The sequence below is a fragment of the Elgaria multicarinata genome, chromosome 5 (assembly GCF_023053635.1).
Source record: "Elgaria multicarinata webbii isolate HBS135686 ecotype San Diego chromosome 5, rElgMul1.1.pri, whole genome shotgun sequence".
Taxonomy (NCBI): domain Eukaryota; kingdom Metazoa; phylum Chordata; class Lepidosauria; order Squamata; family Anguidae; genus Elgaria; species Elgaria multicarinata.
In genome coordinates, this window is record NC_086175.1 from 57,470,662 (window position 1) to 57,614,840 (window position 144,179).

Sequence of the window (144,179 nt, forward strand, 5' to 3'; positions counted from 1 at the left end):
ACTAATAGTATAAAAGTAAGATCAAAATCAAGTGTTAAAAGCTTTAGAAAAAATAAAAGTTTTTAGCTGAGCTTTAAAAACTGTGATTGAACTTGTAGTTCGCAAATGTTCTGGAAGAGCGTTCCAGGCGTAAGGGGCAGCGGAAGAAAATGGACGAAGCCGAGCAAGGGAAGTGGAGACCCTTGGGCAGGTCAGAAACATGGCATCAGAGGAGCGAAGAGCACGAGCGGGGCAATAGTGTGAGATGAGAGAGGAAAGATAGGAAGGAGCTAGACTGTGAAAAGCTTTGTAGGTCAACAAGAGAAGTTTATATTGGATTCTGAGGTGAATTGGAAGCCAATGAAGAGATTTCAGAAGTGGAGTAACATGGTCAGAGCGGCGAGCCAAGAAGATGATCTTAGCAGCAGAAACCAACGAACTGTTGTGAGAAGAAGGAAGGCCAGTGAGAAGAAGGTTGCAGTAGTCCAACCGAGAAATAACCAATGCATGAACAAGAGTCTTGACAGAAGAGACAGACAAAAATGATCGAATCCTGGCAATATTATACAGGAAAAAACGACAGGATTTAGCTACTGCCTCAATATGAGGAATAAAGGAGAGCAAGGAGTCAAATATAAAGCCAAGACTACGAGCTTCGTGTAACATCATTGACAGTAAGAGAGAATGAGAAATGAGGAGAAGGTTTAGGAGGAAAAACAAGCAATTCAGTCTTTGCCATATTAAGTTTCAAACGATGATGAAGCAACCAAGCTGAGATATCTGAAAGACATGCCGAGATACGATCATAACATCAGGAGAAAGTTCCGGAGATGAAAGATATGATTTTGTATCATCAGCATACAGATGATATTGGAGACCATGAGATTGAATAAGATTACCCAAGGACAACATGTATAAAGAAAACAGCAACGGGCCAAGCACCGAGCCTTGCGGAACCCCTACTGAAAGGGGAAAAGAAGAAGACGAGCTGCCATTAGCCAACACATTGAAAGAGCAACCCGCTAGATAGGAGGCAAACCAGTTATAGACGGAGCCACAAAATCCAAGGTCATGAAGATCGTGATCAACCATGTCAAAGGCTGCAGTGAGATCCAGGAGAATAAGAACAGAATAAAGGCCTTTAGACTTGGCAATAAGAAGATAATTGGTAATCTTAGTAAGGGCTGTTTCAGTGGAATGCAGAGGACGGAATCCAGATTGAAAAGGATCCAGAGCAGAGTTACTAGAAAGAAAATCAAGACAACGAGAGTAGACTACACGCTCCAGAATCTTTGAAACAAAAGGCAACGAAGAGACAGGACGATAATTAGAAAGATAAAGCACATCAAGAGTAGTTTTTTTGAGAATAGGAGAGACTGTAGCATGTTTAAAAGCAGAAGGAAATGAACCAGAGGACCAAGAAAAATTAATAATATGAAGCAAGGAAGGGAGGATAGCAGGGATAAGATTAATAAAGACCCGAGAAGGAATTGGATCAAGAGAACAAGTGGAAGGCTTCGAAGAGCGCAGTATTCTAGACAGTTCATCAGCTGAGACCGAAGGGAACACAGAGAAATTTTCAGGAGGAACTGACAAATGAGGGACAGGAACTGGAAGAGGAGCAGAGCTGGCAAGATCAGAGCAAATAGTTTGGATTTTAGCATTGAAAAAAGAGGCAAAGTTATTAGCAGACAGACAGGTGGGGAGAGATGGTGGATTAAGCTTCAGAAGAGAATTGAACCTATCCAGAAAGATACCATGAGTGATATCAAAAGCTGCCAGGACTTCCAAGAGAATCAACAGGCTCACACACCCCATGTCCCTCTCTTGGCAAACGCCACCCCTCAGGGCAGCCAAGGCAGTTTCTGTTTCAAAACCAGCCCTGAAGCCCAACTGAAATGGATCTACATAATCAGTTTCCTTCAAGAGTGCCTGGAGTTGACAAGCAACCACTCACTCAAGCACCTTGCCCTGGAAGGGGAGGTTGGCTATTGGCCTATAGTTGTTAACATCATCTGGGTCCAGGTTAGGCTTTTTCAGGAATGGCCTAATTACTACTTCCTTTAGAGAGGCTGTTACCACCCCCCTCTCAAGGACGAATTTACAACCTCCTGGACCCAGCTGGACTCCCTATTAGATGTAAAGCTATACAGGTAGTTGACCAGAAAGCAGCTTCAAATATAGGAATGTTTCCTTCAAATAGAAGACTTGTTCCCTGTAAAGGGACTCTTAGGCATAGGTGCTACATATTCTGCTTCCCATAATACCACATATTCCCAGTTCTCTTTACTCACTCACCTGCTCTTGACCTATCTATAATCTCCTTGAATATTATGCATTTCTAATAAGTAAAGAAATTAAAAGTATAAAACAGAAGTTACTTGTGGAACGACTCTTATAGGGATCCATTGGTAAATTCTGGGACAAGTCAAGAATGTTGTTTACCTACAGTAGTGCTGTTGCATCTGAAACTATTGCTCAAAAAGACTGCTCCTGTCACTCGGTTCACAGTGAGCCATCATCAAAGTGATGGCTAGTTGCTGCAGTCCAATCAGCACGAGCTGGCCAGAATTATATGACTCCAATTGCTTCCTTCCCCACCTATTAATGGCCAAATGTGCTTTACTCTCTTAGGCTGCATTGTGTGATTTAACATAATTTGATAACTGTATAAATATTATACATACTCTCGCACCAATCATTTCCCTCAAATCAGATTGCACAGCTTTTTGTACCTGGGAAAACTACTTCTATCATGATGGTGGTATGGATGTAGCCTATAGGTTTTGTTGTTTTTGTTGTAGGGAACATTCCATCTGGAACGCTGAGCTTTTGTTGGGTTATTGGAGGATTGCTGCCCACCCAAATGAGCCATGCCGCCTGTGATTGAATGACATAGCAAGTTGCACCAGCAAGGGTAATTAGGGAAATCTGACCAGTACTTGACCGACACATGTGTCAGGGATAAAAAGTCATCGTGACTTGTTAACCATGCCACAATTGTGTGAATCAGGTTATTATTATTATTATTATTTATTTATATAGCACCATCGATGTACATGGTGCTGTACAGATAACACAGTAAATAGCAAGACCCTGCCGCATAGGCTTACAATCTAATAAATGGTCAGTAAATGATGTGACCGCCATCACCCATTATGGTCACACCATTTTCTAAATTCCCTTGTTGTTGCTCTTGTTCGGTGGCTCTGTGCTTCCCTACAGTGTTTTTTTCTTAGCAGATGTCAGTAGTAAATATCTACTATATAAGCAGTATATAGGCTATACATGAAGACTGGGTTTTCAGACTATTTCCTGTTTTTCTGTTGCCCAACACCTCTTGGATTAGAGCCTATCCATCATGTTAGTAACCGACATTTGTAATCATAAAGACTGGAATCCACAAATGGATTTGCCAGACTAATCATGCAGAGTTGAATGGAATTTCAGAGAAAGTTGTGTGTGGATTGCCATCATATTGTCCTTGGAATAAAATATTGATATTACCGTATTTTTATAATGTTGTTAAAAAAGAAATTTAGATCATGGGTCACTTGCTTCTTTTTCTCGGGCTATGTACTGCAATGCAATGTAGTAATAAATTCATAAAGATACAATGTGCCTAGGGATGATTGGGACACCATGCAAAAGGTCGTCGTCTTCCAGCCTCGATTTTTCAGGAATGGATGTGACATTTAAATTGTATATCATTTCGGTCATAACAAATTTATTTGTATCATGTGCTACTGGGATCGTTTTTACATACATTACACATTTGATATATTATGAGCTATTTGGATCACTCTGTATTTGCATCATAATATAATGTCATGTGCCATCACCATGACATTAGCTGCTAGGCACAATGAATATTACTCATTTGGAGACTGCACTGATTGTAGGAGCTGTCACAGAACAGCTCACTGGTGCCAGTATACCCTGAAATTTCAAGCATGGGGATTTGAAGGATTTTTATATACAAGGCTGGAAAAATAATAAACTGATGGACTAATCCATCCAGACCGTGAAATGGAACTCCCATTAATTTACATGTATCATTTGCACATTGAACCATTTATTCCAGCATTTCCTGTAAAGTACCGAGTATAATAATCGCATTAGAAAAATGACTGCCAAGAAATAACTGCCCTAAATATAAAGTAGCAGCAGTTTAAAAGCACAGCCTTCTTATATGCATGTTTACTCAAAAGTAAGTCACATTGGGTTCGATAGGCTTACTTTTCAGTAAGTGTGCATAGAACTGCAGCTTAGACATTGGAAGTCAATGCTGAGCGCAATCTACTTCCCAATTGTCAATTATAAATCTCCTAGTGAATTTAAAAGGTCATATTTGCACCTGTTCTGTTCCCTTTCTCCTTGTCTCAGCCTGCTCACACCTTAACATCTTCAGGGGAGACTCTTCTCCAAGTATCTATAATACATTATGCAACAACAAGAGAGATGGGGTGTCTATACGATGCCACTTTGCCTACTGATTCCCCCCAAGCCCCACTGCAATCAGCATCGATAGGGTTACATGGCAGGAGTGAGCATGGGCTATCCAGCCAGGAAAAATCAAGGCCATTGTCAGATGGTAGGAATGGGCAGCAAATATCGAGGAACCAAAAAACGTTGTTGTTGTTGTTGTTGTTTTCTGGCAACTCTGTGCAACTTGGGAGCCTGTAGAAGCACATCTGCACTGCTATACTTCATTGAATTTATGCATTATACACCATAACTGCCCATACTTTCATTCCCCAGACTTTAATATCTCAATTACTAGGCTTGTTGAATCCGCCCCCTGCCCTGCATTCCCATGCTTTCCCTGCACTGGGATCCGCCCCTGACTACACCCTCTCTCTTAATCTGAACTGAAGCCGCTGCTGACAGATGAACAAGCAACCACGGAGACATCGGAGCAATATAAAAAATTGCAGTAAAATGACACATTGAAAAAGCGCAGTTTAGCAGGGAATAGCATGATGTGGTTGTGAGTTGACGCTGCATCGTATAAACAATGGGGCGCAACTGCGCAGCCACAATGGGGTATAACGAGTGTATAGACAAGCCTAGAGATAGCCATCTCTGTTTGGCGTCCTGATTGTGGAACATTCTCCCCATGGAGGGACAACTGGTGCTGATATATTCTTTTTGGCACCAGGTAAAAATCTATTTTTTGCCCAGGCATTAAAAATTGGGTGGTTAGCTACCTATTTGATATATCTTCTGCCTTTTTGTTGTAGTTTGCTATGTTTTTTATTAGGATTTTTAAAAAATCTGCCATAGTACCATAAGATGAAAGCTGGAATATAAATATTTAAATAAATGCATTTCTTCTGTTCCATTGCCCTGGCCTTCTAAACAGATCTATCATGACTTGTCTCACTTGTGTTGTTTGGTTTTGCAAGTGAAAATATGGTACTTTCAAAAATGATTCTGAAGCTGTTATAAAACTACACCTTGATTGTTAATACACATGTTACCCTACTGTCACATTTATCTGAAAGCTCTGGAAGAAATCCAAAATGCTGAGCAGCAAGACATCTGGATAAGGAAGAAAGCTTCCTACATAGCTAGCTAACAGACACACAATGAATCTAGATGATGCAGTATTAAAGAGTTGCGTTATTTGGGGGGCATGTTTGACATTATTTCTCTCAAATGTAAAGAATGACATATATTCTAAAATATTACACTCAAAAAGTTCCTTAAAGGCTCCTTTAAGATGTGTGTTTTTTCCTGGAGTTTTTCTTTGTCTGCCTTTCCATATGTTTCATTAGACAAGTACTAGATGGCGCTATGGTATAGGAGAATTAAGCAAATACATGACAGTCTCATCCTGCCATTACTAAATAATACCTCACTTTCCTCAATCTAAAAAAAAAGAAGAAGAATGGTGGCAAAGAGCAGGAGGATGGAGGAGGAGGATGTAATTTAAAGGACCCACAAAATACAGTGAGGGAGCAATTAGGAGCACACAATATAAAACTTGTGTAGAAAGGGTCAAGGATGCCAGCTCATGAGTTCTAGCTTTTCACTAGTTTATAGGAACTGTGCCTTTTTGTGTTGTGTGATATAATTACCCTCTCGCAGCTTTCAGACAGAGCTCAGTCAATAAACTTTAGATAAACTCACTAAAGCTTTCATTTTGCTCTTCAGTTCCTTTCTTCAGGTCACGGGTTTCAAATTCAGGGAAACCTACCAAAAATTTAAAAATGCTGATCTTATTTGCCCTTCAGACAGGGTAGGAAACCTATGCGCCTCCAGATATTGTTGGACTCCCATCAGCCTGAGCCAGCATGATCAAGTTGATGGGAGTTGTGGTCTAGCAACATCTGGAGGACCATAAGTTCCCATCCCTGACTTAGGAAAACTAAAATGACAATCAGAGGTTAATGCATGTCATATCAAAATGGGCACTTTAATAGGCTTTTAAAACATAGTCTCATTGTTCCATAAGAGGCATTCGATATTAAAATCATCTCTTTCTCTTCTAACCTACTCTCCTTTTCCTCACTTCATGATTTAATAACCCCTCTCCTGACTCCAAAATGATTTAGATGTCCCATTTTGTTCTTCTGGTGTTTTTTGATTATTAACAGAAGGTTTCTCTTGCTCTTTTACAGTGTCCTGCAGGGACAGAAAGAAGGAACTCTTACATTTTCTGTTGTCTAGTATTTCCAACTATGCGTTGCAAAGCTCTTCACAAATGAAAATAAGTGTTACTGTACTCCCAAAGGATATAGTTCAAAAGGTAGGTTAAGTTACTATTCCACCCCACCAAGTCTACCTAGCCTGACAAGAGCAGAGCCAGTCAAATTATAGCCGCTGGCCTGGTAGGAATTCATCTTCTCTCTCTTCAGTTTGTGGACTTCTTGAGATTAATGAATTTTGGTCTCCAAATGTTAGTCTCAAAAATGTTCCATGTTGGATCTGACTTCTGTTGCTGAACCAGAACCTTTCCAATTCTTAGTACTCTATTGATGCCTATATTAGGTCAACTTTCTTCTTTTCAAAACACTGTGTGTGTAGCAGGTATATTTCATTTACTGTATGATCTCAAACCAAGTCTCTGATTAGCCCAACACAAGGAAGAAGTATGAAAGTGTTCAACACAGGACAACAATTAATGGGTGGCATATGAATCACTGAGCCTGATCTCTGAAGGCAGACACCAACCTACCATCTGATTCATCATATTGACCTTGTTTCATCAATTTGCACATCACTATCTTGGATTGTTTGGGATCAATTTCAAGTCATGAGACAATGCCTTAATTGCCCAGATCTCAATCCTTAATCCATTACCGAACAAATCATTAGAAAGGAGAATTCCAATGTCTGCACCAACACAGGATTCATGACATTTTGCAAGTGTCAGGTGCTGCAAGTATCAAACTTTAGACTGAGATTTACAATACAATCCTATACCCACTTTAATAAGCCATTGAACTCAATGGGACTTAGTTCTTAGTAGCCATGTTTAGGATTGCACTGTTCCCCATGCCATCAAACTAACCCAGGGAGCTGTAGCTAATGCTCTACCCCTGCAACAATCTACAATAGCTGGAGCTGCTATTGCCTGATCCTATTATAACCAATTGTTTTATATAATAAATATCTTGATGTAAATTGCATCCTCGTTGTATGGTTCCCTTGAATTTGCTGCATAGTTTTACAACTTCCTTGGTAGCCTGGTCTCTTGCATTACACTTTCCAAATTTGTGAGGTCCAGATTCTGAAGGCAATCTCTTCTGAAGGAAATTACACTTACCTTTAATTCCTAATAGCAAGTGTTGCAGGCGATTTAGTGAAGAGAATAACAGGCCTATGCTATTAGATACAGAGTTGTTGTTTTTCAAGTGGCTTCACATGTTATTTTATTCATTGCAACAACCCTGGAAGGTAGGCCAGTAGTATGACCTCCATTTTGCAAATGCGGAGGCTGGCTGAGAAATCATAGCTTGCATAAGGCAACCTGGTGGATTCATAGCAGAAGTAAGCTTTACTGTGAACTTGCAAGAAGGCAACCCACTATTCTCCTTGAAAACCATTTAGTTTGCAAAGCCCAGCCTTAGCAGTACTCTATTAAAAATAATTGTTCCCTGATGCTGCATTAAAGATCCAGATACTATAGAAGGATAGTAAAGTCTTGTAGTAATCTCTTCCAAGAATTTTCAAAGAAATCTTTTAAAAAATCAGAAAAGGAGAAAATGATCAGAAACCACGGTTGAAAATATTTCAAGCATTTTATGAGGAGGAATGAGAGACTAAGAAAGAAGGGCTTGGAAAACGCCTTATTGATACAACTACAATACTTCATGCATTCCTCCCCCTCCCCCAGCAGCCCATGATTCTTGAAACTCTTTGTAAAAAGAAAAAAGAGCACTAGTGCCAAATGGCCCGGTTCCATGAGTTACTGCATTGGCAAATAAAGCTGCTTTCCCATGAGACAATGGAACTGCTTTTGATTTCTTACTGTTCACTTCAGTAAACAGTTTAGATTCATAAGCAAATTCACTATAGCATCTCCCTTCAGCAAGAACACCTAAGCACATGTTCTGGTCTTGCTTGCAATTGCTGCAGGCAGGCCTGTAGTTGACACACAAATTGGAACCCAAATCCCAGTCCAGCTACTATATTCCTGGTTGGCAAAGAAAGCTTTCTGGCTCATGAAATCTGCTGCTCAAGTACTGCCCGGAACAGCTCCCTAAATATATGTGCGTGTAGTGCAATGAATATTCGAAAAAGGTTTTGAGCTAATGAACCTACTCATTAAAACAAAAAATTACTACAGCTGGCTTCTCTACTAGCTGTTTGACAGCCACCAGCTGCTAGCTTGTCCTTTGGCTTGCATGTTGATCTGAGCTGTCCAGCTTTCTGATTCTTTTCAGGTCTGCTCAGTTAGCTTTCGTTCTCCACCCTATTTTATACCAGGATATATTTGTAACTTCCTGGTTAGTCTATTATTAAAAGATGTCAGCATGTAAAAGAAGTGTTATATCATGCGTGAACAATTTATATAAACTCTGGAGGCTCCGCTTGCTTAACACAGAAGGTCGCATAAGACAACCATCAGCATCTGAAGTGTTACAGATCATCTGCACATTTCATTAATGCATATTAACACCTGCATGGCCAAAATAGTTGTTAATAATATTTTCAAAACTTTGGCGCTGTTAATAACATGTAAAGCATATGTTGAACAAATCTCTAGCCTTTTCATGGCAAGTTTTCAGGTACCATCAAATATTTTAATTCTTTACCAAAACCACATGACAGTTCAACACCTTACAAACTCTCATATAATTTCATTTAATATAATTGGCTGATTATATATGGAAGCTGAGTGTGTAGGAGATTTGTATCTATCTAGGTGTATTGTAGCTCTCCAGGTGATTGAACCAACTCAGCACAAAAGAATACCAGGCAGCCTGCTGAGTGAAGAAAAGTAATTTATCCCACCTACCTGTTTCCCTCGATTATCCCCTATAGCGCTAAGCTGTTGCCGTTGTTGTTGTTAGCTAAATCACACCCAGGGCAGCAGTGCTCCTAAGATCTTTTGCATACCAGGAAATGGGTTTAAGGGGGGAAATGTAAAAAAATCATTAAAAAATCAATGGATGACCCAATCCGATTCAAATTTGGTATGCTTAAAGCTCTCCTTAATATCTATTACTGTGCCAATTTTGATGTCTTTATCTTTAAAACTTACGCAGTTGTAAGTATTTGTTTAATTTTTCTTTAAACATATCAAATCCTGCTCCTGCGCCCCCAGTGGCTGCTTGGAAAACAACAAATTATTCACTCCAAAACTAGTAGCAAAATAGGTCGATTCTTTTGCCTTAATAGCACAATTAAAGCAGGATGCATGGGAGTACTTCACAATAAAAGCAGATTATAAACTGGAAAACTTCAGAGTACTTCACAATAAAAGCAGATTATAAACTGGAAAACTTCAGAGTCCTTTGCACGCAATTCACAGTGATTGCACAGTATAACACTGGTGTAATAAAGCTCAAGGATGCAGGCCGTCCTTTAGATGTGTTGGCCTACAATTCTCATCAGCTCCAATCAGCATAGCCCATAGTGAGAGATGATGGGAGTTTTGGGCCAAAACCTTTGGAGGGCCACAAGTTGCCCACCACTATTTTTGGACATCTTATTCTTTATTGTGGAACCCAATTATTTGGAAATTATGAAAAGCAAGATGGTTTAAGAACTGTGGTTAAAAATGATACTTTATTGGAACTAGTTATTATAATTGCAATAAACACGCACACACACGCACACACACACACACACACACACACACACACACACACACATATATATATATATATATATATATATATATATATATATATATATGAGGAGCTCATAGGCCTATCCAGAGCAATACCCATAAATCATTTTGGACCAAATCTTGTAAACCCAGAAAGCCTGGACGCAATGCAATGATCCTGCAAGCAGCATTCCAGCTGTTTTCAGAGCCCATTTGTTTAGCTACTTGAAGGTAATCTCTTTGGCCATGAGTTGTATAATAGTTGACTTCACTTTTGAAGGGCACATTATGAAGAAGCTAACCTGAAAGGTGTTTAGAGCTAAACTAACAGATTATTCACAATATGCTGGAGTACAAAAAGCATTTGCTACAGAAGGATCGTGACTTTTCATCATCAGCATTATTTGATCATCTTTTTTGCACAAAGGAATTTTTTAAAAAAGTAACCATGCTTTTCATATGATATGTCCATTTACATTTTAATCATATAGTGATGTTTCTGGCACCAATGTCATTTTTCCTGGGATTTCCCTCCTTCTTGCTTGAAAAGAATCTGGTATGGGCTCATAGCAGAGTTGAAACAGAGTGATCAGGTTCCCAGAAATCTAGAATACATGAAAAGCAGTTGTCAGAGTAGCTGGATTTGAAGCCATTATGATTAAACAATTTAAAACAATATTGAATTAGCTCAGATGATTGACAGGCTGAGCAATAAGAAAGCAGAACACATTCTTTTGAGCATTTTGGTATCATTACAGATTCTGGAAACATATTTATGTATTCAAAGAAGTTATAACCCATAGTTCAAGACACATTGTCTCTACATCATGTTTTTTTTAAAAAAAAAAAACATATAAAACATAAAAAGCACTTCCTCCAGTTTTGTGTGTCGAATCTATTCAGTCAATTTTGGGATGCCGAACATATATTCTTTTACCTATTGGAATGACTCATTTTCTAAGCCAGGCATATTTTGTGATCATTTTGCTCTAGTCTTTGAAACTGTAACATTCATTGTTTGTTATTTTGAATGCATAGCTGATGTTCTGAGCTTGCTGAATACTTTACATTTCTAATCCCTACTAAATTGTCTTTTACTCAGGGTACTATGTGTGCATGGAAGCGGTTTCTGCACACATTTCTCCAGCTACGTGGTGAGTATGACAGCAGAATCTGCATGCATAAAGCCCTTTTAAAAAGTTAATACTCAAGTTTTTTTGAGAGGAGATGCTTGGATTCAGTCTCCCCACCCCACGCTTTCCTGCCAAACAACTTTAGAAGGACTCCGAGAGCAGCCCAGACTATTCTACACTCATTTCTAACAAGATTTTGGGACTGTTCATTTATTTGGTTAAAGCATACAAGTGAAGAGAAGGCAAATCTCTTTCTGTGGGAAACACTTTTTCACCCACAACTATACATCCAAGGTATAAAATACACAGTGCTGCATCCAGACAGTCATACTAATGAGTAAGACCAATGATATCAGTGGGACTTTAGTTAATCATGACCAAGAAATCCCATTGATTTCAATGGGTCTACTCAAAGTATCATAGCATTAAGTTCTAACCCACCAACATCAAGTGTGAGGGACATGCATGTTTAAAATAAGTCACATGTAACTTTTAAACAAAACTGAGAAGTTGCAGTCAGGAAAAGACAGAGCTGCCACTTCTGAAGTGTTTTGTTTTCAGAGACATGTGACTAACTCTACATTCGTACAACCTTCAAGCTTCACGAAGAGTGCAAATGGGGTGAAGTTACTTGATTTTCATAATTTATTTCTATTACACACACACTGGGACGTGTGGTTTAGGGTTGATTCGTTGTGATTTTGCTCAACTTAAACTTCTTATAATTTGGCATATTAGAATTCTAAAGTAAAGTAATAAATGCCTCCTCAATATAGATGGTCTAAGATATGAAATAGATGTGCCAATGTACAGCTATGGAGCTTCATAAATTAATACAAAGTAGTAGTCGTTGCAATACATACATATGTAAAGCCTAAGGCCATAATATCTTTTTTTCCTCAAGAGACTTACAGTAAAGTGACACACCAGCCTTTCACCCCAACTTTTTAATGAAATTGACCATGGCAGGCTTGTGAGAACATCAGCATTAGACATGTGAACAGGGCAACCAGCTGCCATCAACAGAAGGCTTTTTGATTGATTTTAAATTAAGGTCACAGTCCCTAGGGCCGCAGCGATTATTTCTGGCATATTTCAAGTGTGTTTTAGGTTTCTTTTCTTTATGGGCAGCAGTTTGGGATGGAGCAGTGGCCCTGTAACTTATCACATGTGCACGAACCTAACAAAGCCACAGTCCTTCTGGCAACGTGCTGTAACCCAATTTAATAACTCGATATATTGTTATTACATTTGCAGCATCCTACTTCACTAAATTCAAGGTCAAGGTGCATGGTCCACTCCTTTGAAATTGCTTTCCTTTTGAAACAGCATTAACACCAATATGAGTATAGTAGAAACAGGTGCTGGAAGGACGAGGGATTTCTCACAGATTCCTAGCAGTCAAATTTATCAGTCTCTATACCACTCTTTCTACATGCTTTGAACTTCCTTAGCCTGATTACCGTGCCTAACCTTTTTTCTGTTATGCTAATTGATAAAAGAATATGATTATGGGGACTGCTGATAGTCAAACTACTACATCTTCTGCCATGTACAAAAGTCCTAAAATTAAGAAATCAATCAATAATACAGTGACTCAATTCAGACATCAAAACGAACCATGGTTACACTAACCCTACTTTAGGAACCTCTATGCTTTGCATTTCCAAACTAAGATCCAGTTTGCAAGTCACAACTACCCATAGTCATGAACAGAGTAAGCATGTGTGCTGGCTCCTGCCTGCCTACTCCTGCTGAGCTAAACATGTTTAGCATGATGTGTGAACCCAGAATTGTGAGTTCTTGGAGGAGAGACAACACAGGGTTATAACCCATGGTGTGTTCTTGGATTCTGAGTCTGGGTTGCTTCTCCCAAATAACAATGACACAAATCTAATGGTTTATTGCTACCTGCCTGCTTTAATTTTCTGTTTGCTCAGTACTTTCGCAGCAGTGACTTCTAGCAGTTTAGTAACGACCATAAACATAGTTTGTCAATTCAGACATCGCAGCAAACTATAATGTTAGTACAAATCACGGTTTGTGATTCTGGATTGCAGATTGATCATGGGCCATAGGTTTACAATTCAGAAATTTTACCTGCTCAAGCTATAGTTAAGCTTCCTATGCTATAAATAAAAAACAGGAAAGTGTACTCTAAGATACTTGTTTTTCTCTTTCTTCATCTATATATCTTTTGGCATTTAGTGAAATGATTAAAATAACGCTGCAAAATAGAACAGCAAATGTTGTTCATACATATAGCACACCAGGCAGACCTAAAATAACATTGTTTATGTATTTGGACAAATAAGTTTGCAATCCTATGGAATTTCACCAGAATGAAGGAAGCCACCAGGATTAGAGGCTTCTGATTATCCTGTACCGTGCCAGGTTCTTGCCAGGTTGGTGGGAGGAGAAACTGAAGCTGGGACTTATGAATCTATCTAGCTGACTTGTGATGTCAGGAGTGGGGACAGAGCCTTGAGAGGCTATTGGATTCGGCAGATCCATGTCCCCTCCCCTCCCTGCCCACCACCACCTCTTTTTCTTCCCTGAATTCGGAGCAGAGTGCAATGCTTGCTCGGAGTTCCCTCTCCATAGCTCTGTCTACAGCCTCGGAGGGGGGAAACCCCAACATCCTATGGCCCCTTCAGTGCATTAAGCATGATTGAACAAGAATCATAATGATGCTTAATGCACTGAACTACCTCATAAATAACTAAAGGTCTTAGCAGAAACTAACGTTTAAAAATAAAAAATACTGTGCTACAGCAAAAAAATACTTTTGAAATGAAGGATAAAATTACATAAGATTATTTTTATGTATGTTGACCAATTATATATGTTTACAGTCCTGTGCCCAAAATATGAGAACTGACAGCATCCCAGTATGTGTATATCTATATCATTATATATCTCCCAGGTTGTGACAAAAACTTTTGCTTGCTTCTTCCATCCCTCTATTTCATCTCCTGTGTCTAGGGATGCCTGTTTTTAATGTTACTTCAAAATGCCCTGTTTCTTGACAGTAGCTTAATACTACTGATGATGCTGATGCACTCCATAAGCAACCTTTGGATTAGGACACCGTTCAGGTTGTTCCACTTCCCTTATGCTTGGCATTGCTCCTGTGCCAGAAAACCTTTAGAGGTGATTAGGGTGACCATATGGGAAGGAGGACAGGGCTCCTGTATCTTTAACAGCTGTAGAGAAAGGGGAATTTCAGCAGGTGTCATTTGCATGCATGCAGCTCCTGGTGAAATTCCCTCTTCATCACAACAGTTAAAGCTGCAGGAGCCCTGCCCTCTTTTGTATCTGGTCAAGAAGGCTTTAACTGTTGTGATGAAGAGGGACTTTCACCAGGAGCTGCATGCATACAAAGGACACCTGCTGAAATTCCCCTTTCTCTACTACAGTTAAAGATACAGGAGCCCTGTCCTCCTTCCCATATGGTCACCCTAGGTGACATAAAATTGCTGCACCTTGCCGGGTGGTGGTGATAGTGGCATCCTGTTGATGCGCTTCTCGAACCAGTAAGTCCGTGACTTCCAGGGACTGTGGCACTCGCTAAAAGTTTCTTCCCCACGGAGTTCCATGGAATCACAGCAATCTGCGGAACCCCTTGCGCGGTGACTCTCCCTAGGTTTCTGTGCCGAGCGGCTGTTTGTCCGGGCGTCTGTCCCTACCCTCAGCGAGCTTCCCCACGGTTCCTTTCCACAACACCAGCGCCGCCACCCTGTCAGACAACCAGGTGCCATCACTCCCCGCTTCCTTTCCCCTCTGAGCAGCCCCACCATGAGCACGCTGGGCCCTTGACCCTCCAAATGCCTTGCGCGCGCGGCAATCGTACCGCCGCCGTGCCGAGGACGGTCGCGCGTGCCAAGCCGGGCTCTTCGCCTCGCCTGCCGGTGGCGGCAGGCATGCGCCCTAACCACCCAGCTCTAATTTGGAGGCGGGCGCAGCTCAGCTCCTTACTTCCCCGCCCCTCTCTCTCCATCCACCCACCCACCCCAACACGCGCGCGCCCGCCTGCCCGAGAGCGCGCGAGAGACCAGGGCTACTCAGACGCCAGACAGCAGCAGGGCAGGGCGCGTAGTAGCGATACGCACAGCGGCTCCTTGTTGCCAACCGGGCGGAGGAGACGGGTACAGCGCGAGTACAGCCCGATAGATACATCCGCCGCAAGGGCACGGAGGGGAAGAGAAGCTTCCTCGCCTTCTTTAGCTGCTGCCGCTGCTGCCGCAAGCACCCGAGCGAAAAAGGAGGCGAGGAGGCTGCTGAGGCGCCTGTTTCTAGCAAGCCTGCCCAGTCCATGGAGCCCAGCTAAGGCAACGCCAGGCGAAGAGACCGAGGTAAAAAGCTCCCTGAGCGGAAACTGATGGGGGGAAGCTCCCTGGGCAGAGGAGAGGACGGGGAGAGACGCAGCAGCAGCAGCAGCAGCAACCCCCTCCCCCGCGTCGCTCTGCCTTTAGGAGGAGGGCTTGGAAGCTGAAGGTTACGCTAGCGAGGGGGGGGCGGGCGCAGGCTTGCGGGGTGGGGGGCGTCGGGGGAGGGGGTGGAGATCTGGCGGCTGAACCGGGCAAGCCCTGCAGGGCGGCGGGGAGGAGTGCGGCGGCGGCGGCGGCGGCTGTCGCTGCCGGGTGACAGGTTGCTTGAGCCAAGGGAGGAATGAGCTACGGGGACGAAGGTGCCTGTCTCCGGCTCTGCAAGAGGATGCTTTCGAGAGAACCGTCTCTTTTTAATATGGGGGGAAAGATAGGGAAGCAACGTGATGAGGAAGGGGGGTTATAATGATAAGGCATGGGCCAAAGAAGGCGAGCGAAGGCCCCTCTCACTGTAGTTCAGGCTTGATTTCCATCCACTTTGGTCCATGAGGAGGCTGAGGTTGTTGTGAAGCATCCATTTTGCCATCTGATGGGTTTGGCTGCACAGAAGGAATTGATTTCTAGTTTAAAGGGATGCTTTAGGAAGGCAGTGGCTGCTCTCTCAAGGTCCCCGCTTGGCAGGGTTTGCTGTGAAGTTATTATTTTTTTGGCTAAATCATTGAAGCGGGGAGGTGGGGAGAATGATCCTAGCGGTGTCTTCAACTGACAGCATCTGTCTCTTTGTGACTTTATGTAGCAGTCCCAAATTGGACCTGCAGTATGCATACGTGCTGGGCCTTACGGGAGTCATTCTCCTATTCTGGGTACCAGTACAGTATGAGAAACGATGAAAGAATCACCAAATATACCAGGAATGTTAGGCTTTTATTGGAAGAGATTTGTACAATAATCAATAGTCTACCAATTTATAGCGCTTACATTTTTATCTATTTGCTATGACATTGCTCCTTGGGTTGAAAAGTTGAATGAATAAATTTGTGCTTGAGTACATCTCTTCCCCCCCCCCCCCCAATTTCTCCCATAAAAGGCTGGCTATTGTTTCACTGAGCACTAAAGGAGGTCTGTATGTTTAGTGAAATGAAATCTCATTGCATTTGCTGTTTAGGGTTAGAAATGTTGCCAAACAGCTGCTGCTTTGTATTTCAATTGCTGAGGTCCCAGGAGTGGGTTTTGGACAGGGAGTGACATGGTGTGTAAACGATGAAGGAAGAGGGGTACTAGGGTCAAGTACAGATTTATGGGTGCATAGAACTCTCCCTGCAGAACTTAAAAACAATGGAAGGTAGAGATAGATCATAGGTTTGGGGATTTTTAAAAAAATACCAAATGTTGTTTTTTAAAATAATAATAATAATAAAATTTCAATAGTAAGCAATTTTTCAAGCAATGGTGCAATTGGTTTGAAATACTCCCAAATCCAAAAAACCCTGCTACTATGAGATTTATCATGGTTAAAGAAATATTTGAAATCATTGCAGAGCAATTTCTTGTGTGAAACCCTTACAATCCATAGTTAAGGTTACGCAGTAGAAAAAGAATTGCTCTGCTTTTTTTTCACCTTTGGTGCATTTGTTTCTTTTGGACAAGGTAATTGTGGGATTGTGTTTTCCTGTTTCTGGCTTTGAAGGTGCATTATTTTGATTATTGGAGCATGTGTAACTATTTCACTGAAAATCTTACATCAACAAAAGTGCTACCTTGCATAGTATACATTGTGGAAAAATAAACATTTGCATCTGACCATATCTTTGGTCAAGTCTTTCATTTTTAAGCCATACCTTGCTTGTTTATTTGCTGCTGTGTTACATTAATTGTTCCTTCCATGTAAATACTATTTTAAAAAGACAATATTTTGAGGGATTCTTCCAATAAACTTGTAATCTCCCCTCCCTTTTCAATATAACCTCTCCTGGGAAGCAGTTTAAAATAAGGATGTCAGATGCTGATTAATTGTTTGTTCCTATATTTAGTGGATTGTGCTGGTCTTTTTTTTTCTTTTAAAAAAATGTTTGGTTTATTTGTGTTTTTGGTCCTTCCATACATTTTCAAGCCTGGGCATAAGAGTTCTTTCTCTTTCTGTGAAATGAATTATTGGTGGTTCTGAAAATTAGAAGGCCATATAAAATCCAGAAATTGTGTGCCAGCAGATTTGCTGTAGAAGCTACTGGAGAAAAAGCCAACTTTTTAAGCATCATTCATTACCTCTAATATCCTTGATGTTATGTTAAATATTACATAAATTATATGGTAGTTGTCTGTGATAAATAGAGATCTCCACTAGGGGCCCCACTGAGACAGCCAAACCCACATATTGTGACCAGTTTTTAAAAAAATAAATATTAGAGAAATCTTTGCCAAGTAACAAAAGGTAAGGCTTTGGTCTTTATGATTTCATAAAATAGTGAAAGTTCTTTTTCAGAAATCTGAGCTAGTTTCACAACTGGAAAAACTGCTTATTGGGTGGGACTGGGAGTCATCGAATCATAGAGTTGGAAGGGGCCTATAAGGCCATCAAGTCCAATCCCCTGCTCATTGCACGAATCTACCTTAAAGTCAGTAGAGTGGGCTTTGCACTGATACACTTCTAAAATAAGATGAGGATTTTACAATAGTTTTAAAACAATAGATTTCTAACTTTTTGCAGAAGGTTCTCTGGATGGAAGTGAAATATGAATTTAATGTTAATAGAAAGGTTGCCACTTTTTAGAATTTCCTATTTATAGGATGCTGCAAAATGAGTTAGATGTAGCAGTATCAAAATTGTTCTTGGATATTTTGGATGACAAAATCCACACATTTCTCACCATTGGCCATGCTCGCTGAGATTGATGGGAATTGATATCCAAAATATTTGGAGGGCACCAGGTTGGATAAGGCTGTGCTAAACCATTATTTAGCTTTACAACAACAAGCCACATTGAGCCTCTAGGTCTGTTTGCATGTAACAGTGGCAAACTATGGGTTAATTAACCCACAATTTACGATGGCACATGATGAGCATGTTCCACAGCCTTTTTGAATATTCAACTACCAATTCAGCCAATTGGGCGTTGCTATATGCTGCCCGAGTTAAACAACCAACAGTTCACCTGACTGCTAATTGTAGGTGAACTGTGGGTTGTTTGACCGATGATTAACCTATAGTGTTCAGATTTGGTGGTCACGTAGCAACCACTGATCAGCCCGATCAGGGTTGGGGGTGAATATTCAAAACGGCCATGGAACGCATGTGTGGTGGCAAATAGTGGGTTAATTAAGCATAATTTCCACCATTGCATGCAGATTGTGTCTCTGGCTCACACATGCTTTCTCCCCTCCCTTCTTCCTTTGTGTATACCAGCTTTCCCCAACCTACTGCCTTCCAGTTGCTTTTGATTTTGACTCCCTTCATTTCCATTTAATATGGCCACTGGTCAGGAGTGCTGGCAGTTGTAGTCCGAAACATCTGGAGGGCACCAAATTGGGAAAGGCTGATGTGAACTTGCATTTTTAATAAACCGTAACTTCCTGCCACATCCCAGCTCAGGAAACTGGTTTTATTCTAACTGTGGTTAGTTCAAACAAACCAGGCTCAAACCACAATGAGAATAAACCACAGTTTCTTGAGTTGCAATGTGATGGGACAAAACTGAAAATGAACATTTCTAGTAGACTTCCATCATGCACAGAGTATTAAAGGATCGGGGAAGCGTGTGAGCGCTATGCTCATTGCAATCTGTTCTTGTATGGCTTAATATTATGTCTGTACCAGGCATTTACTATTCAAGTCAAACCAAAGCAATTCCATTTACATATTATTTCCTTTTTTAATATAGGTAAAACTATGCCTCCCCCCTCCCCCCCAAAAAAATACCACAATAGCAGACCAGGCTGCCAGTAGCTATGTTGTGGATGTCATAGGAAATGGCAGGATATTCATCCTAGACTAAAGTGGGCTGAAATTCTTCAAAAAATTAAAAATGACTCTAATTAGGCCCAGCTGTCCTGCCTCTGTTAAATGACATATGGGTTTGTTTATTTCAGATGTTTCTAGGTTGCAAAGTTGAAATTAGATGTGAGGAGTTTTATGTGGCAAATAATTTAACCTCAATTATTTTTGCATAAATCATGTGAGTGACTGTCAAGAGCAGCTACCCATACACATGGTGCTAGCATTGTATTAAAGAGAATAGAGTCTCATGGCGGAAGATTCTGCTGATTATTTCAAACCAATATGTGAGCTTCACATAATGGATAGTATCCAATGGGACACTAGCACTAATGTAAATTATGCTATGCTGTCTTAAGGGACTTCTAGTGCAATGTCAATCGTGTTAGCAGGCATGATGGTATTCCCTGGAAAACTCATCATGCCAGTTAACACTATTGGCTTTGTGCCACAGGACCCTTACAATAAAACGATATAATTTACATTAGTGCTAGTGTCCAGTTAGATACTGCCCCATTGTTTTATTTTCTGAAGCTCCTGGCCATGCTCACCTCTATCTGTCTCTTACTATCCCGTCCTTTCTCAAAGCACAGTTCAAAGCATGTTTGCACAGAAATCAATTGTTTTGTTTTCACTAGTTTACTTATTAGGATTGTGACCACAGACCCTGCTTCTTGCTCTCACTCTCCTTTGTCTAATCTAGACCCTATTCCAGATCTCCTTTCTTGCCCCGCCCCCTGCTGCCCTGGGCTGCTTAAGGCTCCATGCCTGCTTCTTCTCTGGGCATTTCTTGTTGTCATGCTACTCTGTTACAGGAACAACTTGGCAACTGGCAGCCACAGATTTCCTGTCTGACCCCTCTGTGACATTAGGAAGACTCCTCTGGTCATTGCCAGAGGCTTCAATGCCATTATTACAACCTCACAATCCCTTCATTACAAGAAATATACAAATCATTTTCTTTTTCATTTACAACGTAAAAGCAATAATGATCTTTTAGAAAGATCCTGAGAGAGAGGACATGGAAGATTCCTGAAGCCCATCTCACTCCTGAAAAAATTCATTCTTTTCGTCTTCCAGTGCCAGGTCTTTTCTAAACAAGGATGGACAGGGAGAAAGGAAGGGCCCATCTGTCATTGACCCTGTTCAGATGACATGCTAAGCCATCGTCGTTTAGCATTTTGAGCTAAACATTATCGCTTAGCACATCATGTGAACCATGACTTAGCGTGTTGTGTGAACCATTCCTAACCATGGTGGCTACATAATCACAATTTCAACACAGTCAGTAACCATTTGCTGCAAAAGTGTTAGTGGCCTAACCATGGCTTAGTGTGTTGTCTGAACAGATCCAATTTATCTGTGAAAGGCTGGTAGATGAATCAACCTGAAAGGGGGTGGGTTCTATTTAGGTATGATTGGCTGTTGTGGGGGGTCATAAATAGACCAGGTGTATTGCCTTCAGTAGGGTCAAAATGTCTCCAGCCAATGTGTGTGTGTGTATGCAACAACACTTATTACTCAGAAACTGGAATCTTCAAACAAGGGAATGTTTTGATATTTGGTTTCCAGATTTATGTTGAAAGTATTTAATGACAACATGAATGAAATGTCTAGGAATCATGTCCCATGGAACTCAGTAGGTCTTTCTTCTGACTAAACCAGCTTATAGGTTTTGGCTGCTAGGCATTTGAAATCAATATGATTTACATGTAAATAAACACTTAAGTTTTAGGGTATTTTGGCTTTGTGTGTTTTGCAAGCCTATGTGGTTAGAGCTAAAATGGTTTTCCAGAACAGCAACTGAACAAGAAAAAAGGGAAGCAAAATGGGAGTCTGCAAATGTTCTTGTAAGGGCACTCTAATTGACAAATGATTTGTGTGTTTCCCCATGTTGAACATAAGTAGAAAGTAGGCTGGCTTGGCTGTGAATGGTTTTGTTTTTGGACCAGACTGCATTGTGTCATGCATTCAGATACCACCTCTACAGAATAACAATGCAGGCGTTCTTCTTGACATACCACAGGAAACAGCCACAACTGTTGTGGGCTGTTTTCTGTAAGCCCTAAGAGCTTTTGCCAATGCGTGTTCAGCTTTGAAAATATTGGTTGTCATTGCAACCTGCTTTCTGTTTAGTGATTGCTTTTCTTTTTTTTAAGGTTGTGGGAGGGGGAATAGCTCTCTTTGCCACAATTAGGGTTGTACAGATTGTGTAAAATCCATTCAGTCTGTGTTTCATGGATTGTCAGGCACCTTTCCTTCTGTCATCTACCCTTCCCTCCCCCATTTTTCCGTTATTTTCTATGATGAAATTTGCGTGAAATCCCTTAAGGTTAGAAAATTGGTGCTCACATCTATGGAATCCACCCAACAGGAGGAAAGTTGGTCCACTGCAGAATCTGCAGATCAGATTCATAAAAATCCAAACTCATTTGGTTCCTTTGCAGAGTTCTCTGACATCTCTATTCACAATGACTGTTATTTACCTCTTCAGAATACAAAAACACACTACGTTACAACCAGACTTCCTACTAGCGCTTCCTACTTTTAACATTGAGTTCACACGCATGATGTGTTGGAATCTGTCCACATGCAGCTGCTTGGGACAGCAATGAAATATTGAGAGATTTGAGATGAGTTCCCCAAGTTCCTTTGTAATGCTACAGGGGATATTGCTGAAGAAGCTATGTGCAACTTAAGAGTTGGACCCCAGCATGCTCTGAGGCACTGCAAAAGCTGCATGTCTTGGATTATTACTTAGATTGGCCAAAGATTCTCAGAAAGCCAGTTCTTCTGCCTGTATGAATTCTGTTCACTGTGGTCACATGCAGTGAACAGAATGCATACAGCCTTAGCAATACTGAAAGTTTAAGGGGCAACAAGAAATGATGTTTTTATAATTTCAATAAGTAGATGTTTAGATCATTTCCTCTTTAAACAAAACAAGCACACCCTTGCTGATTACATTTGAATAGCTAATTATGTTGGTGTGTTTAAAATGTTACAAAAATGTATTCCATTTTTTTTTCTGTTACAAAAATCTTTAAAATCTCTGCTTGGCCCCCATCCCCCCCCCCACTCCTGGAAAGTTGCAGTCAACTTTAGCATTTTTTAAAAAAAAAACCCACGAAAAAATAAAGTCAATCTTCATTTTATTCTTCCCCAGTTTTGAAGGATTTGAAAGAGGAGGTAAGGCTGATATCCTCTCATGGCAGTGTATACAGTATATTGGTGTATACAGTAATACTGTAATGTGCTTTCCATGGCAAGGTTCCACAGATGTCATCTGTCATCTGGAGACGAGTCATTCTTTTTTTCCGGAGGTCATAGCAAGGTCAGAAGGCTGAACAAAAAACAGATTAAAAACTGGAAAGGATGAAAGAATATTGAGCAGATTAAATTTTACCATTTTTAACCTAATGGCAAACAATAAATACGAAACATATATCATAACGTAATATGCTGCAGAAAACTTTGATTCACATATTTGTTAATGTATTTCAAAGATGCTTTGAGCAGAGTTCAGAACCTCTTAATATCTTGGAATCTCACCGCCTTTACTCCAGTGGAGTGTTTTTACTATATTGTCATGACTGGAGATAAGCTATTTTGGGATGGAAGGAGACCAGGCCTTAGATCCAAAATAACAACAAAAGACTCTATGTTAATGGGTTTCTGCTGTAATGCTCAAGACTAGATTGCCATACTGGTAGCAATTAAATAATTTTCTCCCCAGGTACACTTGGCTAACAGTCCTGTAGGGTGTTTAATAAAATTATACATTTGGCTCAAACAAGTGAATCTATGTCAATGTACTGGAGTGCGAGTGGGAGCTCACAAAACCCTTGAATTATGCAAACACCTCTGCCATTGGGCATTGGTGATATATTGCAGTTGCAATAGCAATCTGCAACCCAGCATGTGGGTGATGCTTTAGGGCACTTAGAATTAAGCATGAGGTATCAATTTGAAGCATAGAATTCATAGAGCTGCTAGAAAAAAGTAACTTCTACTAATTTTCCTGGGAAAAGCACTTGAAAGACAGCATTTAATATAAGTGCAGGCTGCATTTTATATTTCCTTAGCCATTGGCTGACTGCTGTAGTATCATGGGATGTTTTGACAGTTTAACTCCTGGACAGTTAATTAATTAAGGCCTTAAGGGCAGAAGAAGTTGTGTGCTGTTGGGAAGTAACATAGAGTAGAATAGGATGGAGTTACTCTTCCTGCTCCGGTAGCTTCTTCCATTCAGCTTAATGGTGCTCTTTATGATCTGAAAACACTTTTATTTCCTTTATTTATCCCTCTCGTGACATTTGGCCTTATGGTGTTTGACTTGCTTGGGTTTATAAAATGAAAATCCAAATATGGAACGTATTTATTTGTTCACTAAATACATTTGTTACGCTTTTTTCTATTTCTTGTTTCTCCTAATTGGTGTGATATTGCTATACACAGGTTTGGTGTGTTTGTTTTTTGTTTTTACACAATGGTTCCCTTGGCAATTGTTTCTTAATTAAATTTAGAGCTGAGGATTTATGAGGGATGTTGCAGAATTAGACCTTATACAGATGTAACATTAGCTCCCTGCAAACCATTGTTTGCACATTGCAGCCAGCCTCAGGAATCCATGAACCTTCCCTAGCATGTATTTCCCCTCTTCCTTTTATTTTTGGCCTTAACTGTGGCTGCAGTTATGATAGTAGCTCCAGTTTATGCTAACTAGGTTCCCTTAGCTAAGCTTTGCAAACCACTTCTAACCATGGTTGAAATTCTGCTTAATGTGCATGTGTTTAAAATATATTGGTGCTGATCTAGCCACTTCCCTCATGCTCTCCGTCCCTTGCCATTTGTGCTCTTTCCACATTATTATTATTTATTACTGAACCCCCCCAGCCCACTCCCTCCTGCAAGCTCCATCCAAGAGGGTTGTGCACAATGGATTGAGTAATCAGTCTCATAATACATATTGATGTTTGGAGTTTGCAATTGTGTTTGTTTTACATTTTCAGTCAATCTAGGATAATATATTTTGACAGCTGCAGAGGCTTTGCTATGTCAGATCCTTTAACCAGAGCTGCCTACAATTGAATTTGGGTCCTTAAATATGCAAAGCACGTGCTCTTTCATTGAATGATGGACCTCTTTCCTCAGCCTATCTTTAGTTGAGTCAGGCCAAGCAATCCAGAGAGTTGTCTGTTCAGGCAACTTCTTGGTGCCAAAAAGACTGGGACTTGAAGGCCATTGGTAGTTCATTATATATTCATGGGCAAGAAAAGAACACCCAAAGAGACCAATAGTTCTGTAGGAATTATACATCCATGTGTGCACAGTCCAACCTTTCATTATGTTCCTTGGGATGAATTTTTTTAGCAATAATATTCCTGCATCTGCACAACAGTTTATTATGAATTATTCAGTGATCTGAACATATTAATACAGCAGCTTGCATGTTTATGATCCTCCATCCCTTCAGTGCTCTCAACATGGTAGAGGTGTTCTTAATGCCAAAAGAATTTGGCCCTGGTAAACAAGGACAGCTTTTTGGTTCATATCCAGGAATTTGATTTGACTGCATCCATGTAGATACAAAATATGTTAGCAACCAAATAATCATTAGTCCTGATAATTTTAATACATCATCTTTTCTGTTTGAAGAAAATAACAAGTAAGCAGTTGAGAAAATATTAAGGGACTAGCAATTTATCTATTTTTTTCAATATCAAACATCCATTGGACTTTGCTCATTCAGTGCTTAACATTAAAAGGCAGTAAGCACTGTTGAAGCTGTGCATTAAAAGGCTGGGAGAAGGAGATAGTGAGTAGTAAGATGTAAGAGGATGGGAAAGGGAGACTATTAAAAGAAGTGACATGGTTGCAGCACTGGGTAACATGAGAGTAGGACTGAAAAGGGCAAATAGTAACACAATAAAGTGACATGAACAATATATGTTTTGATGTGGGAATGCCATAAACTTGTTATTGCCACTTGATTGTTCCATCATTAGTAATTTCCTCCCACAATGTAATGTCATCCCACATTGGTAGCAATAAATATTATTTAGTACCTAAGGCCATTTTAAGCTTTCTTTCTTTTTCTCTAGAGAAATCTCTGTATGAATATTGTTAGAAATCTATTGTGATGTATTTTAAGTTGGAAAGATCACTTGCTTTAATCTGTATATGTAAAAATGGTTTTTTATTGCCCAATGTTTAGTCTTTTATTATTATTATTATTATTATTATTATTTATTTATTTATATAGCACCATCAATGTACATGGTGCTGTACAGAGTAAAACAGTAAATAGCAAGACCCTGCTGCATAGGCTTACAATATTATTATTATTATTTTGCTCTGAGTTTGCTTAAATGAATTAAAATGTCCTTTAAGTATGTGTTGTATGTATTATTTATAGGTCACCATTAAGTGTGAAGTTCTTAATTGTTTTTTATTTCTTTGAAGACATGTTGTGTGTTAATTTTCACAGAATGAACTAGGGTTGTGCACTGCTTTGGATCCGGATCCAAATTTCAAACCAAAGTGGGTGATTCGGACTGAAACAGTCCAAATCCGAAGTAGGTTCAGATTGGTCCGAATCACTTCAGATCGCTTCAGACTGGTCCAGATGATTCAGAAGCCCAGACAGCCTGGATGTAAAAGGCTGTCTGGGCTTTTTATGACAGCCATTGTGCGCAAGGTAATTTCAACCCACTTTTGGGAGCCTAGCAGCAGGGTGAAGTGGGCGGCTCTCAGGGGAAGCAGGCAGCTATGGGGCACTCCCAGAATGTGTGACGAGCCATCCAGGGACTTGCACGGCCTGGATCGCATGAACCTGTGTGTGAGAGAGAGTGGTAGTGGCAAGGCCATGAGTGCCTGCTGCTCCCGGACCACAGTAAGTTTGTCCCTCCCTAGCAAAGCATGCTAGGAGTTGTAAGATCTTTCCTCGCTTCACACTAGCGCTTCACAGAAAATGGCTGCCAGTGCTTCGGAATTCTGAAATCTTCAGAGCCCTACTCTAAATATCCCTACAATGAGTGCTTGCATCATATATTAGACATATATATGGACCTTGTCAGCAAAATACATCCAAACCTCTGAAGAAAGCTGTGGTTTCCAATATCACTGCAAGGTACACTTAAGAACTCATTAAGCAGACCATTCTTTCTTTCTTTTTTAGTTGCTTATTATGTCATAATGGTGATCAAATATTTGATAGCTTAACTGCTAGTAGTACAAAACAGGCTTTTGTAGGAAAATAGGAAATTGCTTTACTCCATCACTGGGCTGCAACCGTCCACTTCTCTGTCTTCTGGCTTTTTATTTGGAGATTTGTTTTTTTTAAGGTTGCAAAAAAGATGATTCTCAAAGCTTCTAATACTAAAAATTTCAGAAATTGACTGTCCAATTCTATGCACATAATTATTCAGCTAGAAGTCCCACTGAGATCAATGGTACTTACTCCCAAGTACACATACATTGGGGTGCAGTCTGAACCAAAGCCAACACCAGAATTCATATAAGAGAGGTGTTGCTTCTGTGTATTCACTGTGACTGCTTGGTTCCACCTACAATATTCCCACAAGCAGCCCCAAAGGTACTTATGAAGATTAGGGGACCATCCAGTGCAGTGTTTGACACAGTATATGGGGCTACAGCTAGAAGCATAAATTGGCAATATCCCATGCATTTGCAGAAATCCTTTAGGTGTACACATAGTGCTCATTTTACTTTGGTTTAAATTGATTATAACTGAATTGTAATATTTTAAACAGTAATAACTTTATGCATGGAACATTTGTAATGAATGCACTTGAAATACACAACTGAATTTGGTATCTATATTTTTATTCCCTAGTTCATGGGTCTAGTTTTGCTACGCATATAGGAACATAAACAGCTGCCTTTATACTGAGTCAGACGTTTGATCCATCTAGCTCAGTGTAGTCTACACTAATTGGGAGCAGCTCTGGGAGGGCTCAGACAAGAGTATTTTCCTAGTTTTACCTGGAGATGCCAGGGATTGAACCTGTAACCTTCTGCGTGCAAGCAAATGCTCCGCCACTGAGCTGTGAAATAGGGAATTATAAAAAAAAATCTTGCTGTAGAGTACAATAAATAGCAAACCATTCAGCTGTATGCACTACATATATCCAAGAAGAGAGAATTCAGTTCAGTCCAGTGAGGCATCTTAATACTTATTGAAATGAATGCTCATGTGAGCATAAATAGCTTGTTGATTTATCTCTTATCAGTATCTGATAAACTGGAGGTTAATACTCTAGACAGAATGAACCTATGCAACGAAGCAGAAAGTAACTAGTGTGAAATAAGAGTTATAGAGGCATTATAGTATTGTTTTCTCAGGATGCATAATTTTCCAAGTGAATAATGGAGAGTTAGATTCAACCCCATCCTGATGATCAAATTTGGTAGCAAAATAAACCACAATAGGAAAGAATGAATAGCCTAATGAATGTTTTGGGGGCAGTGGTGGATTGTAGTTGAATCTCTTGGGTAGGGATCTGAAAATGCTGGGTTAGAAACAAGGACTTCACTTCTTTTCCCAATCATCCAATTATTTAATGTGGATGGAATATTCAGAGATTTGCCATGTGGTGACAACAATGAAGTGGTAGGAGCATTTTACTATGGCTATGCAAGAGGCCAAGAAAGATATTGAGAAATGGTAGCTGAAGTCTTAAAACATAACTGAGAGCCTGCCAAATTATTGGGAAGGCCTCTGAAAGATAATCAATTGTAAGCCATGTAGGTATATGCAGAGAAGTGAAATTATTTTCTGAATTTTCTGAACCTTCTCAAATAAAGAACTCTTGCATGTTAAGTGTTTATGGAAGATAGTCTAGAATAGTTTAGTAGATTACATAACAAGTAATTGGCAAGGCTAGCCAGGTGCCGTTCACCTAGGAAATCTAACTTTGATTGGAAACTTCTGAACTACTTTTTTCTTATTTATACATTTAGTATAATAGTTTCTATATAATTTTTGTGAACCGCCCAGAGAGCTTTGAATATTGGGTGGTATAAAAATGTAATAAATAAGTAATAAAATAAATAAATAAATATTTTTTTAATATAAGAAGACATTAAATGAGTAATGCCATATTAGTCTTTCAGTTTCTTATGTGTACAAGAAGAAAAGAACCAAAGAAGTCAGGATTTCTAAAACAAATCCATGGATGAAACCTGGACATATTAAAGTCAATCTAAATTTTACCTGGTCAATAACACTGTAGAGAAATTTAATCCAACAGATAATGTCCTTGAATTTATTTAAAACCCTTTTGACGGGGAACTTCACCAAAGTGTTATACAGATTTCCACTGTTACAGGAAATCAAAGCTACTAACCAATAACACCACCCAGAAAGTCCTCCCAGAGGGAGGTTCCACATACGGGGATGTAAGAGTTACACACACGAAGAAGAGATACAAATCAGTACATGGTGTGATGTTTGGGAGGAGTTCCCACGGGCTGAAGACAAAGAAGCGTATGTAAGTGATCAAATAGACCAATAAAGTCTGAGTACTAACCTCACCAACTTAATCCATAAGCTGGCTTTGCACATGCGTGTTTACTATCTCAATAAATGTTTGATTGCACTAACAAGTACATATCAACATTACTAACCACATGGTAAATCACATGGACCAATGAATGTAAGCAGATGGTGTTGATAACATAAATGTATAAAAACAACCCCTCCATGTTTGAGGGGTTTCTGCATGAGCGGCAGTGTTCACCCTTAACTGCAGTTCAGTAAAATGAGAGAAACCCAAGAAGCCTCTGTCTTTCTACGAAGTGTATACAAATCTGAACACTATGTTGCACTTGGTTCAAGCATATTTGTGTAACAAAAGGGACATGAGAGAATTAAGCATTGCAAGAGTCAGCAGTGGATTGGGCAGGGGTCAATTATGGTAAACTCTTGCTGTAAAAACAGTTGAGCAAAAAGATAACTCAACAATTTATACTGAGGTATGTTTTAATATACCCATTGATGATGACCTCAAGTAAAAGGTACACAATGGAATGGTGCATTTTCACGTAAGACATTATATAAGAGCTACAGTAAGATCTAACACTAAGAAAATTAATGCTGGCCAGAGGGAAATGGTTTCCGTTTAAACATAAAGCTACAGGATTAAAGATCTAAATATATATGACAAATGGAATTATAGTGGAAATTACAGCAGAAGACATGTGTTTCTATTTTAATGGAAGTGGCTCTTCTGTCCCAGGGGCATGATTGGGGGCTGTGAGGCTGTTGGTTCCATCAGATCCATGGCTTTTCCTCCCCGCCCACTGACATGTCCCTGCCACACCCATTTTCCCCTTCCCCTTGGGGGCTTGGTGGAGGAGGGGATCCCCATTTGGATCTCCTGCAAGGTTAGAGCTCTGTCTCCAGCCTCTGAGTCGGAGATCTACTGCATCTCATTGCCGCTGGGATGCTATCTGGGGGCCATAGGATTGCTCTCTCTAAGTAACTTTAAAAGTACTAAAATTAGATGAGCCATATCCCACCTATTCCACTTTAAAAAAAAAGCATGATAATGTCCATTTATCCATCATCCATCACAAGTAGAACCATCTTTCCTGCTCATTTGTGCTGAGAAGGAAGAGTTTTTATTTCCTAATCTTGAATAAATCTTGGGTAATTGATAAATTTCAAAGGTGTCCGTATTCACTATTTACTCCCCCCTCCCCCCGCATACAAACAACAACTTGGGGACATCTAGAGACAAAACAAGATCTAAAAAAAACCAGCAACATGAAGTGCATATATTTGAAAGAGCTGCTTTTTAATCCTGAATTTTTAAGCCAATGTACATGGACCTTGGATATCAGTATCTTAATACTTGAGGTTGGTGCACAAGGAACACTGACAATCAAATATTGGAACTCAATTTGTTTTTTATAAAATTGCTTTAAGTAACTTCACTTGAAACAGACCCAAATAGAGACATAATCCTTAGGAGATTTAGCGTCTCTTTTCAGCAAGCAAGTTACCAGGATAGTAGTGATTAAGATAGGCAGAACAACTAGTTTTGCTGCAACTTCTTGATTCTGAAACTTTGATATGTCAGTTTTGCTGCTATTGCTGTGTGCTTTCAAGATCCATATAGGACAGGGTCAGCGGAACATCTTAAAGTTGAGGGCTACATCCCCTCAGGGAAAATTACAGGGATCATGTACTAGCAGAGGCGGGAGCCAAATTAAAAATTGCGTGGGGGTCTCCTTTTATCTCTCCTACTCCCTTTTCTTACTCTTTTGCCACACCCTTCTCTGCTGCTCAGCTGTTTCTTGAGGGGAAGCTGCATGGAACAACAGGAGGAGACAGGGTCTGAGAGAAGAGGCTGGTGGGCCAGATATTGAATGGCAAGTTCAAATAATTTTCAGCAAATAATAGGATTACAACAGGTGTCTGAACCTTCGTGGGCAAGAAATATGTTATACAAAGGAGTAGGAATATTGGTTTTATTGCAACAACAAAGGTTGAATAGGCTGCAAGACACCTTTTATTGTTTACTTATTTGCTTCCACAACCTACAAAAAACAATTAACTTAAATTTGAATTTGCGGGAAATTCAGACTTTCTGTTTGGACTTATGGAGAAGAATAGACCTTTTGCAGAGTTCCTTTTATAACTCCATGTACTAAGTGGTCTAGTCAATGAATAAAACTAAACAAAGCTATATAAAATAACTTAAATCAAGTGTAGCTTCCAATTAAAGACATATATTAAACAAGCAAATAGTTTCCTTTGAAAATAAAACAATACACATAACCAACTAACAAAAACTTACCAGGAAACCTAAAGAAGTTAAGGACCTTGCAGATTAGGGGGTGGGTTGAGAAAAGCTCCCCTGGGTCTGTGTGGGGGAAACACAACTTGGCTCTTAGCCAGCAGCATGAAGGAAGATTTTGCAATCCACACTATTTCTGTGGATGGTGGGGAACTTCCCAAGAGGAGGAAGTTCAAAATGAATGATCAATACTTTCAGGTGTTATTCCTGCATGAAGTCACCTTCAGGTACCATAGCATATTGAGTCTTGGGGGAGTGGGATGGGACAGTAGAGCCATTGATAGAGAGTAATAAACATTTTGGTACCTAAAGATGCCGTATATATATTTTGAGAAAGAAATATGTTATAGAAAAGAGTAGGGATGCTGCTTTTGTTACTACAACTTAGCCTGCCTTTGTGTTAATTGATTATTATTTATTCAATTAATTTTACACAGTTATCGTAGTACAAAATAGTGCGATGTAACTGCCTAGAATGTGGTTATATGTATTGTCATATTTGGACTTTCTGATTAGATTTATTGTCAATTCAATTATCATACTTTACAAAATTATCAAAGAAAGGGAAAACACAGTCAAATAATCTTAATGAAGCCACCATTACAATGATTAGAGTAATAAATAAAATAATCCAGCACGGTCATTTTATTGCATAACTTTTATGTAGAGTTATAATTTTAAACACAAGACAGCACTAACTTTTGAAAATAAAGATCTAGTTGTAATAGTTAAACTCGCAGATGTAGCAAGCAATTGTTTTCAAAAATATATAGAAGTAGGAATTTTTAAACGCAGCATAGAAGATCTTGGCCAATGCAAGAACATTCTTGTTAATGCTAGGAAGGCATGTATATAACAATCTGAAAGAGACTGCCCATAAACTGTCCATAAGGTTCAAGGGACTGAGGAAGGCAGTTCAAACAAGCATGAGTCTGTTTTTTATAAGAGAAGTTTGTACTCATGATAGTGATAATTAAGTGAGACAAGGTAAAAAGATCATCTGGTTAATGTTCTCTTGTATCTGATCTGTCCTTTAAGTTTTGAGCTACAAGTATAAGAAAATGAGGTAAAAGACAGTAGCGTTGATCAATAATCAGAGTGCTTCTCCACTTTTTCATTTTTTGATTTAAAGGATGGCCTCAATAATTTATGGTGTATTTCTTGTGAATATGAAATAGATTAGAATTTACAATTCAAAGTAAGTGCAGCTATATTAAATTGGTGCAATGGCCCAGTTCAGATGACATCTTGGCTTAATAAACTGAGATATGAACAAACTTTTGACTGCTGACATAGTCCCTTCTCTCCTCCCTCTGTAGCATGAGCAAACAAAACAGTAAGACTCTTAATTATAGTTTCCTTTTTTGTCCAAACCAGGAAACTGTGATTACCAACTTTGGAACAAGCAAGGATATTAAACTGGTTGAATATCCTGGTTTGTTCCGAAGTGGGTAAGTGTAGTTTTCTGGTTTGGACAAAACTGAAAACTGTGTTAGAGTCCTTCTGTTAGTGTCACAATGTTATCCTTTCCCTTTTGTACTTTGGAATTCTTTGGCATCAAATTTTCATGAGGCTTGATTTATGGCTGTTTTAGGATGTGCAAAATGTTCACAGAAATAAAGCTGCCTTTCACTCCTTTGTGTACTGTGTCTGCAGCAGCTATTGTTATCCAATGTGCTGCTTGTGGATGGAGAGAGGAAACACATACCTGCTGCTTAGGTAGCTAGAGCAAAATGTCTCGCCTTGCTGTACTGATGTTCTTGTTGCCCATAAGAGTTGTCTGGCAAGACTTTCACACTGGTCCATTTCTGGTCACAAGACATTTGACATGACTAGCTGGGCTGCAATCTGGATCAGAATGTGCTTCCTGAAGACCATCCCATTAAAAATGATGTAGTACAAATGGGCAACATTCCCATCCAATGCAGATCAGCAGGTGTTGTTTATCCACACCTGCATTACTTTTGATGGGTAGCCAATTGTGCTGTGTATCACCATCCACATTCTGCCCCAGCTAGTCAATTAAAGGTCACATTAGATGAGATGTTGGAGATCAATGATTGGATGGTCTGTTTCTTCCTTTAAAGAAAAGAAATAGAAGACCTTTGCAGCGTAGGAATGACAGACCTGGGGGAGGGGAGTCTAATTGTTTTTATCATCTACTTTTCCTAATCTAAATTAAGCTGTGATTAAGCTGTGCTGTATCACATTAGGCAAAACATAGAGGTCCTTATTTGCCTGCAGTGTATGTATGTGCTGGGGAAAACTAAACTTACAGATGATGAATTTTTGCCTGTCAGGCAGCTGTTAAAGGCATAGAGCATTTCAGGAAAAAGCATAGCAACACTAAAGCAGCCATAATATCAAAGGCTTCAAACCCTGTCTTTGTTTTTGTTGGCATCAAATTTAATTTTACCAGAGAAGAAGCAGAACAGATGGACAGGTCACATATCATCTAACTGATCAAATGGTATTTATTTCTAAAATAATTAAAGGCAATATTTCAGCAAAAAAGGAAGCATCATATTTTTGATGGTAGCAGGAGGAGATCTGTCCTTGTTTCTCTATACAATGGAGTTAATATTTATCACGGTTGGTCTCTGTTATGTGATCTTCACTTTTTGGCTTAAAAATAACTGCTATGCACTTATTCTTTTCTGGTTTATTCAGCTGGTACTTATAGCTAGGAAGTAATTAACTCCAGATCATAGTAATATGACTTCTGTAACCTAGTGTTCTTGTGACAGGAACATCCTAGTAATTGTAGGGCAATTGTTAGCTTTCTTCTACAGCAGTTGTGGGCCCAACCCAGTGAAGTGCTGAGTACCTGCTCTTCCTACTCATGTCAATGAGGATTGAGGGCTCACAGTGACTTGCAGTATCAGGTTCTGAAGTAATTGTAGTTTAGCAATAGAAAATCACTGCTATTTCATTACCTACCAGCCTCCTACTAAAAGTGGGGTGACGGGGAGGAGAGAAGATGTGAAAGAGCACATCTTGTCAGAGTTCATGGCAGCATGTTAGCAATAGTGGATACTTTAATGATGCTGCTAGAATGGAGAGAAACGTGGCTTTCCTCTCCCTCTCTTCCCTGGGAAATCCAATAGGTGTCATTCCCTTCAAACATTCTGACAGAATTCACAATGTTATGGTCGGAAGAGAAAGTTCTACATCTTTCTGAGCACTTTGTCTATTGCAGCATCTTTATTCTCCTATCTGTTGTGCAGTACCCTATGCAATAATGCTAACACTTGTAATACTTGTGTTACTGAGCATCATAAGAACTATGAATACTAATAATAATAACTAAGAGAGCTGAATAGGCTAATGGCCAGTGGTAATGTCAATAAGTATTAGAACTACTGCTAAGTATTACTAACCCCACTGGTAATAAGAAGAACATGGTAACATGTACTGTGGTTCAAATTCCATTGTCTTAAGACAGGGTATAGCCACAGAACAATGTAACACTATTTAAAATGGATTGGGATGTTAATCCTTCTCAGTGCTGGAATCTGGTCTACCTATAAAGTGGAAAGTATGCATGTGTGATGTAAGTCCAGAAATGTTTACCCACTTCCAGATGAGTTAGAAACTTGAAATTTGGCATGCTGATAGGTCTGGTTGTACAATGTACCAGAAAAATCTAAAAACACAGAGTTTGGGGTTTAAAGTATTGTTAAAGAATTTAATAAAAACCAAGGCTTATGCCTACAACTTCCAGCATGCCTTGGGCAGAACTCCTGGTATGCCTTGGGGAGGAGGCCAGTCTTAATGGCCTTTGGTGGCCATTGTGAGTGCATGGGTAGGTTGCCACTAGAGCCCCGACTCCTAAGGTTGGTCTCGAGCATTCAACCCAATTCCACATAAAAGGAAACAACCCATATAAATGGGCTGCGTCCATTTGTGGTGCCTCCTCCCTCCCTCTGTGTGGTTTTAAAATCGTAACTAGATACAACTGTGTGACTTTCAGGGGCTGAACATGCTCAAAGGCACTCTGTCCTGATATCGCTGTGTTTTTTTTTCAAAATCTGGGGGAAGCAAGCGCACAGCCTTCACCCTTAAGAGGGAGGAAGGAAGGCATGGGAGGCACTCTGCATGCCCAGAAAGAGACACAATGGGGAGGGGGGAAGTGTCTGGCCCAGTCCTGGCTCTTCAGTACAAGCTCCTGATAGAGCACTTGGTGGGTGAGAAGTGCAGGCTGAGGCAGTCCCAGCAGGATTGTCCCAGTTGTAGTTTTCATTTTCTGTGGGGACAAGGAAAATCATGGAGGTGGCTTCTTTCTCAGGTCTGAGTAGGCCCGACGAAGGGGACAAGTGCCCAAGCTGGCCCTGGTGCTTCAGTATAGCTAGGGTGACCATATGAAAAGGAGGACAAGGCTCCTGTATCTTTAACAGTTGTATTGAAAAGGAAATTTCAGCTGGTGTCATTTGTATATATGGGGAACCTAGCTGCAGGTGCCCTGCCCTCTTTTAAATCTGGTCACTCTAGTATAGCTCCTGCACCTTTAACTGTTGTGATGAAGAGGGAAATTCACCAAGTTCTCCATATATACAAATGACACCTGCTGAAATTCCCTTTTCAATGCAACTGTTAAAGATACAGGAGCCCTGTCCTCCTTTTCATATGGTCACCCTACTATAGCCTCCTGCTGGAGCACTTGGTGAGCAAGAAGCGCAGGCTGAGGTAGGTGGAGGCCTTCAGCCCATCAGCCCGAGCAGAAGATGGTCAATTAGGCCATGGAGAGCTGCAGTTGTAAGGCAGCCCTGGCCTGCATCGGGAGAGGGTGGGGGGGAACTGAATTTAATTTGTTTAAAAGTTAACTCTCAGGCCTAGCATTGGACTACTATTTTAAGATGATTACCTCACAGACATATCTTAGGCAGCCCGAGCAATGCAGGGTATATCAGCTAGTCCCTTCATAAGCTGTGTTCCACTCAGTGTAGTTCAGTGGATAGAATGTGGACCTTGGAGTAAACGATGAAGCTCTCTAGGTGACTTCAAGCCAAGTCTCCGTGACGGGGTTCAATGAGAATAAAATGAGAGTATTTCTTTGGAAGAAGGGTCGGATCAAAATGCAATATATTTCCTTATGTCAATGTCTTCATTTTTACATCAGTGTCAGTATTCTATATACCAATAAGTGTGCAAGTCAACAATGTATATGAGTCACTTGGTGAGAAAAGTAAACCCATGCCAGAACTCAGACATAATCGTGAAAGCATTTGGTATTGACAAAGGTTGGTTGGTTGGTTTGAGAAGCACACTTTTCTGAATGGGCAGGGTGCATGTGGAGGGAAATGTATGACTGAATCGAGTTCTTTTGAAACAAATGCAAAATGTGACTTAACAGGATTTATGGATATTTATTACTCAAAAAAGTAGTAATCTTCTGTGATGTGGTTTAGCATGAGGCTAAAACGTTGTATCACTGTCTGTGATACTGAGTACAGAGGCATACTTGAACATTATTATTGAATTCAGTTTTCAAGCTTGCTGTATGTTTTGGGAGCAATTTTTATTTTTAAATTACTCCCCCTCTCTTTTTGGACATTTACAAACCCGAGTAATTTTTGGTTTTATCTGGCTCCTTTAAACCATTCTGGAAATACACTGAGCAGCTCAAAAGGGTGTTTAATCTGCCCTACATTCCCTTCTCAGCAGATAATAATTACTGACTGAGAGAGACATCTTGAAGGAACATGCTAGTGAAATAGGCCTCTGTTCCCCTCAAGCTTCATAATGAGCATTATATAGAGAAGAAATATGACCTTTTCCTTGACAGTTCTCTGTGTACACATTTTTACACTCCAATAATATTCAAGTGGAAATTTGTTATCTGAAATGGCTAGGTTGGTGGGTTGTTGCAAGTTTAAATTACAAAACTGTGAACATTTTCTTTCCACTTTATTTGCATTCATATTTCTTTTTCTTGTGAAAATTAAGGGAATTTAATGTAAAGGATTATTTTAAGGAAAACAGTGGATTATGGTCTTAACTCTTAATGTCACAGTGAGTGCTATTTGGCATAGTATTCTTTCATTGTGAGTGTAAATGTTAGTGTTGCATTTGACACTGCCTTGTGCAAGGATAAAAGAAGGGTTTCCGCAAGGATCAGAAATATTGCTGTTGTGGAACAACACCTTTGGATACAACTCAAAGGTCAGTACATCTCTCAAATTATAGTAAATCAAAGTTTAGGATTAAATTGTATTCTGGTTAAAAACTTGTGGTTTTTACTCTGAGTAGATGATTATCAACCTGCATTTAAATTGTTGTACACATGGGTTTAATATGGTGTATCTTTTCTTTTATTAATGTCAGATTAGTCCAGATCAATCCAAATTAAGGCTGATCTTTTTGCAGGTCGTTTCTATAGCAATTTTATTCAATCGGCCATCATGATAGATTATGCAAATATTCTAATATCAATTACTAATATCAAAGGGGTTGTGTTTTAAATCAGATTCATTTTTGTTCCTAGCACACCCTCATTCCTTGTCTTGTCAACAGAGCTGTAAACAGAAATTCTTTAGCAATGATAACAAATATCAGTCCACCCACTAGGTGTTCTTAAACACTACAATTAAAATAATTCACTGCTTACTTTTACAAGAAACTTTACTAATTTTGATGAGATAATTAACAAGTCCCAAACCATAGTGAATCAACAAAGACCAGTTCTCAGTTGTTCACATAACTTGAAATCAGTTGTTTTGATGTGGCTATATTTGCAGGAGATATGAAATTGTTTTAGTGGGGAAGAGAATCAGAGCTCTAATAGTGGCTAACATTTTGTTCTGAGACATTCTTTGAATTTTTTTTGGAAATTTAAATCGTTGTTACCATTAAAATAGCTGCCTGCTTTGCCGGTCACTGGGGATTGTCATTTTAATCAAAATCAGTTTAATATTGAGAGAAAAATACACAATTTCACAGTGTGTGAGAGCCTACTTTGTTTGAGGTACAAGTGTTTATCCCTTTGGGTACAAGTGTTTATTTAGAGGGATTATTTAACACTTGCTGTCTGAAATAAAAAGAGCTGCAGTGTGACACAGAGTATGCCATTCCATGCATCTCTATTTTTAATTCTAAGATGTTTCTTTTTTACATTGGATTTCTTTTTAAAGTCTTCAAAATCCAAAATTTTTAAATATGTCCTATGCCATCATGTGTGTGTGTGTGTGTAATGAGTGATTCACAGAGCAATCTTATGCTTGTCAGAAGTAAGCTTCACTGAGTTCAATGGGACTTACTATCATGGTAAAACTTAATGGAATTTCCATAAATATCATTTGGGTTCACAAACGTTTTCTCACCATTATTCCTTAGGAATAATGAAGAGCTACAACCATTCAGATAAAGGATTATTTACAGAAATTGTAAATGACTATAGAAAGTAGGATTCCTGAAAAGTCCATCATAGGAGATTGTTGGTAGGGAGGAGGACTGCTAGGTTTCCACCTTGAGGGGACACCTGGGTGCCTTTTAAAAAGTTGCATAGAAAGGAAAAGATCATGAGGTGTAGCTTTTTGCACCGCAGTGCTGTGGTATCAGACTTCATTACAGATAGAATTCTCCCTTCTGGATGATGCTTAAAGGGACAGCATCTCTCTTAGGTGTTAGAGGGTTCTTCCACATTTTGCAATAGGCACATGTTGTTCACTCTTTTCTAGCACACCAATATGACGTCATCGTCACATGATTGTTGCTCTGCTGGCATGTGGCGCTTGTTCTTTAAGAAAAATATCTATGCTCTTTCAGAATTAGTTCCATGGACTTTGAACTGAAATGCTTATTATTATTGTTGTTGTTGTTGTTGTTACTACTACTACTATTACTACTAATTTATCCACAAAAAGCAGTCCAAGCAACTTACAGAAATAATACAGAAATCCATGATTAATATAATGGGGGAGAAATCAATATAAACCTTAACAGCACAGTTATACATGTAAAAAGTAAATTACATAAAAACGTAACCTTAAACAATACAACATGAAAGATGTCACCCCCAAATATACACAATCTTCCCGTGCTCACAGTAAAATGAACATCACAAAAGCAGCCCATTACAGTCGGGCCATAACTAATGTCCAAATGCCTGGGAAAATAAGTTGATTCATTGTCAATTGTAGTATGGTAATGGTTCAGGTTTTATTGTTAGGACTTTTTTTATATAGCCATGTAATATTGTAAATACTGTGGAAATATTTCATTTGGTTTTTCAAATTTGTTTCAGTTGCTGTCACTTGGTGAGAATAAAACTATAAAATTGCCATGTCCGAGAAAATCTGTAACTCACAATTTTTCTGTGTTTAAATGTGCTGTACAATAATATTACCTTGTGCCATTGCCTGATAAAGTTCAGATATAATTTGCTAATCACTTAATATGTGCTGAGTTGCTGTACATGAATTACAAGCAATATCTTCTTGATTCTACACTCAAGATATTAATGATTATGATAAGTATGTTTTTCCGTATCCACGGAACTTCCCATCTATCTATGACTTGCATCAAATGGGTTGACTAGGCTAAGCCATCTTAAGTAATGTTCTATAATACACAAATGCATGTACAGACACACTCAGTTTTCTATTATCTGGAAATATTGCAACTGTTTCTTGTCAACTCAAATCTGTATAGTTCGATTCGACTTTGAATTTTATAGGAGATGAATCTAAGAGTCAAATAGAAAACTGTTTTTTGAAGGAGGTTATATGCCTTTGTGACATGTCCCATAAGGGCTTTGGTTCAATTATGATGGATTATATTCTTCTATTAATGTAGCAACTTCATTTATTTATTTTTACAAATGAAATTGTCTTTAGTTATGCAATTTCAGGATTCGTACCCATACGCCCAAATTGTAGTGTAAGTATAGCGTTTAATGCCCCCCCCACACACTGGATATAAAAAAATAAAAGTGCTGTAATATAAGCTGCCACAGATCTGTAGACTGTAATATCTACAAAACCATGAGTGCATTTTTTTAAAACCATGGGTTAGATCCAATAGTCCTCTTTTTCTGTACGCATGTAAGAAGATCTAGCTCATCAGACTGGAGGCCTATTGGGCCCAGAATTCTGTTTCCAAAGTGGCCAGCCAGATGCTTATGGGAGTCCACAAGCAGAACATGAGTGAAATAGCACCAAACAGCTCATGTTCCCTACCAACTGGCAATCAGAGGCATATTGCCTCTGAAACTGATGGTAATATATAGCCATCATGACTAGTGGCCACTCATAGCTTTAGCACAATCTGCCTTTTTGTGCTAATATAGTCCATGGAATTGTAGACTGCAGTGGTGAAGTTCCCTGACAGGTCCATGCTCCCAAGCTGTATTTCTGCAACTTTTCAGAGACTTGTAGACAGCATTATAGGACTGTCACTGTCTGTGATATGTACATGCATTCAGTCTTTCTCCCCACCTCCCCCTCATCATGCCATGATCTCTAGTCAAACTCTCCTTTACTGCTTCAAGCTGTAACTCAGAAGCATTGCAGTAATATGTAACAGTTTGAGTCTGACTTTTGTGGCCACCTAATTAGACAGTACCAGGATGCATAATATATTTCTCCTCTGTGGCTATAGTGGTGATGGAATTGTGTTTAGTGACTACAGACAGTTCCAACATCACTATGGCCAAATGGAGTGTTTTGAGGATTTCTGTGTGTGTATAAAAATTAGAACTTATAAGCTTATCCAAATAATCATACATATATGTTTTTTAAAAATAAAAAGTGCAAAGTTGTTTGTAACCTTGCAACAAACTCCTGACATATCAAAAATATTTTCTTTCTTTCTCTGCCCTTCAGCTGTCTAATACTACTGTATCTCCTGGGTTGGTTTAAAAAAGGCCAAGTAGCCTTATTTCCCTTCCTTTGACCTCTGTCCTTCATTATGTTTGTATAGTTATCAAGGCAGCAGTAAAGGGAGGTTGCTTTACAGATGATCTGTTTACAATCATCTGCTAGTCAGCTAGTGTTATTGGCATGCTCATAACAGTCCTGTGGGCAGAACCAAGACTTGAATAAGTGAAGCAAAAGCATCGTGCTGTGTGCCTCAATCCATCCACAATTCCTCCCTTCAGCCTAGGTCCCTAGTATATTGCTATAATGGAGCAAAAGCCATTTCACCCACTCTCCCAGTTGCATATGTGCAATTTCTTGTACAAATCAAATTCTTTTCATTGTGGGCACGTGCATGCATGTTTGCAATCATAATGCACCCAGGTAGTATGAGTATACATATTTCTGGTTGCCTTAGCTACAGAAGGCAGATAGAAAATCCCAAGGTCAGCCTGCTCCATCAGGACATATTGTGCAGTATTGGCAAGAGGAGGTGCATTTTTGTGGCATTTAAATGTTTCTCAGTTAAGTGTGTGGACCTTGGCAAAGGTGACTTTTCATCCCAAAAAGCTTTCTGATAGAGAAAAGCTGGACAGCTGTGTAATCTCATCATATATAAACACCAAAGAGCTGCATTTTGCTATATTACTACCTTGAATTTAATCAGAAGGTTGGAATTTTGCACTTTTTTTGTTTAGAAGAAGAAAGGGGGGCTTAGCCTTTCCACTGAATGAAATCATTTGCTTACAGTGAAACAGAAGTGGATGAAAAGATCAAAGTGTAAAGTAAAATTGTTGTGTTAGCAAATCTGGTTAATGGGCAATTTATTATTATTTATTATTATTATTTATTTATATAGCACCATCAATGTACATGGTGCTGTACAGATAACACAGTAAATAGCAAGACCCTGCCGCATAGGCTTACAATCTAATAAGTTGTAGTAAACAATAAAGAGGGAAGGAGAATGCAAACAGGCACAGGGAAGTGTAAACAGGCACAGGGTAGGGCAAAACCAACAGTGTAAAGTCAGAACAAACTCAATATTTGAAGGCTATAGGGAAAAGAAAAGTTTTGAGCTGAGTCTTAAAAGCAGTGATTGAGTTTGTAGTTCTCAAGTGTTCTGGAAGAGCGTTCCAGGCGTAAGGGGCAGCAGAAGAAAAAGGACGAAGCCTTTAGAATTTAGAAAGTGGCCTCCATTTTCCAGCAGATATATATTCTACCACATTCACTACATTTACATAGGGCTGCCCTATCTCTTATCTGGCAGAGCCATCCTGTATTTTCCAACCCTTCAAGGCCTACCGGCACAAAAATACAGAAGGTTCTTTCTGTGACAATATTTTAGTCTTTAGCTTGCATTTCCCCCTGGTACAATGCTATACATTTTAGATATGTAACTCTGTTGCAGCATTCCAGACTGATGAACCATTACATTTATGTAACCCTTTACTAAAGTCCAATTAAACATTCTCTTGACTTCTAGGGAGCACAGACTTCTGACCATAGCTTCTCAGATAACTGGACTCAGAGAAAAGCAAACATTTAGTCATCGAAATATACTGAAAGGTTCCATTATTTTTTATTTTGAATTTTAAATTGCATCCTTTTATCTTCTTGTTAAGATATCAATTACTAAGGAAACAAAATCCTAAAGTTATTCATTATATATAAAACACTATTGTTTGTTTTTAATGGCTTATGTTCTCAGAATAGCTCATTTTTCTTTGTTTTTCTGGTGACTATAATATAAATGAAAAATGATACTAAATTGTCTGTCAAGAGGGAGCCTTTGATTACAAACAGGATAATGTGTTTAAAACATATTTTCCCATAGGAGAATGTTAACCTTCAGTATAAAAAAAGTTTTAATACTAGCATAGTTATATGCGCCTCCTAAGATTTCATTCCCAAAGTGATCATCAAAACAACTATCACCAGGGTATCTTTTCATGAAAGGCCTGGGCTACAGTGCTAGAAATGTGATGAGCCTCTTGCACTGAGTTGGAAGACATAGCTTAACTTTGAAGATTATAATAAACAACCTTGGGTTTCCTACACATGAGTCATAAATATGCCTACATCTGTTTTACTTCTCACCAATATTTGATACATCTGAATTTTATTTCTCTACTGTGTCAATAGGTGGGATAATACATGCAAAAAATACTCACATCTCCACATGAATTTATGTCCTGTCCAATCCGTGTCCATCACTTTAGCAGCTGACTCCATTCCAGATGGTGTGCCCACTGTTGGACAGTAATTAAATTCCAAAATGAGAGATGCCAAGGCACGTTATATCTAAAAGTTAGTTTGGTGGGCCTAGTAAGTTTATCTTTGAAGGAAAGGCCTTCAGCGTATATTGTGAGATTCTCATTTTTATTACTTCAGGCTTCTAGGATTGAGACCTGGGAACTCAGATTAATTACAGAAAGATTTCTAAAGGATGGCTTACATCAAACAGAGCATCATCAGCAAACTAGAATGTGCCTTTATTTATCACAAAATGTTTTTATTTATGACAAGAGAACTTAAAAAGAAAACAATTGGGGTCTCAAAAGAGGAACACCACATATGGATTAGACAGCAGTGGTGGAGGTGGATTGCCAATAATTTCACGTGCACTGAATTTTTAAAGGGCTTATTTATTATCAATACTTAAGTAGTGCTCATTTTGAAAATAAATATGCACCTGACAATTTCATCCAGCTGTTGGAATTGCTAGTAAAAAAAGAACTGCCGATATTAGAAAAGTTACCTGATACTACATCAGCATTCTATTAATTTCCATGTACTACTTAAGCTCAACTCATATATCACTCATTTATAGACCAGTCTTACTGAAGTCTGTGTGATGACTAGATTGTAGCCTTAGAAACTTTCCCAATTTTCACTATAAAATAGCATAGATTTTTTAAAATCCCATAAAAACATTTATATTCTGTTATTTATCCTCATCCAAACCTGTTTGAAGATGTGGTTTTAGATAACCTACTGGTGTCTTGAATGCATGGCTGAGGATACAAATAAAAATGCAAGGTTGCTACTTTTTTACTTTCTCTCAGAGATTGAGAAGCTTATTCTAGCAGACTTTATTGCATAATTATCAATATGCAATATCAGAGCTCCTTTCCCAAGATACTCCACTACTTCTGTCATGCATGTTACATCTATCTTTGGCCTTAGCTAGACCTAAGGATTATCCCAGGCAAATGGAGGGGTCATCCCTGCCTGCTCCCAGGATTCACTGTGTGTCATTTGGATGCACAGGGGTGATTCCAGGACGATCCTGGGATATAGGCCTGGTCTAGCTATGGCCCTTGTGGTAAATGCAAATAATGAGAGTTGTTTTCCAGCTATGGTAGAGTGTAAAAAAAGAAATAGGAATAAAGATTAAGGAGGCATCAGAAGTTTCTACAAGCATGTACAGTATTAAGGGCATATAACTAATCTAAAATTATTTTTGATGCCTTTAAGGGCCTACAATATGCTTGGTGATTGTATTGATTCCTGTGATTACACTTAAAGTGCCTAACTGAGCTACATGACTTAATTGCACAACTATCATCAGTAGCTAAACACATGAGAGGGTTAATCATCACTTTTAAAAATAGCATTTCTATGTAGCTTCCAATGAAATAACATTTATCACTGAATAGTATTCACTGTCATTGCGGGATGCCTAGCAGTATTCACAGATCTATTTTCATTACTATTAGAAATTAAACAGTTTTGTAAATTAGGGGCAGGAGTAGGTGCAGTATTTGGCAGTATAGCATGTTCAGTGATGATGAAGAACTTGGAGAGAGCTGTTTATCTCTATTTTCTATTGCATCATAAGCACCTAATAACACTTTTTAAAAATCAATTCACAATTTATTTTAGAATATAAACTAGAAAATAGCCATACAAAGCTATAGGCACTGTCCACTGTGCAAAGGAAAGGGCTTCTGTCATTGTCACCTCTCCTCTTGTCCTTATTTTTCACTTTTTCTGGACAAATACCATTATGATAGAGAAGTTGAACAAGGAGTCTCCTTTTTTTTGGTCATAGAATTGGAAATCCAGATGAGATCTGAAAACTGAACTCTTTTAGTCAAAGGGTGAAAAGCATCATCATGTGAATGAATTTTTGCTCATGCAGCAGGACTTTCCCCTCTTCTCTTCCCATGGCCTCCCTACAAAATTGCTCTGGAAGGTGCCCCAACACTTTGAGGCATATTGTGAGTATGTGAGGGAGGGGGAATTGCCCCTCTCCCTGTACTGCTGACAGAAACTCTTTCATTGGTGGGAGAGGTTAATGGGATATCACTTAAAAGCAGGATACTCTGTGAACTAATCTACTACCACAACATACAAGAAGCCACCAGTGCACAAAATAGCATCCTTCCAAGTATAATTATATAGACTATAATGTGTCACATTCATGGAGTAGGTGCGTGTCCAAGAAAACATTTTGTCAATACAGTTTAAGGAATGTTCTAGCAAACCAATGTAGACCTAGAGCCTTTCTACATGAGGCATTTATTGTGCACTCACAATTCCTCACACATGTAGTTTGCGGATGCTTGACACAATGTCATCCTCTAGAGCCTCTCTTGTTCTTTACCACTATTTTTCTAATGAGGAAAGTCTGGTATTTCCGTGAATGGCAGCATGAAACCACAAATAAAGCCAAAATCTTTAGGGCAAAGACAGGAAAGAGGGCTGTGTTGATGCTAGCAGGACTTCCCTTCACAGCAAAGAGTGTTTGCACACACATGCAGCACAATGACAAACTATGATGCACCCCTGCCAATATATATAATTTCTAAAGAGAGTGAGGAAGAGAAGTAATATTGGAAGACAATATATTGACTGTTTTTGAAAAGGGTGGGATAGAATACAAAGGCTTTTCTTCCAAGTCACTGTCTATGATACAGTTTCTTATCTGCTTGATCTAGCTATCCTCTGACTTTGGCATTCCAAACTGTTAAGCAAACTGGTGAGTTGTGGGCCCTTTTTATATTTTGTACTTTGATCTCAGTCATTTATCTGTTTTCTTTCCTATTCTGTGCAGTATACTAATCCCCTTGGCCTACCTTACAAGTCTCCTTTGAAGTATCATGTTCTCTATAATTTCTCTTATTTTTCATAGTTAAATGGATTAGGCAGGGGAATGGAAGGTCCTTTGGGTCCTACAAGGTCATTAGTTTCTTATGAAAACAAAGGTCACTATTAATTAAATAGCAATATATAAAACAATCTAAACCATAGGAAAAGAAATCGTTTTAAAACTATTTCAGAGAAGGAAGCTTGATACACTTGTGGTTTTCTTGTGCTTATTAGCTAGTCATCTGGCTCTGCAATAAGTGCATATCTGGTATGAATCCTTTCGTACCATGATATACAAACAGAACAGTAACTTAGGATCAACTAAAATTATCAGGCAGTGTGCTAGTTTTCAAGGGCTGATACCAAAGAGAGAGAAGAAGGTATTACTGGCAGAAGTCAGTATCCAGTATGTTACAGTTTCAGGGTAGTAATTGGGGAAGCTCTTTGGAGATTGATTAGGTTAGATTATATAGGTTGTACCAACATATTCTGCAGGAATGGGACTTCTTTTTTGGCCTGAAGACCAGATTGTCACCAATGAAACTAAGTGCTGAGTTAGCTGATGATCAGAGAGAAAGAACTTCTCCCTGACTAGAGGGATCTGGTGGAATGCAGAAGACCACAGTCCACAAAGGGGATTCCCCACAAGAAATGCGAAAAAAGCCAAGGGCAAAGAGGTAGGGGGGAAAGGGTGTTTAATACAGTAAAAGAACTCCCGACATGTTTCAGACCCTCAGGTTCTTCCTCAGGGTAATTTGTTAGAATGTAAGGGATATCATCTGCTTTGTAATGCTCATTCTCCTATGCTGTGGAGTTGGGAAAGAAAATGGTGGGCTGGATAAAGAACTCCTATGGGCTACAGGTCCCCCATGCCTGGTGTACTGAGACAAAGTAGCAATGGCTGCAATGTAACAAGTGTCAGGTTGGAACTAAATGCAACAATTTTAGGCTGCAATTTTCAGTGGTCCATTTAAACTGAGCAAAGCCACTGTCTAATGCTGCTAATACCTGCGTGAATGTCCTAAAGTGGGAGGGGTATGTGTGCACTCTGCACCACTCGTGGGCGTAGAGTTGCTAGTTATTGTTAAATTGGACTACTTGATCAACTGCATTTTAAGAGTTTCCTGTCTTCACCATAGTTTGGCTTTAACATTTGTCAGTGTTTATCAAATATATTTAGAACAGGTTTTCCTAGGATTTCACAAATATAGTATTGATTTCTTTGTTTAGTCATGTAAATATTCACAGGACCCTGCTCTGAAGTGGGATTATAAGAGAGAAGACAGTGAACAGCCTGAAATCACCCAGGTACCTAATTTTAAAGAAACTGTTTTTTTCCAATCATGAGAAGGCTGGACCAGGTTTTTTGTGAAACATTTTTCTCATCAACTTTTAATAAGAGTATTATTGTTCTTCTATAGAGTAGTTGTAGACAAAAACAAAAAAGTGAAGAGGTAAGCCTCTTGTAAAAAAAAAAAGGAAGGGAAATATGTATAATGTAACAATAATAACAAAATAAATAACTATTTTAATGCAAAATGGTGCAAAACATAGCAAGCAATTTACCAGTATTATAAGTAGAATGTAAATACGTATAATGGATGTGGTTGTTTCATTAATTAAAAGCCAATAGAAAGTTTAAAATATTTGTAGTCTCTCATAAATTGTATCATTAATGAAAAGGTGATTGCACAATACATAGTGTGGCTACATAATAAAAGTGGTTGATGGACAACTGGAAAGAAATCTGTTTTGATTGAAATCTTCATCATGAATCATCTATTGGTAAAGACAATCATTCAGTTTTGTAAAGTGCCAGAGTGCCTGTCAGTGTGGGTATTGGTAAGTTCATTTGTGAATGTTATAAATACAAATTACTTTTTATTTATTATGCTGTTAGTCTGCCAAATAACAAAAAAGAGGTCTGTCAAAAGTGCATTGATATGATGATCCAAAAGGCAGATGGAAGCACAGAATATAAAGATAAAAGGTTATACATCAGTATAACTATTTGGGCTATGAAGGTCTGCATTAAGAAACACCCTTTTCGGGTGCAATATGCATGTTTAGACAGAAAAAGCCAGCATCCCATCCAGCATGGCTGGGACATGCTAGGAGCTGTAGGACTTTTTTCTGTCTAAACATGCATAGGATTGTACTCTTAAAGAAGGGGCGTATGGCAACTTCAGTATCTGTATGAGTATTGAAGCTTACATGGCAAGAATGATTTCTGCTTACTGCTTAAGGGGTGGGCAAAATGCTCTTAATGATGAGCTAAATCTCATGGTTTACAACAGAAAGTTTTTTTTTCTTTTTTGTGACATCTGCATAGTTAAGATTAGTCTGTCAGAGTAAATGTGAAGCAGCTTTCATTTTAATTCTTTATGTCTTTATTAATTTTGTTTGTTTGTTTCTGTCATTGAATAGCTCTGAAGAGAGAATTTCTTTTTAAATCTGGCTACAAAATGAACAATAGACATGTGTGCATTGCTGAACTTCAGGACTCCTTGATTCAGTCTTTATGTATATCCCAAGCAGTATGCTTGGACTAACAGGTTTTAGGAGCTTGGGAGGCAGGAATCATGTGATTCTTTTGGTGTAAGTGAAGCTTTCCAAATCCAGAATGCATGCATTTTATCTCAGGTTATTTTTAGGGCATCTCAATTTTGGGCTCTTGTTGAGTATAAACATTGCAGCTGCTTCCCTGTGTCACATGATAACACTGCATGAAGCTTTGTTTAAAAATATAAAATGAACAGCCTGAATTCTTGTTCTGCACTCTAGTTTTTGTCTACAGCTGCCTTAGTCTTTAAATTATCTTTGTTTATGGCTAACTTTAAGTTCCCCAGGACTCTTCATATAACACTCCAGAGATGTATGTTCTGTATATGCAGATATACTATATACGTACTGACGACACAGTAGGATAGAACGAACCTCTTGTCCCAAAAGTGTGGAAACACTTAATGTTGTGTTTTAGTGATAGGTGCGCTTAAAAAAAAGTTGCAAATATTATTTTAAGCAAGAGATTTATGCAGTGCTTAAAACATGTTTCTGTTTTGCAGGCCAAATAGTGTCGATGTGGATGCTTTGGGCAGCGTGGAGATAAAGTGGAAGCCAGTGACAGCTATGTAAACTACAATTCTGCAAAGCCTCAGAAATCCTGTAAAATGGAGGAACTGTATAAGGACACACAAAACCTGCCCATGGATGTTACCAACTCGCCCTCGGCTATAGCTAACAACAAACTAGAAAATGGAGTTGCCCAGTTGATAACAGCAGAAGCATGGAATATCAATTCATCAGATTTGATGAAGAAAGCACTTTCGCCACTAGTAACTGTCCCTGCTCCATCAATACTAACACCGCCAGCAGAATCCCAAAGCGGGGTTGCTCTCAAGGTAGCTGCCACAGTGCTCCAGCCAATTTGTTTAGGGGACAGTCCGGTGGTTCTACCAATACACCTGCAAGTAGCAGGGAGCACCGCCCCTCAGATTGCTCCTAACAATAATACTCCGTATGTCATGACCACACAAGGCCCAGTCCCACTGCCTGTCCTCTTAGAGCAGCATGTATTCCAGCATTTAAATTCCCCATTGGTGTTACCTCAGAGTTCTCCCTGTGCTACCAACCCCATTCATGGCAACCTCTTCCAAGGCTCTTCTGCTCCGATTGGGCAGCCACAACTCTTGGATCAGAAACCCTCCAATCCTGCTCAGGAGTCCGTCTTGCCTCCTTTGTTTCAGACGCCAGGATTTGCTGCAGTTCTACAGGACCTCTTTCCCTCACAAGGCGCCTTAGGCTCATCGCCCTATCAGCCACCCCCAGACTGCTCTTCTGTCCCTCCACAACCCTTCAGTTCCCCTTTGTCTCCACTGGTTCCCCCAGCCACGCTTTTGGTACCATACCCAGTGATTGTTCCTCTCCCAGTCCCTGTCCCAGTCCCCATCCCAATCCCTATCCCAGTACCCCATAGTGCTGAATCGAAGGCCAACCTGGACTGCCCTAAACCAGCTTCTTCATTCATCTTGCATTCCTGCAAAGGCACCCAGACTCCCCTGGAGAAGGAGGAAAGTAAGCCGTTTGATTTCATCCACCATAGGGGGCTTTCCCAGCTGAATCGACACACGGTCATCAAGATGAGTAACGAGAACGAGGTCCTCGACCTGTCCATGAAAACAACCCCTTTGCTTAAGGAAAGCGATGACACTTCCCCGCTTTCAGCTGAAGATGGTGCTTTGGACCTGTCGCTTACTTCTTGTTGGAAGAGAAGCAGCACTGAAACTACAAGTACTGGTCGCTCGGGCTCCATGGCGGATGGCACCGCGCATTCTATGGTGGAGAAACTTTCTAGTGCTGCTGCTGCTTTACCCTTTGTTCATTCAAAACCTCACGAGGCCCCAGCCAAGGCTGAAAGCAGAGTGATCAGTAGCAACTCATCTGAACTCCTGAGACAGCAGCCCAAGTGGCTGGTAGATCAGACTAGTATAGCACCCTGTGAACCCTCAGCAGGCAATAACATTGAAATTGTGAGCACTTCACAGACGGCCAAAGTGATCGTCTCTGTCAAAGACGCGGTCCCTACTATTTTCTGTGGCAAGATTAAAGGCCTTTCGGGGGTTTCCACAAAAAACTTTTCCTTCAAAAGGGACATGCCCCAGGACTCAGTGCTGCAGTGCTACGATGTGAAGAACCAGCCAGAAGCCCGGGATAATGCAGAAGCTCTTAGGAAACCTATCAAAAACAGGAGCGTCAAGTTAAAGAAAATGAACTCGCAGGAAATACATATTCTTCCAATCAAAAAGCAGCGGCTTGCGGCCTTTTTTCCAAGAAAGTAATTTATAAGGTTTTAGAATGTTTTAACTATAATTATTATGAATAAAAAGATGCACTTCATTTTAAATTACATTTTAAACTTTAAACTATCCTTAAGTTATTTGGAGGTGGCGGACAGCGGGGTGGTGTGGGGAAGGCAGCAGGGGGGGAACTGGATATATTTCCCCATACAATGGCTTCCCTACCCACCCTTTATTTCATTCTAACTTTTCATGAAAAGTAAATAAAAAGCAACATATTTTTCAAGTGGATTGCACATTTTGCAGCTTTAATGGAATATAATAGATGAGTGAGTCAGAGGGGTAAGAGCTATTTTCACTGCCATAAAGTGCTTTGATGATGTAATTCTGAACAATGGTGAGTAGAATGAAACTTTCAGAATAAATGTTTGTATGTGCTAGTTTGTTTGCAGTATTTTGTACTTTTATAGTTTGCACTTGTTATGGCACAAGTCTGAAAATCATGTAGCAGACACTTATATTATTTCTGAGCTGTTAAAATAACCCAAGCTAATTTAAATTATTTTCAGATTTTTTATCATTGGTAGCCCTCCACTTACTAATAATTGTGTTAACTGAAACAAAATGAATGATAATACCGCAACATAAAGTCCAATAAGTATTAATGTTGTTTTTCTTTGATAGAACTGCTTAATATAAGTTCAGTATGCAAGGATTATTTCTAATGCAAAAATAGAATTTCATTGTCTAATGAATGAGGAAAAAATTGCATAATTCACCTAATTCTAAATATGTTTTAGTCAATATTTTCATTTTGGAGTTTTGCCATTTCTTATGCCAGTAGAAAAAAAAAAGAATGGTGAAATGTATATTTCATTATAATATAAATATTAGCCCGTCCAATGGGGAACACCACAAAATTAAAAGCTTCCTAGATGGCAGATTTGTGTATAGGCAAGTGCTCTAAACTTACAATAATGCAGCTGTTAACAGAGGCTGAAAACCAGGGAAATTATTCAGATAACTCAGGTATGATGTCTTTGTAGCTAGGCCTCACTCATCTAGCAGTCCTCATGACATGCTCACCAATAGCACCTGTTCCATCTTTTTTTCTTTTTAAAGCCCTCCTCAATTTGTGGGCTGTACATGTACATCTTTCCAATCTCTTGGTAAGTAGTTTTAACATTTGAAATGGGTTCCAATGCTTCAAGATCAAGTGTCACCATGACATAAAATTCCTAAATAGCAATATCCAATGCCATCTTTATATGCCAAGGGAAGGCAACATGGTGTCCATGGGCACCGGTGTTCCACAATACACTTTTCTTGGTATCCACTGAGGTGCAGTACCCCCTCCCACTTAAAAACAATAAAAATAAAATAAGACATTTTACTGTGCGGGACAAAAGCCTCATGTAGAAATGCAGAGAGAAAGAGAATGAGAATGAATGGAGGATGGGGACATGGTGTGAAAATGAGAGTGTGTGCCTAGAGGTGGTGAGCTGGGTGAGCTGAGCATGTGTGTATGGGTGATGATCCAGAGTGAAAGAGAGAAGAGTTAAAGGGGGATGTGTTGGCGGGCAGAAGGAAAACTATGGGTTCAAAGAAGGAGTTTGATGTGTTGGTAGACCCCACCTCTGTCTTGTAATTGGTCTTTGAGGCAGGCTGCAAACCCCTTTTAAAATCTCTTTTAAAAATTATTTTAAATTATTGTTGCTTTTAAATTTGTTTAATGTGTTTTATCATTGGTTTTATTTGTTTTTATTATGTGTGTTGGCCTTCGAGCTTCAGCTATAAGGCAAACCATAAACTTATTATTATTATTATTATTATTAATTTATTTATTTATTTATTTATTACATTTATATACCGCCCCATAGCCGAAGGTCTTTGGGCGGTTTACAAAAGTTAAAAATAAACAAACAAAAAATACTAATAAACAATAGTACATAAACTGCATCTAAAGTCACTGTTCTAATTCTAGTGACTTTATTAATTTCTTGAGCGATAACTAAAATAGTGATGCTGTGAAACTTGATTTATGAAAGACTTGACATAGGCGTTAGACTTTCCACTAAGCTATTCATGGATGAGGGACTAGCTAAAATCCATAGGCCACTATCAGAGGCCCATGGATACTCATGGATGGTGCTCAGAGATTTTCCTACTTACATGGCTGGTGGCCTTGTTGAGGTTGTGGCCAATCTGTAGAATGGGGAAATGACCCAGTCTGTTAAAAAAGATTGTTCCTGAGCATTCTCTCTCCACCCATTGAACCAAGGTAGGTTCTTGGCTTTTGGAAGATCTCTCAGTAATGAAATAGGTGGGGATACCATTACAGCAATGGTGGAAGGGGACTCATGATGGATTTGACGAACAGGGTTACAGTAACAGGGAAGAAAAATGGTTTTCACCATTGCATCTACAAAATGGGTAATGGAACTTTTGGGGGGTGGAACATCAAGGTTCACAGGAAGAGTTATAAGATAGCTTGGTAGCCCATTGTGACCAATTTGTTTCATGGATGAAATCACTCTTATCTTTGCCGACTTCATTAACAGAGCCAATTGATGTTAATGCTTGTCCTGCAATTATTTTCAGCGTGTCTAGCTGAGGGATCTGGATAGGATTCTTGGATCAGTAAGGACATTAACAGGTGTGTTCAATCAATCCTTGCCTATTCTGACTTGTTAAGGCTATTGGTGAAGATGGGACTTGCAAAATGGGTGGTGAGAATTAATTCTTTATTCTATCTTAGCCTACCTTAAAATGGCAGCACTTCATCCTCTCTTCAAGCAGCAATCTTTTGACTGTAATGTTTTTTATAACTATTGGATAATGTCAAATATTCCATTTTGTGGTAAGGAGTTTGAACGTGTAGTGTTGACCTAAGAATTTCTGGATGAAACTGATGGTTTTGATCAATTTTGTTTAGTTTCTGCCCTAATTTTCAGAGGAAAACAGGCTTGGTTGTTCTGGGCACTAGTCGGGGGCAGTGCATCTCAGGGGCTTTTGATACCATCAACCGTGGTATTCTTTTGATTCTGGGATAGGAATTGGAGAGACTGTTTTGCAGTGACAACTTTCAGAAGTAGGTGCTGAGGGAGTTCTGCTCAGCACCTTAGCTGTTGGTTTATGGCCTCCTGCAAGGTTCAATTTATCTCCTATGCTTTTTAACATATATACATCAGGATGTGGGCTACAAACCACCCCCACCCCCAGGTCTATGTTAAATTTACTTTAAATAAAAGGAGATACTGACCAACCTTGTAGCTGATTTTGCCCCCACGCTTGCCAACCACTCCCCTTTTCCTCCTCTGCTGCAGTCCAAGGGAGGCCTGCCATCCAAGAGCAGAAACCATGCTAGCCAACGCTCTGGCAACCTGCTCTAGACCTGGTTTCTAGGCAACCCTGACAGCCTGCCCCTCTGATTGCTGCTGGTTTTCAAATGTAAGTGCCCCAGGCAAAATATTCACTTGTTGGTCGAGGGGGAGGTTTCTGAGGGAAATTAAAAGCAATGGAAATTTAAAAAGTGGAAGTTGGGGAAAGATATGAAATTAAATTGGGGAGGGGGAAGTATTTTAAAAAATAAATAAGCCAGTTTAGCTGTGTGGTGTTTACCACATTAAAACAGTATTGTGCTTTTCACTGCCTAATTGTGGGGCGAGGTAGAGGTAATCTTTGAAGGTAAGGAAAGCAGTGGAATATAATTCGTTAAAAGGAAAACAATGGAAAGCAATGGAAAATAAAGGGCACCCCCCACCCACCCCGTTGTGGCATGCACTCCGATAGATCACGTACCACTAAATGTGATCTAGAAAAGTTGTGCACACTTGGGCCTAATCTACACCAAGCAGTATATTGCACTATGAAAGGGGTATATAAACGCAGGAGCCACACTAAGCAAGATATAGAATTATGAAAGTGGTATATGGTCTGTGTCAATGGGCCCTAATGGTTGTCAGTGCACTTCAATACTGCTGTAAAGCAGTAGTGTGGCTCCTGCCTTTTTTATACCGCTTTCATACCACTATATCCTGCTTGGTGTAGATTAGGCCTACATCTACATGAAATCAGAGGTAGATCAAGGTGGTATGGAGTGGAAGGTTGTCAGTGTGCAGATGACATCTAGCTCTACCTCTTTTCCCCATCTCGTTTTCAGAGAGTAGCATTGGGTGACCAGTCCTTGACCTCCTGGAAATTGAGCTATGGAGTGCCGCAGGGCACCATCTTGTCCCCAATGTTATTTAACATCTATATGAAGCCGTTGGGAGCGGTCATTAGGGGATTTGGAGCTAAATGCCATCAATACGCTGATGACATGCAGCTCTATCTCCCTGTGACAACTGAATCAGGTGAGGCTGTGCAAGTCCTGGACCAGTGCCTAGACTCAGTAATAGGCTGGATGAGGGCCAATAAACTGAGACTGAATCCTGGCAAGACGGAAGCCCTGTGGGTGAGTGGTTCCCGAGTCCGGGAGACAGGCTCATTGCCTGTTCTGGATGGGGTTGCTCTGCCTCTGAAAGAACAGGTTCGTAGTTTGGGGGTACTCTTAGACCCATTTCTGTCGTTGGAGGCTCAAGTAGCCGCCACGGCTCGGAGTGCCTTTTACCATCTTCGTTTGGTTCGCCAACTACGGCCTCTCCTGGACAGGGACAGCTTGACCACGATGGTACAGGCATTGGTAACCTCAAGATTGGATTACTGCAACGCGCTCTATGTGGGGCTGCCCTTGAAGCTGCTCTGGAAGCTGGAGTTAGTGCAGAATGCTGCAGCTCAGCTGTTGTCTGGAGCTGCCCCTTTCCAGCATGTAACTCCTCTGCTGAGGGATCTGCACTGGCTGCCTATTCGCTACCGGGCCAGGTTTAAGGTTCTTGTACTTGTGTACAAAGCCCTAAACAACTTGGGACCAGGATACCTGAGAGAGCGCCTTCTCCCTTACCAACCTGCCCGGTCACTGAGGTCATCCGAGGGCCTGCTCCTGGTGGTTCCACCTAGATCCATCCTCCGATTGGAATCCACCAGGGGAAGAGCCTTCAGCGTGGTGGCACCCCTCCTGTGGAATTCCCTGCCTCTGGAGGTCAGGCAGGCTCCAACCTTGTACTCCTTTCGGCGCCTCCTGAAAACATCATTATTCCAAGAAGCCTTTCTTTAACATGCAGCCTTGGATTTCTGTGTTGTTGTTTTTTGCTTCTTTTTAAATTTTGTTTTAACTGTTTTATTCTGTTTTTATTTTCATTTTACCTTGTACACCGCTCTGAAATTTTTTCAATGAGGAGCGCTATATAAATATTCTAAATAAATAAATAAATCTCAATCTGGAGATGCTATGGAAATTTTGAACCAGTGCTTGGAGTTGATGAAAGTAAACTAGCAGAAATTAAATCCAGATGACAGTATTAGTGGGCCTACTGGGAAGCCTACTGGGCCAAGGATAGGATGTTGGGACTGCTCTGGACAAGTTTGCACAGCCTTCCCCACCACCACCACCTAAAAGATAAGGTTTGCAGTCTGGGGGTGCTCTTAGATCCAGATTTATTACTAGATTCTCAAGTGCTTTTGCTGTTTATGCTGGTGCACCAGCTGATTTTTCTGGCTAAGTTAGACCAGGCCACAATCATACATGCTATTGTTATATCTTTATTAGACTACTGCTGCCCTTGAAAATTACTTGGGAACTTTAATTAGAACAGAATCTTGACCTGTTCCAAATGTTGGGAACAAATTATCTGGACAGTACCACTCCATCTTCAAGTGCAACTCAAGGTGCTAGTTACTTAACTTTAAAACCAAAGAGTTTGAGACCAAGCTACTTGAAAGACTGCTTCTTCCCATGTTAATCTGCCTGCTTAGATGAGGGCCTCTTGCGCTTCTAAGGACTGCTTTATAAGGAACAGTTGGTGACAACATAGTCAAGTTTTTTTCTGTGTCAATCACTCATGTGTAATTCCATGAGACATTAGTTTTTCCACCTGTGTTTTGCCAATGTCTGAACAGGCTTTTGGATCTACTGCTGGTTAGACTCTGATGCTTGTTTTTCATTCTGAATTTCTTGGTTTCTGGTTTTATGCTGATTTACTGTTGGGTTATTTTGTAGTGTTGCATTGTACTTTAATTAAAGAATTTTGGTTGTATTTTGTAGGTGCCTTGAATGTCTCTGTTGGGAGATGATAATGTGTAAAAAACTTTTATTATAACATACAAACAATAAGTTATATTAAACATCATCTGCAGTACTTCCATTTTCAGCTGGCCATGTATAATTGATCAAGATCTTTTGGAGTGGGGGCAGGGGGGAAACAAGTCTTTGTCACAATGACATCTTAAGAATAAAAACTTATTTTTAGATCTCAGCAAGGAAGCCTCATGTCAGGGCAGTGAAATGTCTTTGAATATGTTATTCTATTGCTAGAGTATCGTAATCAAAGAAAATGTTGAACTGCATTTCTGAGGCTGGTACAATAAAATCTGGATATGGGTAGTTAGGTATTTTGAGCACCAACTATGAGGTTGGCTCAAATGAAATTTCATATTCCTTCCAACCTTGCTATTGTTTGGGTTTTTAGGCACCTGGTGACAGCCCCCTGCAGACTTACGTTTAATTTTGTAGCTAATTGTCACAGATTCTTACTGAACTTTTTTTTAAGTATGTACTTTTCTCTTTAAGTATGTGCCTTTCATCTTATTTGCAACAAGAGACTTCGGCCTTAGCTAGACCAACCTTCTATCCCACAACGGAGGAGGGAAGATCTCGCATTGTGATTAATGTGAGATCCTCCGTTTACACATAAGGCGCGACGGCCTCAGGAGGAGAGGTGTCGCGCCCAACATTTTTTTTTTTTTTTAAAGAAGACGGAGTGTAGGAACAGTCATCCGCAAAAGTAAGGGTGTTTTTGTTTTTGTTTTAAATGACTTAATTTCTCTGCTCCCCCACCCTACCCCCGATGGGTGCAGCACTCCTCCTGGCTCCATGCGAGTAATCATGCAGAGCTGGGTCAAGCCGCAGCAACAGGCCACACATTCCGTGGCCTCCAACTCAGCCCGGGACCGTGGAAAAACCGGGCCCAAAGTGGAGGGTGAGATCCTGGGGCAAGGGAGGGATCATCCCTCCCTGGTCCCGGGATCCCCTATGCGTCATGTGGACACACAGGGATGATCCTGGGGTTCACTCCAGGATTTCGCCCGGTCTAGCTAAGACCTTTATCTCCCACTTCACAATGAGCATATATACTCACTCAATAACCTGTGTTGATTTATAGTGCCTCTTTAATACTTCCTTTGGATTTCTTTTAAGAAGCTCTTCTTAGCTTGAGACAAAAGATAGTGCCCATAGCAAAGCTGTTTTTTGTTTTTTTATCATGGCTATATCTAGGAAAGCTCTAACTAAAGATGGTGGACAAATTTGCTAGGCTTGCGTTTTTATATGAACCTACATTATTTCGCACTTTGGAATCAATATGCGAACCAAAAGTTATCCTTTAAAATTTGCACTTCTTTTAATTTTGCAATAGAGTTCTCCAATCAAAAATGAGTATATTCATGAAAATAATATTCATTATATTAGGCATTATATTGCTTACAAAAATGTGTATATTAGGCAAAAATGCATACAAAAATGCATAGAAAAGCAAGTGGTTTGTGTCAACATTTCCAATCATAGCAATGACCAAGCCTTACATGTTCTTGATACACGGACCTCAGCTGGAGACTGACTACTGCCACAGAAGAGGGAAAGGCTTGCCCTCTTCTCATCTAGCAATATCTTTTTTATATATATTTATTGAATTTTACATTTATAACAAAAGGATGTAACATCCTATCACATCAAACATAACACAATAATGAAACATGGGATAGATACCCCTGATACACACAATCAGCATCGAACCAAATTAATCAGGTGACACAGTGTCTGATTGTAACTGTATATATTCAGAGCTAGAGTTCTAGCGATGTTTTTAGGAGTGGTGAAAGCTAATAACATTGCCAATCTAGTTCGGTGTTATTTGCAGTGTGTGACAGCAGCTATCCAGGTTTTCAAGTAGGGCTCTTTTCTGGCATCGGGAGGTGCTAAGGACTGAACCTGGGGCCTTTGGCATGTAAAATACATGCTTTACCACTGAGCTAGTCCCTCCCTTGTCTTATTCTCACATATGTTCAAGACTGGGCACTTCTTAATGTAAAATGTGTTACTATAAACATGTTTTCAAATCTATACCAAACTATTGGTATCCTTCTGAAACCCATCCCGTTCTTAGATATGGCATAAAGAAATCACAGGCAAGAAAAATTCACCTCTAGCTTTGATTTTTAGCCTCTCCTGACAAACAAAAAAGACATTGTGAGTTCTGCAAAAACAGCATTTAAATTTTCATTGAAGCACAATTTAATCTAAATCCTTGAACATAATCTCACTATGTTTCCATTGTGGCAAGACCACACCATTAAAATGCTTGGTACCTCCCCACTTTCTTTCTAGAAAGCATTCACCTCCAGATTTGTCAGAGAAGATTCTTTCCTTTAATGGGTAGGGCTTGATGATAGGGCTTTGTGTAATTTCAGTGTCTATGAGTTGCATCCAGATTTAGGTGTGTGCAACTGCTGAAAGTGAACTTCCCCACCCGCTCTTTTCCACAGTAGACTCTTCAGCCCCCTGAAAATGCCATAGAGCAGAAGGGGACACTGCTGGATGGGGGTGGGGGAGAGAGATTAGGGTGAAGGCATCTTCTGTGGGTGGAACCATTCAGGGTTCAAAACCTGCATCCACCCTTGAACTGCAGATAGATAGTGTGTGTCAGTTGTTCCAAAATTCATATATAAAACCACAGTCTATAATTAGTGTGTATGCTTCAGAAGATTTCATTTAATTCAATTACAATCTTACTGAAACACTCAACATTCTGACAGGGTGGACAATGAATTCAGATCGTGCAGGTGCAGATTTACATTAAGCTGGTGTATATAACATCACTAAAAGAAATGACAAACACTGAACAAGTTTTATTTTCTGCTTAGATGAGAACATCCAGTTGAAAATAAAGAATTAAAAATATATTCTGTTACAAACACTTGACAGACTTTGATATCATGCTATAATACAAGGTTAAATTTCAGTGGGCATTCTTGTTTCATATGCAGGTGTGTGTATATGACACAATAAACACCCTTTGCACTGTTCAATTATAACACATACACCACAGCTAAAATGCAAGAGAGAGGCTAAAATCTCATTCTATTAAAGGTTTTGTATGAAACATTTTAAAACCACCTGTAACTTATATAAAATTAATTGAACTACGTTGTGATATTTTTCATCCAGGAGAGGAGATAACCACATGCACGCAAAGTTTTGATTTCTTTTATATTCTTATACTTTTGAATATTCTTTATCAGTGAGTGGAATGAGCCACACTGATTCAAATATACATTAAATTTTACAATGTCATTCTTCCACTTTCTATTTTGTATATAAATAGTATTCAGGAGTGTGACATTAGAAATGAAAAAGTGATCCAAGTATCATTTATGGAAGTGCTGGTAATTTTGCCCACATGTGATTTTTCTCAAATCCAATAAGTGATTTGGCCACTCCTTAACTGACTGTATCTGTCTAAGGCAGCTTAGCCAAAAACGGAAGAAAAAAATGTATGTGCAGTCTTGAAGAGTGTAGCCACCAATATATACCCTATTTCTTCAATTCTAAGACGCACTTTTCCCCCCATATAAACATCTCTAAAAATGGGGTGCGTCTTAGAATCGCAGGTGTGCCTTAGAGTTTTTTTTTTCTGTTGGTGGAACTGAAATTAGTGTGCGTCTTACAATCGATGGCGTCTTACAATCGAAGAAATACAGTATGACAAGTATTTGCTATTATACCATGCTTTCTTTTTTCACTGAGATAAATTTCTGTGTGTTTGTGTAATGTCTATTGAAGGATACATGCATATGTATAAAGGGTATGTAAAATGTATTGCAGCCCTTACAGCTTGATTCTAAACATATGCATGAGCTTATATATGTGCAGCAGTTTTGTAAAGCTATGTCTGGTCTGGTGAAATAGTTTGTACACTCATATTAGAAGCAACTATTTAGCTGGCATAATATTAATAGCAGGCTTTTCATCATAAAATAAGACACGCCTTCAAAGTGAACTCATTTAAATCACATTGCAGTAATTTACAGAAATACATACATCTGAAAATGGTTTTATGAATTTGCAGTATTTTGCTAAACCTGAGTAATTAGTATACCAATAAGAAAGGCATTTTCCATCGAGTAATGTGTAAAAAATATTTTTTTCTTTAACTAGAAGCTTTTGATATAAAAAAGGCAGTAAGAATATAAAATCTATCTTCCTTTTAGGACTACATCTTTTCTATCATCACTTGTACTATTACATACAGTACATTCGGTTCCCTACTCAGTAAGTGTACATAATTGTCCCTGATATTATATTGGCAGTGACAGCAAAATGTTTCACTATCCACACTTCTTGTAGCTTATAGAAAGAGCACCAAGGTTTAGGTAAATACACATCCACATGGAGTTCAACTTCTTTGTTTAAATTGTCATTTTCTATATTTAAATGAAGCTGGGGCGAGGAGACAAATCAGAACCCCACTCTTTTCCAGAAACTTTCCCAGAACAAAATGGCTCAGCACAACATGATGAGAATCCAGGAATATTGCATAGTGCAGGGAGTTGCCCCAAGTGAATGGCTGATCGTTTCTTATTCCCCTCCGAAATGGAAAGCAAAGCAGAGGGGCATTAGTGAATAGTAAGGGGGTTCATTGTTTATCGAGCAAAGACCATCTACATGCTGCAAAAAAGTGCTTTGGGATAAAACCCTTGCATCTAGTACTTAAAGCTGCGCATGCAAAAATCCTTGCACCTAAGGACTACATGGACCTCTGTGTAGTCAGCCCTGAAAGCATGAAATCATCTGTTTTGGAGTGACAGAGGAGCGGATCTAGGCCCTTTCTTCTCCTCCCCACCCCAGCTCCCAGCAACACCCATCTAGCCATGTGTTATATTGGTATCTATGTGGGAGATCCTAATGCACAGCACGATGTACATAGCTTGATACTGTGCCTAACAACCTGTAAACTGAGGCCAAAATGTGTTGTGCATGTTTCATTTTTTTACAAGTAAAAAAGTTGATCTCTACAGTTTCATATGTCACAGTGCAAAAGTACCTTCAAAAGACTTTTTCTTTTTTAAAAAAACCATGAACACTATGTACAATATATAAGCATCTCTCTCTCTCTCTCTCTCTCTCTCTCTCCCACACACACACACACACACACACATAAATACACAAGTGCATGAACATATATGTTCATGCTGAGTTCCGCAAAGAGATGGAATGTTTAAGAATGATAGATGATGTATTCCAATGAGCAAACTGAGAATCTGTTCATTCATCTGGATTGGATGCTCAAATCACCATGAGAACTTCCTTCTCAAAAACAAAATATTGCCAGCTTAAATTGTCAACATACTGCAAGGTTCCCCTCATAATTTAAAATGACAGTTTATATATTTGTTTTTAAACATACAGCACACGCATACAGAAAAATTCATATGGCTATTCCCTTTAAGGAAATCTATATAGCATAATCTGAACACGAATCTCCTGGAGCACCAGATATAAAATTGAGGGGTGAAATCATTGCAAACATTAATACCTTTTCCTGCTTTAAGATATTAATCCAACTACCTTTGCAAATACTTTCAGATCCTGATTTTTTTTTAAAAAAAAATCCTTTGGAATTCAGCTGTTTTGGTTCCGAATGAAAATGCACTAGCTGAAGCCAAACAGTCGAGAATATATTTTACAGCTTCCGCTATAAATACTCTCGATGGTGCCTTTTACCTGCACCTTTAAAAGAAGTTTATTAAATACAAGAATGTAAAACTTTTCCCTTTACAACAACTTTCATATTTTGAGAAGAAACTTCTGCCAACCAATGATGGTTTAGGACAATGCTTTATAAATAGAACACTGGACACAATCTGCTGGAAACTTACTTTGCAGAAGTGAATGGGACCATATTCCATCCATTTCTAAGATGCTTGTGCAGGCAAGGTTCCTGCTATATTGTGCCCCTCTTCTTTGTGAACCTGAGAAGCTGTCCGCTAAACGTGTAACCTTGTGATTGTGCATCCACTGCCTAGAACTTCCCTTGTTTAAGTCTCTCGATGTGGTAGCACAGCTTTAATGCTGGCCCCAGCTTTAACCCCATATATTTCATTATCATATCACTCCTCAGTAACAGCAGAGCTTTTCCATCAATTTCCTGGGTGGGGGGCAAGGGGGGGGAGAGAGAAGACAAGACAATACTGATTAATGCATTGATAAAATCTTGTTCCAGCATCCTGGAAGAAGAATACTGCATTAGACTTGATAAACACAGGACTCTTTACAATATACAGTAGGATGCAGAGTACAGATTATTCTAATTTGGGAAATCATGAAGATGTTGACAAATTATAATCTAAATTCTGAAGCTTACACCTTTTTATTGTCTCAACAGCTTAATAACAAAAACATATGAAAAACTGTTCTACTTAGAAAATTGCTTTCAATTAAATAAAAGTGAAAAGGCGTTTCAGAGTAAGTATATACTAGTGAGTGTCTTTCTTTTTGACTAAATAAAGTAAGTTTAGTTATCACTTAATGCTCTCTGCTGTCATACTCTTGAGCAGTGTCATGCATCTATCTCAACATTGTGCAAATTACAATATCTCACCATAAATGGGTGCGTCCCAAGTTTTATCCAACCAATGGGATGTGAACTACAATATGAATCAACCCAGAATAACCTCAGTAAACACATCTGCATTGTTTGATTAGCTTCACCGAGTTTATTGTGCAAACTTATACCTCTTTAAAGACACCCACACCCACACCAGAAGTAGACAACTGCTGGCATACTGAGTTGGAAAAATGTTCAAATATGTAGAAAGGAATATGTAGTATCCAAGCCTACTGTTTACAGTTTGATTGGGAAACCTGCAGCAATATTTATTTATTTGATTTATATACCGCCCCATAGCCGAAGCTCTCTGGGCAGTTAAAAACAGTGAACATTAAAAAGTAATAGCAGATTACAAACATATACAACATCTTTGGGAAGGAACTTCCTTTTGTTGCTGCCTTTTCTTTAATCCTATGCTAATTAGAATGCTTTGGATCTAAGCAGCTATTCCAAATACGTGTATAATGTTTTATAGCAAACCTGAGCCAATTTATACTCCATGTAGTTAACAATTATGGGGTCAATTCTGTCCTATTTCAGCTCTTCACCCCATTTCAGTTTTTTTAAACAATATTTAACTTACTAAGCTATCAGGGGTTCAATTTCCCTCTACTGAAATGAATGGGAAGGTGAAATTATCAAATTTCTAAACTAAGATCCATTTTATCCCCAGCAACTTAAAGAGCTTTGGGCCATACAGGACTGCAGGGGTCTCTTGGACCCCCAGTAGTAAATTTTACCCAAGGGCTGCATAGGGCAACCCAGTGCCCTTCAGATATTTTGAACTACAACTCCCATCAGTCTCAGCTAGGATGGCCAATCAATTAAGATATTACAAAACATGGATGGCCCTGGACTGCCTATCCCTGCACTAGGGGGTTAATGGTCTTCTAACTTGGATTAATCTTGACATAGAAATTAGCACTCTCATAGTGCTCAGACTCCTGAGTGCGAAGTCGGAGTGCTGTCTCTGACCCAGGAATTCAAAGTATTTTATGGCCCCCCAGATGCTTGTCTAGGGGCCGGAGGGCTGTTCTCTTAGACATTTTCAGCTTGTTTGGTTTCTCTTCTGTGAACACTGCAGGGTCCACTGTACCCCAATAGTCTGAGTGTTAGACTACATTTTTGGAATGTGATGCTAATACCGTATGTTTCTATAACAAACACACACACTATTAAGCTGGAGTCAATTTTGAATCAAATTATATCTTGATTTCGAGCTAGCACTTTAAAAGAATTAGTTTGGTTGGAAGTAAATATATACCTAAAAACTGTAATTTAGAGCTGTGGTACCACACTTATCTGCTCTACACAGAATATCCCCATTAGATGAGCATCTACTTGACAGACTGACACAGACTATATAAAAAGATGTCTATGTGGGGTTGGAGGCGCAGGGGGGCTATAGAAACGTTGGCATAGCTTTCTTCCCTAGTATTCAATATAGTGCAGCTGCATTCAAGGAAACAAATGTATTTCTTGTTTTTATTTTCAGAGGTAGGTAAATTTTAATACAACTAATTTAATTACAGCTAGTTTTTAATATAAGACTATGATATGGTAGCAAATAGGAGATCAACAAAACTTTTGGAATTTAATACCTCATATAGACAGAAACTCTTAGAAAATAGGAATTATGTTTGATTACTAATTAAATATGTTAAAGGGTCAAATTATGATACCGGTCATGAAGTGAACGGGAAGAAAATGCTTAGAAAATTAATTTCATGGCGTCACCCCACATGGATGACTATCTCTGCATTTTATTGCTGGCAATAAATAGCCTGCCAGTCTTGGGTTAAAAGTTACCTGCAAAATTTCCTGCAGTCTTTTGGTAGGATACATTTTAAAAAACAGCCCTAAAACAGAATTTTGTACCCAGTCGGTGTCAGAGTTTATTTATATTCCATTGGCTGATATAACAAAGCCATGCCGTTGATTCACAAAATGTCACTGTAGCAATAGGTGAGAAGGCATACACATCTCTTAATGGATTCCACACATAAAAGCCTTTTATGGTAAAGGAAGGGAAAAAAGCATTTGTGGCAGAATGTGAAAATGAACAATTTCTGCTTTTACTGAACTTGGAAAAGACTTTACACTAACCATCAACCTATTATGCTTCAAATTTTTTGGTGTCATTTATACAGCCTAGCTTCATCACTGAATGTTAAATGAACTCTGATACAGGATGTCATTGCATAGTATCCTCCTCCTCGTTTCTTTAGCAGAACAAGCCACCAATGTGTGATACTCTACACAGCACTGCAAAAGAGCAAGCTATCAAACTACTATAAAGAAGCATTCTCTGGGTTCATCTACACCAAGCAGGATATTCCACTATGAAAGCGGTATATAAAAGGCAGGAGCCACACTACTGCTTTATCATGGTATTGAAGTGCACTGACAACTGTTGGGGCCCATTGACACATCCCATATACTGCTTTCATACCACTGCCATGGGCCCCAACAGTTGTCAGTGCACTTCAGTACCACTATAAAGCAGTAGTGAAGATCCTAAAGTGCACTTCAATACTGCTATAAGCAGTAGTGTGGCTCCTGTCTTTTATATACCGCTTTAATAGTGGAATATCCTGCTTGGTGTAGATGAGCCCTCTGATTTACATGATGGATGCTCATTCAAGTATTGGCCATGACTGATATTTAGAACATTAGTCTTCAATCTTTTCAGACACAGCATTCACACCACTAATTTTTCTTTTCTTTTACCAAGTATTTGTGTGGTAGCAGTGCTCCTGTTATGTCTCATCTTAGGTTCAGCTGTGATCCAAGGGGTCCCAGCCCACCAGTTGAAGACCAGTGGGCAGTATTGTATTCAGCACTAGCACTAATGTTAATTACATGTGAGGTATCTCTAGCTCAATTCTAGAGGTAGCTTATGCTAGGTGTGATGAAATTTAGGTTAAGAGCTAGTGCCTCACTGCTCAATGATTCTGAAGACAAGGTGCTTGCCACCACCTAGATGACAGAAAGACTCGAACCACACAATATACTGTAGTAGCAAACATCTGGAATGTCAAGGTCTTCCAGTTATGCTTCTGGACTACCCTGCACTAATTGTGTCAGAGAAAGTTATCTAATCCTGTAATTGAAACTGATGGTGAATATATCTGATAATATGTTGTGATTTGAAGCAGAAAAATTAAGATAGATTTTAAAGAGAATATTTACTAAAATGTGAACCAATATGTAAATAGTATCAAGATCATTTATCCTCACTGAAGGCATTAAAACCTACCATGTTAAACAAAATTAACATCTTCAACTGCATCCATTAGCTTTGCATATACAAATTTTCTTTAATACTGCTAAATAATGAAAATTCTTATTTTACTATTATTTTACAAACACAGTTGCATTTATTCTTAAAGAAATTATTCTGAAATTTCAGCTAATTGGCTTGCAACTACTTTTACATAGTGAAAACGGCCATGCACACATAACAGGAAGTTACTTTGAGAATTCTGCAGGGAGAAAATAAAGGAGAGTGGGTGATGTTTTGCCCTAGCTAGTGTTTATACCCCAATAGTGCAGGCTGAAAGGGAAAAGTTTGGGTGCATAATATGCAGCTGAAAGATCAAGCCATGGAGTTCTAGGAGATATTTTTTCCTGAAACAAAGTCTGGAAAACATTTATTCCATGCATATTAAACATACATTGCACTGTCCATTCTGCATATTTTCTATGATGCTCCTATAAATTATTTTAATATATTGTAGATCTCATCCAGTCACTCTGAACCTTCTGGGGTCCAAACTGGACAAAAGTGTGAAAGTTACAGCCCCAAACTCTTATACCATCTAGGTACGAAATTAGATGTTAGGTTTATTCCTTTAAATATGTCCTACCAAAAAAACAGCAGGAAACTTTGCAGATCATTTTTAACCCAAGGACTGTGGCGTTATTACCTCTAAAAACAGAAATGTGGAGATTACATAGTCCCTGGAAAATTGCTATGACATGACACAATAATGGGCTTCACCACACAGCCTAATTCACGGCACCTTCTAGTAACAAGAAGCTGTGGTGAGAAGACCAATCCAGAATAGGATCCATCACAACAGATCATTCCAAGCAAGTCTGTTAAGCTTTTTTAAAAAATTAAAGGAAATTGAGGCAGCAGAGGGAGAAAATCAATAGCATCTCAAACTCTGATATGTAAGTTTGTCCTTTTCCAACCCAACTATATATACTACCATGTAGTACAGAACGCTGAATTTTGGAATGTATGCAAAAAGGGGGGGGGAGAAAATAAAACAAGCAAAGAGCTTTCTTACATGTCTTCTGAAGAGTTCTGCATGGGGTGCTAGTGCTTGAGGATCAGCTTCTTTCACAAATCGCATCACTTCATCTATGGACCATGTAGTAGGGTCCTTATTGTGTGGGCGGGAAGGCTCCCGTTTTAATGCACTGAGGTCAGGTCCTGTTGTAGAGCTTGCAGCTAAAAGATACAAAATGATTAAACGGAAGAAATGTCTTTGTAGCCAATACATTTGGACACAGATTACACACATGCGTATGTTCCTTATGGTCATTTATAGATAGAAAGAAAATGGACCACAGCATAACCTTTCCCTAACATTCCTTATGAGTGCCTCTCCATACTATCAGGATTATATTTAATCATGGTGAAGTATTTTTACTATTGTTCACAATGTAGCTGAATATACATTTGAATCCATTTGGGGTATATACTGAGGAAAGTGGTCACATCGAACAACGATATAAGAAAAAATGATACTGTGAGGGGTTTTTTCCTGTTTATAATCATATATAGTTTGCCCATAAAGCTCCTCTATACTTGATGGTCTTCCTAAAAGAAAGACAGAAGTGTAGACCAGCACTTATGAAATGTAGCAAAAAAGATTATTTAGCCACGTTTACAGGTTAGGAAGCAACTTACACCATGCTACAACTAACGCATGGTAAAAATAATAGGACAACTGAGAAATAACTGGTGACTAACTCCTCGGATATTAAGCAGAATGAGCCAAGTACCTAAAGTTCCCTAAAAGGGGTTAGATACTCTCAAGGTTTTTTTTTCTTACTTCTATTTGACCCTTTCCACATTGGATATTCTACAACCAACCCAACCGTGAAGAGGAATCTCAGTAGAGCAACTCAATTTTCTAGCATGTCCACTAACTTTACAAGTTTTTAACTCATTCTGCAAAGCCTTGAATATCAAGATACCTTTGGAGTCTACTTTAAAAAGTATGTAGTGTTGAGGGGTAGATGAGAAAAGCATGCTCTTTTCTCAATGTGTACCTTCAATCCTCCTTTGCAGTCTGTTCCTGTTGACTTCATAGTAACTGCTGTTCCCAGCAGAACTTGATGATAGTCTCCGTAGGATTGATGCTGTGTTTGAGGTAGCAGTCACTGGTGGAAGAGAATTCCTGTAATAGGCTACACTCCCTGAGGTTCTATATTCAGTGGAATTCCGGCAGGTAGGGCTTGAAGGATTGACTGAATTAAGTGCAGAATCCATTGACTCCTCAGAAAACCTGTGTTCTTTGGGGGTGCCATTTTCTTCACTCGGCAGGGTTTCTGCTGTATAAGACGATTGAACATAAACAGCTTATAATAATGATGCCCCCCACCCCGTCTGTAGAATTTCCTCCCATGGAGATCTGCCTGGCATCTTCACTGTGTACGTTCAGATTCCAGGTTAAGGCCTTCCTCTTCCAGCAGGCTTTTTTTTCTTTTTTAAAAATATACATACATGCATTTGTATATTTCTAAAGCAATGAATACATATGAAATGCATCTATAAATATGAAAGTACAACTTGCTAGCAATTATACATAGACTTCAACAAAAGCAGACCAGATATCCAAATTATTCATAGTTGCCATCTTTATGCCACCTGTCCAAATACTGAAAGTGTTATAAAGTCCTCAATTCATTTCATTAAGTGAGGATCTTTCCAAAGAGTGTGGAGAATCTGTTTACGCTGACCATTAATTTCCAAGAAGCAGGTAGATAATTTAAAACATCAGTAAATATTAAAGACTGTTCCAGTACAAAATTTATCTGTATAATAACATCCTCCTCCTGAAAAGAAGCAACTACTGGACACTGCCAAAACATGTTTAAAAGAAGCGCTAACTGCATTGTGATATAGGCAAGATACAAATGTCTTAATAAACTGCACCACCAGCAATTAGCTGAATTAAACAATCCCTTATTAAAGAGATGTTGCAGTGCCTAATAGAAAGGAAACAAATGTTTTGGTTGAAGAAGATGCAACCAAAGCAGCGATCTGCTAATTAGGTAGAAAGGGACAATCCAATTCCCCATTCCATTCCTGCGTAAAATCCTATATATTGTATTGATTCACCAATAACAAGTATTTATAGACCTGGATTGTGGGTCACTTTGCCTGATCAGCATATAAAATGTCATGTCAACTACACTTTGATTCACTTTCTCATGCTAAATTGACATTATGTGGCAATCGAGATCCAGATTTTTACCTTGGATCAATAAGTGCTTCCCATAATGACGGAGACTCTGATGCTGAAAAGCGGCTGGGGCAAACCTAGATGCTAACAGATACTGCAGTTCCAAGTATTGCCATTCAGCCATAGCGAATAAAATGACAACCAAAATGGAAAAATAAATAAATAATGTAAATCATCAGCCACCATGAGTTGATCCAAAGTAAAAATTGCCTTATGTCACAAAAACATTTTCTTACCTATTTTCAGATTGCCTCATAAAATCAATTTAGCATGAAAAAATCAAAGTGTAATTGATGTGGGCATTATGCTCCACACATCTCTAACAGTAGAAACCGTGGGAAGAATATATCTAGAGCCTAATGCCATCTATTTAGAGAGAGGGACCAGACAAGAAGGCATTTAATCTTTAACCTGTTGTTCTGAGTGTTATTTTTACTGCTGGCTCTTTATATTTTTAATTGTATTTATTTGTGTTGTTTATTTTGGTTCAGGTTGTTTTGGTTGCTTTTACTGTTTTGTTTTTTTAATGTAAAACCTCTCAGATAGGCAGTGTTATACATTTAATGCATAAATATTACACAAGAGGGATTTAAAGCTAAGTCTATGACGACGTTCGTGTAAGCAAGGTTCACCTAACTTCAGTTCCCATCTGTAAACTGGGAATGTTCTCCTACCCAACACGGTAATGCGTGAAAGGAGTATGAGCTATAACAGGGGTCTCTAATGTGCCCACGGACACCAATATGCCCACAGATACTTTGCTTTGCACCCATTAAGCTCCCTGCTCCTCCTGATCTTAAATTTGTCTTTGTGTGTGCTATCTATATATACAAACAGGGGTGGCTGGCATGGTGCAAAGAGAACTGCTGCCCTCCAGTGCCATCTTTATTTGGGTTCAAAACAGTGGTTTTGTGTTTGAGCTCAGGCACAAACATCCCTACCTTGTACTTAGGTTCTTGGGCAAGTTGTATCTTTAGTCTCACCCTGTGAGCTCTCCTGGAAAATGAATATTTTGTGACCACCTGTGACCACCATGACAGCCATTTTATAAATGAGCAACTCTCCCCCACCCCCATGGCAGCAGTTTTGTAAAATATACTCTTTTATCAAAATTTTGTCCACAACACTCTATCAAAATGCCAAACATGCCCACTGGCCTAAAAAGGTTTGGGACCCCTGTGCTATAATATTGACCACAAACACATTTGATGACTGCATCCTTAATTTTATTTCCTTTCAAAAATATTTTCAATCTATAGCTATAGCAGCCTATGACTTTATTTGAAGCGTACCTTTTTACATAGTCATCTGTGACTGTAACTGTATGTATTTGGAAGTCTCAAGCTCCAGTTACTTAGTGAAAGGCACACAAATGTGATACAGGAAATAAAACTCAGAATCTATAACCTGAGTTCAAATATTACCTTGTCCTGCAATTGTCAGACTGTTAAGAGCTCCAGATCTACATAGCCCTACTTATGTCTTTGAAATGTATATGGAGAAATAGCCAAAAGTGAGCCAACACACCCACTTCTGCAATGTAAGGACAATAAGATGCAGGTCAGATAAAAAGTGAATGGCAGGCCAGATTTACCAATATCTTGTGTCAGATCCACATCTGACTTGTTTTTGCTTTCAACCACTTCTACTGCTTTCTACTTGGGTTGTTACTTGTTTCAAAGACCTGGACAAATTTGGGGGGGAGGAAGAATATCCCCTAGAATTTTGGGGATGAGGTACAAAATTTGCAAATTGTTTCATGGGAGCAAAGACTGTGCTTTTAAAAGCCTTGATGTAACAGTAAAGCAACACTTTTATATTTGTTCCACTTCCTTGTCTGTGGCAGGTGGGGAGTAACACATTAGCTAGCCCAGGCGTGAGCAACTTGCTGTCCACCAAATGTATTGGCCTACAACTCCCATCATTTCTCACTATTGGCTATGCTGGCTAGGGCTAATGGGAGTTGTAGGCCAAAACATCTGGAGGGCTACAAGTTCCCACTCCTGAGCTAGATACTACCTACCCAGCCACCCAGCTGGCCAAGTAATGGCAGCAGCAGCTGCCGCCAGCTCAATTGCGCTATGTACAGCAGGGATGGAGAACCTCAAGCCCACAGGCCTAACAAGGCCCATGGGGATTCCCCATCCAGACCAGCAGCTTCTGCCTTGCAATCTCTGCCATAGAGGGAAAAGCTCTCATCTCCAGTCAGCAGCTGATCAGAGATAAAAGCTTTTCCCTGCAGGGCAGAGGTTATGGAGCCGAAGGGAAGAAGCTGATTCAGTCCTGCTTGCTTCTACCCACTGGCTATTTTCCTCCAATAGCAGCATGAGATCAAGCATCCTTGTCCCTTCTCCCCAGCTTCAGGAATGCTGAGAAATATAATTTCCCCAGGAGTATCTTACGCCATAAATTGCTAATGCAGTACAGTGTTCCAGTCCTGGTATGGTTGAAGAGCGGAGGGATGGAGAGGAAGAAAACAAAGAGATCCTAATCGCTAGAAGCCATCCTTGGAGGGGGGAGGGAGCAAAGGGAAAATGCAGCAGCCATTGCTGCCAACACTATCAAGTAAGAGAGTATGAGTATTTTCTTGAACATTCTTCATAACCACTTATTATGGCTGGTCTCAATTCAAATTACGCCAGGGGGAGTTTGTCCATCTCTAGGAACTAGAATTTAGGGTTTTAAATGTCGGAAGTCCATGTTTAAATCCCTGCTTGACTATGAAGATCATCATGGAGCCTTGGGCATGTCAATATTTCGCTAAGTGTCTTAGCATTACGACCTTTCTCCAAGGGTGATTGAAAAACTAATTTACTTACTGCTTTAATGTCTCTGCGAGTAAGATCAGGATACAAATGTGATAAATGGAAACAGAAATGTGTTTTATGGTTGAATACAACTGAAAAGTAGGGGAGAGGCAGTTACAAACACAACTATGCATACCAAGAATTTATAAAAGCATTCTGAAAAAAAGTTGGTCTTCTGTTCAATGTCAACCAAATATGTATAACATATTCCCCTGGGTAAGGCTTTTCATTTGATTCACTTAGATCAATTCAGGAGAACCACAAACCTTATAATGACAGCTGCTTCTGTACTATATATAGAAACGACCACTCAAGTCTGAAAATCAAAGATGCTATACAGTAACAGAAATTCTTTCCTAGACGGATATGCCAACATATTACATGTAAGTAAAACCCATTGAAATGAATAAAGCTTACTATCAGTAATACATAGTGGCAGTCCTGTACGCAGGCAAACAGAGCTTCCTATTGTGGCATATTATGAAGGTACTGCACAGTCTGCAGCTATCAAAAAGTAACCCGGTGTATCCTTGTGTGTTGAAGGATATTTTCCCTCCGTTCAATTCAATCTGGGCACCATTGCTGGGAAGGACTACAATTGTATTCAATTTGCTATAGATCCTACAGTGTTGAAGTGCTAACTACATGCACGGTTTTAATGTAACGCTCCTTACTAAGATGCTTAGGATTGCAGTGAACATTGAGTTATTTTACTTTGCTTCATTAGCAAAGAAAACAATGATATAGTTACCTTCTGATGGATGGGCTTCAGTTCTTGGGAGTTTAGGGGACAGAGGGGCAGTGTAGGGTGGTGAATCCTTAGAATACCGCTTTGTACTTCTGTTATCTGAAATTTCTTCTTTTGCTGCCAAAAAACAAAACGGATTCAATAAGTATAAATATCGATACATTCCACTGTTCAACTTCAAATGCATAAGCAGTTAAATGTCCACTTCCAAGTACTTTACAATAGGAATGTGCTCTGCTTCTCTTCGGTTCAGAGAAGCAGGAGCGAGGCGGCCTAATCCGCCTCCGGAAAAGGCGGAGGCGAAGAGAGCCAGGGGGGCTGCGGATCGAGGCGAAGAGGATCGCCTCAATCCGGAGCTTCGCCTGCAGGTAAGTGGGGGGGAGGGGGACTAATCTGGTGCTGCCAGCGCCGCCATCCATGCGGCGGCAGCGCCAGGTAAGGGAGCAGGGAGGAGGGACACTTACCTTCCTCCGTCGCGGGCTTCAATTGAGGCCCCGGTTGAAGCCGGAAGTGAAGGACGAGGCCTCTTCCAGCTTCAACCGGGGCCTCAATTGAAGCCCGTGACGGAGGAAGGTAAGGGGGCGGGGGCGGGGGCCTGGCCAACCTGGCGCCGCCGGCGCCGCCATCCATGCAGCGGCGGCGGCAGTTAAGGGAGCAGGGAGGAGGGACGCTTACCTTCCTCCGTCGCGGGCTTCAATTGAGGCCCCGGTTGAAGCCGGAAGTGAAGGCTGAGGCCCCTTCCAGCTTCAACCGGGGCCTCAATTGAAGCCCACGACGGAGGAAGGTAAGGGGGCGGGGTGGGTGGGTGGCTTATCTTGCGCCGCCGCCGCCGTCCATATAGTGACGGCGGCGAAGCCAGATCTCGCTCCGCTGAGCGGCGCGAAGAGGATCGGGCCACGAAGCGGATTGGGGGGGTCCGTGCACACCCCTACTTTACAAAGTCTCCATGTTTTTGTAGTAATAGGCCTCATGCAGCGATTTGGATTGATTCCTGTAAAGGAATATACATGGAAAAAAATGTGGATTTTTCTACATTGGCTGGCTTTGTAGTATCTTGTTTGTAGATCTTTCTGAACAAAATTCACATTGATCTTTCATTCTGGCCTAACAATTTTTCTACATGTATTCCTCCCATGAAATCTTTCCAAAGCACTCTTATTGAAGAAAACCATGATGGTGGAGCTGGATCTAATACATAGCTCAAGTATAAGGTGGGCATCTTCTTCCACAATGAGAAGTGAATACGAAGTGTGTCATAAGCTAGAGGGTTGCAGCTAATCTGCTCATTTCAGCATGCAGCAATTGACATAATAGGCCATAATTAAAATGTGCATACTTAACCATCTGTGTATGATCACACAGATGCCATGTTGCAGTTCTTCCAAATACTGAAGTACAGCCTTCAAAATCTTTCAGCTCCTGAAAGATTTCAAGGTGGATACAGAAATAACATGTGACAAGAGAGTCAGCCAGGAAGGCCCACTTTCCCTTTCACCTCCTAGCCCCTTCATGTCCTCAGAGGCTCAAGAAAGCCACAAGTCTCCAAGGCAGAATCCATAGGGCTAATAGTTGCCTACCTTTATATGGGAGTTGTAAGGATTGCTGAGATAATGCACATTAAGTATTTCAAGCACTGGGGACAATATCCAACGCGGCTGCTCTGCCTCCACTGGCTCCGTCATGCTTGCGGGAGTGATTGCTTGCACCGTGGAATCACACGGAAATGCTTATTTCCAGACTGGAACAGGTCAGCGGAGCTCCCTTCTGCAAGCTCTGCTGACCTGACCTGTTCCAAAAACTAGCGTTTCTGCTTGTTTCATGTTATTTTTAGAAGCACAAAAGCTCTGTTGCGGAAGTGGTCGTTCCCATGAGTGCATGGACACAATAGGATACTACCCATGGCATGTGTTCTATAAATGTCTTCTGAACATGGCCCAGTTTTGTGGCTTAACTACTGTGGTTAAAGCCATGGTTTAAGGCAGGAAATAAACTAAGACAGTCAATCGTCATAATGGCTTGCGTTACCAAGGATTGTGGCAGTTCTATGCATAAAACAGGTTTCATTGTAAGATTAAGGCTGCGGTCTATGAATTACTTCCAAGATTAAGGCTGCAATCTATGAATTACTTCCAATTATGTGCACATAAGATCAGGTTGTAAAAGAAAAGCAAAACTGTTTTAATCACAACTGTTCCAGATCTGCTTTGTTTAGTTCTCATTGAATTAGCTGACATTACTTGATTTTCAAAGCTGATTCACGAAGGTCTACTTTCTTAAAAAAATGCCCACAACAAATACTAAAAATACAAGCTGGGGGTGGGGGAGGAAATAGCGTAAGTACAGCATTACCTGGCTTGTTTCTATCGTATTCCGTAGGACTATGTGCACTTCCCATGTAAGGACTAAAGGGCTGGCTACTAAAAAGATTATCACACTGGAGGCTGTGGCAGAGTTTCTCCAAGAAGCGCAGGACAAACGATGCACTGTTTACAGAAGGAAGACTGATGGCGTGCTTCCCCCCATCAAAGGAAGCTGTTAATAAAAAGAAAATTTCAAACCTCCACCCTAGTAATATAAAATAGATTGAAACAAAACAGAACTTACCCGCTTTGGCTGAAACAAGGAGATAAAAGAAGGCAGAACATTTTGCTGCGTTTCTTTAATTCTCTTAGCCAGACTTAGCTTCATAGCCTTGAACTATTACATTTATTCCTGTGGTGATCCAGAGCAACTGGCCTTCAACTACCACTTGTTTTGAAACGTTGTAAGGGGAGGCTTCTCATCCTCCCTGACCCTCTCCTAAAATGTGTTATGTTTGGACTGGCAGTAGTCAGAATACCAGCCCTTCTGTTGGCTGACAGTACCTTTCCTGCTCTCTATTTTCCCTAAGCCAAGGACAACAGTGAATGTTGCAAGCTGAAACTTCTGTCTGTTTTGTTTTATATCTGGGAACGGTCACTTTCTTGACTTGCAGAGGCCTGCGATGACAAGGTTTGAGAATTACTTCTCTACTGCTACAACAATTGAAAACAACTGAATACTTTATTTATTAACATAAAGTAAATTGGGAAGGTTTACCCCAAAAGGTCACTTATGAATTTTTTAAACAAACATGTATCAACAGGGCTCACTAATTTCTACTAACTCCTGAAGAAAATCTCCTGCAAACTTCTTTTGAGGCAATTCATTGTGGAAGAGAGAATTTCTAGTTTTACCTTCTTCATTCTACAAAGCTATAAATATCTTATTTAAAATAATGGAATCTTACAACTGAAGCATGACTCACATCTGTTAAACCTTTGCTATGAGACTGACACTTCTCTTTGTCTATGGAAACATATGCAAAAGATCTGCACAAAGATTAGTGACCTTTCATAGCATGCAGGCCACAATGTTATATTTTAATATTACCAGACAGAAGGTTTATGGGGGCTTAATTAAACCTGCATACCACAGATCATTGTCCCCATCTGGTATTAATATAGGGATATTGAAGCAAGGTAACCCCTTTTTAATGCCTGTATTATGAACTGGTGTGCTAACCTGTATCCTGACAGTTTCTTCTGCATCAGAATAGGGACAAACAGACGTTTCTAATTAGAACTAAAGAAATCAACACAGTTGCTGTTAGGACAGATTCGAAATAGATGACACAGGTGCTTGGAGCACTGACCCTTATACACTTCCAGAATAGTTTCACAGAAAAAAGAGAAGGAACAGCAGCAGCAGCAGCTCAGTTTAAACATATGAACCCATTTAGTGGGAATGTATAGAGATTGGCTGGGAACACTTCGTTGAAAAGAGCAAAAGCACAGGGTATGGAAGTACTTTTGCTAGTACATTATAATGTAAGTATGATTTTTATTGGCTTTTTAAACATGATGCTTAGATAAGGTAAGCATATTTTCATAAAAGGAATAACTAGCCCTACCCAATGTAGCACTGGAACAAGGAAAGAAAATTAACTGAACCATTTACAAAATTGCAGTTTAGTCTGGTACACCAAACCTAAACACAGCTTTAGAAACTAAGCCACAATATTGCTACTGCCAGTTCACTTCCTTGACTCCTTGCTTGAACCAATTCAAGGACAGCTAATTTAAGAACAATTACGCTTTGCCATTACCAATGTGTTGAGTTTGTACTGGCTCATGGTTTGTTTTATTGATTCTGCTGTCTGCTGCAGTTTCTATTATGTTTTTTTTTATTATGTTTAGTTTATATTGAAGTTTGATCGTATTTCATTATATTAGCTGTCTTGAAACTTTGGCTGTGTTTGCATATAACAATAAGCCAGAATTGCTCACTTATCCTTTTTACTGTGAACTCATTTTCTTCTCTCTTCATGTGAGCAGGTAAAACAAACCAGAGATGGAAAGCTTCATGTGACATCCAAACCCAGGCTCCTGATTTTTTTCCTCCCAAATAAGCCAGGCTCGTAAGAGATGAGAGAAGCCAGGAGTATATGAGCTGCATGCACCAGCGCATTGTTTGTTCACAGCAAACCAGGATAAGCCAGACATTTTGGCTTATTATGTGCAAACGTGAACTTTTGTAAAACAGTGGGATATAAATCCATAAGAAAATAAAACAGAATACCAGTGATCATCTCTCCTGCATGATGCCCCGACTTTAGAAATCCAAAGACAGTTTTGGATTGATAGGCACAGTCCACGCAGGCTTGCACAGCCTGCTGAAGCACCACGTTCACAGGACCTGGTCCAAAATGATCAGGAAGCTGCTGAACCTTCTTTTTATCCAGATGTGGCCCAGAGTTTCCATGTTTGTTAACATAGACACAAACTGAAAGAAAAATAATAATGAATATAGACTTTTTTTAAAAAAAGTCTGAAACTTACCTTATATAGCAACAAGCAATATTCTGGATAAAAACTTATTCTTCAAACACTTGTGAGGCTGATCAACACTCATGCATCTGAACATCTTTTGCACATTGATATCTATCTCAAAGGATTGCCAATGGCTAAAAAATTAAGATGCATTTGAGGATAAAAATGTAAACATATTTAGAACCTGGAGATGTAATTGAGCGAAAGAACAGGAAGTTGGAAAAGCCAGTTAGCAACTAGGGCTGTTGGAGAAATGAGTTCAGATTTCTATGAATCTGACCTGCAGATTCCACAATGGAGCGGCTTTTTTCAAAGTCTTGAGGACATGCGCTAATTCACTTGTGCAAATGTGCATTTGCATTAATGAGAATTAGTGCAAGTAGAATGAAATTCTGGTAAAAAATCAGATTCTGTCAATAAGCAGACAACAGAACAAGATGCCTGACTAGGGAGAGAGATTATGACCACACCACACAGACACTCCAAATGCACATACACTTCTCTATCTCTGACAGAGCCAGAGAATTTATCAGGCTGGGCAGGGAAACAAGAGGCAAACCGTTCAGCCCCTCAGCAACATCACAGAACACATCCGAACCATTCAACCAATTGAGACCTCGCTCCTGCATGTAGGCAGGCCACTGCTAACCCTCACTGAGAGCAGTCATGTAATTTCTTACACGGACCTGAAGCTAAATGAGAGGCTGCTGACATCATGGGGGGTGGCAGAGGCATACATAGCTCCATTTTCCAATGATACTGCATGCTACGGGGCGTGTGATAGCAAGAAATAACGCTATGTATCCACCTCTGTTTCTGAAAGCCAGGCAAAGATGGAACAGCACGTGTTAGTTCAGTGTTAGTGCTCAAGCATGTATAAAAGGTGCTACTTTAAAAAAAGGTTTTAAAAAAATTGGATCACACTGTACATTCTTCAGAAAGTTATCAGCAAAAACATTTATCCAGTGGGTCAAATCCTTAAGTCAAATGAGGACTCAGATCCAGTGTCACACCCTCTTAGCTTTCTTCAGAACTCTGGGTTGGATCCAGTGCTGTCCTTATGCAGGTGGCCCAGGCATGTCGCCACTGGCAGCCGTGATGTAGTGCTTCTAAGGGCAAGCACTGAAACGAGTGGAAATAGTCACTTCCCAAAAGGGAAGGGGCCGTGCTGCAGTGCTTCTGAGGGCAAGCACTGAAACGAGTGGAAATAGTCACTTCCCAAAAGGGAAGGGGCCGTGCTGCAGTGCTTCTGAGGGCAAGCGCTGAAACGAGAGAGCGGAAGTTGTTTCTGCAAGGGGCAGGTCATGCCCCTTCCAGAAACAAGTGTTTCCGCTCACTTCTGCAGATGCCCCCAGAAGTGCTACATTGCGCCCGCCAGTAGCAGGAGCTGCGTGTGCATGGCCGCCATTGTGCCTGGGCCACTCTGCGCAAGAGCGGAATTGCATCCAACAGTCTGCTTCGTCTAAGCCCATTTAGACTTCTGCAATAGTTTTATGGTAATTCTGGAAGCATCAGCTGATGCCCCCAGAAGAGAGAAGCATGTTTTGTGTGCGCATGTGCAATAGATCACTTTACCTGTTGAAATGACAGCTGCCATTGCACCAGCAATGCTAGGCCCATCCTTGTGTATCTGAGGGTTACCGTTGTCCACTTTTGTAGAAGTAAGGGTAGGAGAAAACACTGGAGATTGCACTGGTAAGACTTTTTTCTGTTTAAAAAAAGAAGAAATAGCTTGTTTTATATTGAAATTTTAACTGTTCCTTCGTAAAGAAGATAGACCCCCTTCAAATCGACCCCCCTTCAAATCCTTGCCTGCTTAAACTACACTCTTATCTCTCTAAACTTTAGAATGCAATCAGAAGATCACCAAGATTGCAGCTGTACTACCTCAAGCCCCAAGCCACCATATTTCAGATGTTCTCTTGAATGGACAGAACGATGACCTCAACTTGGATCAACAACCATGTGAAAGCATTCGTAAGACTGGTTGTTGCACAAAAAGTCAACCCAAGATAGTGTCATCTTATCACGACTATATTATAATGGTTGCTTCAAGTAGCCTCAGTCAATAGTATGAATAATCACACTTGCATGGTTTTTTCTCTCATGGATGGAAAGTTGCTAAAACTAAAATGCATAAGAATGGCAAATGTCAATTTCAGTCTCCTTTACACTGTCCTTGTGAGCACTGACAGAAACAAATGGATCTGTTAGGCTGCAATCCAATACACACTTACTCCCAGCCAAGTGTGTGTTAGAAGCAAGTCCCAGTGAACTCAATGGAAGTACTTCCAAGTACACATGCATAGGACTGCATTGTTAATTAGTGAAACTAGACTGCACTGAAGAAGCTCTAGCCACTTAGAAAGAGACAAAGAGCCAACAACAAATTCAGCAAAGGGCTATTTCTTTTGGCAACCACATTCAGATTAACAATGAATTAGTGGCTCAAGATAAATTGATGGATTGATTGATTGAATTTCTATACCACCGAATAGCTGAAGCTATCGCAGAGATTTTACAAACTGGCAATCTAAAAGCAAGTACACTTGCCTTTGGCTAGAAAGACACTTTCTAAAACAATAAACCATGTCGTTTGCACTTCTTAAAAAGACTCTGACCTGCTAAGCCACTGTGGGGTGTCACGGCATGTGCCATGCAAACCAGCCCTCTGTGTTTACTAAAACACTTAGCATAACAGCTTGCACAAAATAGGAAGCAGGGGGAGAGAAAGAAACTGAAATAACGTGTGGGCGTTTAAAGCAATACAAAAGGAAAACATAAAATCCATCTCCTGCCATTAAATTATTATTATTATTTATTTATTTATATAGCACCATCAATGTACATGTGAGGGTAATGTGAGGGTAAACAGATTTGCTAACCTTCCTTCCTGGTTTTAAGCCTTTTTTCCTTGTTTTGAGATTTTCCTTATGAGATGTGTTTTTGGCCACAGGAGTATTTTTGGGGGACCTGCCTTTCCTAAGTACTGCAGATGGAGCTGATGGTTTTCCACGGCCAGGTTTCCTGCCTCTTGGTGCAGCAGCAGGAGCTGGAGGAGAGGATTTCTGTGGAGACTGCATTGAGCGCCGCGTCACTTTGGATGGGGAAGTCTGGGCTTTTGTATTGCTCTTTGTACTGGAAACTGAGGGGAAAGTTAAGGATTCTTGTATCAGACTCTAAAAGCAAACATCTAGATAGCAATATTTTTAAAAAAATAAAAATAAACTTCAATTGCTCTTTAAAATGTGCTCACAATGAAATATCTTCCAGCACTTGAGAGTTGAGTCCAGGATTGCCAACGTTTCAAACAGTGCCTTTACCAGCAGTTTGATGTGCAGAAATCTGCAAGTGATCATATTTATCTCTATGCTAGGAAAAGTTGATTTCTGTGCATCAAAATGTTGCCATAGTAGGGGTAGGCAATTCTGTGGTTGCCCCCCCCCCACACACACACACACTCCCCACCGGACCTCCTGATCATTTGTAGTCCCGTGGTTCATTTTATAAAAACCAAAGTGTGGAATTTAATCCCACCTACCCCATGTATCTCAGTTTCTGCTGCACTTATTTTTCTAGGATCAAGAATACCAGAATGACCTAAAATATGTTTGTCCATATCTAAATGCAGCTGATTCAATATATGAACATTAAAAACTGTTCAGTTCCCCCAAAATCCTGCTGGCATTATTTTGGACAAATTGAATATGAGATCTTTCAACTTGACGCAGCAGTGCACCAGGTCGTTCAGGAATAACCAAGGTTGCATCCTGTGCTTGTCTAAAACAGGAAAACTTTACAGAGAGAAAATACAACTTTGCAATAAAACTAGGGGTTTCATTACATGACAACACTACCTTTTAAATATGGGGAAACTGGCACAGCCTCTGCCAAGCTTCCCACGCTTAATTAAATCATCCTTCCTCAACCTGGTGCCCTACAAATGTGTTCAACTACAACTCCCATCATCCCTAAAGACCAAATAAATAAATAAAATGCAATCAACCACTTGTGGGTTTTTTAGGAAAAAATCAGACATTTTAACACTGTAACAATGTTACACAATGTTTAACCATGTAATAAATAAATAAATGTAATAAATAAATAAACACTGTACCATGAATATTTAGTGATAACATACACCCATGCAGGTTTAATTCCATATATTTTGATGTTGTTAAGGAAATATTCACTGATGCAAGATTTTAAAAATAAAATTTTATAAATATAAATGTACAGATTTCATTATATAAACATATCACACACACACAAACACAAAAACAGTGCAAATAAAACAAGTTCAACTACTTTCAGTTAAAGGCTTTTGTTATCGCACAAAACACAGTGCATCTCTCAAGACACAATTATTGTAAACACACAACACATTTTCTGAGAACAGAACAATCAATATGAACTTATTTCTAATATTTCTGGCAGTAAGCCCCACTGAAATCAATGGGACATACTTCTGAGTAGACATGTACATGTCTGTGCTGTAAAAGTAATACAAATTGCTAACAAATATGTTGTAAGAATATGTTTTGAGTTGGACTCTAGCCACTATGCCGGTCTGTGTGGAAATGCCAATAGATTATTGTAGAGCAAAATTCAGAGGGAATAACAGTTCACAACTACAAAGAAAAGACATTTCAATGCTGCAGGCTTTAAAAGAGTAAGTACAAGCTTTTACACACGCGAACCACGCACACTATCAATTCCTTCGAATAAGTGATGGATAGTACTTGCCGAACAAAGGCTGCAAATGCAATAATAATGAGGTTTTCCTGAAATGCCATATAAAAGTTAATTTCCTTTTTCCTACCTTTATATTCCAGAGATGCAAATGTCATTCATATTAGCCAGTGAGAAGATTCAGACCCAATCTACTTGCTTTTTTACTTTTAACTGGGACTGAGGCTGCAAAAGCAAATCAGGGACTAATCTCATGCTGCTTGGGCAGCGGGACTGAAATGTTACTCTAGCAAATCAGAATGAAGCAATTTGCATTTGTTGGTTTAAGAGAAAGAGAAAGGGGGAGGAAACAGAGTGGAATGGAGACTGCTAAAGCAATTCACATATTGTCTGTGGATTCTATTGACAGTGACCATCAGTCACCTGCTCATACTTCCTTCACCCCTGCCTTCAGGAGGAGATCAAAGGTTACATGGGGTCAGAGAATCTGGAAAGAAGTGAAAGGGTGTGTGTGTGTGTGTGGTTGTAAATATATATATACATATCTGCCAGCCCACTGCATCTGTAGACAAAGCTATCTCAACTGAGCCACAGGAGCCAAAAACCTTTAAAATGATTAGTTAGTTTCAATGGGGTTTGTTTAAAAATTAAAAAAGAAAGTGGTAGCGTCTCTTTGTAATTAATATAGAACATGTAGCTGGAAGGGGTGGAAAGCACTTTTGCACTTTTCAAGGGTACTGCTTTGCATCACAATGGCCCTCTCGACTCCACAAACAAAACAAAGCATTTTGTTTCTTGCAGCACTAGCAAAACAATTAAGACATCAACCATTCAGGCCTCTTGTGGCAGTCTAGCTATGCAGCAGCAGCCTCTGCTTATGTCTCTGATCCTAAGCAACAACTTTATTAGAGTCTTTTGAAAAAGAATCTTTGCAACCCACCAGGAAAACAAGAGAAACAGTGGAAGCAAAGAATGTTAACATGCCCTCCTGCATTCAGATTACTGATGGCTCATATAAGTTTTGGAAATACAGATAATTGTTTGCAAAGCTGTAAAAGCAATTAGGATATTTTAATTGCTCCCACAAGTATCACTATTGTACCATTGTTTTGAGATGGTTTCAAGTTATGTGAAAATATGCACTAAATATTCTGTGCAGATCCATCAAAAAGAAATTGTGTTCAGGGCTAAAAAATATTTCAAATGTATGGATACTGGCACCATCTTTTTGAGGGGAGAGGGGATGCTCAAGAGCTTACAATTTTTTTCCAGAACGATTCCTTTTAGGAGTCATACTAAACAGATTCAAAACAGTCCGCTGCCTTTGACTCTTCCTCTACTAGCAGCAGCCATTCCCTCAGGTCGAAGAGCAGAAGGAGAAAGGAAGCAGGGCCATTCCATCAACTCTGCTGAGAAACCAGCTCCTTTTGGCTCCTCTTCTCCCTGAACCGTTGTTATAAGAACTCAATCTTTAAGAACTGGTGCCTGGAGTTTGCTTTTTTCCTTTCCCTTCCCATCTTTTCCTTTCTTTTGTGCTGTATGTTTTAGAGTGTAAACCTGAGTGCAGAGATTGCCTTGCTTTTTACTGATTAGTGAAAACAAGACACCCATGATGGATCAGACCAAGGATCCATCTAGTCCAACATCAACCAGGGACCCACAAGCAGGACCCGCCCACGTTCCCCAGCAACTGTTGTATATAGGCTGACTGCCTCTGATATTGAAGGCAACACATAAGCATCAGGACTAGTAGCCATGTGTCAGACAACACAATAGTCAACGCAGTGTGAAAACTCCACTCAATGGTTGAGTTTTTAGGGGGTATTCCCCACATAACCTGTTCTAACTCCACCACTGTGTGACTGTGGGCTACCATGGAGTTGAGTAAAATCCATCATGACATTTGATTGACAGTTCCTCCGCCCTCTCTCCTCCCCCAGTCTGCCTGATGGTATCCATCAGCCATTGCTGGGGAGGGGGACACCAATCCCAGCAGCTCTCCTAGAGCAGCGCTCACTCCTTTCCCCACTCTTGCCAGGGAACTCTGTAGCCAGTGGGAAAAGTCAACTCAGTGCAATGGAAAACTTCATGGAGCCCACAACACAATACGCAACACAATGGTTGTGCAGGAACTCTCCTCTGCACAGCGTGGATATTCTGTGTGGAGTGTTTTCAACAACAACAAAATCACCACTGCGTGGAGTTTTCCCGCCAGACAACACATTTCTCAGCAGTGGTTTAAAACTCCACCATGGAGTTCTAAAACCACCGTTGAGAAACGTGTTGTCTGAACTAAGCCATTGACAGCCTTTGCCTTCAAGAATTTATCCAACTCCTTTTAAAGCCAGCCAAATTGGTGGCCATCACCATATCCTATGGCAGTGAATTCCATAGTTTGACTATGCGCTGTGAGAAGAAGTACTTCATTTTATCTGTCCTGAATCTCCCACCAATCAGCTTCAAGGGATGGCCCCGGGTTCTAGTATTATGGGATAGGGAGAAAAATGTCTCCCTACACACATTCTCCACACAACGCATCTTACTTCTAAATAGACATGTAAAGAATTACACTGCTAAAGCAATGAACATTAATGAACAGATTTAAATATAGTTAGTCTTAGGTTTTATTTCAATCTATTTTATTGCACCATTACATTATGATGAGAAAATTATCAAATGCAGACACATTCCTGATTATGCTCTCTATAGGTTTACTCAAAGCTTTAAAGATATAGGGCCCATTCAGAAGACACCTTAAACCATGGCTTTAAGCATGGTGGTTAAGCCAGAAAGCCAGGCCATGTTCAGAAGACACCTTAAACCATGACTTTAACCATGGTGAATTAAGGCTTTTTGGTGTCTTTAAGGTGTCTTCTGAACACAGCCTGGCTTTCCCGCTTAACCACTATGGTTAAAGCCATGGTTTAAGGTGTTTTCTGAATGGGGCCATGGCCGCCTTAAAAGCCACATAAGACCAGCTGAGCCTGAACCATGACATTTTAACAGATAAACTGCTTACCACTGTTCCCTGGTGGTTGTAGAGCATCTCCTGTTAAGTCGCACCAGCCAACTGGAAAGATATCCCGAGAATCATATTTACACCAATAGTCAAATGCCCCTCGCCAGCCGTCAAAGGTAATAAAAACTTCGTCTCCTTTAACACCACCAATGGTTGCAGGACATATTAAATAAGGGTTTTTCCTGTCTATCGCTTCTAGCTTCATTCCAACTTTAAAACAGTTTGGAGAAGGCTTTGGAGGTTCCTACCAAAAAAAGAGGCAAACATTTATGAAAAATGAAGATCTTAAATTAAATTAGTTTTATATTACCTTATAGTGCATGATTACTCAAGCTCCAAAAGATACACTTAACTGGACACTATGTGTTAAACATCTTTCCTATCTTTTCTATGAACCAGATCTCCGCAGTGGGGAAAATTGCATGCCTTAAAATTAAATGGCAGATTTTATTGAGTGCAAAGGTACGAAGAAAATTAAGAAAAAATGTAACAGCATGAAATTTGACATTTTTGTGAATTTATTATTTTAAGTTTTCCTGTTACTAACGAAATAAACAGAACTGCTAAGTAACATGAAAATTTTAATAACTGGTTAGTGAGAAAAAAAGGAAAAGGTTATATTATTGCTAAAATGACAAAATAGTTTCAAATGTCACACTTATCAATGTCAAAAGAGACCATGAATTGACCATTTACAACCTTCAAGATTATGTCTAAAGCATGTTTGTAAACTAGCAGGAGGCTCTCTTATAAAACCATTCAAACTTGCATGATGTGACTTCAATAGATGCTCAAGTGATGAATTGCTACCATGATAGAGTTTGATTCTTTCTTCATCCTTTCTTTTTTGGTTGCTTATTGGCTTAGTTTGTAAATTTGGAGGGGAAAAGCTAATATTCCATGTTCATCTTGAGCTTTTTTTGTATACAGCATTAATAAAAACGCTGTATACAAGCCTAAAAGCCTTATTTAAGTGCATGGCCTGATTTAAGGTCTTTGATGTCATTAAGAAAACAGATTAACTTTACTATTCCTTTCACAGTCTAGGTATATTATTTAATGCAAACACACACACAATTTTCCAAATAAACCCAGTTCCTTTTCTTGATAAAACACCAACTTAAATGCTTTTAGTTTGTGGGCAATTCAAAACAAAAAAGGAGTAGCAAGGTTGAGACTATCTGTGATAAAGGAGAGTATATTGCCTGTAGTTGACACATTTTAGTATATTGTTAGATGGTATAGATGTAGTGCCTATTTTCCCTTTGGCTCCTGTTCTTTCACGTGACCTCCCATTTGACATTTCACTTATTCTAGACCATTGCCCTTCTCTGCTGATTATATTCTGTGTTTCCTTGCTTTTGTCTTCAGCACTCTGCTTTCCCTGTCTAATTCAGGAATCTCTAAATACAATGTGTGTGTGTCCACAATGTTAGTATCTCAAAGGTTACAAAATCTGCCATTTCATCCTCTACTTCTAGGCACAGAAATCCCTTCAGTTCAGGTATGTAAGATTTATATTGGCTCCATTTTACACAAAATGCAAAAAATTCTTAATGCAGCAATAATATTTCACTCAGAACAGGAAACTCATGACTGGCCACTTTGGTCCACGAATTCAACATGAAAGAAGATAAATCACAATGTTTAAAAAGGAAAAATTGCTGAGAGGTAGTTTTGGAAGTCATACAATATGTTCCTTACCCATTTTCAATGAAATTTCTATTGACAAAAAGACATATTCCTCATATTTCATAAGCAGAAATTCATATTACAGGTATTAAGAATGTTTTCTGGAGTGTTATTTGTATACAAGAGTGACTGTGATTAGGAACAAAAACCATTTTAAAAGTGTTTTGAACATACTTTATGGTTATTCTCTGAGAGTAATCCAGTTTACTTTTTTTTTTGCCATATATGAATTAACTTGGTCCATTTGTCTAGGTTGCTACATGAAACTTACATATCTATAGGATCATAACACATTATGATACACTGACATTTAATATATTAATTTGATTTTTGTGAAATGTCTCTCAAATAGGCACAACACAAGCATAGTACATTTATCAATTTCAATTTGTCTCGAACTCATGACGTGTAAAGCAGGTTAAAAACATTTTATAACTAATACACACTCCTAACTGGAAACGAAGGAAAATCGGTTGCCCTTCCATTCAGATGACAAGATTCTTCTGTGTCCAGCTATTTTATATAATTACTTTGCCTTTTCATGCAAAGTAATGAAATTGATGCATTAGAATCCTCAACAAGCAAAGCAACTGCAGCCAAATTTCTTACTTTCTTAAAGAATGCTGCAGGTGCCATTTCAGCCCCATTTAGTGTTCTTAGGAGGAACATTGGCCAAGAAGATGCATTCATCTGGAAACCTAAATTGAAAACAATAGATTAATTGTGCACAACAGATTTATGAAATATGTGTTTAAGGAACAATATTATGCTATGGATATTACCTCCATAGAATAAATTTCAATTTAAAAACAAAAGATGAGTGTGGCCCTTTTCAGACAACACGCTAAACCATGATGGTTAAGCGTTTTGGACTAATCATTATAGCTTAGCGTGTCGGGTGAACCATTCCTAACCACGGTGGCTAAATAACCACATAACTCACTAACCACTTGCTGCAAAAGGGTTAGCAGCCTAATCATGGTTTAGCATGCTGTCTGAACAGGCCCTATGTGTGCAAAGTGTCTAAAAGCTACACTAAAAACTACAACCACAATTGAGCCAAACTAAGCTAAGCATCTGGTGCAACACATGGAAGTCTACTACATTTCAGGTTAGGGGAGAAACGGAGCATTTTGACTTGTGTTATATTACAAGAGGTATCAGATTACTGGAACCAAAAGGTTCCATTGCTTTTGGGCAAGATCAGTTTTGAATAAAGCTAACAGGCGGTAATTACACACGCAATTACCTCCCAGATTATACTATTGAACAACATGCTGTAAAACTGCCAATAGAAATGTTTAAAAATAAATAAATAATTCAACTAAGCAACCACATTTGATGAGAAATTAACAATTCTGCTAATATTTAGAAAACACAGAAGGACAAAATGCAATATAATACATTTTATCACAACCTCTCGTTGCAAGACTGCTCCACGCACACGTTCTTTTCAGGCTCTGAATACTACACAACATAGCCATCCCACACTGAGGCAGCTAAGCAGTACAAAAGGCTTGTCTCCCAAAGTTGCTCAGTAGGGATCAGTTTCTTGGAGACACAACAAAGCTATCTCCACATGCAGACAGGTTAGCAGGGGCCATATTTCAATTAAGCATCAGTAAATTAATTATAAACACACGTTTAATTTTGCTTCCATTTCGCTTGCTTGCTTTATATGTACCATTAAACAACAACTGTGGCTTTTGGATTCCTTTCCTGTCAGGACAGGTGGAAACATGAACATGTTGTGCAGATGTGAAATATTCTGGAGGAAAGGAACAGATAGAAAAACTGAACCTGAAAAGGGAGTGCTATTTCAAAGCGTAGTAGGCTAGGCACAGCTGAGTTGAAAAATAATGAAGGAGTTGAGTCACTCTGTGTAAGTCAACTACATAGAAAATTTGGGGGGGGAAGTGACATTTAGCAGTCATCTTTAACAGGTATGCAAGTCCTGGATAGAACAATGAGAGTAAGTAAGGAACAAGACTGAGGAATAATTTTTAAAAAGGGTTATGCCAATGTTCTGGTTTTAGGGCAGGGAATTTGTCCTTTTAAAAATTCTCTGTACTGACAGCCATCTCCCCAAAGCACAAAAATCCCGTATATTTACATGCAATAGGGGATGCTGCTATCACTTCAAAGATGTAATTTTAAGTCCCCTTGGGGGCTCTATTTGGGCCAAAAGGTGACTCATAAATGCACAGATAAAAATAATAATGCTGGAGCTATCATATAAAGTCACATTGACACTACAAAATATAGGGCTGTATTCCATCGTGAAAACATTTTCACTCTGGCACCTGATGTTTGTCAATCCCTGCTACCCACTGCAGCCCCTGCTCCTGGAGGTTCAGGCAACCCTTCAAACTAGAACATTATGTGATGTAACACAGAGGGCTGCAGCAGGTGCAATTGGGGGGAAATTCAATGCCCTGCCCTGTGCAAAGCCATCATCAAGTACAACCCATAAATAAGGTTTAGTCTACTCTGATTCTCTTCATTTCTGGTTGATTGAAATAACAATTATAACTTCAAAGCAAATTGCGATGTCATACACATAAGTACAGCCATACTGGAACAGACCAGGTTAAGACTCATAATTTATTACCTAGTGGAGGCTGAAGCATCCCTCCTTTCTTCTCACAGTTTCCAATTTGCTGTATGTCAGATGAATCCACCAGCCTCCAAAAGTCATTTTTGTTGTCACTTCCATCAAGCCGCAACCTTAATCTGGCACCTGTGATTCCAATAACGGTAGCTATACACACTGAGGTAACATTGCGAGGGTCATGAGCTTCCAATTTCATCCCCACTTTGAAATCATTGCTAGGTGGAATCCTAGACTACAGGAAAGGAGACATAAGACATTTATTGCGCTGTGTTCTCACGAAAGAGTCAGTAGTACTTTTTGGCTTGTAGGAAATGATTCTCATCAGTCTGGGAGCTTTCCTAAGCTTTCTGACCGCTATAATTAATTACTTCTCAACCTTTTGGGCTAACATCAAATCTATGTTCCCAATTAAATCACTAGAAAAATTTCTGGCACCTAAATACTCCACTTTGGAGAGGTTTTTTTTTTTAGCCCTGGGCAGTTACCCCACATATACTAAATGTAGTTTAAACTTATAAATAATCTGTAAGTTTAACAAAAGATTTGCAGTTGCTATTGTATTCTCACATTTTAAGGTAGGTTAAGCTAAGAGATAGTAGCACACACAGAACCACTCTATGAACTTAATGGCTCAGATACCTCATATCCAAGTCTAATATGTGATCTACTGCACCAGGTTTGTTTCTTACCTAAATTCATACTTTGCACTACTATAATAAGCTGACATTTCTACCCTAAGTAGAATCATAGAATAGCAGAGTTGGAAGGGGGGTACAAGGCCATCGAGTCCAACCCCCTGCTCAATGCAGGAATCCACCATAAAGCATCCCTGACAGATGGTTGTCCAGCTGCCTCTTGAAGGCCTCTAGTGTGGGAGAGGCTACAACCTCACCAGGCAACTGATTCCATTGTCATACTGCTCTAACAGTCAGGAAGTTTTTCCTGATGTCCAGCTGGAATCTGGCTTCCTTTAACTTGAGCCCGTTATTCCGTGTCCTGCACTCTGGGAGGATCGAGAAGAGATCCTGGCCCTCCTCTGTGTGACAACCTTTTAAGTATTTGAAGAGTGCTCTCATGTCTCCCCTCAATCTTCTCTTCTCCAGGCTAAACAGGCCCAGTTCTATCAGTCTCTCTTCATAGGGCTTTGTTTCCAGACCTCTGATCATCCTGGTTGCCCTCCTCTGAACACGCTCCAGCTTGTCTACGTCCTTCTTGAATTGTGGAGCCCAGAACCGGACGCACTACTCTAGATGAGGCCTAACCAGGGCCGAATAGAGAGGAACCAGTACCTCACGTGATTTGGAAGCTATACTTCTATTAATGCAGCCCAAAATAGCATTTGCCTTTCTTGCAGCCATATCACACTGTTGGCTCATATTCAGCTTGCCAAGTATCCCCCATCTTGTAACTGTGCCTTTGGTTTCTATTTCCTAAATGTAGAACTTGGCATTTATCCCTATTAATTTTCATTCTGTTGTTTTCAGCCCAGCACTCCAGCCTATCAAGATCACTTTGAAGTTTGTTTCTGTCTTCCAGGGTATTAGCTATCCCATAAGTACATACGAAGAGTCATGCTGGATCACCCCAAGGGTCCATCTAGTCCAGTGGTTCCCAAACTTTTTCAGGTAACCACCCCCTTGGTTCCACAAACTCATGCCCAGTGCTCCCTATCCTACACTATAAAATCATTATTCAGAATAGCGGTTTTCAACGACCCACTAAGGAAGATAACAATAAAATTCAAAACAGTAACAATTAATTGAATATTTATTCAAAATCCAATTACATTTTTTTTAGTTTATTCAATTAAACATAATTGATGAAGTTGATCCAGTGATATCATCTTTTCAAAGTCTGATAGTCATTTAGCAAGAATATTAGATATCACATTTTGTAATTAGGGTAGAGTACCTCACTATTCTGTAAATTCTTAATGTGATGGATGGGCTTGATGAAGTAATACCAGTTTCCCAATGTCTGGTTTAAAGTCACTTAACACGAGTCTTAAATTACCACGTTTAGTAATCTGGAGTCGATTTCTTTGCTTGGAGAGAAGTAGGCAGACCACACTAAAACCACATTCCACCAAATATGATGTTGGAAATGCAACCAGGAGCTTCTGAACCACTCTCCATAGTGCAGGATAGCGATCAGAAATTTCCTTCTGTAACCAAAACTCCTGGTATGGAAAAGACCACCTCGAGCACCCCCCTGCCGCCCCCTTGCCTCTTAGCGCCCCCTGCCACCCCCTTGCCTCTTAACACCCCCTATGCAATCCCACCACCCCCAAGGGGGCAGTACCGCCCCCTTGGGGAGCCACTGATCTAGTCCAGCACTCTGCTCATAGTGACCCACAAGCAAGACACAGTGCAACAACACCCTCCTACACATGTTCCCCAGCAACCAGTGTACTGCCTCTGATACTGGAAGTAGTACTTAGCCATCAGGACTAGTAGCCATTGATAGCCTTCTCCTCTAGAAATTTATCCAACCCTCTTTTAAAGGCATCCACACCGGTGGCCATCACCACATTTTGTGGTAGTTTAACTATGTGCTGTGTGAATAAGTACTTCCTTTTATCTGTCCTGAATCTCTGACAAATCAATTTCATGGGATGACCCCGGGTTTTAGTATTATGGGAGAGAGAGAGAGAAATATCTCCCTGTCCACATTCTCCAAGCACAATTTTGTACATCTCTACAATGTCTCTCCTTAGCCTCCTTTTTTTTCCAAGCTGAATAATCATAGCTAAACTTATTTATTTATTTATTTATTACATTTCTATACCGCCCAATAGCCGGAGCTCTCTGGGCGGTTCACAAAAATTAAAACCATTCAAAGTATAAAACAACAGTATAAAACCATAATATAAAATACAATATAAAAAAGCTCAACCAGATAAAAACAGCAGCAATGCAAAATTACAAATTTAAAACACCATGTTAAAATGTATTTATAGATTGTTAAAATGTTGGGAGAATAAAAAGGTCTATAATGTAGGTGCCAAGCGAACCTCCTTAGGGAGCTCATTCCACAGCTGGGGTGCCACAGCAGAGAAGGCCCTCCTCCTGGTAGCCACCTGCCTCACTTCCTTTGGCAGGGGCTCGCGGAGAAGGACCCCTGAGGATGACCTTAGGGTCCGGGCAGGTACATATGGGAGGAGGCGTTCCTTCAGATAGCCTGGCCCCAAGCTGTTTAGGGCTTTAAATATTAATACCAGCACTTTGAATCGGGCCCGGGCCTGGACTGGCAGCCAATGAAGCTGGAAAAGGACTGGCATGATGTGGTCTCGTCGGCCAGTCTCTGTTAGTAAACGTGCTGCCCTGTTTTGTACCAGTTGAAGTTTCCGGACTGTTTTCAAAGGCAGCCCCACGTATAACGCATTGCAGTAATCCAAACGAGAGGTTATCAGAGCATGGATAACTGTAGCTAGGCTATCTCTGTCCAGATAAGGGCGCAGCTAGTATATCAGCCTAAGCTGGTAAAAGGTGCTCTTTGCCACTGAGTTCACCTGTGCCTCAAGTGACAGTTCTGGATCCAAGAGCACCCCCAAACTACGGACCCGATCCTTTAGGGGGAGTGCAACCCCGTCCAGGACAGGGCAAACATCACTTCGCCGGACAGAAGCACCACCCGCTAACAGTACCTCCGTCTTGTCTGGATTGAGTTTCAGTTTATTAGCCCTCATCCAGTCCATTACCGTGCCCAGGCACTGGTTCAGAGCAGTCACTGCCTCACCTGGGTTTGATGAAAAGGAAAGGTAGAGCTGGGTACCATCCGCATATTGATGACACCTCAGTCCACATCTCCGGATAACCTCCCCCAGCGGCTTCATGTATATGTTAAACACCATAGGGGATAAGATAGAGCCCTGTGGAACCCCATGGCTTAGGAGCCACGGCACAGAGCAATAATCCCCCAGCACCACCTTCTGGAATCGGCCATCCAAGTAGGAGCGGAACCACTGCAATGCAGTACCTCCAACTCCCAGCTCAGACAACCTATCCAGAAGGATACCATGGTCAATGGTATCGAAGGCCGCTGAGAGGTCCAGGAGAACCAACAGGGTCGCACTCCCCCTGTCTCTCTCCCGGCAGAGGTCATCCCACAGGGCGACCAAGGCAGTTTCCGTTCCAAAACCAGGCCTGAAACCCAACTGAAATGGATCTAGATCATCCATTTCATTCAAGAGTGCCTGGAGTTGTCCTGCAACCACCCGCTCAAGCACCTTGCCCAGGAAGGGGATATTAGCCACCGGCCTGTAGTTGTTAACCTCCTCCGGGTCCAGGTTAGGCTTCTTCAGGAGTGGTCTAATTGCCGCCTCTTTTAAAGAGGCCGGCACCACTCCCTCTCTCAAGGAGGCATTTACAACCTCCTGGACCCAGCCGGCGATCCCCTCCTTATTTGATGTAATGAGCCATGAGGGTCAAGAGTCAAGCACACAGGTAGTTGACCGGACTTGGCCAAGCACCTTGTCCACATCCTCGAGCCTCAATAACTGAAACTCATCCAATAAAACTGAACCGGACGGCGCTCTGACGCCTCTACTAGTGGAGCTGCATTGCTGCTGTTTTTATCTGGTTGAGCTTTTATATTGTATTTTATATTATGGTTTTATACTGTTGTTTTATACTTTGAATGGTTTTAATTTTTGTGAACCGCCCAGAGAGCTCCGGCTATTGGGCGGTATAGAAATGTAATAAATAAATAAATAAATAAATAAGTGTGGTGTCCAATTCATGACGAATCTGAGCGACTTTATCTTCAAAGTGCCGTGCAAACTCGTCACAGCATGCTACCGAGGGTTCAACTATCTCACGCCATGGCCCAGAGTGTAACAGGCCGCGAACCACCTGGAAAAGCTCCGCCGGACGACACTGAGAAGACGCAATGCTGGTGGAAAAGAACTGTCTCTTTGCCACGCTCACCGCCACAGAGAACTGTCTCTTTGCCACCCTCACCGCCACAGAGTAGGCTCGATAGTGAGCTCTAGCCCGTGTTCAATCAGACCCAGCACGAGTTTTCCTCCACCTGCGTTCTAGCCGTCTCCCCTCTTGCTTCATTGCCCTCAGCTCAGGTGTATACCAAGGAGCTGACCGGCTCTGCTCAGACAACTTGCACGTTGTTTCCTGAGGCTTAAACTACATGTTACAATGAATGCATAGCATACAGCTACACCTTTGTTTTTTCTTTAATTACAGATACGGAGGAAGTTGATTGTGAGTGGGGCTCCGTTCTTCCCCACCTGAAAGTGGGAAGAAATCTGCATCACAGTGTGGTTATGGGGCTTAGGGGAGATTTGTCCTGATCATGGCTGGGGACAAAAGGGATCCTGTTCGCTACACTCCCAAAACCAAACCCCTGCCTCCACAATCTGTAATTAAAGGAAAATCATAAATGTAGCTGCACAAAACACTCGGTATAACATGATTTTGATGGAATTTATTTCCAATAAAGTACACTTTGAATCACAGCCTTAAGAAACCTGTGGAAGGCTTAATAACTTCAGAACAGAAACCTTTCACATATGTGATTAATGATTTCAAAAAAACACTGGAAATATTTTTCTAAATATTTACCAAAGGTTACATTAGGAGCATATAAAGCTGATAAAATACTAATGTGTGTTATGTAACACATGCTTATATTAAATATAAACAACACTGAGAAGCCCCAATTATAAAATGCCATCTATTTATACTATTTATAACACAAACGGAAGTTTAACATGTACGTTTATTTATGCTTTAAATTGTTTACCTGTCTGAAACAATGTGAGGGAGCAGCTACGGATCCGGTCTCTTTCAAGTAGTTATCCCAGTTAAAATATTCTGGAAAAAAACATGAAAAAGCCACTTTTAAACCTAGTATTTTAAATATAAAGAATTTTTTTAAAAAATAAAAATAAAACCCCACTTCAGTCTAAAGCACATGTGAGCAATCCATAGGCCACATGCTACCCTTGGGAGTATCTCAGGGCCCTGGCGCTCCCCACCCCAATTTCACTTCTCAAACACCTCTCTCTGTACCTCTAGGGTATAAAATGGATCCTTTTGCTACTTCTTCCTGCCTTACTCTGTGAATTCTCAAGAATAACATTCTTAAAAGGGAAACAACAGAGCTAGACCATCTCCTGCTGCTCCAGCCTGCTGTACTTCATGGTTCCTCTTTCAATAATAACATTCCTCTCTAAGTACAGAGAAAGAAAAGCCAGGGAGGAGAGTCTAGGCAGGAAGGGGGTCTCCCAAGATATTGATGAAGATCCCCCCCCCCCGTCAGAGACAGTGACAGTCGATTGGGGGGCATGTATGAATTTATCTGTGTTTGAAACAGTGAATAGTGTGAAGGCGCTCTTGTGTGTGTGTCACCTACCAATAGCTCTGCTGGCAGGCGGCCCCTGATCTGTCATCTACCACCACATGTTGCCCACGGGAGCAGACAAGTTGCCCACGCCTGTTCTAGAGGAGGCATGTTGATTTTTTAAAAAGCTATTTTCTTCCACCTTTTACATATTTTGTCATCATATGTAGCAGAAAGAAGTAGGAAGCATTCTAGCTTACAGACTACCAGAACGTAACTAAAAATTATTTCAGGTATCTGTGAACTTTTTGGAAATATAAATAATTATGCTTTTTTAAAAAATATTATTAAAATATGAATAAACAAAACAATAATCTCAAAAACCCTAGAAAACATTTGGTGTAAGCTTTAAAAATGATACCATCTTTTTCACTCACATTGGACTCTATCACAATGTAAAATATATAGACATTTAATTAGCTGATGAAAGGCCTTCCCATGTCACTGTCTCCACATGGAATTTACCAGATAGCGCAAGTCCAGCAGAACCCCCAACTGGCATACCTGATCCCTCAAGGGGAGTGCAACCGCCATCTAGAATAGCCAGTTTCCCAATCCACAATACCTCTGCCTTATCTGGATTAAATCTCAACTTGCACTTGAGACTCCCCTCCCCACCCCCACACAGTAGAGGGAATAGGGCTGAGGGAGTGTCTTGCTTTGTCTTCACCCTCCACAAACACATGAATCTGCCAACAAGTTCTTCTTTCCCTTCCCAACACCCACTTCTCCTCCTCTTCTTGATATCCTCCTTCCCCCTATTATTCCAGTGACTGGAGCAGCATCAAAACAGACAAGGAGGGAAAAGGAGGATGGATAGACATCTCAAGCTAAGAAAATGCTTACAAACTGACAGCAAAACAAGGCAGGATACGCATTGCCCAATGAACAGGCATAATTTTGGATTAAGTGAATAATTCCCTTCTCATATTGGTAATCTGTGCACATTCTCTAGTCCTTCTTCCCATATTTATGCATTCTATTGCCATTGACTTCAAAGCAGGTTCAAAAATAAAGCCACTAAAAATTGATACCACGCTGCCACCCAGTGGCTTCCCAACTATGTTTTTGCTTGCTCTGTGCTGCCATTAATTATTATCAAGACTAATCTCTTCTGGCAGACACTTTTAAAACTCCTCTCTTCTTGACTTTTTGCATTTACACCTTATGTAATTCCCTCAGCTTTCTTAACTCCTCTGAGTTACCCTTGGTCGATTGTACGAAGTTGTTTTAGGCTGTCTATATGACAACAATTTCAATTTTTTCTTCAAATTATTTTAGAAATTGCTCTCCCCCCCCCCCCATTTTTTTCATGCTGTTATTAAATCTGGCATTTAACTTGAAATTAATGTGAAATAATATTGACTTTTCACCCTGATTTATTGCCTCTGGTCCTGTCTTTCTGTTCTTTTTTGGTTATTCATTTGTTTTCCTTATTTCTTTTCTTAGATGTACAATGTATTCATCTTTATTCCTTTTGTAATTTTGTTCTTTCTTCCTTCTCAGTTCACGCTTTCCTATTGGTTACTATTTGTCTTCTATTACTTTGTTGCTTTATTTCCCCCCTCAGTCACAGAAATATATCTGTGTTTCAGTTTGTAACCCTTTTTCTTAACAAGTCTATAACACTATGGAACAATTAGCTGCCTTGTTGGGCTGTTTTGTTTTTTGTTTGTTTGTTTAAATACTCATATTTTTCAGCCTGCCAGGGGTGTGTGTATGTCTCCCAAGTAATCAGAAACTACTATTTAATAATAATAATAATAATAATAATAATAATAACAACAACAACAACAACAATAATAATAATAATAATAATTTTATTTCTTACCCGCCTCTCCTTTTTGATTGAGGGGGGAACAACAATAAGTATAAAATACATAAAATACTGATTAAAAACACAGTATAAAAAATGTAGTATTCTTTGTCTCTCGTGTTGGTCCCACTGGAGTGTCTTACTGACTGAGAGTGAACTACCAGGTTTGCTATTAGTATATAAAATGATAATGATAACACAGAATATGGTTCCATACATGTCAATATTATTATATGAACAGACAAATGATTAAAGGCCTTGTTTAGAGAAATGCTGCCTTGAAGCTTACGTGTGGGAACTGAGTTTTGGAAGGCTTTAGAAACTTTGCTAAGAGACCTTAGGTGGCAAGTCCAAATACAGTCCCAAGGCAAAATTTCCCTCTCACCTCCTTTTCCTACTACAAGTACATATGCTTTGTCAGAACTGACCAGCTGCTAGAGCTTTAGATATTTGCAACATCCTTGGAAAATGAGAGAGCCCCTACACACCCCAATATATGCTGGAGCCAGAAGAAGTTGGCAGCCCCAAGTGGGGTCTCTTGGACAGCAGAAAATAAGTATCCCATTATTGGCCCTGCTAAATCAGGGACTCAAGTACTCCTTGCCCCATGCCTGGGCTTCCCATATGCTTCTCTCCATGATCAAACCCTGGGCCCAAGAACAAAGAAATGCGAAAACACAGGCAAGGAGCCACCATTAGAAGGCAACACACTCACTTAGCAAATCAGGCCTTTGCTTCCCCAAGCTGTTTTCACTGACAAGTCCTTCTAGGATTTAACCTTCCACTGTAGCACCAGGAAGGATGTAATCACAAGGCCTGGCATTTACTGCTTAGCTGGTAGAACACCTATACTGCCTAACGCCTTGCTATAAGTATATTTTGAATAACTCCCACACCATTTCAGCAATCATATCTTCCATCACTTAGTCTCTATTTCCAGAGGAGCCTCCTCACTATTGTGCATTTGCAACCAAATCAGGCTGATTCGGAACTCATCCTGAAGCCCCTCCCATACAGCAGGGAAAACAAGAAGAGAAAGTCACAGTTAGTGAGGTGACATAATCTAGAGAAGCCCCTTATTGGTTTCATCTTGCTAATCTACTTAGGTGCAACTGACAAGGATTGAAAGATATAACTCCAAACCATGTCATTCACATCTGTCTTTTCTTAATGCAAAGAGCCCCGGGACTCCACCACTGCCCAGACACGAGGTATCACATAACTGTTGTCAGATTCAGCTTGTAGGTCTATCAGATATAGCTGAGCTTGAGGCACTGTGGCGTTCCTGCCTATTCCCAGTGAGAATTCCCCTTCTTTAAGGTCTTTCTCACCCCAGCAGGAAACACCTTCCCCACACACAATCATGCTACTATCAGAACCTTTAAGGCTCAGGTTCAGCCCTTGAGCTGTATGGACATACCTACTTACTGTATATTTTCACCTGTATTGTTTCCCATATTAATAAAGGATTTGTATAAAACAAAGAAAACTTTATTAATAACAGCATTAAGTTACTGAGTAGTAAATAAGTAACTTTTAATGGTTTTATCAATATATGTTCTCTCATACACAATATTCCTAATCACTTCACAATCACAACAGACCCAGGGCCGGTGCGTCCATAGAGGCCACTAAGGCAACCGCCTAGAGCGCCAAGTTCAGAAGGGCACGCCGCCGCCTGCCGGCCGGGCGCAACACACACCACTCACCTGCGTGTTGGCTGTGAGGGCGGCTGCCTGGCTGGCCCGAGGATTCGATTGGGGACGCTGGGGGAGGGGCGGCGCTCCATGTTTGAACTTCTGAAATGCGCCTGGAAGCCGCCCGCCCTCCACCACCACCACTCCCGCTCGCTCCCAGAGCAGCTCTAGCAGCTCTAGAGAGAAACGACTGGGTGGGCAAGATCGAGATCCACCCTGCGCCTGCCCAGCCAAGCAAAGCAGGGACCCTGGGGGGCGGCTCCACTCAGCACACACGTTCATTCATACTTCCGAAACGCGCCCGGAAGCCGCCCGCCCCTCCAACAGCCGCAATAGCCGAGCAACACGAAGCGAGGGCAGCCAGGAGCAACATGAGGAGACAGGCGAGGCGAGGGCAACCAGCCGTCGTCGCTCATGAAAATAAGCGATTTTCTCGGTTTCTTCCTCGTCGGCATCTTTGCTCTGGGACTGCCAGTCTGCCAATAGTAGCCATTGGTCTCCCTCACTTTGCCAGTTTCTTTCCGGCAGGTGCCTCGTGTTACCGGTTGAGCCTGCTGCAGAGAGGGGCTCTGTGATGTTTTAGCCAATCGTGTTAGCCGTATACTGTTGTTTTTATGTCTCTGATGTTTTTTAATTTTTTTATACTTTTGATGTTTACTGTTTTCGGCTTTTGTGAACCGCCCAGGGGCGGTATATAAATGAAATCAATCAATCAATCAATTCTGAATGGTGAAAATCAATTTAGGCTAATGAAGGCAGAGGAGATGGGCATCCTTTAAAGGGTCTTTGGTGTTAATCCTCTGCTATGTCCTTTTTTGTGTGTAACTTGGTATTTAACAGTATGGCTAAACATTGTGGCTCCACAATGTTGGAAAAGAGACTAGTTGGCTTGGCAACAATATCAATAGAACATGCCCAGGCATCAGCACTAGATCTGGTGGAATTGTTGACAAAATTTGCAAAGGAAAAGGCACGCAAAGTGAGATTTTGATGTGCCTGAAATTGAAACTTTAATGAGACGTTTTTAACTCTGCCTGGTTTTGTTTGTTTCTCTATCTGAATGTAAGCAAAATATTCTGTTAACATGATGGGTTGGTTACGCCAAGTTACCTTAAATAGTATAAGTCAACGTTTTTAATGTTGTGTTGCCAATGGCGGAGGTATACTTTTTACCGAGCGCACTTTAGTTCAAAATAATTTATGTGCCAAAATATTTTCTTTTGTATTTGTGAAAGATAATCAAAATTTGATTATTACTTATTCTTGCACTTAAAAATAAATTTAGCAGTTTCAAGTTTTGTGCTTCTTATTTTTTTCTACAAAACATCTGTTCTTAAAAATCAAAGTTGGCAATTTTTCGGGGGGGTGGGGATGAAAATAGCTCACCTTGCCTAGGGCGCAAAATAGTCTGGCACCGGCCCTGCCCATATCTGTAACTCATCCAATCTCTCTCTAATCCAAACCCTATCCCTGATGTAAACCATCTTGTGTCAAACCCTACCTGACTCGCACAGTTTATTTAGCACACACACACTTCACACACACCCTCTTCACTCACTCAGCCAATCATCACACATATGCAAATTCATCATTCTTCCAGCCAGTCATCTCACTCTCACCATAAAACACAGAGATATAACCATAACTATAGACTCATTACACTCAGACATGTAACGTCACAGGCACACACCAACTTATCCTGTGGGTATCCTAGTTAGGGATATCACCCAGTAAAAGAAATTTTCAGTCAATTAAATGTATGAGTTCACATATGGTTACAGACAAGTAAACAATACTTTGTTTTAGATAATGTGTATGTCATCACTGGCATGTTCTTAGAAGAGAAATATTTTTTGTCTGGGGGAGAAGGTGGAATGGTTTTTAAGATGGCTACCATCTGCGATTTTATAAGTAGTTGTATTCTTTAAAAAAATCAGTGCAACTTTTTAGTCTATCAAAAGTTTATAATAGATAAACAGTGCAATGTGGGAAGTACTCCCAGTTAAGCGTATGTAGAATTGCATTCTAAATGCTAGTCTTATCATTACTGTCACTGAAGGAGCAAAGAAGACAGGAGCAGCCAAAAAGGACTTCAGGGTCTACGTCCAATCAGACTCTGCCCTCATGCCCCAGAGGGCCAACTGATATCAACTGCTCTGTGGGGTGGAAGATCAGGGTATTATTATTATTATTATTAGTAGTAGTAGTAGTAGTATCCCGCCTTTTCCTCAACGCTGGGCCTCAAGGCGGCCTTACAAGGTTTAAAACATACAGGGGGGTGGGACGGAAACAAAACCATAAACGTTTAAAATACACAACAAAATTATAAGACATTAACATAGATGGAGGGCCAGATTATTCTCCAAAGGCCTGCTGGAACAAAAAAGTTTTAACCTGCTTTCAAAAGCCCATCAAGGAGGGAGCCAGCCTAGCTTCCCCGGGAAGAGAGTTCCAGAGCACCAGAGCAGCCACCGAGAAGGCCCTCTCCCATGTTCCCACCAAGCGCGCCTGTGAAGATGGTGGGACTGAAAGAAGGGCTCCTACTTCAATGACTGTGTTGTTCTGTTTTATTTTTGAGTATGTGGTCCTTGTACATTATAAATATTAGAAGACACTTTGAGGACTCTAGTTGAAAAGTGAAATAGAAATCTACTAAATAAATAATAGATAATAAATTCTAATAGCTAAAACAGGGGCTCTGAAAAACAAAGGAAAAGTATCAGCATGCTTGGCATAACCTTAAGCCTTAGGGTGACCATAAGAAAAGGAGGACAAGGCTCCTGTATCTTTAACAGGAGGACAGGGTTCCTGTATTGAAAAGGGAATTTCAGCAGGTGTCATTTGTATATATGGAGAACCTGGTGAAATTCCTTCTTCATCACAGCAGTTAAAGCTGCAGGAGCTATACTAGAGTGACCAGATTTAAAAGAGGGCAGGGCACCTGCAGCTTTAACTGTTGTGATGAAGAGAGAATTTCACCAGGTTCTCCATATATACAAATGACACCTGCAGAAATTCCCTTTTCAATACAGGAACCCTGTCCTCCTTTTCATATGGTCACCCTACTCAAGCTCTACAGAAGTCCTCCCCCACGCCCCATAAAACCTTGAAAGAAAATCTAAGGGGTTAAAAACACACAAAAACAGCCAATGAAAATTGAGCATGTTTCAGAAACCATGTGACCAAGTGACACTTGGGCCAGATCTACACCAAGCAGGATACAGCACTATGAAAGTGGTATGAAAGCATTATATGGTATGTGTCATGGGCCCCAACAGTTGTCACTGCACTTCAATACTGCTATAAAGCAGTAGTGTGCCTCCTGCCTCTTATATACTGCTTTCATACTGCTTTTATAATGCTATATCCTGCTTGGTGTAGATCTGGCCTTGGTTGCAGGAATTACTTGCTGGAACCCTGAAATGGAGTACTCCTTTTAGGAGGGAGAATAGACTGCAACATTTTATTGCAGGATTCACTTCTTCCCTAACAGTAAACTCATGTGGTTTATTATTTATTTATTTATTTATTTAATTTCATTTCATTTCATTTCATTTCTATACCGCCCAATAGCCGGAGCTTTCTGGGCAGTTCACCAAGTTGAGAGCCTATCAACTTGGGATCATGCAAGGGATACTGTATCGGTACACAGAAGTATATATGCCTGAAAATTAAAAGAAAAAAACTAAAAACCCAAACCACAACTTTATGAACCTACAGAAAGTTGAGGGCACAGAGGTAAGAGGTAAGTAAATACTCAGATAACTCATTGCAGGTGAGTCTAACAACTACACTGAAATCCTTGGTTTCTCATTTGCTTTCCAAAGTCAGCTTTTGTTTTTGCCCTGAACAGGAGCAATCCTGTTTGCGGCTAAGGATACACTGCAACATTTTATAGCAGACAACCAGTACTTTTTAATTACTCAATTCTCCTCAAATCTCTTTCCCTTGTATTCTAGCGAGGGACTCTGCTTACTACAAATTTATTAACACCCCTCTATCTTTTTCCTCCTTATTACCTTATGCAAAATGTCCCACTTTCCTTGTATTGGCTATTTCCCCACCCACAATGTTCCAGTAACTAAAACACTGAACACTCGAAGAGAGGCACTGTGGCCTCATCAGACAATGAAAAATCAACATCTAATGAGAACAAGTCAGCCTTTCAGTTTTAAGCACATCTGCACGTCAATTTATTTTCTTATTTTTATTTTTTAAAGGGTTGTTTTTCTAGATCAAGGGCTTTATCCCATGCTGATCCTACCTAGAACAGACCCATTGAAATGAATGGGACTGAAGTTACTTTGGATGCAAATAGTCCTCTCAAGGCAGCAAACAACAATATAAACAGAAAATTACAATAACATAATAATATATTAAAACTTCAAAATGTCAAACACAGTGGCAATGACTCCCTTTCTGTCAATGGACAATGATGGCAAGATAAAATCCTTAAAGCATGATATTTCCATTAGAGGAAACACAAAGACAACAAGTTTGAATGTCATGAGTATATACAACACTAAGGGCGCACTTCTATGCATGCAAGCCACTGAACTCAGGGGCTTATGAACATCCTGTGCAGAGCATGAGGTGTGTTGCTGGGAGGGGAGGGGGAGCGTGGTGTCCTGGCTCCCACCTCAGAGCCCTGCCTGCAAGCTCAGAGAGGGGAAACCAAACAATCCTATGTTCCCCCCCCCCATCCCACCCCCACCAGATGCTGTCTAGAGGACATAGGATGCCTCCACCAATTTTTATTTATTATTTATTTAAAGTATTTCTAGGTTGCCTTTTGCCCTTAAAAGCTCTCCCAGGGCAGCCGACATAGCAAAATCTTATGCTGTAATAAAACTGCAAAAATAAATAAATAGAATAACAATGCCAAAATCCAAAATTCAATACTAATGCTTTACCAGTTATACTGTTATGTTGCTGGTTAAGTGGCAACCCGCAATAATAATTAACCAAACCTGAAACACTTTTAAAAACACGATGGGTTGGATCCAAACAGTACAGTTGTGGAAGCCCACTTGAAGAAAGACATTTCCTATCTCTTCCTCTTCCTTGTAGCTCTCTGTGCCCCTTGAGTTCAGAGACCTCCTGAACAGCATAATTTGTCACAGGGGGCTGGAATAGGAGGGAATAATTGCCCCAAATCAGAAGAGACATCTTATGCAAGTGGGGAAGCATTTTAGGGACTGCAGGGGCAGGTGGGGATGAGAAAGATTCTTGTGTGACCATGGATCCAACTCAATTAATTTAAAAATAATTTATTAGCATTGTATTTATACTACGTACCATTATGTAACAATTGGTTGCTTGACAGATTACTGTTCCCATGTCTTTCTTTTTTAATACTCTTAGAATCTAAAATAAAAGAACATAATTTGTACACAATTTGATGTAATGAAAATTGTATTAATGCAGAATATTTAAAATATGATGAATTTCATCAAAGTTAATGTTTAAATATTAGGTACATGCTTACATGAAATGGGAAGATCAGTGCCATCCTACACATCTACTCAGAAATATCCTATACATTTGCCAGAAGTAAGTTCCATGAAGTTCAATGGGACTTACTCTTAGGTAAGTGGGTATCTTATTGAAACCTAAACCTGCTAAGCACATTTATTAAGAAGGAAGTCACACTGAATTCAGTGAGATTCATTTCTGAATATACATGCTTAGGATTGCACAGTAAGAGTAATTTTATTGTAATTAACTGATTTCTTCAAGAAATGGTATAGTATAGAACAAACAGCACTTTGAGAAAATTAAATGTCATAGGCTTTTTTAAAAAACTTAATATTCTCTTGTAAGATGAGGCATCACATCTTATATAATAGTCTGTGGGATTTATTATATGGGTTGCCCAGGTATTACATGGGTTGCTCTGACAGCTATTAGCATAATAGCAGCTGGACAACCATCTGTCTGCTTTAAGGTGGATTCCTTCATTTGGCAGTGGGTTGGACTCGATGGCCTTATAGGCCCCTTCCAATTCTACTATTCTATGATTCTATAATAACTACATGAATAGTTAGTATTCTAGTCGAAATATTACAGAAAAGTTGCACAATGGCTGCTAGATACTAGAGGTGAAGGAATGCCACATTCTCTTGCTTGTTGTATTTGGTTGGTCACTAATGAAAGTCTGCAGACAGACCACTAAACTGGCCCCAGATGGCAGTTCTTACATAATTCTGGCCACAGCAGGGGTACTCTAAAATCTGAAATGCTTTAAGAATTCTCAATCAGGAGATTTGTAAGAAACTACAATGGCAATGCATTCTCCGTAATTATACCTGTTGCAAGGTCAGGTCTCCTGTCCAAAAGGTTGTGTTATTCCTCCTACAATTATACATTTTTATCCTGTGCAACAGTGGCACCACATATACATGCTCAAGTATTCGGAAGACCAACCATCAAATATGACCTAATTTGACATTTTAATCAAGTCCAGCTATGAAAACTCTGCTCAGGTTATTGTAGAAATAGAAACAGTTAAATATTTACAATGGTGAATAATAAAGTGGTTCACTAGGTGAAACCACCAGGGGCCACTGCATTGTTTTTGAGGAGGGAAGGGAATCCTCCCTTTACCTTTGGGTACCAGGAGGCAACAGCAGAGATATAGAATGTCAGTAAGCACCATCCAAGTGCAGGGTTACTGAGTGAATAGTTCCTCTGGCAAGAACACTCACTGGCTGTTGATATCTGCAGGGGTAAATGACCACTGAGCAACCATGCATGGTGATGGCTATGGCACTCCCACCTCCATCAATACTTTTGGGAGCTCAAAGGTAAGGGCATGAATTCCCCTCCCTCTATTATTATGCAGCCACAAGCAGTTTCATCTAACAAATGGCTTCAAGTGCCACTGAGTATTTAGCATGTACCTGTTTCAACGCACAAAACTTAAGAAAGCTTTTTATTCAATTGGATACACAATGCAGAAGGGAGCTTACTGTGCCTTCCTGCAACATGTTTTCACAGTGCTATCATAATGAAAATAACAGCTCATTCCCTAGTGAATTTAGAGAGCAATTCTATGCATATTCAGACAAAAAAAAGTTCTGCAACTCCCAGCATTTGCTGGGGAATGCTAGAAGTTGTAGAACCCTTTTCTGTCTAAACATGTATAGGATTGCACCCTTAAAATGTCAAATAAATGTGTTATTCAAACTTTCCTTATGCTTTCACAGCTGGCATGTATATAAAATAATGTGGGTATTCAAAAAACAAAAAATTGTAAAATGTGCTAATGCCCTAAATGGACTGGCATATTTATTTCTCTTTAAATTTAAGAAGTAAAACTAAAAAAGTAAACCATGCCAAACTAAAAAAGTTTAAAAAGAAGTCAAAGGTATTTGAGCTAAAATATTTGATTACAAAAAAAGTAAATAAAAATGTCAGCAGCTCCTTTTGGGTCAAGAAAGCAAGCGCTGGATGTGGTTTACATGTTATATATGAACAGACTGAAATCTTTAAAAGGAAGTTATTTTCCTTACAATATTTGTAAATACTTTAAGACATGACAGATCACTAGCACACATTCCCTTCTACTGTTTAAATATAGAGGGAAAATGTACATCACATCTTTGAGACTGCCCAGTTTAACTGTGATTGCACCTGTACGTTATGTTACTAATTAATTTTGCATTTCAATAAGTTTCTAAATGAAATCTGCAATTTTAAGTGTGATATACTCCCTTTAAGTAAAACCCTATCTAGCCTGCATCTTTAACACCCTAGTGTCCTACCCACATTGCACCTCTGAAAATTCCAGTCTCTGCTTTTAATATTCCTTATTTACAATCTGTTTATTTCAACTTCCTTACCTTTAGCTGCTGTTTTCCCCATGGTAAAATGTCTGGTCCTCCTTTTCACAATAAAAACACAAATGTTGCAAGAGAAGTTCACTCTTCTTTTTTAGTGCAACCGTTTCCTATGGAGCAGTAATACAGCAAGTTTACTGAAAGCAATTCAGAGTTATACTGGAAATAGATTCAAAATGGTCATAACGTTTTAACCCTTTTTACACCTTGACACTTCAAAGCATATAGAACTTTCATTCAAGTTAATGTACTTTGAATCTTAAATAATCCATTTTGTTTGAAGTGTCTATTAAAGCCATGCTATTGTTCCTAATTCCTATAATTCAAGCAGAACAACTGTTGTAGATACCTTTTCCACCACATTACAGACATTCTATAAGAAGCAATAGGAAATTAAAATTCAATAAAATTTATTTTAAAGTAGTAGATATTAGTATTTATAAATAAAAAATAGTAGATAGTATTAAATTTAATTGTGGCAGTACATCTGAGTAACAAGAAAACTATTTCTTTGCTATGGTTTTTCCACTCCAGCACACACAATGTTGCATTTTACAACTCACAGTCTTAAATTTTCCCATTGGCATTATCAGCAGTGTCTGGCAGCAGGGAAGCTAAAAAGTTGTTTTTATCCACTTCCCAAATATACTCACCCTAAAAATTTAACAGGTCTTTCATCTGCTAGTTCCCATGTAAATCTGTACCTCTGCTTGAATTATGTTGTCATTTATTGGCTCTGCTTTCCTGAGATGAGCAACCTTCATTAATGATTGTAATTTCCTATACTTTCCATCAATACCCAATTCAGGACAGAGAATTGACACAATAGCAGTTAAAAGTTTCCTATCCTAATAAGACCGGGATCCAAACAGAAATTAATGCTGCATAAAGTGGGATGTGTAACTATTTTTTCTTTCCAACTGCAGCCCCTTATACAACCTTTTCAATCCCACCCAGGATGGTTCCCAGACCTTCTAAAGCAGCTTTTGAAGAAGCACAAGAACATTCACTATGTGTGTGGGACGGCCAAAATAAAAATAAAAATTCAAGTCTGTAGGGGCCCTCTGGATACTTGACTAACCATGCAATCCTATACATGGGTATTCAGAAGTCCCACTGGGCAGTATCCAATGGTGTAATTCCACAAAGTCAAATAGTGCTAGCAGAGCGCTGTTGAATCTTTCCATTGCCTAAACAATTGCCCATTATGCTTGTGCAACAGGTTGTGCAAGCTATTGTGCAGCGGGTTGCACAGGAGCTATGCACAATGGGTTGTGCAAGAGTTGTACATAACTGCTTCTGCAACCGTGCTTGCACAAATGTAACTTTAATTGGGTTCTTCTCTTGCACATAATTCAGAACCTAGTTTCTGTTACCGCAGCATCACTTGCACTAACAGAGTAATACAGTTTGATACTGCCCACTGAGTTCAATGAAATTTATTTGCAGGTAAGTGGATATAGGATTGCACCCTAAGTTAATCAGATCAATATTAAGGTAGAAGCTGTCGCCAAATAGTTTTTAGCAACTTGATAATTCTTGTTAATAATATGACATGAAAAAAACACCAAAAAAATCAAAACTGGAAAGAAATGTCACAGCCCAAACCTGTACTCTAATGAGCTACAATGCGATTAAATTTTGGATCTGGAAAATCCTTATTTTCTAATGTAGGCTTGCAATTTATTTGATAGGAAATAATGAAAGAAGTTATGATGAATAAATTCCCATTCTTGTTTTATGGAAGTTTTACTACAGAGAAATACTCCTGGTTCTTGAAAAGGTTTGCAGGGATGTAAATGAACACAGAAATACAGGGAACATGTCAAAACACTAAACTAACAACCTATCAGTATCACTTTGCCAGACTGATGGCAATTTTGAATTTCTCACTCCCAATTGTTGAACAATAGCATGGAACAATAAAATGATTCCATTTCTCCCCTGTCCCCCCCCCCCCGAAAACTATACCGCTAAAATGAAGAAAGCTTGTAGTAACCTAGAGTGGAATTTTGTGTGAAAGGACTGTGAGATATAGTCAGTTCTGATACTCAAAACAAGTTCCTGGGCTCAAATTCTTTAATTTTACACCAGGCTCTGGTTCGTAGATCTCAGGAGTTCCAGTAAAACGCAGATACACAAGCCTTATAATCTGCCCACACATGGTATATAATTTATTCACTTTTAAAAAACTGAATTATGAACATATTACTCTTCAATAAATATTTATGAATTATCAAGAGTAGCTAAAAACTTATAGATAGGTATCAAAGTATTAGTTTAGATGTATTGCACTTCATAGCTGTATAGCATAGTATATATAAAATTGCATATTTTTCATGATGGTGCTAACATAAAAAATGCCCTTCTAGATTGAAGGGAAATATTTAACTGCAATTTAAATACATCTCTGAAAACCATTATAGTTGAAAAGCAGTATACACATATTGTTAAAAAAAAAGTAAATATAAATAAAATACTAAAGTAGCTGTTGGCATATTACAAACAATGTAAGTCCCTGGGATAATTCTGGCTGAACCCATTATATATTTTACTCAGCTAGCACAAGTTGATGAATACATACATTTTGAATATAGAAACTACTACATGTATTAGAGTATAACCAAGAGCACAGTAAAATGCAAAGAGAATACATAGCACATTTCATTTTTCAGCCAATAAACAGAAGAAATGAAAATCCATTTGAATGAAAACAAGTAGGGAACATTACAAATAGTTCCTGAATTCAAAGACATTCCAAAGCTATTCCTTTACCAGCAATAAACTATGAAAGGTGATGCTCAGTCCAAGCGGCCCCCTTTATGTGTAGACTACTTTAAACACTTTGTGTTTTTTATCTTTTTGTTGTTTTTGCTGTTCTAGCCAGCAGATTGCACTTGCTCCTGTAATAAAGATTCCAACCCAGCAGTGATAATTATCCCCCTTAGCCACTGGACTGCATGTTAGAAAAACATAAAAAGAATTCCAGTGTTTCAGACGTCTGTGCAGCTCTGGAGAGACATAGTTGCCTGCTAATACAGCAACACAATCCAAAATAATAGGGTGGCCAATATACAGTCCCCAATATATTGTTTCGTGGCCCATGAAATTCAGATAGAATTTGGAAAATTCCAATTTTCATTTTCATATTATGGACTATGAAGTTGCCACGTATGTTGACTTTCTAATGTACATGTACCATGTCCAAAAAGGCACATGAACCACCTGGCACTCTGCAAAATATACTTTTCCAAACATGAGGATTAATCTCCACATGGGGGGGGGGGAATGTGTAATACTGTCCAGGAGTATAGTCAATTTTTTCTTCATTACTCACAGACTGTAATTACATTTCAGTGCAACAATATCCATTTACAATGAAGACTTAACTCATCTTGCTGCTTCGCTCTCTCTCTCATATATATTTTGTAAATGCAACCCATTTTTAGAAGACATTTGCTTTATAAATTGCCATAATTTCACAGTCCTGGAAACACAAGGAGTGAGAACAAAGAAAAGCTTAAATACTGCCAGCCTGACAGTTATGATTTTGAGCTAAGTAACATTTCAATAATAATTCAAAAGGTATGAATTGCTTTAAATCTAAATTCAAACTTCCTTTCTACTGATTATGTTTTAATATATACTTTAGAAACTTTATTGTTACAGTAAGAAGAATGCCTTTTAAACTACATTGTATTTGTCAAAGTTTGCAGCTTGGTCACTGAAATGACTTGAAGTTGTACATCCTAGAATTAGCTTTCTGTTATTCCATTCTAATAAGATAAATGCAAATATCTAAAGCTGGCATTTTATTCACCAATCAAATTGTTGCCTAAAGTAATTTGGCTTTAAAACTCTAACCTCTTAAATAGGCATATTTACATCTATACAGTCATGTCATTAACTTTAACAGTTTACGTATAAGGACTAAAGCTTATTTGGTGCATGGATCGTAATATGAACGAAGGACATAGCCAAAGTTTTATAGGTGTGTCTTTTGAAATGTGCGTGATCAGTCTTCTAGCTGGTTGATAAAGAGTGGCATTTGATCTATCAAAATGTCTTCTCTTCCACCGTTAAGTGGAAGAGAAGACACTGCTAAGTGTAAGTGATTAATTATGCACTGTGGATATAAACAAATTATCCATTTGAGCAGCACTCTACATAAGATACATTGTTGATACTTCTATTCTAACCTGGATGATCTTGATAACTAGAAAAACAAGTCTGAGCTAAATGAGATTGCAGGCACCCACCAACTCTTACAAGCAGAGAAATTATAAAGCAATGTAATAACAGTTCTTGAAACTTAGAATTCAAGTTTTAGAGTGTCAATTAGTGCTACGATAGAAGCAAGTAATACTTCTTAAAATTAAGAAGTTCAAAATACGATCAACAGTTCAGTAACACTGTATGTTCTTCTGGATTTCCTAATTTTAATTTAGTTCCAAATATCTTGGTTTAGAGCCCAGCAAGCTCACGAAGAAAGAAGTGCTATTAATTCAAGAATATGATAACTAACTATGCTACCTCTCAAATGATGACATATCAGTCTAAACGATGGTTAGTGTGTGTGGTGGATAATATGCTAGACTTGGAGCAGAGATGCCTATTCAAATCCCTGCTATGTCATGAAGCACACTGAATGGCTACAGGGAAGTAACTCTGTCTCACCCTAACCTATGCCAAAAATGAGATCACACCTGAGCTCCTTGGAAGGTTGTGATACAACTATGTCTGTCTCAAACTAAATAAATTCTGTATTATAATACCCAATAGGAACAATTTTGCTGGCATTTCTCTCTAGGAGAAAAACCCTAAAGGGCATGGGCCCAGCATATTCGATTCCATAAATTTTCATTGGGATGCCTTGTTCTAGCTATCATTTATTCAGGAAATGGGACTTGTGAGGACATAATGTACAGATCTTTTCTGTTGTTAATCCGGGATTGTGGAAAAGTTTCTCTTGGTTGTTTTTAGAAGATGCAAAGTGCCCTGTGATATAGCTAAGCTTTATGTACTGTTTATATTGTATGTTGTATAGAATTGTTGCCTAAAATTGTATGTTGCTTAAAAGTATACTGTCATACTTTTTATGAGCACTCTGTGTCATTAAAAAATAGCACAGAATTTTTAAAACAACAATCATTTTCAAGGATAGACTACAATTCTATGCATGTTTATTCAGAACTTGGGTCCTACTTATGTATGTTTTGAATTAAAATCGGTATGAAGTTTTGCTTTAATACCAGTTATATAAAATGAAGAAAAACCTACAATATAGCAACATTAGAAATCAGCTATGTTTTCCAAAAAAGTGTTGAAACTAAATACAGTATAAAAACTATCCCAAGTATTTCATGGGGGGAAAAAATCAAATTACTGAGATGAACAACAATACTAGTCATGTAAAAACAAAGAACTTTTGAGAACAAATTGTGATGCTTAGAATTCTATAAATTTATGGACTACGCTTACTTGAAAATAAATTTATAAGTAATCAACAGCTGAATCATAGCTTGCACATAATACTTTGTTTCTGCATGCAAAACTCCTCAATATCTGAACTTGTTGATTTAGTTTAGATTTTGTGACAAACCTGAAACAGAACAGAGTACTGAGTCACATGTCCAGCAAATGGTGTCTATGAGCCCCTGACATTGTAGAGTTGTTGAAGCTAAGCAGGTGCAGTGACCTGAATATGAGACCACTGGTTACTCCATGTAAGAATGGAACATATTTAGTAATGATTCACTTTTAAATATTTAAAACTCCCTCACATTTCAATGGGAGAGTTCAGCACTCCCATTGACATCAATGGAAATTAGATGTGCTTAGCTGGTTCATGTGCTGAGTGATTTGTAAAGTACCCTGGGATTTCCTTCATGCATCTTCTGTGCTTCAGAGCATGCTGTCATGGAGGTACAGGAGACCATGTGAAAGCTTTGAAAACAATGAGTCAGGATAATTATTCTTTCTTAACACAACATGCGTACAGTATAGCCAAATCATCGGAATTCGAAAACATTTTATAATTATAAATATCATTTATATTAATGATACATATTAATCAAAAAATAGTTTATATAAATATAATTGTTATTTATATTTATATTAATGATGCTGGTAAACATTTAATTTAGGAAGCAAACCTCTATTTAAGCACCTGTTCTTTGCAGCTATATTGCTTTACTCACAGTGCTATGCTGAAATTTGTGTTGCATTTTCATCAGCTTAAATGCAAATTAGTCTAAATAGTGATTATATAAATAGTGATATCAAAAGAATGTACGACTTTTAAGGCAAGGGGAAACTTCTAGTCAAGAGATTCCAAGTTTTTCTTTATTAAATTAAAAATACATCAGAATTATTTTTTAAAAAAATTAAATATTCAGCTACATAATTTAATGAAGACTTTCACTGTCAATGGTTTACTTGATCATGAGTTCAAAGAAGAGTGGAGTACATACATCTCAAAGAAATTTCTGAACTGAAAGATCCAGAGCAGAAAACACCGTAGGTGCTTCATGCCTAGGCCACCAAATATTTTTCCCCAAGTTCCCCGAAATGAATGGGAATGAGCAAGTTCCCATTCATTTCATAAGGGCTTTCACAGGAAAACCTCTGGGGGATTATGCCTGATTATTTCATGCTTACAGCTTTTATTTTCCAGGCTTGGACAGAACACTTTTTAAGAGATAGAAAGCAGATGTAGCTTCTTGTTTCTTGCAAATACAAGTAACATGAGCAAGTAACTTATTGTCACTACTTAGATCTGTCCTGTCCCTCTTGACTCAAAACATATAGGGCAATGCTGTTTAAATAAGAGTTCCTGGTCAAGGCACCTGTGGCAGCTGCACTAAACCCATTTGCTTGCTCCATCATGTGTGGCATTTTATGTTTGTGTGTGTTAAGCCTGCTACCTTTTGCAACTGGATCAAACTCTGAAATTTTCATTTCAATGAACAGGTTTGGAAAACCTCCATCTTTTCTCTATGCATATTACAATTAGAGTAATGTAGAACGAAAACCCGTTAACAGAAAAGAAAACAAACTCCCCTTATCACAGAAGTTGCTGCTGTATTGTTAATTTCTAGCTTATACTGTTCACATAACTAAACCATTTATGGAAGCTGGAAGAAATGAAGGAAATATCAATAGTAGCCTTTACTGACCAGATATTCTCTTCCAAAGCATTCTTTTTTCTCTGTAAAAAGTAGCTTTCCTGAAGCACTTACATAAAAGATGCTCAGTATTATTTAGGTGCAAAACAAATTGTGTATATGTGTCTCAAACTGTAGTGTAAAAGTCCCAATGAAAAAGGCAACACCTGCTTCCACTACAGCTTCAGTCCAAGAACTTCTGCACACAAGGGCACCACAGTTGCTACAATGCTTTATACGTATGTGACTACCTGCAACGTAACTATGTTTTTCTTGGGACGGGGACGACAACGACAACTTGCTAGCTAAAGTACAACTCTTTAATTAGTTCTTTCTGTGTTTAAGTTACTTTGCTAGGTTGCTTCTCATTATTAGTTGATCCCTTCACCATCATTCATCACACTACTACTTTTAATCATTTGCAATTTTATTCAAATAAATCCCCACAAATTACACAGTAACAGATTCAAATAATATTATTGATATTTTAGTGGACAATATCAACCTTGTGTTGGATAGTTACCAATATTTCAACCTGTGCTCTTTTGAGCCAAATGCAAAATTTCCATTTTATTTTGTTTATTTCAACTCATAGCTTGCTAAATCTTGAATACTTGGAATGGATGGTAATTTAAAAGTGCATGTAAAACATCCAATTAAAATATCTAAAGCAATAATAGTTCCTAAACACCATACAACTGAATATACTATTTTAGTTCTAATCCTTAATGTTAGTGCAAATATCAAGTTCTGCAAAATGCAGTTTTCCTTTTAATAAACCTGCTGTAATGTTATGTATTTTAATACATATCACCATATCAAAATGTGAAGATATTACCAATACAAACATTTTTCCCCACTGTTTCAAACTAAAATTAAAAAACTATTTAAGAATTTCTGAATAGCTAATTAATTAAATGTTTAAGAAAATGTGATGTCAGGAAGAAATTAACATATTTTAAGCTACAATAAGTAACTATTTAGAAAAGAAACACACATGAAAGTTTTTTTTATTACTGAAGTTTAACCAAGCATGAAATGTAGCTATATAAAGTTAGGTTCCACTTAACTACTACCATGCTGCAGACTGTACTGCAATTTGCTGAGCCATAGGCAGTGGATAATTCATAAAATACTCTTTTCACAGCATCAAAGTTGAAGTTTAATTTCAGACTTGATCGAAAGCATATACAATATCTAAACAGTATAAGCCTCTCTCTGCAAGACACAATCCACTCTTACACCTACAGCCTAAACACACTGGTTTCATGTAAGTCGCATAATGCTTATTTCCATGTACTTGGGTACAAGCCACAGAAAAATAAGTACCCTTAATCCCAGTGAAATCAACGGGTGCTTAAGTACTTACATTTTTCTAGACTGCTTTCTTATGTAAAAGATGTTTTTACAGTACATAATCAGAGAGTAGTATTCTTTTACACTTGAGTTATCAACATGCCTTAACTGTTCCCCTAAATCTGTGCTCAGCATTTCAAAGAAAAGCGGTAAGTATTAACTGATCAAACACAATCATAGTGTACCTGTCAAAAACACTTTAAAACATTTTTTTTCTTTTCATTTTCACTCACATTCTAGAGTTGCAAAACATACTCTGCTGTACTCCCAGTTCTCAGTATGATTGCTTTGATATGCTAGATTATCTCAAAGAAACCAACTTCAGTATGCTTGTGTAACACATGTATTAGTCTTTAAGGTGCTACTAGACTGTCAACTCAAAAAAGTGTCCCATTGAGTTCAATGGGGCTTAGATATAGTACTGCAGCTACATTGTACTAAGCAAGCATTCAGAGCAATTCTGTGCATGTTTACTTAGAAATAAATCCCACTGTGTTCAGTGAGGTTTACAGCCTTAGAGCACAATCCTATGCATGCTTAGTCAAGTAAATCACACTGAATTTGGGGGAGAGAGGGTTACTTCCAGTTAAGTGTGTACTCCATTGCAGCCTTTCTTCTAGACTCAATAGGGTTTACTTTAGAGGAAACATACATTAGATTTGGTTACAATCTTACACATATGATCTAGGAAGAAATGAATGCAGTTGACTAGGAGGTACTACCAATCATGCTTGATAAAATGTTTATCTTGCCTGATAAATTTCCTGAAATTGCTTGGTCCTGCACAGAAAAAATATTCTAGGCGCAACTTGTACCAAAGGGGCAGCATGTTGCTCTATTAAATCTGCTCTCCACCCGTACTCATGGCACTTTAGGCCAAGACCTGTCGACTTAAGGGAATGCCTGGCTAGCTGCAGTCGAAACGACAAGAGCGAGCAAGTGCATCGTCCTAGCAGGAAAATATCCGTTGGTGATGGGACGCAAAGCACCTCTAACTTCGCGAGTGCCCATCTGCCCGGCTGACGCCGCCTGCCCCAGATCGACAGCAGTTGCAGCAAGTGAATTTTTAGGCGCCACTCCTCCTACTGAAGAAGAAAAAAGGAGGGGAACTTTCGGCCTGCGGGAAGCTACAGTTTAAGGAGGTGTGTCTTCTCTACGCTCCTGTCAAAGCTACATCTAAAGCGATACCCAAAAAACCAAAGCCAAACAAAACCCAAAGTGCATGGGAAAGGGGGTGGCGCGTGAAAAGGCGAAGTGTCTTGATTTCAAAGCCTTAAGCCCTGCGAACCCAGAAGAGCTCCCTCCTCCTCTCTCCCACCCCCAGCGTCGGCAATTACTCCCGCCCTACTTTTGCTAAAGTTAAATGCGTGTGAGCCACAGAGAAGCCAGCGCTGTTTCCTGATTTCCCCGCGCCTTGGGCTAAACGCGCCAGCTGCGATGGCTCAGCTCTGGCCAGGAGGTGTCACCGGTTCTTCTCCTCTTCTTACGGTTGTTGTTTTTTTTTAAAGTCACTCAAAAGCACGAGTGTCCATCCCTACCCCCAGAACTTGGGCGGTGCAGTTGCTGCAGCTCTCCTCCTAGCCTAAACCTAGGGGGCCTTCCAGAGACAGAGAGCGCGCGGGAGGGAAGGAGAGAGACCTGCCATGCCCCCTGGCTAAACACGGGGTTAGCTCCCCCACCTCCTCCTGCCTCTCCCCGAAGAGGAATGCAATTTCCCCCTCCCCTCCTTCGCCTTTTGATCACAAGGAAGGTGGAGATGGATGTCTACAGCTTTCCCCCGTCTCGGTGGGCTACAACTCCTCTCCGCTGCCCTAACAGACACATAAAACTAAATGACCGGAGGAAGGGCGGCGGGAGAGCGCGCTCGCGCTCCAAACTGAGCTCGGACCAAAGGGACGGGGCAGCGCATCAGACGACTGAGGGGCCGAGAGTGCCCAAAGGCCGGGCCGAAGAAGAGGCAGCTCGGGGGGACTGGAGTGGGATGGAAGCGCCGCTTCCCCGCCTCAGCCGGACCCGCCGAGGGAGGCAGAGAGGCTCGGCGGGACAACTGACCCGACCGCCGCTCTACGCACGCCCCGAACACTCTCCGGAAGACGGGCGCCCGCCGTTGTGTGCCACCTCCGCCGCTTCCCTTCTGCTCCCCGCGCTTCCGAGTGCGGGACCAGGGAGACGCCGCAGCGAGAAGAGGAGGCGGCAAAGGGGGGAGGCGGCTCCGGCTTTGCCTCCTTTTCTTCCCCGTCAGACCAAACCACGGAGCTGCTCGGCGGCCCCGGCGCGACGCAAAACCTCCTCCCGGGCGCCGCCGCCACTCACCAACAGGAAAGGAGCCGGCCGGTCCCTGAAAGCGTGTCTGTCAGCTGCGCGCTGCCCGGGTCGCCTGGATTCACGCCGCCGCCTCCGCCATGTTCCTGGGGCGCCGCGCATGCCCGGCAGCGGCACTGGGGGCTTCCCTCCGCCTTCGCGTCCTCCCTTCACAGCCCACTGACAAGGGGGCGGAGGGGGCTGGCGACGGTTCACCCAGCACCGACGTCGTTACCACCATGCTACTGACCCGTGTGAGTGTGTTTGTGTAGCTCTCCACGCCCACACGAGGCTGCTCCTGTGCACTTGCTGTTCCGGAGAGCGCGCCCAAACAGGCACACGCGGCACCGCTCTGGAAGTGAAGGAGCTCGCTGAGGAGCACCCGGACAGGACAGCAGCTGGAAATGGGCTAGCTGCGTGTGCCCCCTCTCCAAAAGCAGTGTTTTAAATGGAGGATTTCTAGCGGTAGTAGTAGAAATGCTTTCTCAATGATGCAATAATTTAATATTATATTATATTGCAAAATGCAAATTCAAGGCAGTGAACAATGCAAAATAAAACAATATACAAATGAATTACATGTAAAACCTTGGTAAAAGATTTCTATGAAACAAATGCCTATCAGTAATACAGCACAATTAAAAGGGGAGAGTTCATAAAAAGGGGACACTTACTGGAAAGGCCCTGTTCCTAGTCCTGTCAGAGCACATTTCCAGAAAAGAGATGTGGAGCAGTCTCCTCTGGTCTTAAGAAGACAATCTTTCCCAGAGGCTTCACATAGATGTTAAAACAGTATGTTGTATATATTCCATATGGAGCCACGTGTATGTAATAAAAGCAAAATATTTTATTATTCAGTGGAATACATCTTATTCTGTGGGCACATACTTTTTATCTATTTAGCTTTTGTGAACCGCCCAGAGAGCTTCAGCTGTGGGGCAGTATATAAATGTAATAAATAGATAATCAAGAACTTTGCTTTTATTCCTTTAGGCTTGAATCAGGACAATTGTTTCCTGTTCCACTGCAGATATGAATTTAATATTTATTTGTTACATTTATATCTTGCCTTTACTCCAAGAAGCCCAAAGGGGTGTACATGATCCTCCTCTCCATTTCATCCTCACAACAACCCTATGAGGTAGGTTAGGTTGAGAGTGAGCTTCATATAGCAAAGCTAGCATGTTTATTTTTATCATCAATTGCTGCTGTTATGAACTATCACTGTGCTTATCATGTGTACATTTAAGCTATACACTGAATTGTCATGAGTGGTACTCTTATTTTCAGTGGTCATTTGGCTTGACTATGTACACACACAAACACATTGAGGACACTACTTCATAAATCTGCTGAATTGGACTGCAGTCCATAAAATCTTGTCATAATAAATCACAGACAAATCTAACACAGCTACCTCTCTGGAAGTTGTTACATTATTTATCTATTGTTCTCTAATAATTATCTAATAGAGTCTACTATATATGGCATGCACACATGTAGGTGGAAGGGCCATCTCTGTTGAGCCATTCTCTCTTTCAGATCCTTCCCTAGACTACTATCAAACTTTCTGCTTCCAAATAATTCCTCCTACCCCATCTTCATTATTTCTTATCAAGCTCTGTCCTCTTCAATTTTTTCCTGCCCACCTTTTACAAACTACAGTTTTAAGCATATGTACTTTGCATTAAATTTGATAAAACATCAATGTGATGTAGGATCAATGACCCTGTTCAGACGACATGCTAACCTACAAGGGTTAAGTATTTTGAGCTAAACATTATGGCTTATGGTTAGTGAGCATTATGGTTATGGTTAGTGAACAATGACTTAGTGTCTTGTATGAACCATTCCTAACCATGGTGGCTACATAACCACGGTTTAAAATGCTTACTAATCATTTGCTGCAAAAGGGTTAGCAACCTATCCATGGCTCAGTGTGTCATCTGAAAATGGCTGCCATGTGGGATTGGGACATTTCCCCATATTATTCATATTGTATCCTGTCCATTTTGCTAAATGGATAATTTTGTCCATTATCCTCACACCAATTTTGTAAGGTTGATTAGACCATGAGTTGTTGATGCTCAATGTCATGAAACAGTAGCATCAAAATGTATTGTTTCAAATTCCCCCACCCATCCCCATTATCTCTTCTTTCTCCATAAAACTGTTATGCTTTATATCTGCAGGGCCAGTCCAAACTATTGAATGAGGGGTGGTGAGTTTTTGTTGAGAGAGAGAAAGAAGTCTACTGGTCTTTGAAGCAAGATAACATTTTATTTCAATCTCCTTTGGGGGAATAACTTTTAATTTTGCTTTCTGTGCATTTTGGAGGGGGCAGCTTTTAAAGTTCTAATAGACACAAAGTGTTTTGAGATTATCAAATTGTTTCTAGATGCTACGGTTTCTATTGTTTATAAGCTGACTTGTGGGCCATTGACTGTCAGTGGCTCCACAGGGAGTTTTTCAGCCCTACCTGGAGATGCTGGGGATTGAACCTCAGACCTTCTGGATGCAAAGCATATGTTATGCCACTGAGCTACAGCCCCTCCCTCTAGCTGATGTTAATGAACTATGATTGGGCCCAATAAGGGGTAAGTAGTAGGTACAAAAGTTGTAACTTGCAAATTTTACCCATTACAGTCAAAATTCCAAGACTAGTCCACTAGAAATGTTGGCAGTCCACGCAGAATAAATATATTCTCACCACAAGTATACTTTTCATTGGCATCAGGCAACCCAAAAGAATCTGTCTCTGTTTTAGCCATCGCCTGCAGCCAGTGGTTAGATGGGTGATAAACTGGAGATGAATCCAGGCAAGATAAAAATGATAATGGTTAGAAATCCCAAATCTCCAGATGTCAGTCTTGCCATGCCCAGATAGTTTTATGTCTCAGTGGAGATTTGAAACTAAAGCAGCAACCCTATACATAATTTCCTGTGAGTAAGTACACTGAACACAGTGGAATTACTTCTCAGTAATCCTGCATAGGATTGTGCTGTAAGTCTCCATGGTCCAAGATCTGGGGAGGGGGTTGATTAATTAGGATCAGAAGAAGTTTTCCTCTCATCCTAATTAATCCTTCTTTCGGGATTCTATTAGCTTCAAAGTGGCAGACCCCTTAAAAACTTATAGTATCCTGGAGGGGGATATTAAAGTATAGGGATACATGCCAAAATTCCCTCCTCCAGGATACCATAAAGTGTTAAGACGCTTGATCAGAGCCACTTCCCAGTGTCCTGGTTTCCTCCCCACCACTCATTACTACCCTGACTTTGAAATTATTGTTGTTGTTGTTATTTACATTCACATACTGCCCTATAGCTGAAGCTCTCGAGGCAGTTTACAAAGATTAAAACACGGAACATTAAAAACAAATATACAAAATTTAAAACCATAAAAAGCATAAAAACAGATTACATACAATATCCATCTATTCTGTTAAAAACTCAACATATGCTGTTAAATGCCTGGGAGAAGAGAAAAGTCTTGACCTGGTGCCGAAAAGATAACAATGTTGGTGCCAGGTGAGCCTCGTTGGGGAGATCATTCCAAATAGCTCCTTCAACTGCCTGCTCCCCTTGGAGGGCAATTAGCATGTGCCACCTTCATCAAGCTGTTTTGCAAGGGTTTCCTTTTCTAATTTACAAATGAATATTTTTCTGCACACCTAGTGAGTATGTCGAAACCACTACCTTGCCTGTAGGGATGTGTTTCCTTGCTAGTAGTTGGTAGGCATGGGACTACCAAATTCAGTATTACAAGGAACAGGTAGCCACCAATAGGTGGCCAACGGTAGGTGCCTTCTTTGGATGGTTTTAAAACGAAATTAAAAATATTTAAAGGAGGACAAGGCTATGGATGACTAAGAGTCATAACGCCAATATACTACTGCTGTATACAGTGCACCAATGTATACCAGTTGCTGGTGACCACGAGTGGGAGAGTGCTATTGCACTCGTGTTCTGTTTGTGGGTTTCCCACATGCTGCTGGTTGGCTACTGTATGAACACAAAGTTGAACGAGATGGACTCTTAGTCTTGATCCAACATGGCTCTTCTTATGTGGGGACCTTAAACAACATGTTGTTCTCTATCCCTACCCTTTAACAGGACTGGTCCTAGTCTCTAGCTAGTTTGGAACAGGAGTCTTGTTATGATATTTGGACTTGCAGATTGGTGGGATGTTTCAACAGAGGGAAGTAACACCTTTTTCGTTCCAATCCCTTTAAATCCTGCACTGTGCTACATAGTGCTAAAGAAGTTAGGCTCAAGGTTGACTGAAAGTGACAAGCATAGGTCCTCAGCGCCCACCTTAGGAGTGGGCAAGCTGGGCGGTTGCCAGGGGCCAGGGCCGTCTTAACAGCATTATAGGCCCCCAGGCAAAGCAGTGCACTGGCCCCTGCCAACACAACCACTCACAAGAATAAAAATTAAATTATCGATAAAATAAACTTCTATTTATTGGTACCTCCAACAAAATCAGTGTTCTGACATTAAAAAAACATGCTGTACAGCAAAGATTAATCAATACAAACAATTGGACAATATAGCATGAGTCTTGAACTTGAAAAATAAAAATTAGTTATAGATTAGCATGGGGCTCCTATGCTCGTGGGGGCCCCGGGCAACTGCCCAGCATGCCCATGTGTTAAGATGGCACTGCCTGGAGCTCTGAGCTGAGAGGAGTGCCAAGCTGAGCTCAGTAGCTGGTGTTTTTGAATCTGCAGTGAGCTTGGGTGGCAAAGAAAAGTGTCTGTAACTCCTCCCCCAAGATTCTACAAGTTATTTGGGTGCTAACTACAAAAATGATCTTTCTTCAATTATGTATGTTTCTTTTTCAATTTCACTTTGGTGTTATTTGCGCTAGGTAAAAAATCAGTAGAACCCAGCTTTACTTAGAGGCAACATTACTGAACCTAAGCACTTCAAATACTGTTAACACTATATAAATAATAATAAAATAAAACCGTAAGCTGTAAGAGATCAGCTGTATACCTTTTTTATTTATAAGTTGTATTATTATTATTATTGATTAAAATAATGGATACTCTAAAATAAAGAATGGTTATCCAAAGACAGGAACTACTACAAAACAAAAAATACTAGAAGTAAAATTTATAATAGCACTACTGTGTTGCATAGTGCACTGTCACTGCTCAGAATGTGGCTTTTTGAACTTTGGCTTGTGGCCACTGTAGCACAGTGGCTGAGAGGTCAAGGTTTTGAGCAACGTCATTCTTAATGGACATCACAGCTGTACCAGGCCCCATAAATCCTCTGGGTGGCCCAGCAAAACTGACTACAGGAGGCAGGGATACCAAGGCACCGCCCATGGCACTATTTATCCTAGGACTGGGCACGTGAGCCCTTTATTGCTAACAGTAGTGGGGGAGAGATTGCTGGACAGCAGGAAAGCCAGGAATACTTTTTCCTTTCTTCTTCCTATGTAGAGTATATATGGGAAATTTTAACTTCATGATGCACAGCTCCCAAATATCCCCACTCCATGTAATACAAGCTCTTGCAAGTCAATTCCCTTCCCCAGTTTCCCCAATTCAACACCCAGGTGAACTTAATTGTCGTTTTGATTCCCATATTAAAACAAAACCATGGGAAAGCAAAGAAATGTTATATAGGCTTATTTTGCAATAGGTAGAAAAATACTATCCTAGCATCTTGATAGAACTAAGAACACAAGGCCTAATATGTAGCATTGCACTAAGAGCTGTGTATCAGGTACTCCCCATTGAAATCTTGTCTCAGTAAGTGTTCTTTGGCAAGCAACACTCAGCCTCATACTTCCATCGACATGGGGATATCAAAAGTCAAGTGAATACTGTTACAAGACTCGGGCAACAAGATAATGTATTTTAGGTTCAGAAACACTACGCAAATGCTAAGTATTGTTATTATTACCTAGCTGACTGCCTTCCCCAAACTGAATCCTGAGATCTTTGGAGGAGGCTTTATTGGTTGTTCTATGACCAGCAGTGTTTTATCAAGTAACAGCATGTAAGCGGACCTTCTTGGGAGTGGCACTCATCCTCTGGAGCACTGTCCCACATATGATTCAAGAAGCAGAAACTGGCAAGTTTCAAATGGCTCTTGAAAACACATATGTTCACTCAGACTTTCCCTGACTTGTAATTGATCACAACTTTACTTTGTTTTACTGCTTTTGTCGTAATGTTTTTAAGGTATTGTTTTATTCTGTTTTATATTGGTTTTTATAATATATGTATTTTTATGTAAACCGCTTGAAGGTCCTTTAATGTGAAGTGGTATATTATTTCTTTCTTTCATTTCTATACCGACCAATAGCTGAAGCTCGCTGGGTGGTTCACCAAAATTAAAACCCTAAGATACAGCGTCAAATATAAAATATGGAAGGTTAGAACCACATGGTGAAAATACAACCAGAATAAAACCGAGCAGCAATGCACAGTTTTAAAACTGCAGAGTTAAAGACCAGGATAGTAAACTGCTAAAACACTGGGAAAATAAAAAGAGAGCTTCAGCTATTGGGCGGTATAAAAATGTAATAAATAAATAAAATTTAGCACTCCGTCCCCTTTATTTATTTATTTATTTGTTACATTTCTATACCACCCAATAGCCGGAGCTCTCTGGGCGGTTCACAAATAGCCGGAGCTCTCTGGGCGGTTTATCTTGTTTGCTCTTTCAGTTAAGGCAAGACCACTCTGTGTTTTGCAAATGTTGGAGGAATCCACACTGAAGCGCTGCTGCTCACCAGGACCCCGTGTCATCCCCATGGGCTCCTCAGGCTTCTCATGTTACCACAGCAATGTGGAATGCAGCAGTGCTACAGCAATTCCCATACCAGTGAGGTAATGTAAGAATCCTTTTGTAGTAATTTATTATAGCCCTAAAAACAAGTCTAGATGTTTTTCCTTATATTGTTTACTGTTTATTCATATATGCAAACATTCAGTATCATTGACCTAAACTGTCATTACAACCATAGATATATGCTTGTTCTCTAAGGTCACAATCTTATGCACACTTGCTTTGTACTATCCAATTAAATTCACTGGGACTTGCTTTTGAGAAACCTTGTAAGATTACAATACATGTAATAATAGTGCAAGCTAGGACTGCTCATATTTGCCAGCTATAAAAACGATTCCTGCCCATTCTTTTGAAGCTGCATATATTTATTCCAGGAAGCAGGAGATGGAATTTCTCATGTTACAGGCGAAACATAAAAGCATCATGAAAAATATATTATTAAAAACATAAGTCAGTGTCACATATTGGTGCCTTGGAGGGTATCTGAAACTAAGTTATGCCGTTTCTGCAGAATTCAACTTAATTTCTGGTCTCTACATCTCTTCTCAAAGGAGGATCAGATGTTTTACTTTAATACAGACAAGCAGATCCACATAGTTATGGTCATAATTCAATTTAAGGAATCATCCTGAGCTTTTTAATTCACTGAGTGTTTGACTATTGATTTGAAGGGACATAACTTCACCTTAAGTGCTTGTGAATTATAACTCTGTTTGTATTTTGACAATATTGCTGTTAACCATATAAGAGTTTTAAGGTACAATCCTATGCACATTTAGAAAAAAGTCCTACAGCTACCAGCATTCCCTGGCCAGCATGCTGGAAGGTGTAGGACTTTTTTCTGTCTAAACATGCATAGGATTGCCCTTATAGTATTATTATTTATTTATAATACTTTTATATCACTTAATATATTAAAATCCATAAGCAGTTCACACTAAGGCCTTAGCTAGAAAATTTCCTGCATGGTCCCCAGGCTTCTTATATTACCTCAGTGGTATGGGAGATGGCACTGCAGTAGCTCCCATACTACTGAATTGAGAGAAGAATGTTTCTTTACTGTTCCCTGTCATAAATTACCAGGATTGGGTTCTAATATTTCCTTGGTGGCATAGGAGCCACACAGTACTGCTTCTCCTTGCTGCACTCCTGAGGTAATGTGGGAGGGGCAAGGTAAATATAAAAGGTTAGGGGGGAGTGTAAAAGGTAATATTTAGTTTAGATAAACCATCATTTACATGATGTTATATTATGTGGTTCATTTATGTTATTTACTGCTTGTCGATTACTGATAGACTATCCTGCAAGCCTGAAGTCTGACCAACCCTACTGTTATGCATTAAATTATGCTTTTACTAAAATCCTCTGATATTTGTTGTTATGAAGGAAAATCTTATGAGACTTCAATGAAAGTGTAAAAAAGCACCAGAGTGATTTTGAATCATGTCCCATGAAAGACTGCCAGGGTTGTCTCTGGCCATGTTTACACTGGCCTTTATCCCCAAGGTCTTCTCTGGGTCCTCCCTGTGCGTCCAAATGATACACAGAGGATCCCAAGAGCAGGCAGGGACGACCCCTCCATTTTCCCAGGATAACCGAAACCTCAGTTATCCCGGTTTTTACCTGTGGTCCCGGGATGATTCCAAGGACTGTGGGCAGTGTGGGCACCTGTCCTGGCTTCTTCCCTCCTCCCCATGAGTAGGGGGTCAGCAGAGGGAAGGAGCCAGGCCAGGGGGAGTCCAGGGACATTGAGGGAGGAGCAGGGTTGGGGCTTTTGTTTTGGTTTTTACTCACTTTTTGCTGGAGCACAATTGCGCTCCTGGCTCCTGCCTTTAAAAAAAATGGCGGGTGTAATGGGCATGATGTCCCTTTTCCCTTCTGAGATGTCACACTTCCATTTGGATGCACAGGGAGGATTGTGGAAGCAGAAGTCTGCGATCCTCCCCCCTCTCTCCCTCTACACCCTTAGGTATAGAAAGAGCCTCTGTCTCATCTTTTGATCATTGATCATTTCAATGTATTTGGAGATCAATTATTTATGCATTTAATTGAGTATTTATTTTGAACTATTCTATAACTGAGTGTTATTCAGAGAGGCTTTGTCTCAGTTCTGCAGTTTTAAACTGCCCACAAGAGTAAAATCCCATATTGTTAAAAAAAAGAAAAAAGAAAAAAAAGAAACAATGAAAGGAAGAACATGTGACAGTATCATATTTCCTCGATTCCACAGCATACATTTCCAGTGATTTAAATAAAATCCAAATCGTTTATTTTCATTGCCAGAGAAGCACTATCTTGGTTGTTTCTGCAAAATTATTTCAAATTATAGCAAACATTAACATTCAGGTTGCAACTTAGAGAAAGACAGAGGCACTGGTCCAAAATTCCTCAACAGCAGGATGAGCACCACTGCTGAAGTGGGTGGCCATGTGTCCCCTTTTACAGAGGACTACCCTCTATTTGAAAATGTCCTCTATTTCAAGAACTGACTTGCCCGATTCCAGTTTAAAGATAAAGAATATAAAAACTGTTGTACATCCACAATTAGCACTTGGGGCTTGTCTTGACGACGGGAAAGCCCCGGAATGGATCCACAGTGGTGCTAGGTCATTTATGAGCTCCATCACACCAGCAATTTATCGCACACTCCTCCTGCTGCCTGGTGTGCAGTTTTGCAGCCCAATAACCACATGACGTTGTCCACATCCTGCACTCATTTCAGCTATTATCCTCCATGTTTTATTTCTTTTTGGAGCACAGAAAGTCTGGATTATGTTGCCTCTCTGAGAAATAAATGCTGTCCTTTCTACCATGTATTTCTGTGGTTGTGTTCTATGGACCATCCCATTCTTTGTTTGGGGGGGGGTGTCTAAGGGAGATCTGGCTAACAAAAGGAAAGTGTGGTGCACATCTCTGCTCAACTGTGAAGGGGGGAAGAGAGGTCCCATTTAACTCAATGTTCTTACTCCTGAGTAGGCATGACCAGGGGTACATTAAAAGAAATGTTGATGCCCCCTCCTTGCCTGCAGCTCCCTCATTTTTAAAACTAAAGAGATCAAAATTGGCACAGTGATAGCTCTTAAGGAGAGCTTTAGCCACCCAAAGTTTGAATCAGATTGGGTCATCCCTTGATTTTAAGGAATTCTTTAAATGGAAATTTAAAAAATGCTTACATCTATGTAAGTTTTAAAGACTTATTTTCACTGTGCCAGTGATGGCTATCACTGTGCCAATCTAAATTGACACAGTGGTAGCTCTGAAGGAGGGCTTTCAGCCTGGCAAGTTTGAATCATATTGGTTTATCCCTTGAACTTGTAGGAATTTTTTAATTCCCCCCCTTAAACCCATTTTCCTAGTAGTTCTCAAGTGCGAAGGATCGATCTTCTATTCCTTTGAAGCTGTGCATCTTCAATTTCATAAACTACAGATTTGCTGGTTCCCTTACTCAAGAGTAAATCCCACTGATTTCAACTGTATTTACATCCAAGTCATACTAAAATCCCATGTATGCTTACCTTTGAGTAAACCCCATTTTAATAAGTCTGTATGGGATTTTAGTATGAATTGGATGTAAATGCGTTTGAAATCAGTGGGATTTACACAACCCTGCAACCCTTTCCAAGGAGAGGTGTCCAACTACCACCAACCAATGAACTGTAGGGGGAGGTACAAAGGAGATCTGAGAGTGCATCTCAGTGGAACAACAGCGATAGGCTCGTGCGCAGGAGAGGAGGGCAACAGCACCCTCCTGGCCAATGTTCCCCAACAAGACAAATTATATGTGATTAGTTATGTACAACAATTAGGTTCTTTGGTCAGGGATACAAATACCAATTTTCTTTTAAGGATGCATCTAGCCAATTCACTGGCCAATCAGCCATACCTCCTTTAAGTATATTCCATATCATCCCACACCCAACAAATGCTCAACATCTTTGGCCACTGAGCATGCTCAGTCTTCACCGGGTTGTTTTTTGGCGGGTGCACTGAATCCTTAGAGGTTTTTACTCTAAATGTTTTTCTCCCTACTTATGCAAACCTTGGGGTTACACCAGTTATGCAGCCTGTCACATCTCCTTTTGCTTCAGCCTGCTGGAATGGCTAGAGTCTATCAACATCTGGATGGCCTCAGGTTCCCGATGCATGGTATATTGATTGTACCATAATGTGGTGATATCTTCTCCTTGTTCTTCAGTAGTCCTGTCTTGGCTACATAGCCATCATAACTCAGCACTTGAATTTACTATTAGTATATATCTGTTGCTACAGTACTAAATTTTGGCTGGAATCCTATACACACTTACTGGGAAAGAAATCTTATTGAACTTAATGGGGCTTATGTCTGAATAGATTTTTACCAGCTTGCACTGTAAGGCTGCCATTTTAAGCACACAGGCAGGGAGCAAATTGAACACTACTAGGGAGGTCCATTGAACACAGTGGGACTTCAGAGTAAACATGCACAGTCATGTACTGCAAGTTGTGGCACTGTTTTCTCTATTACTTCCTTAAACATTATGCCAATAAACTGATATAGTTTTGTTTCAAAAACTATATCAGTCTAGTGGTATAATTTGTTTATGGAAATTATAAAGAAAACAGTTATTGTAGCTCTTTTCAGGAATAAGAGGAGAAAGGAACGTAGGGTGCAAAGAGCCCAATTTTTTATTTTTATTTATTTTATTTATTACATTTTTATATCGCCCCATAGCCAAAGCTCTCTGGGTGGTTTACAAAGATTAAAAGACTGAACATTAAAAATCAATATACAAAATTTAAAATCATAAAAATAAAAACAGCTACATTTTAAAACAATTTTTAAACTCTCAGCCAGGCCAAAAGACAGTTCTGGAGTCAGTTAAAACTCAGCATATACTGTTAAATGACAGAGTGCAAAGAAAAATCTCGACCTGGTGCCGAAAAGATTGTTTTGTGTTGTGTTGCCGCTAGGCAGGCCTCATTGAGGAGATCGTTCCATAATTGGGGGGGGGGGGGCAATTTCCTTTCCTTGTTTTGCACTAATTCACATTAGTGCAAAAAGATTGGTAGAACTCAGGGGTTGTAAACCTCTGCCCCCCCCCAATGTTGCTGGACTACAAACCCCATCATCTTTATTTATTTATTTATTTATTTATTACATTTCTATACCACCCAATAGCTGGAGCTCTCTGGGTGTTTCACAAAAATTAAAACCATCTTTGACCATTGGGTATGCTGGCTGGGTTAATGGGAGTTTTTTTTAAAAAAAAAAAAATTATTTAAAACTTTTTTATTCCATTCCTTAGACAAAAAGGTTGCTGGAGTGGCTTACAAACCATCAGTGAAAATAAGATAGCCCCTTCTTGTAAGCTTATAATCTAAAAAGACATGACACAAAAGGAAAAAGTATGGGGAGGGAAGAGGAAAAAGCAAGTGGTCTTCCATTAGGGCTGGGAGAGTGGCCCTACTTCCCATCTCATCTTTCTCTGTTGCAACCTGCTGGAATGGCTGATGCCTTTGGCTGGAGTCCAACAACATCTGGAAGGCCACGTGTTCCCGTTCCATGGTATATTGATTATACCATAACGTGGTGTCTACTAGCTTAGCTGTTTAAAAAGTTTTATACCAATTCATGGAAGATAAACCTATCAATGGCAATGAGAGCAAATTGAATCTCAATGTTCAAAGGCAATGTACTTTTGGTTAGCAGATACAAGAGAGAAAGAACAAGTGATGGTTGTTTCTATCTTGCCTTGCTTGGATGCTTCCTAAGAACATCTCGCAAGTCACTGGACTGGATAGACCTTGGTCTGATCTTAGTAAGACAGTTCTTGTGCTTATATAATGAAGTTTGACATCCTTGCTGCAGAGAAGTCATGCAAGGAGCTCTCTTGCTCTGGATTGGCTAGCCAAATGCATACATATTTCAAAAGAACATTGTTCTATTAGAAGGCGATTTTTCTACGATATCCCACTTTATTTGCATGTCCAGATATTTCTGCATTTCAGTGCTAGACTGCTATAAACTGCTTGCATCATGCCACCTCCTCAGAACTAATTTAGGAACTGTTATTCTCAGCTCATACTAACTGTGAGAAAATTAAAATTCTGCCTGTTTTTGTACCAGATGAAGAAAATAGAATGAAACAGGAATATAATATTTTCTACACACAGTAATATATACTGCTGGATAATCACTTGCTCAAAGAATTCAGATGCATTCATTAAAAAAAAAAGTCAATATAATAAGTGTGAGTTTAAAATGTGGTTGTGGAAAACCTCTTTCCTATGTAGGTGCTCATTGGGTGGCCAGGTGAAAATGGGGATAAGGCTCCTGAACCTTTAATAGTTACATAGAAGAAGGGATTGGTTATTGACTAAGAATAATTATTAGTGAATTCCTTTGTTTCTTTCATGATCTTGATATGTTATTATATATGTTCTTTTTCTTCCTTTTGTTGTCTTTATTTGTTAACTTTATTTTGAAATAAAATAAAATTTCATGACAAAGAGAGAAGGAATTTCTGCAGGTCCAGTTTGTGAGAGAAGCCACACCTGCACATCCTTAGTAACTGTCTGCTGACTTAAATATAGTAGACCATTGAAAAGTACTGCCCATGTAGGCACACTCTGGGGCTGTTCATGCAACACAATAACCCACACTCAGCAGTTGAGTATGGATTGTTTTGAACCACAGGTTGTGTGTTGAACTGTGGGATAGCGTGTTGTCTGAACACAGCTAGGGTAGCTTAACCATGCAGTGTGGCTTATTTTGTTGAACAAGTTACCTTGAGAACTCATGGACAGGATTTGTACATCACAATAGGCCGCAGTGGTTCATTTTTCTGAACAAGCTATGATGGCAGCAGTTCCCAATCTTTCTGGCACCAGGGACCGGTTTCGTGGAAGACAATTTTTCCACGGACCGTGTGTGTGTGTGTGTGTGTTGAGGGGATGGTTTGGGGATGATTCAAGCACATTACATTTATTGTGCACTTTATTTCTATTATTATTACATTGCAATATATAATGAAATAATTATACAACTCACCATAATGCAGAATCAGGGGGAGCCCTGAGCTTGTTTTCCTGCAACTAGACGGTCCCATCTGGGGGTGATGGGAGACAGTGACACCCAAAGTGTTTTGCTTATGTCCAGTCTACTCCGTAATCTCATTTTGGTTGTTGTCAATGCAGAAATTGCATTGTTGTCAATGAGAATGTGGCCTGGTTCCTAACAGGCCATGGACCAGTACAGGTCCATGGCCCGGGGGTAGGGGACCCCTGGTTTAGCGTATTGTCTGTGAGCAGTTTTCCTCAACCATGGTGGCTTATTTAGCCAAAGTAAGTCAGTCTGATAAGCCATGGTCTGCAATTAAGTTTATTTAAACCATTGTAACTTACCATGTCATCTGGCACTACACAGTGGCTTAAAGAGTGGTTTAAAGATTGGCTACAGAGTTGCTTGTTTAGAGCAGTCAAAATTGCTGCTGCCACTTTGCTCTGTTTCTGAGATCTATTTAGCAACAGATTGGGCTCACCGCCTGGACTAACCCTTCCCCCGGTGATGTGCTCTGCAAATTCCCCAAGTGTCAAACACCTTCTTGGTCATGCAATGGCAGCTACACAGGGTTTTCCACATGCATTGGGTGCATTCCCATGAGGAGATGCTATGTATGAAGCTTTGTCCTGCTCCTGCAACCTTCCAAGTGTGGTGAAAAGGTGCTTTTGCTAGCGCTTCTTTGTAGAGCTTTATCACACCAGCGTTATACTGTGCAATCACTGTGAATTGCATGCAAAGGACTCAGAAGTTTTCCACCTTATAATCTGCTTTGATTGTGAAGTACTCCCATGTATCCTGCCTTAATTGTGCAATAAAGCAAAAAGAATCGCCATATTTAGCCCCTACTTTTTGAGCGTATCTTCCGAGCCACCACTGGGGCACAGGAACAGGATTTTAAAGAAATGCTTACATCTGCGTAAGCTTTAAAGATAGACACCAAAATTGGCACAGTAATAGATATTAGGGAGAGCTTTAAGCATATCAAACTTGAATTGAATTGAGTCATCCCTTGATTTTTTATGATTTTTTTCATTTCCCCCCTTAAACTCACTTCCTGGTATGCAAAGGATCACTGTCACCCGGTAGCAAAAACAACCACAACAACCACAAAAGTTTAGCACTACGGGGATAATCCGAGGGAAGCAGGTATGTGGGATGAAGCTCGTAATCTCGCAGGGTTTTCATTGTGCATCAGGAGCATCCCTACTTGGGGAAGTTCTGTATGACAGCTTTTTGGTGTGGGTGGGTAGGAGGAAAGTGCTGATTGCCAACTGCTTAAAAGAAAAAAAACAACCTGGCCTACTCCTATGCACCAAAGAGCAGCATGGATGAGCTTCTAATCAGAGTTCATGGACACTGAAGCCATGTCTACACCTAAGGATGTAGAGCAAGAGAGGGAGGAGGAACGCGGACTTACCTGCTTCCGCGATCCTCCCCCAGCATCTTGACAGCTGTGCGACATCCCAGAAGGGAAGAGGGACGTCGCAGGAACCATTTTTTTTCCAGAAGAGGAGCCAGTCACATGGAAACAGGTTTAAAACAAATGTGCCCAACCCAACCCCCCCGCCATCCCAGGGATGGTGAAATTGCTCCTAGCCCCCACCCCCATGGGCATGAAGCCTCCCCACACAAGTCTGTGCCTGGCTCGGGAGCGGTGACCACACCACCTACACTCCTTGGGATGGTCCTGGGACCGCAGAAATATCAGGAAATCCATGGTACCAGATATCCTGGGGAAAGTCCTGATCATCCCGGTTTGCTCCGTGAATCCCCTGTGCATCATATGGACACACAAGGACGACCTGGAGATGACCCCAGAATATAGGCATGGTATAGATATGCCCTGAGAGAAAATTCTAGTTCTACAGATGGTGTCATGTTCAGAGGCAGGAGACAGAGGAATACACTCCTAGACCAAGACAGGCCAATCAGAGAGATGCAAGTGACATAGCAATGGCGCAGAGGATACTAGGACTTGGTTCCCAATGCAAATGAAGCTAGGATACCATCTCAGCTGGCCAGGAAACCTGCAGAGGTAGGAGGGGCAAGGGTGGGGAAAATGTAAGCTATGCAGAATAGCTTATTTGTCCAATCGTGTGGGGGATAACAGTACCTTTTTTTCAAAATAAGCTACTGTGAGTAGCTTATAACCACCGTGGCTTAAAGTGACATGTGAACCCGACCATGGTTTGTTGTTGGGTTTTTCAGGGTGAACAATGGTTAACAAGCCACCCTCACTGCATCCAGACAACAATAACTAAACCTGCAGAAAACATGCTGTGTTCAGACAGCACATTAAGCGACATTCAACCACAGAGTTCTGTGATCAGCCATTGTGTGTTTATCACAACGTTCAAAAAGTTTCCCCCCTAATCTAAAGGATAGTATGTTGAACCATCCTATGCTCTGCTGCTTAGAGCATTGGTTGGAATCAGAGGACACTCGTACTCGGATGCTTGCAGTTGACACCACCCCTACACTAAAGCTCTATGCAAGGGCACCCCAAGCTGATTTATATTCCAAAAGTATACAGAATAATGTTGGGGGACCTCATGTCTTGGTTAGGAGCTGTGGCAACACTACTACCGACTTCTTTTGGATAAAGTTCTGCCCTTTTTGCCATTGTAACATATTGGATACTACTGTAATTGCTGTAGTGCTTACCACTGCCTCTCCTGCAACATATACAGAAGCAAACTCAAGCTAATATCTAGGGCTTCTTCAATCTTATGCACACTTACTTAGAAGTAAAACCCATAGAACTCACTACTCTACACAAAGCTTTTATCATGGACTCATAATTAAACACTCACAAACGTTTGTGGTTTCTTTACATGCCGTCATCAACCTCTAGGGCCTCTCTCATCCTTTGTGATCAATATCACAGTTTTTCATTTAAGGGGGGAAATGTATTAATTCTGGCAATGCACAATATTGCTGTATTTAAAGTGAGCAATTGTGCTATACCACAGTGCCATCTAGAGGTTGTTTAATGAAGCATATAGAACTTGTAGAGAAAGGAAATCCGGGGGGGGGGGGACAAAGGAAAGCATGTGTAAAGAAGCCTATCTTGTTACCGCAAAGAATCCGGAAGCAACATGTTAGAAAATGTGCTGGATGCTAGCAATAACTAAAAGGATTGATGGAATGCCATGATGAGAATTTAAATTACAGCTGTCTATTTTAATCAAAGGCTATAAATCAGGAATTCTGGGAGATTTGTACCTAAATTGCATTAGCAAGAAATCATAAAATATTTTACCGGCAATTTTAGGCATTACACTGAGGAATGGTTTCAACCGGTCATATTTCCCATGACCCTGTACTTCCTCGTTGGGTACTTTCAAACTTGTAGACAGGAGTTTATTACTTTCTCTGTGATCCTGATCCAGTATTGTGAGGGCAGAGGATTTCTTTAAATGTATTTATTTAATTCCCCACCACAATCACCTTTCCTCTAAGGAGATCGAGATGAAATATATGTTTTCCATATCTCCCTGCAAGCAAGCAGTTCAGACTTTTTGCAAGAGTGATTTGTCCTCCCCTAGCAGCCCACTGGGTGGGATGGCAGAAAGCGAGAGGGGAGCCCGCATTTGGTTCTGGCCTTGCCCACTGGGCATGACAGAGAATCCATCCTTTGACAGAAAAAATGTCCCCACCCTTCCTGTAGATCCCCTCCACATGCTGTTATGCATTGCTATAGGAAAAGCAGGCATTCACTGCTGTAATAGTGACTACGAGTACAACTCAGGAGGAAGTAGCTGTTCCAGATGGCTAAATACAACTAAGATCTGCCCCCTTCTCTATAGCGCTCCTATGGAGCTATTAAATATCAAAATCAGTTAGAAGTCCCGGTCTATTTTAACCAAAATTTCACAAGTTGAGTAACAAACTGTGCAATCCTCTAGATGTCTACTCAGAAGTGTCCCATGTATTCTCAGCTAAATGGATATAGCTTAAAATGTTTAATTAGGAGGACTAATAAATATTCAGAAAGCAATCTTTGAACTTTTGAATTACATATAATTTTTCCTCAGGCTGCATATTTCAAAGGGGGAAAACATTTAAAGAGGGAAATAGATGTTTCTTCAATTACTATACTATAGCTCATTTCAAATATGCAACTAGCACTATGTACATTATTTCCCTATGTGACTACCTGTTTATTTTTTCAAAGTGAGTTTCCAAATTACTTCTTTGTCCTAGAATACCTTTGTGTAGCTGGGCAAAAGAAATAAAAGAAATCAATTCTGAAAGAATTTCCCCACTACAAGCGGAAGACTGAAACACTCTGAAGCTGAATCTATCTTGAGCTGAGTTGAAAATTCACATAAAAGTGTAACCAGAGAGAGAGAGAGAGAGAGAGAGAGGTTGTTTCAAAGGAGTATCTGATTTCAGGCTGGTTCTCTAACACACTTCTATTAGACCTACTCAAGTGGTTTTAAATGAGTCCTTGATTTTAAATTCAAGTTACTTCAAAGGAACATATTACTGATTATTCCCTTGCTATTCCCAAATCTGATGTTAGACTAAGGTTGTAATTTTATACAAATTTAACGGGGAGAGTAAGTCTAATTGGACACAAGCAGTCTTATTTCTGAATAGATATGCATAAGATTGCATTTCACTTTGTCTTCGGGTGCTTCCAGGCGAGGCTTTTATGACGCTATTGACATGTCTCATTCATGGAAGTTTAGAGGGGTCCAGGCATGGTTGTCATCCACTCGTAACCCTGCTATGTTTTCCTGCTGCTGCTTCCGTATTTCTCCTTACTGCCCCCCCCCCAAAAGGGGGGGAGGAAAAAAACACAGAACAGCTGCTCAATGCCTCCTAGTTGCTAGCACTAGAGTCCTCCATCTGAAAGCACCCTTGAAGTTGTATTTTAAATTTGTTACCCAGAATTCGTTACACAGAATTCATACCACCCTTCCTGCTACCAATCTAGGGTGTTTGGATGCAACATACAACAGAGCTCATGCATAGTAGTATAGAAGAGTTGTGTAGCCAGAGGGATATTTATTTATTTATTTATTTATTTATTTATTTATTTATTTATTTATTTATTACATTTCTATACCGCCCCATAGCCAAAGCTTTCCGGGCAGTTCACAAAAATTAAAACCTCAAGGTGCAGTGGGGAAATGAAAAGGTCTTCAGCTGGCACCAATAAAGCCCCATTCCTTCCACCCTATCATCTGAATCATGTTCTCCAATTATGAGTTTTATATATTCATGGTAGTGTGCTGAGTTACACCATCGCTCAGGGGTCCCAAACATTTTTGGTTTGATCAGAACATTTGGAATTTTGAGAGTGTGTTGTGAAAGGTCTCATGAAATGGCTGCCATGGTAGACATGGCCAGTCACAAAACACTCATTTTCTGGAAGCAAACAGGGAAACTGAAAGAAAAATAACTTGCTCAAGAACCTAAGTACAAGGTACGAGTATATATGTGAAGTTAGGAATTTTGCCCCAATGTGACCACTTTATATTTGCCATTTTGTCACCTATTCGCCAAGTATGGAGAAATGTAATAATCTTTTTGTCTAAACATGCATAGATTTGCACCCTAAGAGACAATACACCCTGTTATCTATAGAGCTACTGATGAGTGTTTTATTGCACGCTAGTCACTGGGCACAAGGATTTTCACAGGTCCCTCTCATGACGCTGTCTGCCTCCCGCATGCCTCCTGCCCTTTCTAGCCTTCTTAGTGCCACAACACAACACCCCCGAGTAAGTCCTACTTAAAATAGAGATAGAAGTTGCCGCTATCTCCTACTGTGTGCAGAAGCAGGGTGATCAAAACGGTCCACAGAATGAGCCACATGCACATTGTTCACTTCCTCTTTCGAAAGAGGAAGTAATGAGGGACAAATGCGCGGGCGAAGAAGCGATGGTAAGGGAATGTGATTTTCCCCCATGTGATGATGCTTATTGATCAATAGAGGCTTTTACTGTGCTGCATATGTTGTTTATTTGTTGCCAAATATTGGTGGATAGGGATCCCTTTCTCCCACACTAGTCTCAGCTGGCTTTAGGATGAGTCTCGGAGGGTGGGGGTGGACAGCAGGGAGCTTGAGGGTCAAAATATAAAAATCTGGCATTTAGGTCACTATGTGTACAATCCTATGCATGTTTAGACACAAAACAAGTCCTACAACTCCAAGCATCCCCCAGCCAGCATGCATTTATTATTTTCACAAATATGTCAGCAGCACTTTCATGAAGTCACTTAAATGGCATCTTCTGTTTTCATTCAGCAGATGTCACTATAGCACTGTAACACAGGCCAGGCACTGTTTGGAGAGAAGAAGGAAGACTAAGAAAATAGATGTTATGCGTAATTAGAGAGCCTTTTCATATTCTGTATGAGGTTGGATGTCTGTCTTTATATACAAATGGCTTACAATCCAAGAGAAAAGTTTGTGATCCTGTTCAGATGACACGGTAAGCCACGGTGGTTAAGCATTTTGAGCTAAATGTGTCTTAGCATGTTGTGTGAACCATTCCCAACCATAGTGGCTACATAACCATGGTTTAAACATGCGTACTAACCATTTGCTGCAAAAGGGTTATTTATTTATTTATTTATTTATTTATTTATTTATTTATTTATTTATTTCACTTATATACCGCCCCCATAGCCAGGGCTCTCTGGGCGGTTTACAGAAATTCTAAAAAATTAAGATAAAAACGAGTATACAAAATTTAAAATTCTAAAACACAGAACATACACACATAAAGCATTAAAAGCCGTTAAAAACTAAACATGTCGGTAATTAAGATGTTAGCAGCCTAACCGTGGCTTAGTGTGGTCTGAGCAGGTCCTGTAAGTCTTATTTCAATGAAACCTGTTCACAATGACTGTATGCTGGATCATGCTTATGAAAAATAGTAAAGCTTAAAGCCCAATCCAGACGTAATCTAAACCATAGTTTAGTATTATGTGCATAAGCTGTGGCAAGCCTCAGCCTTACATGGTTCCCCCGTCCCCTTTCCCTTCCTTTGTGTCAGAGGAGAAAAAATGTATAGTTTCTCAACACAATTTGTAACAAACTGCAGTTTCCTGTTTCATCCAAATATAGAAAACAGTGACCTATACAAACTACAGTTCACAAGCCAGTATATGAAATCGCAATCAAATTGTAGATTGATATCCTACTTTCTTGACTATCTATGCTCATTATCATTGTAAACCTAGAACGCACTCAGCTTTTTCCTGTTATCTGTACGCTGCAAAAGAAGATAAATACTGGCAGGTAAGCATGTCTGCTATTACTCATTAAGGATTACTGATAAGTGTTTAAAGAACTGGGGGGCTGTCTGTACATAGGGAAAGCCCTGCAGGGGCTATGAATCTGTGCAGCATCAGTTATGTGATGCAGCTTCAGGGCTTTCTCTCAAAGCTGCGCTTTCAAAAAGTCAGGGGCTTACCTTGACTTTTTCATTGGGAGCGAGGTCAGTACGGCTCTTCCACCATCAGACCAAGGGGGGGATCTACACTACTGCTTTTAAAGCGCTTTAAAGCACTTTGAAAACGTTTTGAAACCTGTATATGCAGTGTGTCCTGGGCCCCAACAGTTGTCAAAATTGTTATAAAGCGCTTTAAAGCAGTAATGTAGATCCCCCCCAAGTTCTGCAGCCAATTTGGGGTGGTGGTGGTCCTGGTAGAAGGCAATCGGTGATTCATCGCCTTCCATTGGAAGAGGGTGGAGACGGTTCCGGTACCTGGATGACCCACCAGAAACCCTGCACTCCTTCTTTGGCATCAGGATTACCCAACACCATCCCAGTGAGTAAAAACACAGGGTTTGCGGGGAGATGGTGCTAACTTGGTGCCATGAAGACAGGACCCTAGACTCCTCAGGAAGATAGTCTGAAAGCTGTTCATATATTATTTTTTAGAGTATGTGATGCTTGGCAACCAGTATATTTTTTACAAGAAAGCCCATGATAACGTACAACGTTTAGTTGTGTCTAGTATCTCTGCTGAAAGTCTACTTAATTTTTTTAATGTCTTTTTTTCTTGGGTGTCATGGCTTTTTTTAGACTGTAAGCCTGCAGGCAGGGACTTCCTTCTTTGCTGATTGATTGTAAGTTGCTCTGGGAGCATTTTTGACTGAAGAACAGGATAAAAATATTTAAAATAAATTATTATTATTATTATTATTATTATTATTATTATTTATATAGCACCATCAATGTACATAATAGTATCTGACAGTATCAATTAGATAATATGTAGTGGTAATTAATATCAGATGGTATTTGAAATAAAAAAAACAGAAAATACCAATTAGTCTGAAGTATCCAAACTTTTAAATGGTATATAAAGCCTGTTTGCTCAGGCTTTCCCTGACTTGTAACTGACCGTGGCACTGCTCTCTTTTACTGCTTTTGTTGTAAAGCTTTTACTGCACTTATTATTTTATATTCGTTTTTATATTGTATATGAAAGATATATATATATATATATATATATATATATATATATATACAGATATATAGATATTGCTTAGAGATCTTAGGATATCAAACATTATAGAAGTAGTTTAAATAAATATATAAATACATTATTAAAATCACTTTAAAACTGAGGTAAATTCAAAATTTAATTGATCTGAAAAAAAGCCTAATTAATTTTGAATATTTGCAAATAATCATTTGAGTTCTAACTTCTCCACATAAGTGTCCCTGTTTCCCCGCCCCCATTCTCTGCAGACTGTGTGGGATTTTGACTGCACTTCCTAGCCAACATTACTGAGAGAGTAGGAGGCACGGCCTGCTTCATGTGGTGGAAGTTATGTTATGCCTCACATACAAGTCAAGTCAGGTACTAGACACTTTTGTCTTAACAGCAAGATAAAATCTTTCTACATAAAAGTAAATATTCAGCCACATACAGCACAATACTTTGGTATCATCAGAGTGAAGTGAACTAACTTATGAACAACGCATTAAAAAAATCCAATTTTGAAGAAATATTTAATTTTATGTATATTTTCTCCCTTAATTAGTCTTTAGCTATTGTTGGTTTATTTCCACGGTTTATTTCCACGGATCTAATCTTTAAAGCATACCATTTATGTAGTAAAAATATACAGTACCGCTTTTATACCTTTTGCTTTATAAGGTTTTTTAATAACACCAGTTCCAAAAGCCATAAACTTGGGAAGTAATGGACTCTAGTCCATAGCAAATAAAAGCTGCCCAATGCTTTTTGTTTAATTGTGAGGTTTCAAGAAGAAAAAGAAACCCTTATCAATGTTTGCATATTTCTCGCTTTCTTTGTATTAAATGAAATGTCACAGCAAGAACAAATAATGAATACTTTTGTGCTGGTTTTGTGCCAAGCCCTGCTGTTTTTATTCAGACAAAACTCCCATTGATTTCATGCATTTAAGAATGATTTTATAAGACGCAATAGCTGTGATCTTCAAAATGCTGCGTCTTATGTAATTACTTCACACCCATGCAAATGAGATTCTTAAATGGAGTTCTTTGATTAAAGTACTTCCATAATGCTATGTTGATCTCTTTCAGCTTATGCGATTGCACACATACACACACACACACACACTCAAACGTACAAAACTGTAAAAATTAATTGTTATGCCATAAATGTAATACAGCAGTAGAGTTCCAGCCAAGAAGATGCCAGAACTGTATTCCCAGTTCATCCCTTTCCCTCTTAATAAAGTCTAATATAAAACTCATGGGAAATATGTTGACCTCCAGATACTTTGGCCTACAACTCTCTATCCCATCACGCATTGAAAGTTCTACCAGCTGTACAGTAGTGATCGGGGTGCTTTCAGCCACTCCTGCCAGGGAACTCTATGACCTTCTGGAATAGTGCACTCGACCGGGGAGATTACGGAGCCAGCCACACGACATTTTAACCCAAAACTCCCTATGGGCATATCAGGAGGTTCATCCTGGCAGGTGACCGCCTATTAATTATCCTTTTTAAGGGAGACTTTGTAAATAATAATAATAATAATAATAATAATAATAATAATAATAATAATAATAATAATAATAATAATAATAGGGTGCTCCCAGTCTGTAACAGATAAATACAAAGTTTAGCATCATCATGGTTTCCTCTATTTCATGCCTATGGGCTACACTGACAGAAGTATGCCTGTTTACATAGTTTGTGGATTATCTTGTAAAATTCAGTTCTGACCCTAGTTAATCATGTTGTTAAAGCTCCCATTGATTGGTAGAGTCCTTAAATCACTCTCTGTAGGCTAGGCAAATTGATCTGAATGAGGCCATTTTTTTTTAAAGCACACACTTTTTTTTTTTTAAAAAAAAATCTGGTTAGCATTATACAGGCAGTATTGCTATGAAGAAATGAACTAGATTCTATTTAATATGCATAGTGACATTAACATTATTAAGGTACATTTTCAAGATTTGTATTACTAAAAATGATGGATGAGCAAAAAGAACTTGCCTTGATTTTCGGTTGTCATGTAAAATTTGAAAGATGTTAACAAAGTTGTTTGCCCAATTTTTGATTATAGAAACCATATAAGGGAAGCTATTCTATTAAAAATTGAAGACAACTGCAGGCAGTTTGACAGGTGATGTTTAAAATGCTGTTTGAATTTATTGTGACTCTTCGAAGACATATCGCTAATCCATTTTATGTATGTTAAACGTTAGCATTTTAACATTCTTAATTATACTATCAACACAGTTTTCTACTGTAGGAAAGACCACATACACACATACCTACACACACATGGGATTGTAGACAAGATGCACCCAACCCCCATTAATATATATTTCAATCACAGAACAACCATCAAATC

The 144,179-nt window shown here is 39.7% G+C and overlaps 2 protein-coding genes across 2 annotated transcripts; one reads left to right on the top strand and one right to left on the bottom strand.

Annotated features, from left to right (window-relative positions):
• The first annotated feature begins 15,701 nt into the window (after positions 1-15,701).
• On the top strand, positions 15,702-51,828 carry RAI2 (retinoic acid induced 2). The gene is made up of 2 exons (XM_063127533.1): positions 15,702-15,752; positions 49,558-51,828. The coding sequence occupies exon 2, from the start codon at positions 49,663-49,665 to the stop codon at positions 51,328-51,330; it is 1,668 nt and encodes a 555-aa protein (XP_062983603.1). The 5' UTR covers positions 15,702-15,752; positions 49,558-49,662; the 3' UTR covers positions 51,331-51,828.
• A 10,473-nt stretch (positions 51,829-62,301) lies between these two features.
• On the bottom strand, positions 62,302-108,775 carry SCML2 (Scm polycomb group protein like 2). The gene is made up of 14 exons (XM_063126425.1): positions 108,674-108,775; positions 106,128-106,196; positions 96,717-96,787; positions 90,954-91,188; positions 88,952-89,040; positions 86,651-86,894; positions 81,825-82,084; positions 80,515-80,647; positions 78,689-78,892; positions 76,439-76,621; positions 74,093-74,206; positions 69,339-69,620; positions 68,348-68,511; positions 62,302-63,587 (listed from the first exon to the last, which is right to left on the bottom strand). The coding sequence occupies exons 1-14, from the start codon at positions 108,693-108,695 to the stop codon at positions 63,462-63,464; spliced, it is 2,196 nt and encodes a 731-aa protein (XP_062982495.1). The 5' UTR covers positions 108,696-108,775; the 3' UTR covers positions 62,302-63,461.
• Between the last annotated feature and the right edge of the window lie 35,404 nt (positions 108,776-144,179).

Excerpts from the sequence above, each read along its gene's own strand:
- RAI2 (XM_063127533.1), top strand. The coding sequence starts at position 49,663 with ATGGAGGAACTGTATAAGGACACACAAAACCTGCCCATGGATGTTACC.
- SCML2 (XM_063126425.1), bottom strand. The coding sequence starts at position 108,695 with ATGGGGAAAACAGCAGCTAAAG. Across the intron at positions 86,895-88,951 it reads CTGCAGCATTCTTTAAGAAA|GAACCTCCAAAGCCTTCTCC; the intron begins GTAAGAAATTTG and ends TTTTTTTGGTAG. Across the intron at positions 80,648-81,824 it reads GCTTAAAACCAGGAAGGAAG|AAAAAAGTCTTACCAGTGCA; the intron begins GTTAGCAAATCT and ends TTTTTTAAACAG.